Genomic DNA, 144179 nt, shown 5'->3' with positions numbered 1-144179 from the left:
TGTACTGGCTTGGGAAGGGAATGCATGAACCTGTCAATCACCACCCGCTCAACCATCTGGGCCGGAGTGGAGGACTCCGGTTGTAGCCACTTCTGAACAAGATGCAGGAGGTCAAACATCTGCGAGAGAGGGGGTTTGTTGCTAGCATACGCCCAGTGATGAACTCGCTGGGCTCTTACCGCCATATTTACTCCTAGACGTGCTAAGATCTCTGTCTTTAGTTTGGCATATTCCTTAGCATCTTGCAGCGCCAAGTCAAAATACGCCTTCTGAGGTTCACCCGATAAATATGGCGCCAGAACCTCTGCCCACTGTGCTGGAGGAAGTCTCTCACGATCAGCCACCCTCTCAAAAACAGTCAGAAATGCTTCTACATCATCCCCAGGGGTCATCTTCTGCATGGCCCGCCTTACCGCCTTCCTGACGTGAGAATCATCTGTCGGCCCTGGGGGTGGGGCGGCTGCCCTGCTCTGGATGGCGTCCGCCAAAAGCTGTATCTGCTGTTGCGCCTCCTGCTGGTGCTGCTGCGCCTCCTGCTGGTGCTGCTGCTGTGACTTTTGCTGCAACTGGATCTGCTGAAGCAACAGTTTGCTTGTCTCCTGGTGCTGCTGCTGCATGCTCCGCTGGGCCTGCTGCATACTCTCCTGGTGCTGCTGCTGCATGCTCTGCTGGGCCTGCAGGTGTTGCAGCTGCATGCTCTGCTGGGCCTGGACCAGGTGCTTAACGAGCTCCTCCATGCTGCTGGACTTCCCTGGCTGGCTGGCGGCCTTCACCCAGGACATCCACCGGTCTTTGTAGCAGGTACACGTGTTCCTGGAATCCTGCACGCACTCTCACACCAACTGTGGCAAGACGACTCGCTCGGCTCTCCTGGAGGCAGACTCAGGACACACGTTCTCAGGTTTCCTTTCTGCTGGTTTATTATCAGCCATAAACTCATGCAGGTTTCACAGGAAAAACAAACATGACCCCTCTGGGTTAAACGAAAAAAAACCAAAACAAAGTATAACTCAGTCCATAGATGAGCGGGTTCCGCCCGCTCTCGGTAGCATAAACTGCACTGCTAAAGTCCATGTGAAAAGCTCTGCAGCTTCCACAATACTGTCTGGAGACTTCCCTCTCCCAGACCACACTCCAGAGAAAAAAAAAGGGACTGAGCTTTTACACATTGCTCAGCCACACCCTGAGGTGTGCCATTCCCATAAAACCGCACACCCTTTAACAGAGTAAGCCTACCAGCATATAACACGCTGGCAGAAAAATAAAGTAGGTCTTAGTTCACACAGGAGAGCATCCTGAGTGACACATACCTCCCCTCACATATAAAACCAGTGACACTGTCATAATCCAAAGACCTGAAGGCCAACCTGGAACAGTCTGGGGTCATGCTTTCAACAAGTACCATACACCGCACACTAAACCAAGCAGAGCTTTATGGGTGAAGGCTAAGGAAGAAACCATTGCTGAAGAAAAGACATAAAAAGGAATGACTGGTCCTGGCCAAAGAGTACTTTGCCAAACCACAATCATTCTGGGAAAATGTTCTGTGGACAGATGAAACAAAGATAGAGCTTTTTGGCAATGTAAAGCAACAGTTTGCTTACAGACGGCGCAATGAAGCTTATAAGGGAAAGAACACCTTACCAACAGTTAAGCATGATGGAGGATCCATAATGCTGTGGGGTTGCTTTGCTGTGTCTAGTACTGGAGGCCTTGACCATATCACACGAATCATGAAATCAAAGAATTATCAAAGGATTTTAGAGCGAAATGTCCTACCCAGTGTAAGAAAACTTGGTTTGAGTCGAAGATCATGGGTCTTCCAGTAAGACAATGACCCAAAGCACACATCCAAAAGTACACAGGAATGGTTGAAAAAGATAAAATGAACTGTTTTAAAATAGCCAGCAATTAGTCCTGACCTCAATCCCATTGAAAATCTTTGGGGTGAGCTGAAATTTGCCATTGGGAAAAAGAACCCTGCAAACATTCAAGAGCTTGAACAAACTGCAAAGGAAGAGTTGGAGAAAATTCCAGCTGAGAAGTGCAAGAAGCTTATAGATGGCTACAAGAAACTTTTGGATGATGTCAGCAATGCCAAAGGGTGTGCAACCAAGTATTAATTAGGGGTGCCTTTATTGCTGCACATGCTGCTTATTCTGTTTTTTTATATGAAATTGCAACATGGAAGTTGAAAAACAATGTTTTATTGTTGTATTACTTAGGACCACTAATTAAGAAATCCTGAGGATATAAATTTGGTACATTTCCATTTATTTCTGAAGATATTGTACAGTCTATGAAAAAAATGAAGGGGTGCCAATAATGGTGAGCAGCACTGTAAATAGATGTATCAAGCAGGGGGGATGCCCTTAGGTCAGGGACCAGCGGCGATTTTGGTGGTGGAACATGAAAATCACAATATCCCATTGAGACATCTAACTCCATGACTATCCATGTTGTTGCATTGTTGCAAATGACAACTGCTCTGAGATTAATTTATTATGCTTATTCATATTGTGCCAACATATTCTGCAGCGCTTTACAGATGTTTTTCATCACTGTCCCCATTGGGCCCCCAATCTAAATTTACAATCAGTATGTCGTTTGATTGGTGGCAAAAATCCAAACTTTTGCTCTCAGGTTGCACCCAACTATGCCTTAGGCCTCATTTAGATGTTCATGCAACATGTACCCATTATAGTCAATGGTGCTATTCACATGTCCGCGTGTTTTCATGGATAGTGTGTCTGTGCAATAATCATGGAGACATGTCTGTTTTTTTTGCTAGCACTGATGAAAAGTACCAATAAAATTCTATGGGTCAGTGAAAAACACAGACAGCCCACAGATTGCAATATTTAACATGGACAGCACACAAATGCTAAGAATAGGAGAAGCTTTGTAATTTATTTATTTATCCATACGTGAAAAACACGGATCCAAAACACTGATGATGCAGATATCATTTGTTTGCATATGTGAAAAATACTGATGTCTGCATGAGGCCTCAATGCAACCTGTTTGCAAGATGCAAAAGATGCATATGCAATATGCATTGCTCAAAAAAATAAAGGAAACACTTAAACAACAGAATATAACTCCAAGTAAATCAAACTTCTGTGAAATCAAACTGTCCACTTAGGAAGCAACACTGATTGACAATCAATTTCACATGCTGTTGTGCAAATGGAATAGACAATAGATGGAAATTATTGGCAATTATCAAGACACCCTCAATAAAGGAGTGGTTCTGCAGTTGGGGACCACAGACCACATCTCAGTACCAATGCTTTCTGGCTGATGTTTTGGTCACTTTTGAATGTTGGTTGTGCTTTCACACTTGTAGTAGCATGAGACGGACTCTAAAACCCACAGAAGTTGCTCAGGTAGTGCAGCTCATCCAGGATGGCACATCAATGCGAGCTGTGGCAAGAAGGTTTGCTGTGTCTGTCAGCGTAGTGTCCAGAGGCTGGAGGCGCTACCAGGAGACAGGCCAGTACACCAGGAGACGTGGAGGGGGCCGTAGGAGGGCAACAACCCAGCAGCAGGACCGCTACCTCCGCCTTTGTGCAAGGAGGAACAGGAGGAGCACTGCCAGACCCTGCAAAATGACCTCCAGCAGGCCACAAATGTGCATGTGTCTGCACAAACAGTTAGAAACCGACTCCATGAGGGTGGTATGAGGGCCCGACCTCCACAGATGGGGGTTGTGCTCACAGCCCAACACCGTGCAGGAAGCTTGGCAATTGCCACAGAACACCTGGATTGGCAAAGTCGTCACTGGCGCCCTGTGCTCTTCACAGATGAAAGCAGGTTCACACTGAGCACATGTGACAGACGTGACAGAGTCTGGAGACGCCGTGGAGAGCGATCTGCTGCCTACAACATCCTTCAGCATGACCGGTTTGGCAGTGGATCAGTATTGGTGTGGGGTGGCATTTCTTTGCAGGGCTGCATAGCCCTCCATGTGCTCGCCAGAGGTAGCCTGACTGCCATAAGGTACCGAGATGAGATCCTCAGACCCCTTGTGAGACCATATGCTGGTGCAGTTGGCCCTGGGTTCCTACTAATGCAGGACAATGCCAGACCTCATGTGGCTGGAGTGTGTCAGTAGTTCCTGCAAGATGAAGGGATTGAAGCTATGGACTGGCCCGCCCGTTCCCCAGACCTGAATCCGATTGAGCACATCTGGGACATCATGTCTCACTCCATCCACCAACGTCACGTTGCACCACAGACTGTCCAGGAGTTGGTGGATGCGTTAGTCCAGGTCTGGGAGGAGATCCCACAGGAGACCATCCGCAACCTCATCAGGAGCATGCCCAGGCGTTGTAGGGAGGTCATACAGGCACGTGGAGGCCACACACAATACTGAGCCTCATTTTGACTTGTTTTAAGGACATTACATCAAAGTTGGATCAGCCTGTAGTGTGTTTTTCCACTTTAATTTTGGGGGTGACTCCAAATCCAGGCCTCATTGGTTAATAAATTTGAGTTCCATTGATGATTTTTGTGTGATTTTGTTGTCAGCACATTCAACTTTGTACAGAACAAAGTATTCAATGAGAATATTTCATTCATTCAGATCTAGGATGTGTTATTTGAGTGTTCCCTTTATTTTTTTGAGCAGTGTATATACACGGTATAGATTTTTTTTTCTTTCCACCTACAACTGCTGCTCAGTCAGCCTGCTTTGAAGTTTATGAGGATCACCAAACATTAACCAGGGGAATGTGTGACCAGGGAATGTTTGTTGGAGCAGAGACATGGGAGATGGCAGCCTGAAGAGAGGAAAGTATTGGAAGCCGCTTATACATAATGCAATAAGAGTGTGTGCACACATTATTTTTTTTGCTACGTTTTCGGAGCAGAAAGTCTCCAAGTGTATGTACACACGGTGTCTTTTAGATGCCAGCGTACCCACATTGTTTTTGAAGCAGACTGTGTGCTAGGAAAATTCCAGGGTGTGTTTTTCCTGAAGGGTCTTTTTGGGTGCCTTTTGCAGCGACTTCATTGACAACATTTTTTTTATTCCATGTATAACATAGTGACGGATTCCAAGCAGGAGATGCCAGAAGAGTGGACAGGTCACTTCTTTCAGCCGCTTCACAGCTTTCGAAACCTGAAGTGGCCTGAACAAGTTACAAAAGATGGAGCAAATGCACTGCAAGTCATATTGACATTGCTGCAGGGCTGTGGAGTCATTAAGTCAAACCTCCGACTCCGACTCCTCAATTTCCATGACACCGACTCCACGACTCCGACTCCCTCACACACGGCTCATGTGTAAGTGATAAATTTACTGTAGCACAGATTCATCTCAGCTAAAAGTCTAGACCCTTAGATCAGGAATAGGACAGACATTTATAGGACATTTCATAACTTTCCCAAATTCTTATGAAAAAATGTTCCCCACAAACTGCATTGAACTACTGTACCCAATTTATTATATATTTTAGGAGTTGGAGTCTGTCCATTTTATACCGACTCCGATTCCGACTCCATGACTGTGACTCCACAGCCCTGGTTTGCCACCCAGATTTCTAAATAGCAAAACTGCAAGTTATGCCCCATGTATAGAAGACAATAATATATGTTTGGATTACAATGTAATGTTTCTAGTAAGGGTCATGAAGTAGATGTAAATCTGTAAATTTTCCTATGCCAACATTGCACCCTTCACAAAGAGAAACTTTACCCCTTAGGCCACAGCCCCACTATCAGTATTTGGTCAGTATTTTTTTTCAGGCGTGGGAGCCAAAACCAGGTGAGGAGCAATCAGAGAAAAGGTATAAAAGAAACAAGTCACCAATTCTGCATTTATCACCCACTCCTGGTTTTGGCTCCCACTCCTGAGAAAAAATACTGACCGAATACTGCTTGTGGGGCCGTGGCCTTAGACCATACATGTCAAACTCTGGCCCGTGGGCCAAGTCTGGCTCGCAGGGTGGTTATATTTGGCCCGCGACACCAGAACCGCCACCCCTATGTGGGGCCACTATTCTGTATGGAGGACTATGTGGGGCCCATTATACTATATACTGGTTGGCTCACGACTTTGTCCAAGTTTTTCATTTTGGCCCTCTGTGTGTTTGAGTTTGATATCCCGGCCTTAGACCCTTTTATGGATAATGAACAGCAGAGCTGATGACGTGTGGAGGGTGATTTTACAATGTATTTACAATGTAACCACATTTTGTGAAATGTAATGGAACATGTTCAATCAATTTTAAGGAATGATACGTTTACACTTGAACTTGTGGAAATGCCCTAGAAATTTGCATTAAGCATACAGGGTGGACCAAAAGTAGGTGGACAGAAAGTATAATAAGGTTATGAAGGGGGAGATTTATCAAACATTGTGTAAAGTGAAACTGGCTCAGTTGCCCTTAGCAACCAATCAGATTCCACTTTTCATTCCTCACAAACTCTTTGGAAAATGAAAGGTGGAATCTGGTTGGTTGCTAAGGGCAACTGAGCCAGTTTCACAGATCTAGTTTTCACAGATAGATCTCCCCCAAATCTGTTTTCTTTTCAGATAATTCAGATAACACATAATGGCAAATAATTTAAATACAGATCAAAGAAAATGGATTTTAACAGAGTATTGGAAATCTCAAAATGCTGAAACCGTTAGAGCAAATTGGGTTGAAACATTTGGTACTCAAGCCCCAAAGAGACAAACCATTTACCCCATTCGTGACAAATTCAATGCCACTGGCTCAATCCTTAATGCTCCAAAAACTGGTCGACCCAAAACAGTCTGTACAGAAGATAATAAACAACTTGTTGCTGAAACATTTGTTCAGAGTCCAAAACAGTCCACGAGAAGAGCCTCTTTGGAATTGGGAATTTCACGAGCTTCTATCATGCGAATCCTGAAATCTACTAGGTGGAAAGCTTATCGTCCACGTCTAATTCATGGTTTATTGGAGGATGATCCAGACAGGCGGCTGCAATTTAGTGTTTGATAAATCTCCCCCTTCATAATCTTATTACACTTTCTGTCCACCTACTTTTGGACCGCCCTGTATATGCGAGATGAAATAGGGGGCAATCATACCATTGGTGCAACCTGGGCAGCCACACAGGGGGCCCACATCTACCTCCAAAACAGGTGGAATTATGCATTGTGATGAACTATTGGACTGCAAAGGGCCCATATACTGTTCTTGCACAGGGGTCCCCTTCTGTCTGTGTCCGCCAGTGGATGAAATGTTCCTGCACTGCTTATAATTCCAGATTGTGAGCATTTCTCTGCTCAGCTACAGTATTTACTTATGAAAATATAGGAACCACCGGGCAGATTGCTGTGTGTGTGGTCCTCAGTGACTAGGCATATTTAATCCACCCATGATATGTCAGTCAGGATTGATCAGCGGCCCCCTACTAAACACTCACGCTGGTTACTTTTTAATCACAGCGTGTGGGAATATCTGAGCTCTGTGATCTGTGTAAAATGAAGCTGCTGCTTTCTCACAAAAACTCTTCTCCAAAGAAGGCACCTTATTTTCAGATATTAGTGGCCTTTTATTAATGCAACAATTACTCTAATCGCATTAGAGACTATATAGATTGAAGAGAAGTGCTTACAAGAATGGAGGAATTAGAGAACAATGACTGGGTCATTGCAGAAGACAATAGAAAGAACATTTTGTGCCAAAAATGGTGCAAATTAATGAGAACTTTGGCATAACCACCCTAAGAGAATCACGGCCCATATGATGAATTTTCTCAAATCTGTCGTACATGTGATAGAACAGGATTAGCATTGGTGCAAGTCTTCCATAATAGTGGCAGATATCATTTGCATTTTTCATGCTCATCACACCATTTAATTTGTTTAAAGGGGTTTTTCCCACGAACAAAAGTTCATTTTAATCTACAGATCTTGGAATAATAATAATTTCCACAATTGGATGTGTTTAAATAAAATGTTCCTGTGCTGAGATAATCTTATAAATGTGCCCCTGCTGTGTACTGTGTAATGGCTGTGTCTGACCGTACAGGAACATGAAATACCAGAAAAATATCCAACAACTGTTGGAGAAACAGGGTAAATAAACTAACTAACAAACCAAAGAGCAAAAAATTTTACTTTTAAAAAATATGTACCAAATAGTACAGTTAGGACAAACTACACATATTGAGATGAGATGAGATACTTAATAATAAGGGAGTGGTGGGGATAGTCATATCACAATGAAAATAAATAATAAACCCTGAATGACCCTGGTAGAGGAGCTCTCCCTACCTAGCAGCGGAGTGTTTTCACCCTAAGAGTAAAATGGTGCCCCCGCTCCACGACGGCTGTCCCTCACCTGACCCTAAATATCCCTACTCAAACACACACACAAGAATGACCAGTAACTGCCTAATTGCTGAACTAGATATGTATCAAGCACCCAATAATTATGTCAATAGGAATAGTAAACAGACACATAAAAAATAAAATGAAAATGATCGCCTAAAAAATGAGGGCAATCCTAAAGAGACAATAGCCAATTGCAACATATACTGGTCAAAAATTATATGATTTCAAAAATATATAGCAATGGACATTAGTCTTATTCAAGTCTTTCTGAGGTTCCAACTGGTATTGAGGCAAATATCCCCTTCAGACCCAAAGAATATGTGGCTGTGTGAACCAGGTCCAAGAAGTACTCCCAGCAAAACACCTTCACTTCAAAAATACATCAGATGCCCTTAATAGCGGTCCCTTAGGCAGATATCGAATCACCAGCAGGTAACATGTCTCTTAGATATAATCCCAAAATCATCAGAGGATCAAAAAAAGTCCCGAATAGTCTCAAAAAAATTCAAAAATTATATAGCAATGGACTTATCTTATTCAGATCCTTCTGAGGTTCCGGCTGGTGTTCAGGCAGATATCCCCTTCAGACCCAACGAGTGTGTGGCTGTATGAACCCAGTCCAGGAGGTAGTCCCAGCAGAACATATAAGCAGATTACTTCAGAAGCACACCAGGTACCCTTAGTAGTGGTCCCTCAGACAAATATGGAGTGATCAGCAGGTAACATATATCTTACATACAGTCCCAAAATCGTCAACGGATCAAAAAGTCCCTTCAGAATAGTCTCATAGACATAAATCTGATGACTCCATATTTGTCTGAGGGACCACTACTAAGGGTACCTGGTGTGCTTCTGAAGTAATCTGCTTATATGTTCTGCTGGGACTACCTCCTGGACCGGGTTCATACAGCCACACACTCGTTGGGTCTGAAGGGGATATCTGCCTGAACACCAGCCGGAACCTCAGAAGGATCTGAATAAGATAAGTCCATTGCTATATAATTTTTGAATTTTTTTGAGACTATTCGGGACTTTTTTTGATCCTCTGATGATTTTGGGATTATATCTAAGAGACATGTTACCTGCTGGTGATTCGATATCTGCCTAAGGGACCGCTATTAAGGGCATCTGATGTATTTTTGAAGTGAAGGTGTTTTGCTGGGAGTACTTCTTGGACCTGGTTCACACAGCCACATATTCTTTGGGTCTGAAGGGGATATTTGCCTCAATACCAGTTGGAACCTCAGAAAGACTTGAATAAGACTAATGTCCATTGCTATATATTTTTGAAATCATATAATTTTTGACCAGTATATGTTGCAATTGGCTATTGTCTCTTTAGGATTGCCCTCATTTTTTAGGCGATCCTTTTCATTTTATTTTTTATGTGTCTGTTTACTATCCCTATTGACATAATTATTGGGTGCTTGATACATATCTAGTTCAGCAATTAGGCAGTTACTGGTCATTCTTGTGTGTGTGTTTGAGTAGGGATATTTAGGGTCAGGTGAGGGACAGCCGTCGTGGAGCGGGGGCACCATTTTACTCTTAGGGTGAAAACACTCCGCTGCTAGGTAGGGAGAGCTCCTCTACCAGGGTCATTCAGGGTTTATTATTTATTTTCATTGTGATATGACTATCCCCACCACTCCCTTATTATTAAGTATCTCATCTCATCTCAATATGTGTAGTTTGTCCTAACTGTACTATTTGGTACATATTTTTTAAATGTAAAATTAAAAGTTACTTTTTAATGGGTATTTCGTACAGGAACATGGTCAGATCATACCACAACTCCTGGGCAGGGGAGGACGCAGAAGAGTATACAGACATTACAGCAGGGGATCACAGCTTATACTTTCTTTGAAGTAAAACATTGTTTAAAAACAGGAAGTGAAATGTTTTACCTCATAATACAGTATACTCTTCTGCATCCTCCCCTGTCCAGGAGATGTGGTATGATCAGACCATGTTCCTGTACGGTCAGACACAGCCATTACACAGTACACAGCAGGGGAACATTTATAAGATTATCTCAGCACAGGAACATTTTATTTAAACACATTCAATTGTGGAAATTATTATTCCAAGATCTATTAATTAAAAAAACTTTCATTCGTGGGGAAAACACCTCATTCACTCTAAAATGAGAATTCCTTGTTCCATTCCCTAAACCCTTCTGAATTTCCATTTCTCATTGCTCATCAAGTGTAAGGTCTAAAAAAAGACAACCCCTTTTGAAAGCTGGTGTGAGGATCAGCGGATCACACCAAATCTGAGTTATCTAATCCCGAGCAATCAGCTGTTGTGGCTAGAACAAGCCGTATCTGGCCATTCCAGATGAATGAATCAATTTGCAAATCTCTGGTCCAGCGGTCCAGTGGCTGCAAGACAGGAGTCCTAAGAATCACTTGTATGTCTGGCATCTCTTCTGAACAACATCTTTATTGTGGCATGGCGCACACATGACATCACACTAAGCCTACTAATCAGAAGATGCAATGGAGATTCTGGCAGGAAGGAAGCCGGTTCTCAGGGCTCCCATCTGGCAACCAAAGCCAACTGATGTATTTGCTGGACCAGAGTAATATGAATCGATTCACTCATCTCTACTGGTCATTCATACTTTTGCAGTAAAAATTTAGTATTTACATAATTAGGCTGGCATCATATGTGACGCCTCTACTCGAAAAGCCCTTTTGTTTACCCTGGGAGATGGGGGACTCGGAGTCGGGTCCTGTGATGGAGAGATGGGGTGCAGCCGTGGCCCGGACCCGACCCGTGCTCAGGGCCGTCACATTAAAAAGGATGGTGTGGGCTTGTCCGGGTTGCGTGGCTGATTTGCGACTACGCCACCTGTGGCACCTGGTGAAGGCCACCAGCGCCGCTGCAGTCCGCTGAGGCATGGTGTTACGGCGGCCAGAGTTATTATTACTCCCCACAGGCGGAGCAAGGCCTCAGGGCAGAGGGACAGGATGGAGGGGGTAGTAGTAGAGGAGGACGAGCGCCACGTCGTGCGGTGTAGCGCAGAATAAACAGTCCGGAGGCCATAGGGGTGAACTTCCAAGGCTTTACTCACATTCGAGATGGCAAAAGGAAGGCGACTCCCTGCGCCCCGCGGAGTCCTGCGGTCACCAGGGACGGGGGTCCGACAACCTCCGAGTAAGTCCAGCGTTCAATCGGGACCCTACACCAGAGTGTTCCTGAACTACAGATCGAATCCTTTCCTGTCCATGTGTGTGCGAATAGGCCGGGTCTCCCTCTGAGCTCCTCTCAGAACAAGGGCACGGGTGGCAGCTCCGCTCCGTCCGATACCCGGTGGGATCCTCAGGGCCTACCGGGCTTTCCCGACCAGGACGTGGAGAAGCAAGGTCAGGTGTCGGGGGCCGGTACCCCTCTTGCAGCCGGACTCCCGCTGAATATATCAGATGGTGAGGACAGGTGGCGTACACCGCTCCGTCTGCATCCTCCCCGGGATCCATTTGCTATGGAGCCACACTCTTAAGCTCTGGGCCTTTTTGGTCCTGGTCCTTGACCGGGTTGAGACATTCCTTGTCTACAACCTACCCGTCGTCCCAAGGCCGAGGCACGAGGGCTGTGTCTCCATCCGATGCGGGCCCACACAGGATCCGCGTTAGGGTGGGAGATCACAGTACACTCAGCAATTGACAGCATAGAGACAGTCAAAGAGCGATTGAAGACAGTCAAAGAACCAAGATCCAAGAGGGCTTTTTATTAAATATGAAATTTAAAGTGTAACTAACTTGTAAGTCCTCCACCCTCACCCACTAACTGGTTCCCCTAACTCTTGGTTCCCCAGTCTCCCTGTAACCAGGGGAGCAGCACCTAGTGCATACTAGCCCCCTCTGGTGGGGAAATGTGGTGTTGGATGCAAAGGTTGGGTCACGACTATCACACTGGTCTTACCTCAGAGGAGGAACACTACACTCCATTAGAGAAGTGCAGCATCCCTGTGGCGGTCGAACCCTCAGGGGCGCCACAAGTACATCCATTTTATTTTATTTTCTTGCATACATGAAAAATGGAGCAATTTTCACCAATGTTTTGGATCAGATTTTCCTCAGTGTTTGGTCAGTTTTTATCATCAGGGTAGGGATAAGACAAAATAGAGGTAGGAGTCTTGTGTAATGAATTTTAAAAAAAAAAGCATTATTGACAGCTAAGAGGGGTTCCCAACAAGGGGAGGCTCAACTTATTAGTAAAGGAATGCACATGTAACTAAATTAGGGTAAGCGATGAAGTAAATTCCTAAGCCCGCTGTCCTGGTAAGTCCTCCAATGATCCACCAGTAGAAGTCAGTGTATTTAATGGCTGGAAAAAACACCTTCATTGTACTTTCTCCTCCTAATTTGGAAAGCATAAAGCTGGATACCAAGATTCAGGATTGTATTTTTTTTTAATTAAAAGCTTTTCTCACATCTACATTAAAAAAAAAGCTAAATAACTGATGGAAATTTCTCAAGATTCTCAAACTGTCGGTGTAAAATGGACAGCCCACGAATGCAACTAGGATGCCATCGTCTTCTGTCTGTGTTTTTCACAAACACGTAGACTTGAATGGCTGAGTCTGAGCTGTGACTTGGCTCAAATTTAAACATGTTGCATTTTATTTTTATTTGTGGATAATCTACAAAAAAAAGACTAGTAAACTAGTGTCACAAACTATAACAAGTGAGTGATCAATCTGTCAAAACAGGCATAGAACACAATCGAGAAAATCTTGTATGAAAAGCGCCTTGCCATGTAATTCATGGACCAGCAGAATCTGCCAGAGCAGAACTTTGTCTATGATGTCCATACGCTCTAATGATCTCGTTAATGTCTCCATACATACAGTTAGGTCCAGTAATATATGTACAGTGACACATGTTTTGGCATTTTAGTGGTTTACCAAAACATATTCAAGATACAATTATATAATCAATAGAGGTGAAACAGACCATCTGTTAGCTAAAAAAAGATCAAATCCATCAGAGAGATAGCAGAAATGTTAGAAGTGGCCAAATCAAGAGTTTAGTACATTCTGCAAAAAAAGAGTGCACTGGTGAGCTTGGGAACTCAAAAAGGCCTGAACATCCACAGAATACAACAGTGGTGGATGATCGTAGGATCCTTTCCATGGTGAAGAAAACCCCCTTCACAACATTCACCTACAGTGGGTACGGAAAGTATTCAGACCCCTTTAAAATTTTTACTCTTTGTTTCATTGCAGCCATTTGGTAAATTCTAAAAAGTTCATTTTTTTCCTCATTAATGTACACTCTGCACCCCATCTTGACTGAAAAAAAAAAGAAATGTAGACATTTTTGCAAATTTATTAAAAAAGAAAAACTGAACTATCACATGGTCATAAGCATTCAGACCCTTTGCTCAGTATTGAGTAGAAGCACCCTTTTGAGCTAGTACAGCCATGAGTCTTCTTGGGAATGATGCAACAAGTTTTTCACATCTGGATTTGGGGATCCTCTGCCATTCTTCCTTGCAGATCCTCTCCAGTTCCGTCAGGTTGGATGGTGAACGTTGGTGGACAGCCATTTTCAGGTCTCTCCAGAGATGGTCAATTGGGTTTAGGTCAGGGCTCTGGCTGGGCCAGTCAAGAATGGTCACAGAGTTGTTCTGAAGCCACTCCTTTGTTATTTTAGCTGTGTGCTTAGGGTCATTGTCTTGTTGGAAAGTGAACCTTTGTCCAAGTCTGAGGTCCAGAGCACTCTGGAAGAGGTTTTCATCCAGGATATCTCTGTACTTGGCCGCATTCATGTTTCCTTCAATTGCAACCAGTCGTCCAGTCCCTGCAGCTGAAAAACACCCCCATAACATGATGCTGCCACCACCATGTTTCACTGTTGGGATTGTATTGGGCAGGTGATGAACATGCCTGGTTTTCTCCACATATATCGCTTAGAATTATCACCAAAAGTTCTATCTTCGTCTCATCAGACCAGAGAATCGTATTTCTCATAGTCTGGGAGTTCTTCATGTGTTTTTGAGCAAACACTATGCGGGCTTTCATATGTCTTGCACTGAGGAGAGGCTTCGGTCGGGCCAATCTGCCATAAAGACCCGACTGGTGGAGGGCTGCAGTGATAGTTGACTTTGTGGAACTTTCTCCCATCTCCCTACTGCATCTCTGGAGCTCAGCCAGTGATCTTGGGGTTTTTCTTTACGTCTCTCACCAAGGCTCTTCTCCCACGATTGCTCAGTTTGGCTGGACGGCCAAGTCTAGGAAGACTTCTGGTGGTCCCAAACTTCTTCTATTTAAGGATTATGGAGGCCACTGTGCTCTTAGGAACCTTGAGTAATGCAGAAATTCTTTTGTAACCTTGGCCAGATCTGTGCCTTGCCACAATTCTGTCTCTGAGCCCTTGGGCAGTTCCTTTGAGCTCATGATTCTCATGGTCTGATGTGGACTATGAGCTGTGAGGTCTTATATAGACAGGTGTGTGCCTCTCCAAATCAAGTCCTATCAGTTTAATTAAACATAGCTGGACTCCAATGAAGGAGTAGAGCCATCTCAAGGAGGATCACAAGGAAATGGACACCATGTGACTTAAATATGAGTGTCTGAGCAAAGGGTCTGAATACTTATGACCATGTGATAGTTCAGTTTTTCCTTTTTAATAAACTTGCAAAAATTTCTACATTTCAGTTTTTTTTCAGTCAAGATGGGGTGCAGAGTGTACTTTAATGAGAAAAAAAATAAACTTTTTAGAATTTGCCAAATGGCTGCAATGAAACAAAGAGTGAAAAATTTAAAGGGGTCTGAATACTTTCTGTACCCACTGTAAGTGAAGAACACTCTCCAGGAAGTAGGTGTCTTAGTATGTATGTCTACCATAAAGAGAAGACTTCATGAGAGCAAATACAGAGGGTTCACTGCAAGGTGCAAACCATTAATCAGCCTTAAAAATAGAAAGGCCGGAGAAGACTTTGCCAAAAAAAATATCTGAAGAAGCCAGCGCAGTTTTGGAAAAGCAATACTTTGACAGATGAAACTAAAATCAAGCTGTACCGGAGTGATGAGAAGAAGAAAGTATGGAGAAGGCTTGGAACAGCTCATGATCCAAAGCACACCACATCCTCTGTAAAACATGGTGGAGGCAGTGTGATGGCTTGGGCATGCATGGCTCCCAGTGGCACTGGGTCACTAGTGTTTATTGATGATGTGACTGAAGACAGAAGCAGCCGGATGAATTCTGAAGTGTACAGGGCGATACTTTGTGCTCAGATTCAACCAAATGCAGCAAGGATGATTGGATGGTGCTTCACAGTACAGATGGACAATGACTCAAAACTGCTGATAAAAATTGACACACTGACTAAAAAGACTGATGAAAATCTGATCCAAAACACTGATGCCATGATTTCTCGCATGTGAAATAAATGGACAGATTTTCATCAGTGTTCGGTCAGTTTCTCAGTTTTATAATAATCATTTTTATTTTTATAACGCCAACATATTCCGCAGCACTTTACAATTAAGCAGGGACATGTACAGACAATAAATTCAATACAGGGTAGAAAAGCTTAAACAGTTACATTAGGAGTGAGGTCCCTGCTCGCAAGCTTACAATCTACATGGAAATGGGTGGACACAATAGGCGAAAAGTGCTTGTTACTTCAGGTCTAGCAATTATAATAAATAGGGATTTTCAAATAAGACTGCATGAACCGGTCATCATCCCATATGTTTAAGTGCAATAATCAAGTACCGAGTGCAGTTATCGTGTGAACAAGGGAAAGTTAGGTTACTGAGTTGAGGTGGTAGGCTTGTTTAAAGAGATGGGTTTTTAAAACGCGCTTGAAGATGTGAGGGCTAGGTATCAGTTGGATCATCACGGTAAGTGCATTCCAAAGAACTGGCGCAGCACAAGAGAAGTCTTGGAGATGGAAGTGCGAGGTTCGGATTATGGAGGATGTTAGTCTTAGGTCATTTGTAGAACGGAGGGCACGTGTAGGACAGAGATGAGGAAGGAGATATAAAGCAGTGCAGAACTGTGGAGAGTTTTATGGGTGAGAGCGATGAGTTTACATTGGACTCTGTAGCGAATGGGTAACCAGTGTAATGACTGGCACAAAATGGAGGCATCGGTGAAGCAGCTGGACAGAAATATGACTCTGGCTGCCGCATTCAGGACGGATTGGAGAGGAGAATGTTTGGTAAGAGGGAGACCGATCAGAAGAGAGTTGCAGTAGTTTTCACCTTAGGCCACGGCCCCACTATCAGTATTTGGTCAGTATTCGGTCAGTATTTTTTCTCATGAGTGGGAGCCAAAACCAGGAGTGGGTGATAAATGCAGAATTGGTGCACTTGTTTCTATTATACCTTTTCGCTGATTGTTCCTCACCTGGTTTTGTCTCCCACTCCTGAGAAAAAATACTGACCAAATACTGATAGTTGGGCCGTGGCCTTAAGTGTTTCATCAGTCTTTCTCGTGTGCAAAAAACCCAAAAACCAAGACTGATGTATGTTTCTCAACCTTGGTCCTAGCAGTGAGTGAAAACCAGACAGCACTCAAATGCAATTAGCATGTCATCCGTGTGCTGTCCGAGTATTTCATGGGCCCATAATCTTGAATGTGTGTGAGTTTGATCAGTGACTAGGATAAAAAAAATTGACAATTTTTTTTTAGTTTTTTTTTAAGACACTTCTTCCGAAAAAGGAAGGCATGTCTACAGCTCCATATGTTTGGAATTTTGCAATTTACCGCTTTACTTACTTTTCTTTTGTTTATAGCTCCTAAAAGACCGGCCACTATTGCTGTCTAACTTGTAAGCATTGCGATGAAGCTGGCCGGGATTAAGAGGCAACAGTGCACTCCATAGATCCTGGCCAGCTTCAAAACAGATTTTATAAGCTCAATAGAAAAGAGCTTGTAAGCACGGCTTATGTTCTGCTGTCTAGTAGTTGTGGTCAGTCTCCAAGGCAACATGCTGTAAATAAAAGTGGTACTATCTCAAGAACGGCTGAAAATGTTAATAAGCATTAAACTGCTTGTATTAACCAGCATTATCCATATGTGAAGATGGGAATAATCCTTTAAATGGTGGCTGATATCAAAGACTTAACAGAAGACACAAAAGATATTATGCGCAGCACATAACTTACATCAATTACATAGCCAACGATGTCCCCTAGTTACAGAGGCTAATTTTTTACTTTACTGACTTATATAGCGCCATTAATTCCACAGCACTTTACAGACATTATGGGCACTGTCCCCATTGGGGCTAACAATTTAAATTCCCTATCAGTATGTCTTTGGAGTGTAGGAAGAAACCGGAGAACCCGGAGGAAATCCACGCAAACACGGGGAGAACATACAAACTCCTTGAGGATGTTGTCCTTAGTGGGATTTGAACCCAGGACCCCAGTGCTGCAGTGCTAACCACTGAACCACCATGCTGCCATAATTCAAACAATAAGGGTCTGAATGTTATTTTTTGTCAAACTTTCTAGGCAGTAGCAGTTTATCAGCAATCTGCCACCTATGAGAATGGAATAGAGAATTTTCGATTTTGCTTTTTTTAGCACTTTTTATGCCACGTTCACACGTTCAGTCTTTGGTCAGTATTTTACATCAGTATTTATAAGCCAAAACCAGGAAGGGGTGATAAATACAGAAGTGGTGACGTGTTTCTATTATACTTTTCCTCTGACTGTTCCACTCCTGGCTTTGGCTTACACATACTGATAGAAATTACTGATCAAATACTGAATGTGGCCTAACAGAGATTCCTTCACTGAACGAATAAATAAAAGATGACTCTGTTTAAAGGGAACACTGTTTCTTTAAATTTCGGGTTGGTTTATTAAAACGTGTCATAAACCACCCTGGAGTCCATAAAGTAAACACAGCCCATTCGGCATAATGGCAAAACAAAACAAAAAAAGATACAGCACATTCTGTACATCGGCTGTGGTCCGTCCACTCAGGGTTAGACACACATGGTTCAGATTTAGCCAAACACATGCAAGCTCGTCTCTGGAGCAAGCCTCTCCAGATACTGAACCAGACCTGAGTCACAAGGCTGGCAGACCAGACCACACCCTGGAGATATGGAGAACAACCTCCTGCCCGCTCTATGGTTGTTCTCATAAAACTCACCATTTTAAACATGGCTGACTAACCCTCTCTGCATCTACCATGCAGGAGAAAACTTCCATGTTTCACATCACTGAGTCTAATAGCCTCAGTGAAACATATCTCCCCTCCACTCTACTCTGCCAGTGAATTTGTCACACAAGTTATAGAGCAGGAGGAACTGAACAGATGATATGTAGTTTTGTAGTGTAAGATTGGTGGACTGTACTATTATGTTCCTACCCCTGAAGACACCAATCCCACTGTACTGTGTATTAAAATGTGAATAGTGTCATGCAGTTTTACATATATTTTGACATCTGAAGTGTGAACTGTGTATTGCGATTTTAGGCGTACATAATGTGATATGGTAATGTATATTGTATAGAGTGTGATGAGCTTTGTTAGTATAGTAAGCACAGTGTGCAGCATGGCTATAGGGAATGTAAAGTATAAGATAAGTGATATAGTACATAGAATAGATTTTAGGACATAAAGTAGTGACTAGTGTTGAGCGAGTATGTTCTATTAACCCTTTCGGCGAGTATGCTCGGGCCGAGCTCCGAGTATTTACAGCTGCTCGGTGATATGGTTGAATGTGTGCATGATTTGCGACTGTTTGACAGCTTTATTACATGGGAGGAATGTCTATTTCTTCCACATTCCTCACATGTAATAAAGCTGTCAAACAGTTGCAAATCATGCACACGGGAGCAATTCAACCATATCACCGAGCAGCTGTAAATACTCGGAGCTCGGCCCGAGCATACTTGGACAGAACATACTCGCTCAACACTAGTAGTGACCATAGGATAAGATAGATTTTGGTAAACAGTCTAAATTTAAAAGGTTTAATATATGCAAATGCCATTCATAATGTTTGTTGAGGCTTATCTGTCAGCTATAGGCATAGGGACAGACATAGTTAAAGGTTAGAGACTAGCCCATAGTGGGAGAGGAAAGCCCCAGTAAAAAGAGTCTGAGTCCTGATAGCAGATGAGATAGGGAAGTACAGTAACCAAGGTCAAGTTCAAATTGAAGTGGGCCAGAGAATATCGCTCGGTGCAATGGGAAGCCTTACTTGAATCCCTTGCGGTCATTCCTGCAACGTCCGGAGCTCAATGCTTGGTACAGATACTACAAAGAGTGCCTTATCCTCTGGAGTACAGGGGACGATCGATGTGGAACCACGTAAAGGGAAGGTAATGGATCCCGGTTGCACTGCCGGGCTGGATGGGATATCCCTGGGGCTGACAGGAACAGGAAATATAGGGATAGTCCAGGAGGAACGGACGGTATTGCTGAAGATGTACTGTATTAAGGAAACAAGAACTAAGAAGTGTTGGGCCCAATACTGGGTGTTACAATCTGATAAACTTGAACTGTCCAGTAAACTTTTGCTTGTTGAAACGAACTGCGTGTTCTCTGAGTTATGTGCGGCGACTCCTGAAGTTGGAGGCCTTGAGAAAGCAGAGGCCGGCAACCTACAAGTGAGTGCGATGCACCGACACCTGGTAGCACACTGGGACTGGGACACGATTTTCCTGTAAAGAGCCAGGGCGTAAAGGAGCAGCAGCTCAATTTACAGTAGGAAAAAAATGTCTGTATAATCTGTGTTATATGCAACGAAATCCCTGCTCCTCCTGTGCACTCAGGTCCAGTAGGCGGTCCTAATCAGTGATTGACAGTTTTCCTTTTGTAAGTGTGCATGCTGTGATGGCTGTCAATCACCAGCAGGAATAAAATACGAGTTTCACGGAGTCTTTTCCCACACCACTATATATCAATCTGTTCAGCGCCTCCTACTCTATAACATGCCCAAGCAGACTGCACTGAATTTCCAAGCTGACACGTGCCTTTAATACCTAGCCTTCTCAAAATCAAGAGTACAGCAGCATGAAACAGATTTTAACATAAGTACACACTATTCACCCTATGCACACCTAAAAAGTATATCCATTTTAGATATTAGTCCCTTAGTGGATCAGTGAATTAATAAATTATAAAGAGGGGCAAAAGCATCTAGGGCTTTAGTGAAATCATTAGAACAGTTCCATATACAATGAAACAAGGATGCCGGTGTCAAGAGAAAAATTTGACCTATGTTACATGTCTGTTGATCCATTACTTGCGATGATTGTCTTGCAAGAAAGGGTTACATTTAAAGTGTGACTAGTCATCAGTGAAGTGATTAGCAACATCTAATGACATGAAACTCAGGTAATCCAGGTATTATCTGCCAACACAGCTCAGATCTGCATTGCTAAACAGGTGAATAGCTTGCAAACATTCCTTGCACTGTCCAAACAACTTGTGAAGCTTGTGCCTCGCTACCCCCTGCCAGCAGGTGAATGAAAAACGTGCTAACAGCTTGTTTACCAAGCCATTTACAGTGATAATGGATGAGACATATCTATACCAGGCAGCGGGGATATTACTGTAAACTACCGGTAGCTATCCAGATTATTTTCTTTAGCTAAAGGCGGTAATGTATCTCCCAAAGGGTGAAAAAGTAGAAAGCTCAGGCTATACAGTGAGATGTCAAATCGTGATGCTACATTGCAACTACTAAGGGCGGTTTCACACGTCCGTATATTTCCGGTACCGGACAAACTGGTACCGGAGGTATCCGTGTCCTGTGTGTCACACGTTTGGCAACCGTGTGCCGCATCAGTATCACATGTGTGACGCCTCAAAGTCTCCTGTAAGCCCTTACCCTGGGAGATGGGGTACTCGGAGTTGGGTCCTGTGATGGAAAGATGGGGTGCAGCCGTGGCCCGGACCCGACCCGTGCCCGGGGCCGTCACATTAAAACAAAAAGATGGTACGGGCTTATCCGGGTTGAGTGGCTGATCTCGACTATGCCACCTGTGGCACCTGGTGAAGGCCACCAGCGCCGCTGCAGTCCGCTGAGGCATGATGTTATGGCAGCCGTCGTTGTTACTACTCCCCACAGGCGGAGCAAGGCCTCAGGGCAGAGGGACAGGAAGACAGGGGTAGTAGTCTAGGAGGTCTGGTGCTACGTAGCGTGGTGTAATGCAGAATAAAGAGTCCGGAGGCCATAGGGGTTAACTTCCAGGGTTTTTACTCACGTTGTAGAGTACAGCTGCAAGGCTTCTCCCTGCTCCTCACGGGGTCCTGCAGTCACCAGAGACGGGGAGGGGGGGGGGGGTCCGACAACCTCCGAGTAAGTCCAGCGTTCAATCAGGACCCCGCACCAGAGTGTTCCTAGACTTCAGACCGGGTACTTTCCTGTCTATGTGTGTGTACTGTAGATAGGCCGGGTCTCCCTCTGAACTCCTCTCAGAAAAAGGGTAAGGGTGGCAGCTGCGCTCCTTCCATTACCCGGTGGGATCCTCAGGGCCTACCGGGCTTTCCCGACCAGGACATGGAGTACCCCTCTTGCAGCCGGAATCCCTCTGAATATATCAGGTTGGCGAGGACAGGTGGTGTATACCGCTCCGTCTGCATCCTCCCTGGGATCCATTTGCGGTGGAGCTACACTCTTAAGCTCTGGGCCTTCTTGGTCATGACCAGGTTGAGACATTCATTATCTGCAACCTGCCCCTCGACCCAAGGCCAAGGTACGAGGGCTGTATCTCCATCCGATGCAGGCCCACACAGGATCCGCTTACAGGGTAGGAGGTCACAGTAGAACAGTCAAAGAACCATCATGGAGCAGACTGAAGGACAGCCTCACAGGCTGACGGACAGAAAGGACCATAAGGACAGAAAAGGACCATGAACCAAGATGGCTGTGTATTAAATATTACATTTTTAAGTGTCCCCCACTGTAATTCTCTGACCGCTGACGCCGAGGAGCTGGGGAGAATGAGCCGCTATAGCGAGCGGGGCCCGAAGCTGCGCTGAGCACAGGAGCAGTGTCCTGTCACTCAGTGAGCTCCGCACAGTGTAGGGCCCTTCAGACAGGTGAGTATAAGGATTTTATTATTTTATTCTTATTTTTACACAGGGACACTGTGGGCGCAGACACTACTACTCCCAACATTGTCTCTTGCTCGTGCTGATCACAGTGCAAGCAAGGAACAATGATGAGGGCAGCGTTCAGCACTCAGCGCTTGGGAACAGCGCTAACTGTACACTGATTCCCAGGTGCTGGTACGTGTCATACTGATGATACACGGATGTAATCCGTGTGTGTTCAGCGTGAGACATTTTGCGGACCGTGCATCCGAAAAAAACGGACATGTCAGCGTGAACCTTGATGATATATGGCACGATGATTTCTCATGTACTTTAATTACTTATAGTTTTCAAGATCTTTAATTGCTGTCAGTGACTAGAAATATTTATGTTTTACCAGAATCAAAATTATGTTCTGCAGACATAAGTACACAGCATGCAAAGTTTATCTATGTCAATTTCAGACATGCGTTTTGGGTTGTTGCCACTCCTCAGTGAAAAGCAATAGATCTGATTTGGCTGTGTGAGAGGCTTCTGATTGGCGTCTAAGGGGTAATATCTCTGCATGTGGAAAGTGACATGCCAGTGTAAGGAGATTTACAGAATGTCACTCTCCACAACTCTACCCCTTAGACCACAGTCAGAAGCCTCTCAGACAGCCAAATCAGATCTATTGCTTTGCACTGAGGAGGGGCATCAACCCAAAACACGTATTTGCAAATTCTGGTCTGGTTTTTATCTTAAGCCATGTGGCAAGGCTATTTAAAGGATCTTTATTGACTTTTAGTATTGCTAATTCCTATAGGTGGCACTAGAGTTCAAGTCCTCTTCATCTTTGAAGAGGCAATTTGTATATTTAATCTCCCAGTGGAGCATTGCATGAGCTATAAGTCTCCTTACCCTGGCATGTCACGCATGTCACTCTCCACAATGAGAGTTGTTACCCCTTGGACTCTATGTCAGTTAGTAACAGGTTCTCTCGAAATCTATAAGAAAAAAAAATGTGTTTGATAAATAGAGACAGACAACCGGTAGGCGATGATAGGCACCCGCTTAGAGCACTGCCTCTTACCTCCCTGGTAAGGGAAGCAATTTAAAAAAGAAAAAAAACTGTGTCTATTGCCGCCCGGCACCTACCTCCTGCATTCAACATAGTGATGACCGAGTTGCAGACACACAGGTGAGCAGTATCAATGAGTCACTAACACCATTTACCATTCTCTCTGCCTGTGCCCCGTATGTCGTTCCCTCCCTGCATTCAATTGTATTGGCATTTTTAAGAAAATGAATATGTGAGTGCTGGAACAGGGGCAGAAGAGCTCTAATCAGCTCTCTACTCCATCAGTTAATCCAGCAGGTTGCAAGATACTTCCAACCTGAGGTCTGTTAAAGGCCATCACTAAGCAAGGGACAGCACAATGACATCACTGAATCGTCCCACCTGAGCTGGTCCTGTTATACCAGATGAGATGGAGGCAGCACTGAACATTGCATCAGAAGAAGGGGAGTATATGTTTTTTTCCAATTAATTATCTTATGTAATTAGGTCTAGGAATAGGGCAGGGGGGAGTATCATATGGTATGGGGGCCATCATACTATGGGGGCAATAACAATGTATGGTGAGGCCATCATACTGTATGGGGGGCTGTGATGATATCATACTGTGCATAGGACTGGTGGACATCCCTAATAATAATAATAATTTTTTTTGCATGTGGAACACTGTTCACGTGCAGATTTGTGTAATATATATGCTGATTCGCTGTGTTAATGTGACTATTACATGTATAATACAATAAAGACTATCAGATTCCATCCAACGTCCAAACTCTGCATCCATTGCATGATGAAGATGGCTACAGGTAATACAAGGCCTTGTTTTTGCAAAGGAATCTTTTATCTGGCCACACAGCCTCCGCTGACAACTCTATGTCTTACGTGTCCCGCTGTTCAGCTCGACATTTGTCACATTCTCCATGTCCCTTACATTCCTCCACACAAAGGGATTTCCTACCGGCCTGATGCATCATTGTCAGAGTCTGTAATTACCAGCACTATTGAGTGGCAGATAACAGCCTGAGCCGGCTAATAATCAGCCCCAACCAATATCATTGACAAAATTCTTACTTTTCCTGAACTCGAGCCTTAATGATAAACTATTGGTCAGGCAACGTCCTGCATTTAGGTCACATTCATGTCATACAGCAGATGAAGCAGAAGCAAAAAAGTACACAAGAAAAGGCTTAGGATGAATAGGGATGACCTGATGCCAAAAACTAAAGAACTTGTCCAATACCTAAAAGCCTATCTCAAAGTTCCAATCCATTAAAAAAAAGAAGCATTTTTAGAATTCAAAATTCCCAACACTTTTCTAGATATTTCCACTTCTTTTTTTGGGGGTCTTTTTTCAGCTTTTGATGAAGTTCCATTTGAAACTCCCAGTATGCTTAGGGTCTCAAACAGTATGTCATCAATAACGTCTGTTCCAAGGACTGTTATATATGATGTTTCGCTTCGCAGGTTCAGCGTGCACCCACAGCAAACAGAGTGTTATCCTTCATAGAGCATGCGGTTGGTTGTAAATGCCATTGTTGCATTCCTAGTAAAGAAAAGCATCCGATTTGCTGTGGGTGCACATTGCAGATGTTTTACATTCTGCGAATAGATTAGAACCCAGCAAAGTATTACTATACATCCACCATGGCTACAAGGAAAGTTGTTCAAATAGAATGGTCTATTAGGGAATTCCTGTTTCTGATGTCGCCTGGCATATAAATTTAAAGCTCCAAAGTGGCCTGGCCAAACATTTGGGATTGCCGATGGCAGCTTGTTGAATGACTGTTGTATTGGATGACAATACGATCAACAAAAATTCACTGATGGATTTCTGTTGTTATCTGTGGCTCAATCTGGTTTTTAAATAATTAGATGCAGATTGCTGGATTTGGCCATTTTCAGTGCCCCTGTGCTCGTCCGATGCTATAGAGGCAAAGCTGCTTCTGCTTGCAGTATCAAACAGTGGGCAAACGAGGCCAGCAGATCAGCCAATCTGCTTGCCCCACGGCCAACGCCATTATCTTCCTTTGTGGCAGCGCACTTGGCATCTCCTGATTTCACTGCTGTTAATATCTTATCGCTGAGTCTCCCGAAATAGGTGTGATTGTTTTATCATTTGACAACCATTTTAACAAAAATGGATTCTTCTTTAACATCTTTAAGAATGAATATAGGAATCTTTGAATTGTTCTAAAATATTTCCAATGGAGAAAATATAGTAGAGAAAGTAAAAAAAAAACTTTTTGCATAACTCATGAAAGAGTTGAGGTTTCACATTAAAGAAATCATAAGAAAGTGAGTAGATTTTTTTGGGTGGGTGGGTGGGCGGGGGGGGTTGTGCAATGTGGAAGCATTCTGTCACAAGATCACACGTGCTCTTTATATTGGGTGTCAATGGGTTTTGTAATTTAAATCCATTCCAATGATGGTTTGATCACAAGCGTTAAATACACAAGGCTACAGACTTCCAGCATTGCTTCTGTGTCACAGATTTCTCTATGGAAGGCAGCAGTGAGAATGTGAATGAGAACATTGTGTGCAAATGGGTTAACATGACTGGAGCAATGGAGATGAAGGACAGTGCATTCATTAGGTGTGATAAGTGTCAGGCCTTTATCACAATGTGCCAGGTAATCGCACTAAACTAAACCTAGCTCCTGTGTACACAGGTAATGGATTGCTGATTGAAGTTTCATGTCACAGCACATTGTTAATCACAAAGTGGCCTCCAACCCATCATCTGGTCCTTAACACTAGAGCGAAACTCAGTCTGTGTATCCAGCCAATGAGAAACACACCCAGCTCAGATCTCTATGGCATGGAGACCAGCTAGAAGTGCTCTCTCTCCATGAGCTTGTGATCAAGATCAGTAGTGTAGCTAATCATGGAAGAGACAAGGATAGGTCAACAAATATCAGATCACTTGGTGTCTGGTAACCCGGTACCCAAACTGATCGGCTGTTTTTAGTGCCAGATGCGGAGATGAATGGCACGGTTCCATCAACTGCGTAGTCGCCACAGCAGGGTACTGCAGATCCACTCCTATTCATTCAAATAGTGGAAAATGTACAATATGCAGCCACTAGACAGAGCTGTTCTGTTCCGTTCTGGAACTGCCAACATCTGTCCTCTGCTGGGACTGAGAATCACTAATCGGTGGGTGTTACAGGTGTCAAACCTCCACCGATCTAATATTGATGATGTATTACTATGATAGGTCATCACTATAAAAGTAGTGGAGAAAGCCGTAAAAGTGGTATTTTGTGTTGAATTTGGAGAAACCACTTGCTATATCATTTGTGTTGAACTGCTTAAATTGTTCTTTTTGGTTTATAGCAAACAGCAAAGAAATCTGAAATTTGCTAATAAATTTAATTTGCAATGTGGGGGTAGAAGGGGTAAAAAACTTTGATTGCACCTATAGTTCCCAGAATTAGGCATGGCAGTGCATCAGGTTTGCACGCAGTGCTCCTTTATCGGCGGATTCCCATGTGAGACTTTCATGGAACCTCCATGGATTCCGCACTTCAAAGAGGAGGAGATGAGACGACCACTCATGTTTGTGGCTTTCTCGTTTGTAGTTCACTGCAGTTGTGAAATTCACTTTTTCGATCTCTGATGAAATTGCAATGGATTTAGCCGTGCTTATGCTTAACAATCTCATCCCTTCCTCTTTGATGTGTCAAACAGGAGAGCTGTGGAACCCATTTTTCATCTATTGGACATTTATGGATTATATTATCAATATGCTGGAATGGGAATAGCCGTTAAACACTTATTACAACCGATGCTAGTGGTAGAATCTAAGAATGTGGTCCTCAGACCAGAAAAGGTTGTGTGCCCCTGAGCTAAGTGATGAAAGCCTGCGACCACCATGGGAGAGCTTACTGCATATTGATTTACGCCACTGTATTAATTAGTATGTAAGGAGCTCCTACTAGTGGTGGCTAGAGGCTCTCTGCCATGGCTAACTAAGGAAGGTCCTGAATGAGGCACCGCTCTTTAATGATGAAAAAGGGATTTCCTAATCTAGGCAACATTTTTATCTTCTTTAACCAAGCAGTGCCCATGTAGTCCACTGTTAGAAAGCAAGCAATCTGTAAAGATAAGGGACTTGGTATTAGTACTTTGAACCTTGCGCAGGTTATTATAATTGTAATTTGAATTTTATTGCAGTTCACAATCAATGCTGCAAATGTTTCCACATCTGTATTCTGATTTAGGCCTCAATCAAACGTCCATGAATCATGTATGTGTTCTCCAGAACATTTAGCCATTATGATCTATGATCTTAGCCATATTTGATTTTTGGTACATCGTTCCAAAATGAAGGTCTCAGCCCCAGTAGATAACCTTCCTATCACCAGGGTCCAACTGCTGGGGGTTGGCTATCCAAAGAGACACCATGTGTGAATGGAGTGGAGGTTGATCATACACACTGTCGCTCCATTCATTCTAATTATTATTATTTATTATTATAGCGCCATTGATTCCATGGCGCTTTACATGTTTAAAAGAGGTATACATAGCAAACAACAAGTACAATAATTTGAACAAAAACAAGTCGGCGCCTGGTACAGGAGGAGAGAGGACCCTGCCCGCAAGGGCTCACAAGTCTAATGGGATTATTGGAGTGCCGAAGATCAGACAAGCGCAGTGCTCAGCTGTCTCCGGCGCTATCATAAAGAGTGAATGGAGCGGTAGTGTACATGATCAACCACCGCTCCATTCACATGGGGCCCTTCAGAGCCCCAGTTCTCAGAATCGCTGGGAGCCCCAGTAGTTGGAACCCCAGTGATTGGGAAGGTATCACCTATGCCATGGATAGGGGATACATTTTAAACTTTAGATTATCCCTTTAAGCTCTCTTAAAAGTCCACATGCACCTATTAAAACTGCTAATCAAAAAACATTGGTTCTAGTATTCCTAAAAAAAACAAACAGAAATCTGATCAGTCGCCAAATGACCATTAATTGGATGAGTATTCTGAAGCTCTACTGCACCACCTAGTGGTTATCTCCAGTAAGTTCACAAAATACTAAATCTGTGTTTGAATGATCCATTAGGGTATGTGCACACGGTGCGGATTTGCTGCGGTTTTGAAGCTGCAGAATTTCTGCACCATTTCCGCACCAAATTAGTTTAATTGCGTTTTTTGTGCGTTTTTTACATGCGTTTTTTGATGCTTTTTTTTATGCATGCGTTTTCGTGTGCGTTTCCGCTGCGGAAACGCTATTGAAACACACATGCAGTTTTTACGCATGCGGATTTTACTTATCTAATGCAAGTCTATGGGGAAAATCTGCATGCGTTTCCGCAAGAGAAATTGACATGCTGCAGTCGGGAAAGAAGCGCCTCACGTCAGTTTCCGCAGGGTGCATAAAAATGCATAGTGAGCATGAGATTTCTAGAAATCCCATCCACTATGCTGTAACATCTGGCCGCTGCAGTTTTGATGCTGCATAAAAACGCAGCGTCAAAACTGCAGCAAATCCGCACCGTGTGCACATACCCTTACAGCTTATGTAAAAAATGTCAGGAACCATAAAACAACATGCAGTGCTATTTTTTCTGATAAAATAAAGGACACTTACAGAAACCCGAAAGATCTCATTATAATGAAAGAACATTCGAGAACATTGGTCTTCTAATGTATCTGGGACTGCCATCATATTTTTTTTCTGTTCCTATGGTAGAACTGAAAATCGGAAATAAGAATGAATATGTGAACTCAGCCTTTACCAATTGTAATTATTAATAATGAGAATTTTAGGGTGCCTGAGCCAGACTGAGACTTAGTTCTTCGTCAAAGACCTTAATTCAACAAAGTGTTTATGCCAGAAAACTGGCATAAAACACTATGAGAAGTCGCAAAAAAAAAAATTGGAACAAATCTAGGTTTTCCTGCCCTGGGGCAAAAATTCAGTTTGACGCTTCTCCTTTCCACAGAGTGAACAGGTTAAGTGAGGGGTGGGAAACCTTTTTTCTGTCAGGGGCCATTTAGATATTTATACTATCACTCAGGGCCACATAAAATTATCAACTTGAAGTTTATCTGGTTATATTTGGTCACATTTAATTAATTCACCCCTAATGTGATGGCTGGAACTGCTCCTCTTTGGTGTGACAATGTTAAGTGACATGAATGATGTTGATACTCGCAACAGCTTTTCCAGATTTGCATCAGTTTGGCGCGCAGTTGACTTATGCAATGAATTTTGAAAAGAACTCACAGCAGTAAGTTCTGAACATAAATGTATATTACACTGCAAGTCTCATCACAGTGGGAAATTCATCACTGCTCATGTAATATTTCTAGAACTCAAGAAGTGGGGGGTCTGCAGTATATACATCACATAGGAGACACTGGGGCTACAGCATATACATCACAAAAAAGACACTCGGGCTGCAGCATATACATCACATATGAGACGCTGGGACTGGAGCATAAATATTACATAGGAGACACTGGGACTGGAGCATATACATCACATAGGATACACTGGGGCATATACATCACAGAAGATGCTGTGGCATATACATCACAGGAAACGCTGGGGGCATACACATCACAGGAGGGGCTGGGGGATATACATCACAAGAGGGCCTGGGGACATTTACATAAAATAAGACACTGGGGCACATACAGTACAGGAGGGGCTGGGACATAAACATCACAGGAGACGGGGCATATACATCACAGGAAGGGCTGGGGGCATATACATCAAATAAGACGGCGGAGTACATACATCACAAGAGGGGCTGAGGCATAAACATCACAGGAGATGTTGGGGCATATACATCATAGGGAGGGATGGGGGCATATACAGCACAGGAGGGGCTGGGGGCATATACTTTACAATAGACACTGAAGGCATATACATTACAGTAGGGGCATATACATCACAGGAGACGCTAGGGTTGGGGGCATAAACATCACAGGAGACGTTGGGGTATATACATCACAGATGATGCTGGAGGCATATACATCACAGGAGGGGCAGGGGGCAATATACATCACAGGAGGGGGTGGGGGCAATATACATCACAGGAGGGGCCAATGTGCATACAGTACAGACACACCTTCTCATTTAAAGATTTTTCTGTATTTTCATGACTTTTAAAATTGTACATTCACACTGAAGGCATCAAACTATGAATTAACACATGTGGAATTATATACTTAACAAAAAAGTGTGAAACAACTGAAAATATGTCTTATATTCTAGGTTCTTCAAAGTAGCCACCTTTGGCTTTGATGACTGCTTTGCACACTCTTGGCATTCTCTTGATGAGCTTCAAGAAGAAGTCACCAGAAATGGTTTTCACTTCACAGGTGTGCCCTGTCAGGTTTAATAAGTGGGATTTCTTGCCTTATAAATGGGGTTGGGTCCATCAGTTGTGTTGTGCAGAAGTCTGGTGGATACACAGCTGATAGTCCTACTGAATAGACTGTTAGAATTTGTATTATGGCAAGAAAAAAGTAGCTAAGTAAAGAAAAACGAGTGGACATCATTACTTTAAGAAATGAAGGTCAGTCAGTGCGAAAAATTGGGAAAACTTTGAAAGTGTCCCCAAGTGCTTTGCAAAAACCATCAAGCGCTACAAAGAAACTGGCTCACATGAGGACCGCCCCAGGAAAGGAAGACCAAGAGTCACCTCTGCTTCTGAGGATAAGTTTATCCGAGTCACCAGCCTCAGAAATCGCAGGTTAACAGCAGCTCAGATTAGAAACCAGGTCAATGCCACACAGAGTTCTAGCAGCAGACACATCTCTTCAACAACTGTTAAGAGGAGACTTTGTGCAGCAGGCCTTCATGGTAAAATAGCTGCTAGAAAACCACTGCTAAGGACAGGCAACAAGCAGAAGAGACTTGTTTGGGCTAAAGAGCACAAGGAATGGACATTAGACCAGTGGAAATCTGTGCTTTGGTCTGATGAGTCCAAATTTGAGATCTTTGGTTCCAACCACCGTGTCTTTGTGCGACGCAGAAAAGGTGAACTGATGGACTCTACATGCCTGGTTCCCACCGTGAAGCATGGAGGAGGAGGTGTGATGGTGTGGGGGTGCTTTGCTGGTGACACTGTTGGGGATTTATTCAAAATTGAAGGCATACTGAACCAGCATGGCCACCACAGCATCTTGCAGTGGCATGCTATTCCATCCGGTTTGCGTTTAGTTGGGCCATCATTTAGTTTTCAACAGGACAATGATCCCAAACACACCTCCAGGCTGTGTAAGGGCTATTTGACCAAGAACGAGAGTGATGGGGTGCTACGCCAGATGACCTGGCCTCCACAGTCACCAGACCTGAACCCAATCGAGATGGTTTGGCGTGAGCTGGACCGCAGAGTGAAGGCAAAAGGGCTAACAAGTGCTAAGCATCTCTGGGAACTACTTCAAGATTGTTGGAAGACCATTTCCGGTGACTACCTCTTGAAGCTCATCAAGAGAATGCCAAGAATGTGCAAAGCAGTCATCAAAGCAAAAGATGGCTACTTTGAAGAACCTAGAATATAAGACATATTTTCGGTTGTTTCACACTTTTTTGTTAAGTATATAATTCCACATGTGTTAATTCATAGTTTTTATGCCTTCGGTGTGAATGTACAATTTTCATAGTCATGAAAATACAGAAAAATCTTTAAATGAGAAGGTGTGTCCAAACTTTTGGTTTGTACTGTACATCATAGGAGGGACTGGAGCATATACATCACAGGAGGCGCTGGGGTATATACATCACAGGAGATGTTGTTGCATATACATCAAAGGAGATGCTGGAAGCATATACATCATAGGAAACACCGGGGCATATATTCACCAGAGATGATGAGGACATATATATTAAAGGAGACACTGGGGCACATACATCACAGGAGACGCCGAGGCATATACATCACAGGAGGGGCTGAGGGCATATACATCACAGGAGACGCTGGGGGCATATACATCATAGGAGAGGCTGGGGCATATACATCATAAGAGGGGTTGGGGCATATAGGTCACAGGAGACGCCGGGGCATATACATCACAGGAGGGGCTGAGAGCATATACATCATAGGAGGGGCAAGGGCTGTCGCTGCTGTTGTCTTCGTCGGTGGGATTGGCGCATAGAGCGCACTGACTCCGTTCACATTGGACATCCTGATGCTGGCACACATCAGGACGTAAGCCTTAATTGCACACAGTGTCCAGAGCATTTAAATGGCCATCGACCAGAGCTCTGCGATCCTCGGTTCACTTCTCCGGCCTAAGCACTGTTGTCCCTGGGAATCTGTTCGGGGTTAGGAATAGAACAAAAGGACGTGGCGGGCCATAAACAGCCCAGGGCCTGGAGGTTACCCATCACTGGTTTAAGAAGTCACCATATGACTGCTCATATTCGATTTGTATATTTATGGTCACATGCTGATTAGCTGCTCTTCTTTATTTTCTGAATGCTCAGTGAAAAATTAGAGCCCCTACTTCATTAAGATAATCAGGAAGAGAAGTTAGTTGTCACGTGACCATAAGTAAGAGAATCGAATATGAGTGGAACCAGAAAGCAGAGCCTGAATTCTGACAGTGAGTATATTACATGCTGTTAGGATCTGGCTTACTACAATGCTTACCAAAAATTTGATATGGCCCGGAAAACTCTGTTACCCTCTTCACCCCCGAGCCTGTTTTCACCTGCTTAACCAGGCCCAATTTTTTTTAAATTCTGACCAGTATCATTTTATGTGGCAATAACTCTAGAATGCTTCAACGTATTCTAGTGATTCTGAGTTTGTTTTTTTCATGACACATTGTACTTATGTTAGTGGTAAATTTAGGTCAATATTTTTTGCATTTATTTGTGAAAACACTAAATTTTTTTATGCACTTAAACGACAGTTATATTACACAAAACAGTTAAGAAATAATATTTACCACATAACTACTTTACATCTGCATTTTTTTGTTAGGAAGTTAAAAGGGTTAAAAGTTTATCAGCAATTTCTCATTTTCTAACAAAATTTATTAAACAAGTTTTTTTTAGGGACCACATCACATTTGAAGTGACTTTGAGCACCCTATATTACAGCAAATATCCAAAAGTGACACCATTTTAACAACCACACCCCTCAAAGTGCTTAAAATTATATTCAATAAGTGTATTAACCCTTCAGGTGCTTCACAGGAATTAAAGCAATGTGGAGGGAAAAATTAAAAAATTTACTTTTTCCCACAAAAGTGTTGCTTTAGCCCCAAATTTTGCATTTTTAAAAGGGTAACAGGAGAAAATGGATCACCCAATTTGTTGTGCAATTTCTCCTGTGTAAGCTGATACCCCATATGTGGTGGAAAATTACTGTTTTGGAGCACAGCGGGGCTTGGAATGAAAGGAGTACCATTTGACTTTTGGAACGCAAAATTGTCTGGAATCGATAGTGGACACCATGCCGCCTTTCAAGGACCCCTGATGTGCCTAAACAGTGGAAATCCCCCACAAGTGACCCCTTTTTGGAAATTACACCACCCCCAAGAAATTTATCTAGAGGTGTGGTGAGCACCTTGAGCCCCCAGGTGCTTCACAGAATTTAATAATGTTGAGCCATGAAAATTGAAATTAAAATTTTTCCCACAAAAATGTTACTTTAGCCCCAAATTGTTTATTTTCACAAAGGTAATGTTAAGATCTGCTACAAGCACTAAGGAAAGACAGGACATCTGTCCCTACAATAGAACTAAGCTAGATCCCTACGATGTAACGGGGAACCTGATCCTGTGATCAGACCCGCTAAAGTCCTCAGCTAGTCTGAACGAAGACCTATAGATGTGAGGGAGGGATCCCTACAAGAACTAGGGACTGGGAGAAAGATGGACACTGTAACGGGTCCGGGAGGCGGAACCTCTGAGCTACTATACAAGGGGGCGGCCCTTGTAAGGGAGCGGGTGGCAGTCTCCGGGTGAGGGGTAGGTACGACCTGTGATGGCAGAACCTCCGGGTAGGCTAGCAGGCAGATGGTAGACGTGTGCTCCCAGGTGAGCAAGCGAGAGTCTCTGGAATAGCAGGTGGTCACGGCACGTGACGGCGGAACCTCCGGGCTGGCAGGCAGGTAGGTAACGGAGAAGCGCTCCCAGGTGAGCGGGCAAGAGTCTCTGAGATAGCTGGTGGTCACAGCACGTGACAACGGAGCCTCCAGTCTGGCAAGCAGGCAGGTAGCGGAGAAGCGCTCCCAGGTGAGCGGGCAAGCTGGTCCATAGACAGACTGACCGGAGTTGTAAGGCAGACCGTCGGACCTCAGGCAAGCAGGCAGGTAGCTGATGTGCGCTCCCAGGTGAGCGGACAAGTTGGTCCTTAGACAGACTGACCGGAGTTGTAAGGCAGACCGTCGGACCTCAGGCAGGCAGGCAGGTAACAAGTATTCAGGCAGGAATCAGGCAGGTAACTAGCAGGAAACTGGCAGGAAACTGGCAGGTAACTGGCAGGTAACTGGCAACGGGACCTGAGGGCTGAAGCACAGGTGAAACACAGGTGCAAACAACATTGCTCGGGCACCTCCATTTTGGAGGAGGTGCCTTATATATGATGAAGTCCTCCGGCCATTGGCCGGGGACTCCTTAGGACGGCGCGCGCGGCCCCTTTAAGAGGAGGGGAGCGCGCGCGCGCGCGCCCTAAGCACAGGGGCCGGGAAGGAGCGCGCGCTGAGAGCAGAGCGGGAGGAGGACGCCGGGAAGGAGCGCGCGCTGACAGCAGAGCGGGGAGAGGACGCCGAGCACGGAACAGAGCGGTGAGGGGAGCAGCGTCCCTGCCTAGCAGAGGGCAGGGACGCCAGCGCTACAGTACCCCCCCCTTTAGGCCCCCCCTTTTTTAGGCCAGACAGAAATTTAGCTAGGATGAGAGGGGCATGGATGTTCTCCCGGGGCTCCCACGTTCTCTCCTCAGGACCAAACCCCTTCCAATCTACTAGAAAAAAGGTCTTTCCTCTTACCCTTTTGGTGGCAAGAATGACCTCTACCTCAAACTCGTCCTCAGCAGAAACCGGAGCAGGAGGCGTACCTGTAGACTTGGAAAAAGAGTTAAGCACCACAGGTTTGAGGAGAGACACATGGAAGGAGTTAGGGATCCGTAAGTTGGCCGGGAGTTTCAATTTATAGGCCACCGGGTTGATCTGACTGATGACCTCCAGTGGGCCGATGAACCGAGGCCCTAACTTATAGGAAGGGATCTTGAGCCGGACATATTTGGACGAGAGCCAGACTTTATCCCCAGGGCGGAATTGAGGAGGGTCCAGACGTTTTTTGTCAGCGTGTCTTTTCATACGCTCGGAAGACAGAAGGAGTGCGGACCGGGTACTCTCCCATATGGAGGAAAATTTGTTAACAAGAGATTCCGCAGCCGGATTGTCCGCCGAGGTGGAGACGGGAAACGGGATCCGAGGATGCTGACCGTAGACTACAAAAAACGGGGATTTGGAGGAAGACTCGCTCTCGTGATTGTTGTACGAGAATTCGGCCCATGGCAGGAGATCCACCCAGTCAGAATGGTGGGCATTAACGAAGTGCCGAAGGTAACTGGTCAGGTTCTGATTGATCCGCTCCACTTGACCATTAGACTGTGGGTGGTAAGCGGAGGAGAAGTCCAGGGTGACGTCCAGCAATTTACAAGTGGCTCTCCAGAAACGGGAAGTGAACTGTACCCCACGATCCGACACGATGTGACGGGGCAGGCCATGAAGACGGAAGATGTGGCGGATAAAGTCTTTAGCCAGCTCGGGTGCAGACGGAAGACCTGGCAGTGGAATGAAGTGAGCCATCTTGGAGAAGCGGTCAGCGACCACCCAAATGACCGTACAACCGGCAGAGACGGGTAGATCAGTAATGAAGTCCATCGCTATATGCTGCCAGGGGGCAGCAGGTACTGGCAGAGGTAGGAGGCGGCCGGCCGGCAGGTGTCTCGGAACTTTGTTGCGGGCGCAGGACACACAGGCAGAAACAAAGTCTATTACATCCTTGTGCAGGTTAGGCCACCAGTAGTGCCGGGTAATAAGCTGGAGGGTCTTTTTCTGACCGGCGTGGCCAGCTAGTTTAGACGAATGACCCCAGTGTAGGATCTTCTCCCGATCAGGTACAGGTACGAACGTCTTACCAGGAGGAAGACGATTTAGACTCACGGGAGCCACCTGCATTATTCTGGCGGGATCGATGATATGTTTCGGATCCTCCTCGAGATCAGACACCAGAAAGGACCGAGACAAGGCGTCCGCCTTGACGTTTTTGTCAGCCGGGCGAAAATGAAGGACAAAATCAAAACGAGCAAAAAACAAGGACCACCGGGCTTGGCGCGGGTTAAGTCTCTGGGCATGCTGGAGGTAAGCCAAGTTCTTGTGGTCAGTGTAAATTATTACCGGGTGAAGAGCCCCCTCGAGCAGGTAACGCCACTCCTCCAATGCCAGTTTGATGGCCAATAACTCTCGGTCTCCTATGGAATAGTTGCGCTCAGAGGAGGAGAAGAGTTTAGAGAAGAAGCCACAAGTTACCATCCTCCCGGAAGATGATTTTTGAGTAAGTACCGCTCCGGCTCCAGAGGAGGAGGCGTCAACCTCCAGGAAGAACTGTTTGTTGCCATCTGGGCGATGCAGCACCGAGGCGGAAGAGAAGGCCTGTTTAAGGGAAAGAAAGGCCTCCTCTGCTTCGGGTGGCCACTCTTTGGGATTAGTACCTTTACGGGTGAGCGCAGAAATTGGAGCCGTCCGGGAAGAGAAGTGTGGTATGAAGAGGCGGTAGTAGTTGGCGAAGCCCAGGAATCGCTGAATGGCCTTCAACCCCTCCGGTCGGGGCCATTTCTCGATGGCAGACAGTTTCTCAGGATCCATTTGTAGGCCGGTCTGAGAGATAATGTAGCCCAGAAACGGAAGCGAGGTCTGCTCAAAGAGGCACTTCTCAAATTTAGCGTAGAGATGGTTCTGCCTTAGCCTGAGCAGGACCTGACGAACGTCCCTCCGGTGAGTCTGGAGATCCGGAGAGAAGACCAAGATGTCGTCCAGGTACACTACTACGCAGGAGTAGAGAAGGTCCCGGAAGATGTCATTGACCAACTCTTGAAAGACGGCAGGAGCGTTACAGAGACCAAAGGGCATTACCAGGTATTCATAGTGGCCGTCCCGGGTGTTGAATGCCGTCTTCCATTCATCCCCCTGACGAATACGAACCAGGTTGTACGCCCCACGAAGGTCCAGTTTGGTGAAGATCCTAGCCCCCCTCAGGCGATCAAATAATTCTGGAATGAGCGGAAGGGGGTACTTATTCTTCACCGTGATCAGGTTTAGGCCTCTATAGTCTATACAGGGACGGAGAGAGCCGTCCTTCTTTTTGACGAAAAAGAAGCCTGCTCCCGCCGGGGAGGTAGATTTCCGGATGAATCCTCTGGCCAGATTCTCCTCAATATATTCGGACATTGACCGGGTCTCAGCAGCGGATAAAGGATAGATACGCCCACGGGGAGGAGTAGTACCGGGTAGCAGATCGATGGGACAGTCGTATGGTCTATGTGGTGGTAATGTCTCTGCCTCCTTTTTATTAAAGACATCTGCATAAGACCAATAAGGAATCGGAAGTCCAGGTAGATTAGCTGGGGTAGGAGAGGGACGGACGGGATGGACGGGAACCAGGCAGGTTTTATGACAGTCTTGTCCCCAGCGAAGGACCTCTCCGGTTTGCCAGTCTAGCACGGGTGCATGTCTCTGGAGCCAGGGCAGACCTAGCAAGAGGGCGTGAGAGAGTCCAGGCAGAACATGAAAGGAGATACTTTCAGAATGCAGCATTCCCACCTGCAGGGTAATGGATTCGGTGATGAGTTGAATGGGGCGAGGTAAGAGGCCCCCACCCACGGCAGCGACAGACAAGGGTACAGCCAGAGGTTTGGTGGGGATGCGGTATTTCTCAACCAGGGACTGTGAAATAAGGTTCCCGGCTGCTCCAGAGTCAAGTTGGGCTAGTTCGAAATAACGGTTCTCCCCGTAGATGATCGAAACTGACAACAGCAGGGATGGAGAGGATTTATTCTTGTCTAGGTGGACCTCTCTGAGCGAACCTAGACACAGGCGTTTCCCGACCTCTCCGGGCAGGCACGGATCCGGTGCTCCTTACTGCCACAGTAGAAGCAGCTCCCCTCGGCACGGCGTGAGTCCTGACGGGTTTTGACCATCTTGGTCTGGTCGACCTGCATAGGCTCAGGAGAGTGTACCTGGGGGGAGATGGAGGGAATGACGGGTTTCTGGAGAGTAGGAGCTAAACGTGGAATCCTTCTCTCACGGGTGACCTCTTTGGCACGCTCCTGGAACCGTAGGTCAATCCGGGTGGCAAGGGTTATTAGATCATCGAGAGAGGTAGGAATGTCCCGACCAGCAAGTTCATCTTTAATACGACCGGACAGACCCTCCCAGAAGACGGATACCAGAGCGTCGTTATCCCAGGCCAGCTCCGAGGCAAGGGTGCGGAACCGTATGGCATATTGGCCCACGGTGAGACCCTCCTGACGGAGGCGTAGCAGAGAGGATGCGGATGAGGTCTTCCGTCCGGGTTCGTCGAAGACTTTCCGGAAAGCCGAGAGAAAAGCAGGCAAGTTGGACACCAGGGGGTCTCCTCTCTCCCATAGAGGATTTAGCCAGGCCAGGGCCTCCCCGGTGAGATGGGACATGATAAAGGCAATTTTGGCCCGGTCGGAATTAAACTGATGGGACAAAAGTTCAAAGTGCAGGGTGCACTGATTTATGAAGCCCCGAGCCTGGACGGGGTCGCCTCCGAAGCGAGGAGGTGCAGAGAGCCGGGGTCCGGGGTAGGATACCATAGTATTAGTGGGCAGCGGAGCTGCCGGTTTGCAAGATATGGCACTGGCGGAGGTTGTTGGTGGATCAGACAGAGTGTTCAGGCGAGTATTAACATTCCGCAGGTGACCCAGGATGGCCTCCTGTTGGGACCTCTGACGGGACAGTTCAAGACAGAGGTCCGAGAGCGAGGGAGCTTGGGTGCCACCGGGTTCCATGGCCCGAGCAAACTGTAACGGGTCCGGGAGGCGGAACCTCTGAGCTACTATACAAGGGGGCGGCCCTTGTAAGGGAGCGGGTGGCAGTCTCCGGGTGAGGGGTAGGTACGACCTGTGATGGCAGAACCTCCGGGTAGGCTAGCAGGCAGATGGTAGACGTGTGCTCCCAGGTGAGCAAGCGAGAGTCTCTGGAATAGCAGGTGGTCACGGCACGTGACGGCGGAACCTCCGGGCTGGCAGGCAGGTAGGTAACGGAGAAGCGCTCCCAGGTGAGCGGGCAAGAGTCTCTGAGATAGCTGGTGGTCACAGCACGTGACAACGGAGCCTCCAGGCTGGCAAGCAGGCAGGTAGCGGAGAAGCGCTCCCAGGTGAGCGGGCAAGCTGGTCCATAGACAGACTGACCGGAGTTGTAAGGCAGACCGTCGGACCTCAGGCAAGCAGGCAGGTAGCTGATGTGCGCTCCCAGGTGAGCGGACAAGTTGGTCCTTAGACAGACTGACCGGAGTTGTAAGGCAGACCGTCGGACCTCAGGCAGGCAGGCAGGTAACAAGTATTCAGGCAGGAATCAGGCAGGTAACTAGCAGGAAACTGGCAGGAAACTGGCAGGTAACTGGCAGGTAACTGGCAACGGGACCTGAGGGCTGAAGCACAGGTGAAACACAGGTGCAAACAACATTGCTCGGGCACCTCCATTTTGGAGGAGGTGCCTTATATATGATGAAGTCCTCCGGCCATTGGCCGGGGACTCCTTAGGACGGCGCGCGCGGCCCCTTTAAGAGGAGGGGAGCGCGCGCGCGCGCGCCCTAAGCACAGGGGCCGGGAAGGAGCGCGCGCTGAGAGCAGAGCGGGAGGAGGACGCCGAGAAGGAGCGCGCGCTGACAGCAGAGCGGGGAGAGGACGCCGAGCACGGAACAGAGCGGTGAGGGGAGCAGCGTCCCTGCCTAGCAGAGGGCAGGGACGCCAGCGCTACAGACACCTCCTAGCAGAAATTGTAGCAGTAAAAAGACAAACAAACAACATAGAACATAGAGGTCAAAAGACCTAGCTAAACTGACTGAGTAAGGTAACAAAGCACCTGGCTAGCTTAAGAGTAGAAATTACAATGAAGTCCAGCAAGGCCAGAAGGGCGGAGCAGGATTAAATAGGCAAAAAAGGTCATGTGACCAGCATAATAGAAAAAACCTAACAGGAGAGTTCTAACAGTACCCCCTCTTCTATGAGGATCCTCCGGATCCCCTAGGCCCAGGCTTATCAGGAAACCTCTTTTGAAACGCTCTGACAAGTCTGGAAGCAGAAACATCATCTGCCCTCACCCATGAGTTATCCTCGGGACCGAAACCCTTCCAAGCGACGGATACTGCAAACTCCCTCTATACCGTCTAGAATTAAGGATGCGGGAAATTTCATATTCCCAGTCCTCCACCACCGGAGGAACAGTGGCAGTGGCGTCTCTATCAGATACATAAGCTTTTTTCAATAGAGAAACATGAAACACCGGATTAATCTTCCAGGAGGTAGGAACCTCCAACCTAACAGCAGATTGGTTAACTACCAGAAGCACCTTAAAGGGCCCTACAAACTTGGGACCCAATTTTTTAGAAGAAATCCTCAACCGCAGATTCTTAGAGGACAACCAAACCATGTCACCCACCGTAAACAAAACCTCTTGATGTTTCCTGTCAAAGTACCTCTTAGATTTTTTGTTAGCCTCCTGAAGATTACCACGCACATCCATCCAAACTCTTTCCAAATCACCGGAAAAACTCTCCTCCTCAGGCACAGCCGATACCAATTTGGAGAATGACCCAAAAGACGGATGTCTCCCAGAACAACAAAAAAAAGGCGAACACCCAGCAGAAGAGGATGTATGGTTGTTAAGAGCAAATTCAGCAAGCGGCAGAAACTCAGACCACCCCTCTTGATTGTCTGCCACAAAACAACGCAAGAACTGCTCAACATCCTGGTTCTTCCTTTCTGTCTGGCCATTAGACTCAGGATGATATCCAGATGAAAATGACAAATGAACTCCCAACCTGTCACAAAAGGCACGCCAAAAAAGAGCCATGAACTGAGGTCCCCTATCAGAAACAATGTCAGTAGGAACACCATGGAGTCTGACAATCTCCTTGACAAAGGCCTTAGCGAGTGTCTTAGCGCAGGGCAGTTTGATGAAGGGAACCAAGTGACACATCTTGCTAAAATGGTCCACGACCACCCAGATGACCGTGAAACCCTCAGAGGGGGGAAGGTCAGTAATAAAGTCCATAGCCAGATGTGTCCAAGGTGCACTAGGAACCTCCAGAGGGCAAAGCAACCCCGCAGCAGGAGTATGTGAATACTTAGATCTAGCACACACAGTACATTGACGCACCCACTTAATGACTTCCTTCTGCCATCCAGGCCACCAAAAACTGCGACCCACAAGTCTCTTGGTCTCAGAAATTCCAGGATGACCTGCCAACCGAGACTCATGACACTCAACAAACAAATCTCTCCTAAAGGTCCTAGGCACAAACAACCTCCCATGGGGAGTGTTAGATGGGGCATTCTCCTGTGCTTTAAGAATCTCATTGTCCAAAACGGAGTCCAATGCAGCAATCACAACACCTTCTTGTAAAATGCTCTCCTCCTCCTCAGCACCGACCATGGGAGAAAAGCTGCGAGACAAAGCATCAGCTTTAACATTCTTGGTACCCGGGATGTAAGTAACGGAAAAATTAAACCGCGAAAAAAAAAGTGCCCACCTAGCCTGACGGGCATTCAAGCGCTTGGCAGCATCAAGATAGATCAGATTTTTATGATCAGTGAAAACCTGAATGGGAAAATCAGCACCTTCCAAGAGATGACGCCAGTGTTCAAATGCGAGTTTAACCCCTTAACAACATCTGACGTACTAATACGCGTCTGTGCCCTGGGACTTAAGAGCCAGACCCGTATTAGTACGTCATGGCGATCGCGCGCGCACACAGGCTGTGCGGGCGCGATCGCCGCCGGGTGTCAGCTGATTGTCACAGCTGACACCCGATACTATGTGCAGGGAGCGGCCTGCACCGCTCCCAGCACATTAACCCCCGCGATGCTGCGATCGAAGTCGATCGCAGCATTGCGGGGGCAAGGGGAGGTGATCGCAGATACTCACCTCCTCTTCCGGCTTCCAGCGCTGTCTGCAAAGGCTTCCCGGGTGTTGCCATGACGACCCGATGTCGTCATGACAACATCCGGGTCACCAGGCAGCAGGAAGATTGTTTGGACATGCGCAGTGCATCTCCAAACAATCTTCTCCCCGTCCAGCGCTGACAGCCTGCATGACACAGGGATGGTGCTGCATTCCTGTGCCATGCAGGCGATCAGAGAAAAAAAAATGAAAGTCCCAGAGTGGGACAGAGTAAAAAAGTGTAAAAACACCCAGAAAGTGAAAAAAAAAATAAAAAAAAAATTGAAAAAAAAAAAAAAAAAAAAAAAAAAAAATCCACCAAAAATAAAAATATAATGTACCCATCAATAAATATTATTATAAAAAAAACAAAAAAAACAATAAAAGTACACATATTTGGTATCGCCGCGTCCGGAACAACCTGACCTATAAAACTGTCCCACTAGTTAACCCCTTCAGTGAACACGGTAAAAAAAAAAAAAAAAAAACGAAGCAAAAAACAATGCTTTATCACCATACCGCCAAACAAAAAATGGAATAACACGCGATCAAAAAGACAAATATAAATAAAAATGATACCGCTGAAAACGTCATCTCGTCCCGCAAAAAACACGCCGACATACAGCTCCATTAGCTGAAAAATAAAAAAGTTATAGCTCTCAGAATAAAGCTATGCTAAAAAATATTTTTTTCTATAAAATTGCTTTTATTATGTAAGGCTGAGTTCACACGATGCGTTTTTCATGCGTTTCCGCGGCGTTTTTGCAGTTGCGTAAACGCCGTGGAAACACATGAAAAACGCATGGTAGAAGGGCAGCAATGTTCCCCAATTGAAATCCGCATGTGCTGTGCCCATGATGCGGATTTTTCCGCAGCATAAACGCTGCGGTCAAAAATCCGCAGCATGTCAATTAATTTTGCGGAAACGCTGCTCTTTTGCCGCCATTGACTGCATTAGACCGCATGGAATCCGCATCACTGTATATGTTGATGTGCTTTTCATGCGGTCTAATGTGCGGATGGTACCCGGGTGTGGATGAGAGGACTCTCATCCAGACCCAGGTACCATTAAAAAAAAAAGAATAAAATAAAAAAAAAATATATTCTCACCTTCTGACGGCCCGCGCAGCGCTCCTGCTTGATTCCCCGCACTTCGCGGTTGAATGAAGAAGGACCTTCGCTGACGTCAGAGTCATGTGACGGGTCACGTGACGGTGACGTCGGAAGGTCCTAAAGTCTTCACTGCCGGCAGCCGAGACTGAGCGAAGCCGGACACCGGGGGCCATCAGAGGGTAAAGTATATATTTATTTTTTATTTTTTGACATTCACACACTATATAAATCCATGCCGGTTGCATGGATTTATATAGTGTGAAGTTGACAAGCACTTTCCAAGTGATGCTAAAATCGCTTGGGAAGCGCTTGTCAACCCGCATGCGGAAATGAAAGTGAAGACCGCTTCATTTCCGCATGTCCCTGGCAGGAAACCGCATGTACAATCCGCATGCGTTTTTTCCTGCCAGAGAGATGCAGAAACGCTCAGGAAAAAATCCTGAGCATTTATGCATCGTGTGCACACACCCTCAAAGTGCAAAACATAGAAAACCGATATAAATGTGGTACCGCTGTAAATGTACTGACCCGAAGAATAAAGCTACCTTATCAATTTTACCACACGTGGAACAGAATCAAAAAAAAAAAAAAAAAAACACAATTCCTGAATTGTTGGTTTTTGTTTATTCTGCCTCCCAAAAATTGGAATAGAAAGCGATCAAAAAATGTCACGTGCCTGAAAATGGCACCAATAACAACGTCAACTCATCCCGCAAAAAATAAGCCGTCACATGACTGTCTGCCAAAATCTGGAAAAATTATAGCTCTCAAAATATTGCGCAGCAAAAACTAGATTTTACAAAAAATGCGTCTTAGTGTGTGACAGCTGTCAGTCATAAAAACCCCATATGATTCTGGCACTGCTGTAATCACATCGACCCGAAGAATAAAGTCGTCTAATCACTTATACCGCACGAGGAACGGCGTCAAAAATAAACTCTTGGGTGAGGATTGGGCTAGGGTTAGGCTGGGTTTGGGGTTAGGGTTGTGCTAGGGTTAGGGTTGTGCTAGGGTTAGGGTTGTGCTAGGGTTAGGATTGTGCTACGGTTAGGGCTGGGGTTGGGGTTAGGGTTGGGGTTAGGGTTGTGATGGGGTTGGGATTTTTTTCAAAAGAAAAAAAGATGATGATATGGCGACTAGTGTTGAGCGCAAGTGCTCGCTACTTGAGTTTGCATCGGGTGCTCTGGTATGCATTGAGTATCGTGGGTATTTGAGTGACATGCTCGAGTCTCTGCCCCATAGGCTTCGCGGCCAAAAAAACTTTACAGGGATTGCCTGCCATGCACGAGCGATCCCCGCATGTTTTTTTTTGGGTGTCTAATAACCGTGAAACATGCAGAGCAGGGACTCGAGCATGTCACTCGAGCACACACTGTACATGGTGCATACCTGAGTACCCGATGCAAACTCAAGTAGTGAGCACTTGCGCTCAAGACTAATGACAACTTATTCAATATGATGACCTAATGTAAACAAATTCTGTGTCGTACCTCTGGGTTCAAAATGTTCACTATACACCTTAATAAAATCCTTGAGGGGTATAGTTTCCAAAATGGGGTCACTTGTGGGTGAGCTCCACTGTTTAGGCACATCACAGGCTCTCCAAACGCAACATGGTTTCCGCTAACAAATTGAATGGAAAATCGGCTCAAATTGTTAGCGGACGCCATGTTGCGTTTGGAGAGCCCCTGCGTGCCCAAACATTGGAGCTCCCCCACAAGTGACCCCATTTTGGAAACTAGACCCCCCAAGGCACCTATCTAGATGCATAGTGAGCACTTGGAACCCCCAGGTGCTTCACAAATTGATTCAGAAAAATGAAAAAGTGTTTTTTTTTTCACTTTTTCATTTTTACGAATCAATTTGTGAAGCACCTGGGGGTTCCAAGTGCTCACTATGCATCTAGATAGGTGCCTTGGGGGGTCTAGTTTCCAAAATGGGGTCACTTGTGGGGGAGCTCCAATGTTTGGGCACACAGGGGCTCTCCAAACGCAACATGGTGTCCGCTAACAATTTGAGCCGACAATTTGTTAGCGGACACCATGTTGCATTTGAAGAGTCCCTGTGTGCCCAAACATTGGAGCTCCCCCACAAGTGACCCCATTTTGGAAACTAGACCCCCCAAGGCACCTATCTAGATGCATAGTGAGTACTTGGAACCCCCAGGTGCTTCACAAATTGATTCATAAAAATGAAAAAGTGCTTTTTTTTTCACTTTTTCATTTTTACGAATCAATTTGTGAAGCACCTGGGGGTTCCAAGTGCTCACTATGCATCTAGATAGGTGCCTTGGGGGGTCTAGTTTCCAAAATGGGGTCACTTGTGGGGGAGCTCCAATGTTTGGGCACACAGGGGCTCTCCAAACGCAACATGGTGTCCGCTAACAATTTGAGCCGATTTTCCATTCAATTTGTTAGCGGATACCATGTTGCATTTGGAGAGTCCCTGTGTGCCCAAACATTGGAGCTCCCCCACAAGTGACCCCATTTTGGAAACTGGAACCCCCAAGGCACCTATCTAGATGCATAGTGAGCACTTGCAACCCCTAGGTGCTTCACAAATTGATTCGTAAAAATGAAAAGGTGAAAAAAAAAACACTTTTTCATTTTTACGAATCAATTTGTGAAGCACCTGGGGGTTCCAAGTGCTCACTATGCATCTATATAGGTGCCTTGGGGGGTCTAGCTTCCAAAATGGGGTCACTTGTGGGGGAGCTCCAATGTTTGGGCACACAGGGGCTCTCCAAACACAACATGGCGTCCGCTAATTATTCCAGCAAATTTTACAATCAAAAAGTCAAATGGCGCTCCTTCCCTTCCGAGCCCTGCCGTGCGCCCAAACAATGTTTTTTCCCCACATATTGGATATCTGCGTGCCCAGGGGAAATTGCACAACAAATTTTGGGGTCCATTTTTTCTTGTTACCCCTGTGAAAATAAAAAAAATTGGGTCTAAAGTAACATTTTTGTGAAAAAAGTTAAATGTTCATTTTTTTCTTCCACATTCAAAAAATTCCTGAGAAGCACCTGAAGGGTTAATAAACTTCTTGAATGTGGTTTTGAGCACCTTGAGGGGTGCAGTTTTTAGAATGGTGTCACTTTTGGGTATTTTCTGTCATAAAGACCTCTCAAAGTGACTTCAAATGTGATGTGGTCCCTAAAAAAATGGTTTTGTAAATTTTGTTGGAAAAATGAGAAATCGCTGGTCAACTTTTAACCCTTATAGCTCCCTAACAAAAAAAAATTTTGGTTCCAAAATTGTGCTGATGTAAAGTAGACATGTGGGAAATGTTATTTATTAACTCTTTTGTGTGACATATCTCTCGGATTTAAAGGCATAAAAATTCAAATTTTGAAAATTGCAAAATTTTCTAAATTTTCGCCAAATTTCCGTTTTTTTCACAAATAAACACAAGTGATATCGAAGAAATTTTACCACAATCATGAAGTACAATATGTCACGAAAAAACAGTCTCAGAATCAGGGGGATCCGTTGAAGCGTTCCAGAGTAATTACCTCATAAAATGACAGTGGTCAGAGTTGTAAAAATTGGCCTGGTCATTAACGTGCAAACCACACTCGGGGCTTAAGGGGTTAATAGCCAGCAATTCCCAATATCGTAATTAAGTTCAGTCTCAGAAAAAATTTTTTAAAAAAAGGCTCAGGGATGTAATCCATCCTTGTTTTCCTGAGACAACACCGCACCGACCCCCACAGAAGAAGCATCAACCTCAACCAAAAATGGCTTAGTCACATCAGGCTGCATAAGGATGGGGGCAGAGCTGAACCTCTCCTTTAGAAACACAAAAGCTTCAATGGCCTCAGTAGTCCACTGAACCGTATTAGAACCTTTCCTGGTGAGATCGGTCAGTGGTTTAACAATAATAGAAATTTTTTTAATGAATTTTCTGTAACAATTGGCGAAACCCAAAAACCTCTGTATCGATTTCAAACCAATAGGCCTAGGCCATTCCTGCACAGCTTGAACTTTCACCGGGTCCATCTCAAAGCCCTCACTGGAGATAATGTAGCCCAAAAAACTAATTCTCTGTACAGCGAACTCACATTTCTCCAGCTTAGCAAAAAGCGAATTGTCAATCAATAACTGCAATACCTCACGTACGCTCCGCCAATGAGACTCCAGGTCAGGCGAATAAATCAAAATGTCATCCAAATACACAACCACATTTTTGCCGATCAAAGGTCTAAGGATGTCATTAATAAGGTTCTGAAAAAACGCGGGAGCATTTGTAAGACCGAAGGGCATCACCAGATTCTCAAAATGACCTACTGGAGTGTTAAAAGCAGTCTTCCATTCATCACCCTCCTTCATGCGCAACAAATTGTATGCCCCCCGGAGATCAATTTTAGAGAACCACTTGGCCCCCACTAACTGGTTAAACAAATCAGGAATCAATGGCAGTGGGTAGGGATTGCGTACAGTAATTTTATTAATCTCGCGAAAGTCAAAACAAGGACGTAAACCGCCGTCCTTTTTTTTAACAAAAAAAATCCAACAGCCACAGGTGACTTAGAGGGTCTGATTTGACCGGCGGCCCAGTTCGTCTGTATGTATTCCTCCAAAGCCTTTCTCTCAGGAATAGTAAGATTAAATAAACGACTTTTAGGAAGAGTCGCTCCAGGGACAAATTCAATGGTACAATCGTAGTCTCTATGGGGAGGCAAAATTTGCGACTCCTCCTCAAAAAAAACTTTCCAAAAATCCTGAATAGGTACAGGTTATTCCCCTTTATCCACAGCAGCAATGCGCCCGTTACAACACTTGTCATAACACTTAGGGCTCCAGGACTTAATTTCATTGGTAGACGAATCCAGTACAGGATTGTGCAATTTTAACCAGGGCAACCCCAAAACTACTGGAGAAGGCAAATTATTTAATACCACCAAATCCAAATTTTCTTGGTGAATACCATTAACCCCTTCGCAACCTTGGGTTTTGTCGTTTTTGCTTTTTCGTTTTTTGCTCCCCTTGTTCCCAGAGCCATAGCGTCTTTATTTTTTGGACAATATGGCCGTGTGAGGGCTTATTTTTTGCGGGACAAGTTGTACTTTTCAACGCCATTACTAGTTTTACCATATCGTGTACTGGAAAATGGGAAAAAAATTCCAAGTGTGGTAAAATTGCAAAAAAAGTGCAATACCACAGTTGTTTTTTATTTATTTTTTTTACCACGTTCACTGAATGCTAAAACTGACCTGCCATTCTTATTCTCCAGGTCATTACGAGTTCGTAGACACCAAACATGTATAGGTTATTTTATATTTAAGTGGTGAAAAAAAATTCCAAAATTTGGTAAAAAAAACTAAAAAAAAAATAGCGCCATTTTCCGAGACCTGTAGCGTCTCCATTTTTCGTGATCTGGGGCTGGGTGAGGGCTTATTTTTTGCGCGCCTGGCTGACGTTTTTATTGATAACATTTTGGGGTAGATCCGATGTTTTGATCGCCTTTTATTGCATTTTATTGCAATTTTGTGGCGACCAAAAAATGTAATTCTGGCGTTTAGAATTTTTTTCTCGTTACACCGTTTACCGATCAGATTAATTCTTTTTTGTATTGATAGATGGGGCGATTCTGAACGTGGCGATACCAAATATGTGTATGTGTTTTGTTTTTTTTTATATTTTATTTTGAATGGGGCGAAAGGGGGGTGATTTAAACTTTTATATCTGTTTTATTTTTTTTATATTTTTAAAAACATTTTTTTTTCACTTACTGCATGCTTCAATAGTCTCCATAGGAGACTAGAAGCAGCAGTTGTCTGATCGTCTCTGCTACATACAGGGGATCAGCAGATCCCCTGCATATAGCAGAAATGGTCCTGTGCTATGAGCGCCGACCACTAGGTGGCGCTCATAGCGACGAGATCATGACAACCACAGGCATCTTCTGCAGACCCTGGGTTGTCATGCACGCCCATCGGTGACCCGCGATCACGTGACGGGGTCGCCGGTGGGCGGGGCTTATGACGCGCAACCCGGAAGCGCGCGTTAAATGCCGCTGTCGGAGATTGACAGCGTCATTTAACATGTTAACAGCCGCGGGTGGATCGCGATTCCACCCGCGGCTGTTGCGGGCACATGTCAGCTGTAAGAATCAGCTGACGTGCTCGGTTCAGTGAGGGCTCAGCGCAGCAGCCCTCACTGAACGGGCAGTACGCAAATATGCGTATTAATACGGCAAGGGTTGGAAAGGGGTTAATAGTGAGGGGAAATTCATAAATCTTGTGAGTAACGCATTTCAAGGGAAAGCCATCGACAGAAACCACGGCAATAGGGGATGACAAAGCTTTGGGTTTTAAATTAAGTTTTTCCAAGAATCCCCCATCAATCACATTCAGAGTTGAACCACAATCCACAAATACCCGAAATTCAATTAATTCCTCCTGAGCTGCGGTAGTAGCAGAAAGAAATACACCCTTAGTGTTTAAACAGGCTATACGGGCGTAACTGACCTTTTTTTTTCTTTGTTCATACGAAGCACACAGTTCTTAATGAAATGGTCAGATTTGCCGCAATAAAAGCACAAACCCTCAGAAAACCTGCGGTCTTTTTCCTGAGAGCGGGGTGACATCGCCCCAATCTCCATCGGCACTCCAGTGTCAGTACATACCCTCACAAGACTCGGAGCTGACATGGCAGAGGATTTACTCTCATTAACCCTTGCACGCAGTCTCCTGTCCACCCGTATAGCTAATTGCATTGCCTCCTGCAAGTTTCCAGGTGTAGGATAAGCAATCAGCAGATCCTTAACCCTTTCACCTAGCCCAGCAAGAAACAAACTTTTCAGAGCTGAATCATTCCACCCCACCTGAGCAGACCACCGACGGAAGTGAGTACAATAATTTTCCACATTACCTGATCCCTGCCTCAAATGTCTCAATTCCGTCTCAGCTGATGAGACACGATCAGGATCATCATACAACAACCCCAAAGCAGAAAAAAAACTATCCACTGATCTAAAGCAAGGATCACTAGGTTGGAGAGAAAAGGCCTATCCCTGAGGTTCTTTGCGCAAAAGTGACATTATGAACCCTATGCGCTGTGATTCATCACCAGAGGATCTGGGTCTCAAACGAAAATACAATAAACAAGCATTTTTAAAGGAAAAAAAATCTTGTTGTTCCCCAAAAAATAAATCAGGCAATCGTACCTTTGGCTCCACAAAATGCGCTCCAGAACAGCTACTCACGTGTTGTTGGAGCTCGGCCACCTCCAGAGAGAGTCCCTGCAGCAGTTGAGCCAAATCCTGAACCGACACCATGATGGAAACTGGAGGTCTTCCTTAGAGAAATTTTTTGGGCTGGACTTACTGTTAAGATCTGGTACAAGCACTAAGGAAAGACAGGAGATCTGTCCCTACAATAGAACTAAGCTAGATCCCTACGATGTAACGGGGAACCTGATCCTGCGATCAGACCCGCTAAAGTCCTCAGCTAGTCTGAACGAAGACCTATAGATGTGAGGGAGGGATCCCTACAATAACTAGGGACTGGGAGAAAGATGGACACCTCCTAGCAGAAATTGTAGCAGTAAAAAGACAAACAAACAACATAGAACATAGAGGTCAAAAGACCTAGCTAAACTGACTGAGTAAGGTAACAAAGCACCTGGCTAGCTTAAGAGTAGAAATTACAATGAAGTCCAGCAAGGCCAGAAGGGCGGAGCAGGATTAAATAGGCAAAAAAGGTCATGTGACCAGCATAATAGAAAAAACCTAACAAGAGAGTTCTAACAGGTAACAGGAGAACATGTACCCTAAAATCTGCTGTGTCCTTTGTCCTGAGTACGTCGATACCCCATATGTGGTAGAAAACTATTGTTTGGGTGCACGGCAGGGCTCGGGAGGGAAGGAGCACAATTTGACTTTTGGAGTGCAAAATTGGCTGGAATAGATAGCGGACACCGTATCATGTTTGCAGAGCCCCTGATGTGCCCAAACAGTGGAAACCCCTCACAAGTGACCCCATTTTGAAAACTACACCCCTCAAAGAATTTAACTACAGCTGTTGTGAGCACCTTGAACCCACAAGTGCTTCACAGAATTTTAAAATGTTGAGCTGTGAAGATGAAAAAATAATTTTTCCGCAAAAAATGTTGGTTTTGCCCCATATATTTTTCATTTTCACAAGGGTAACAGGAAAAAATGGACTGTACAATTTGTTGTGCAATTTCTCCGATACCCCATATATGGTGGAAAACTACTGTTTGAGCACACGGCAGGGTTTGGAAGGGAAGGCACGCCAAATTGAATTCTGGAGCTCAATTTTGGCTGGAATAGATTGCTGATGCCATGTCACATTTGAAGAGCACCTGACATGCCAAAACAGCAGAAACCCCCAGAAGTGACACCATTTTGGAAACTACACCTCTTGAAGAATTCATATAAGGGAGTAGTGACCATTTTTAACCTTCACGTGAGTCACAGAATTGTATAACATTGGGCTGAGTAAATGGAAAATTAAAATTTTTTCCACTAAAATGTTGCTTTGGGCCCAAATTTTAAATTTTCAAAATGGATAATAGGGGAAAAAGAATGGTACAATTTGTTGTGCAATTTCTCCTGATTACGCCAATACCCCCCATATGTGGTCACAAACTACCTTTGAGGCACAGTGCAAAGCTCAGAAAGGAAGAAGGGCCATATTGGAGTTCAGATTTTGCTGGAATGGTTTGAGGGTGCCATGTCACATTGGCAGAGCCCCTGAGGTGCCAGAACAGAACCCACTATAAGTGACCCTATTCTACAAACTACACCCCCCAATGAATTTATCTAGGGGTGCAGTGAGCATGTTGATACCACATGTGTCTCACAGAATTTTATACCATTGGGAGGTGAAGAAAGAATAATTACATTTTTGAGCACTAAAATTTGGTTTTAGCCCCAAGTTTTTTAATTTTTATAAGGGCTAATTGGAAAAAATGTGCCTCACAGTTTGCTGTGAAATTTCTCCTGAGTGCGCCAATACCCTACAAATAATCAGGAAATACTCTTCAGGCACAGTTGAAAGCTCAGAAGGGAAGAAGTGCCCTATTATAGTACAGATTTGGCCGTTATGGTTTGCGGGTGCCATGACCCACTGGAAGAGCCCCTGGGGTACCAGAACAGCAGAACACCCACTCACCCAAAAGTGACCCCATGTTACAAACTGCACCTCTCAATGAATTCATCTAGGGGGGCATTAATACTGTTGACACCACATGTGTGTCACAGAATTTTATACCATTCTGTGACACACATGGTATAAATTTTAGTACCAAATTATACATTTTCACACAAGGAAATGGGTAAAACTGACACCACCTAGATTCCATTCTTCTTTATCCAATGGGCATCCCCTCAATTTCGTCACTCAACTCCATGATAAAACCTAACTTACTAGGAGTACATCCTGATACCTTTTTTAAATACTGGAGGCTACAAATGGACAATGTTGATATCCCCACCAAAATCAGAGTGGAATGGTCCACTTTTCCGAAAAACATTATTAATGAATTATGGAGAGAAACTAAATTCAAAATCATACAAGGGGCTATATATGTTTTTAATATCCCAAATGCGGTTCCAAAAATGTAAAACCTGTCCATTTATAATGACCACAGACAAGATAAAGATTCCCAATTCACATCAGGACTATAAGATCCCAGGTACGTTCAGCTGTATCACATCTAATGTAGTGTACTTAATTATATGTACCAAATGTCCAGCTGGGGGTCTTTATGTGGGGGAGACAGGGCAAAAACATAGGACAAGGATGAATCATCATCTCCACACAATAAAAGAAAAAAGAATAGATCTGCCTGTAGCCAAGCATTTTTGTTCCCCTGATCACAGCATAAAAGATATGAAATTACTGGTATTAAAAGGTAACTTCAAATCTCAAAGAGAAAGAAGAATCTCAGAATATAAACTGATGGTGACCTTTAACACTTTCAGAGCAGGAATGAATGTGTCACATGGATTTATGTCATTCTACATCAACTAAGGAATGTGCTCCTCAGACCTGTGAGGCCATCACAACACTGGACACAGGACAAAAAAACCTTCACACTCCTTATCTATTAACTGCTAAAATATTTATAGCCAGAACTGTTTATCTCTTCCATAATAACTCTGCTTTTCATCACCTGTCTTACCTATTGCATTTTTTGTGTGTCTTATTGTGTATAAATATGTGACTCTTCAGATTTTGTGGTATACTATGTCTGATGAAGAGACCTGAGTAGTCTCGAAAGCTTGCAATTTGTTACCATCTTTTCAGTTAGCCATTAAAAGGTATCAATCACTGAGGACTCTCAAATCTAAATATTTTTCTATCTACTGGCTAACACGGTACAAGAATATATATTTTCCCTATATTGTAAAATACTGCCATCTAGAGGAAAAAAAGAAAATTGTTGGGCCTTTAATTTCAATCGCCTGGTACATCCTGACCTAAAAGGTAATCTTTTAAAATCCTAACCTTTCTGACCTTGAGAGCCACATTTAGCTCTGCGAGAGGGTCACGAGCCACATTCAGCTCTGAGAGAGGCTTGTGATCCGCATCCAGCTCTCATACCCTAACAGTCGTGGAATCTAAAGCCCCCATTACGGGTATAATAATAACCAAAGCTTTTCCACAGGAATCACCCCCAACCAGTATACCAAGATCAAGGGGTTACCACAATTCCTCCATTCAGTATTCTCCCACCAAGCACTCCCAACACACTGTGCATCCTGCTTCAAGCACCTCCTCTGACAGTAGTAGTATCATCCTGTCTCCAGCGTACCATACTTAAATGATCTCTAAGACCAGCATTTGTACCCATAAGACCAGCATTTGTACTGTAGCATCGACGTCTCTGCCCCCAGCCAGGCAGAGACGCCGTCCCTCTCACCGCCGCGCTCCCCGCCCGGCGTCCTCCAGCGCTCCTCTTCCTGCTTCTGCCGGCGCGCAGCTTCCCGGGCACTGTGCTTAGGGCGCGCGCATGCGCTCCCTCCCTCTTAAAGGGGCCGTGCGCGCCACCTTAAGGCGTCCCCGGCCAATTGCCGGAGGTCCTCCCATATATAAAGCACCTCCTCCAATATGGAGGTGCCCGAGCAATAGTTGATGCACAGTGTACTTACCTCTGCTTCAGCCCTCAGGTCCCGCTGCTAGCCTGACTACTAGTCCTGCCCGCCAGCCTGACTATCAGTCCAGTCCGCCAGCCTGACTACTCTCCAGCTCGACAGTCTGTCTTCCATTCAGTCCGCCAGTCTGTCTATGGGCTTTGCCCGTCTGCTTACCTGGAAGCACCTGCCCGCTACCTACCGTGCCTACCTGGAGGCTCCTGCTTGTTACCTGCCGTGCCTACCTGGAGGTTCCTGCTGTCACTTGCTGTGACCACCTATCAGCCTACCTGGAGGCTCCTGCCCGTCACTTGCCGTGACCACCTGTCAGCCTACCTGGAGGCTCCTGCCTGTCACTTGCCGTGACCACCTGACAGCCTACCTAGAGGCTCCTGCCTGCCACCTGCCGTGACCACCTGACAGCCTACCTAGAGGCTCCCGCCTGTCGCCTGCTGTGTCTGCTAGTCCATCCACCAGGACCACTCGTCAGCCTGCCTGCTGTGCCCATCTGCTATACCGGTCAGTCCCAGCCATTTGACTCGTGGGAGTCACCTGCTCTCTTACAAGGTCATCCCCAGAGTAGCACCTGGTCCCTCTGCTCGGTCCCTCCCTGGTCACAGAGTCGTTAGCCACCATACGACCTAGGTCGGTCCGAGTTGATACTTAATTACGCCCCTCTGGGTACCTCCTTGCACTGCAGCACAGAGGTTCCACCACCCGGATCCGTAACATGTACCCATAAGACCAGCATTTGTACCCATAAGACCAGCATATGTGCAACCAGCTCTTCTGTGCAGGGCTACTCACAAAATTCACCATTTTGAGATGTCCTCTTCATACCTGTTTGCTAGACCTGGAGCTAATGCACCAAGCTGGCAGACAGCTGTGAGCCACAATTCATGGGACCGTGAGCCACGGGTAAGTAAAGAAAAACTAGTGGCCATCATTACTTTAAGAAATGAAGATCAGTCAGTCTGAAAAATTGGGCAAACTTTGAAAGTGTCCCCAAGTGCAGTTGCAAAAACCATCAAGCGCTACAAAGAAACTGGCTCACATGAGGACCGCCCCAGGAAAGGAAGACCAAGAGTCACCTCTGCTTCTAAGGATAAGTTTATCCGAGTCACCAGCCTCAGAAATCGCAGGTTAACAGCAGCTCAGATTAGAGACCAGGTCAATGCCACACAGAGTTCTATCAGCAGACACATCTCTTCAACTGTTAACCGGTTCAGGACCGCCCACTGTACATAAACGTCGGCGCTGCCCAGGCTCTGTGCAGCGCCGACATTTAAAAACGGTGGGTGGTCCCGCAGCGCTCAGGACCCCCAGGGTCCTGCTAGCGCTGCGGTACCGGTTCAGAGCGATAGCTCTGACATGTGGCATCATGGGGACCTGAATGGATCAGGTCCCCATGATGTTAACCTGTTCCTATCTTCTAGATGCCGCGATCCATAGCGATCGCGGCATTTAAAAGATAGTGACAGCTGGTGGTCGGCGATCGGGACCCCCCACATACCTCAGGAGCGGCGGGGATCCCGGTGCTGTGACCTCTGACATCATCGAGACCTGATTGGCTCAGGTCTCGATGATGTCAGCGTCACACCAGCCAATCAGAGAGATCACCAGGGAAGTTTGTTTTAGCAACAAACTTTCCCGGGCGATCTGCCTGATAAACACATTGTTTCTCCTCCGATCTCAGTGAGAGAGCAGAGGAGAAACAGTGTGACAAGAGCTGTGTCAGCCTTGCCACTGTGAAAGTAAAAAAATAAAATAAAAAAGAAAGTAAGAGTTAGGGTTAGTCAGTCCTGTCAGATCTATCAGTCAGTCAGTCCTGTCAGATCTATCAGTCAGTCAGTCCTGTCAGATCAGTCAGTCAGTCAGTCAGATCTGTCAGTCAGTCAGTCCTGTCAGATCTGTCAGTCAGTCAGTCCTGTCAGATCTGTCAGTCAGTCAGTCCTGTCAGATCAGTCCAGTCAGATCTGTCAGTCAGTCCTGTCAGATCTGTCAGTCAGTCAGTCCTGTCAGATCAGTCAGTCCTGTCAGATCAGTCCTGTCAGATCTGTCAGTCAGTCAGTCCTGTCAGATCAGTTAGTCAGTCCTGTCAGATCAGTCAGTCCTATCAGATCAGTTAGTCAGTCCTGTCAGATCAGTCAGATCAGTCAGTCCTGTCAGGTCAGTCAGTCCAGTCCGGCCAGTCCAGTCCGGTCAGTCCCGTCCGGTCAGTCCCGTCCGTTCAGTCCGGTCCGTTCAGTCCGGTCCGTTCAGTCCAGTCAAAAAATCTAAAAATAAAATGGCCCGTCAGACTTATACCGCAGAAGAGGTGTATGCCCTGCTGTGTTCTGACACTGATGACAGCGCAATCTCAGATGGAGATATGGATTTTGAGGGCTTTAGTAGCGGCGACACTGAGAGCTCAGAAATGAGCAGTGATTCTGTTCCATCCTCAAGCCCAAGGACCAGTACAGCAATAGGTGCAAATAGCGCTACTGGAGAAACGTCTCCAAATCAGGGAACACTGCCCAGTACAAGCGCTGTCCCTGCTACTAGTGAATTGGCGCATGCCAGTGTACAAGGGGCTTTGCCACGTGATATAGCATTTCCCAGATGGGAGGCTTCGGATTCGGCTGCTCCATTCAGCCCTGATTTCAACGCCATTCCTGGTATAAATGTGGAGGTGGAAGATTTTGGACCAATTCATTTTTTTAATTTGTTTTTTACAGACAGCTTGCTAGAGCATATTGTCGTGCAAACAAATTTATATGCATCCCAATTCCTAAGCCAGAATCCCCGATGTTACTATGCTAGGGCAAATTTATGGACACCAACTAATGTCCCGGAAATAAAAAAAAATTTTAGGACTTACATTTGCCATGGGGCTTGTTAAAAAACCGAGCATTCGATCCTACTGGTCCAACCACCCTGTTCAAGCCACCCCTATGTTTTCAGTCATTCTGCCTAGGACCCGTTATGAAATGCTCATGCGGTTTTGGCATTTTAACGACAATAGTCAATGCCTGCCCAGAAATGCCCCAGAACATGACAGGTTCTATAAAATTAGACCCATCATTGAAAATTTGTCAGAAAAATTCTTAAGCCTCTACACCCCAACACAAAATATTTCTATAGATGAGTCCCTTGTAAAATTCAAAGGAAGACTGCACCTCAAGCAATTTATCCCATCTAAAAGGGCAAGGTTTGGAATAAAGCTCTATAAAATGTGCGAAAGTTCAACCGGATACACATCCGCTTTTCGCATATATGAGGGGAAAGATAGCCAACTAAACCCACCAGGATGCCCTACTTATCTGCGGACATCTGGAAAAATTGTTTGGGAGCTGATAAGTCCATTTTTTCAAAAAGGCTACAATCTATATGTGGACAATTATTACACCAGCATACCCCTATTTAAAAGTCTGGTTGAACACAACATCGGGGCTTGTGGGACCATCTGTAAAAACCGTCAGGGGTTTCCACAACCATTGGTCAACCAAAAGTTTCAAAAGGGGCAGTCAGGGGCTGTACGCAACGGAGAGCTGCTTGCCCTGAAATATAGGGATAAGAGGGATATTTTTGTCCTCAGCTCGATCCACACAGATGCCACAAGGGCCACTGTAGAACTAGGATCCACCACTCCGAAGCAAAAACCTGTGTCAGTCATTGACTACAACAAACACATGGGGGGTGTGGACCTTGCAGACCAGGTTCTACAGCCATACCAGATATCAAGAAAGTCCTATACCTGGTATAAAAAGTTGGTTATTTATTTGTTTCAGGTGGCCACATACAATTCTTTTGTGTTGTACAAAAAAGCAGAAAATTCAGATCCTTTTCTTGATTATCAAGAAAAGGTAATTGAAAATCTTGTCTTTCAAAGTGTTAGCCCCGCTCATCCATTAGAATCTGAGGATGTGAAAAGACTCACTGAGCGACATTTTATTGCACTTATTCCAGCAACGGAAACAAGAAGGAACCCCCAGAAAAGATGTCGTGTATGTACTAAGAGAGGAATGAGGCGTGATACCCGCTACTATTGCCCACAATGCCCATCATTGCCAGCCTTATGCGTCACTGACTGCTTTAAAATCTACCACACAGAACCACGTTTTTAAACTGTAAAAATGTATCCCAATTTGTCATTCAAACATTTGGTTCATTTAGTGAATGACATATTCGAGTAGAGCTCACTTAATTTCCAGGGGGGGGTTCTCCAGAATCTAAACCTTCCATTGCGTGCTTGTTTCTGGAAATCATCCATCGAGTTAAAATGGTCACTAAACCCATAGATGAATTCCCAGAGGGGTGTCATTTCCAAAATGGGGTCACTTCAGGGGGGATTCTTTAGCTCTGGTACTCTGAAAAGTGCCAGAACAGCATAATCCCCCCTGAAGTGACCCCATTATGGAAATGACACCTCTGTGGGAATTCATCTATGGGTTTAGTGACCATTTACCTATCTACTTATTTTCCCACCACTAGATTAATTTATACAGAGGAGTAGATTGTAAAATTCGGTCACTTGTTGTGGGTTTCCTCTGTTTAGGCACCTCAGGGGCTCTCCAATTGCAACATGGCGTCCGCTATCCATTCCAGTCAAATTTCCATTCCAAAAGTCAAATGGCGCTCCTTACCTTCCGAGCCATGCCGTGCGCCCAAACAGTGGCTTTGCACCACATATGGGGCATCAGCGTGCTCAGGAGAAATTGCACAACACATTTTGGGGTCCATTTTTTCTGGCTGCCCTTGTGAAAATTAAAAATTTGAGGCTAAAGTAGCAGTTTTGTGTTAAAAATGTGTTTTTTTATTTTCACCCTTCAACATTATAAAATTCTGTGAAGCCACTGGGGGTTCAAGGTGCTCACCACACATCTAGATAAGTTCCTTGAGGGGTTTAGTTTCCAAAATGGGGTGACTTGTTGGGGGTTTCCTCTGTTTAGGCACCTCAGGGGCTCTCCAAATGCAACATGGCGTCCGCTATCGATTCCAGTCAAATTTCCATTCCAAAAGTCAAATGGCGCTCCTTACCTTCCGAGCCATGCCGTGCGCCCAAACAGTGGCTTTGCACCACATGTGGGGTATCAGCGTGCTCAGGAGAAATTGCACAACACATTTTGGGGTCCATTTTTTCTGGCTGCCCTTGTGAAAATTAAAAATTTGAGGCTAAAGTAGCAGTTTTGTGTTAAAAATGTGTTTTTTTATTTTCACCCTTCAACATTATAAAATTCTGTGAAGCCCCTGGGGGTTCAAGGTGCTCACCACACATCTAGATAAGTTCCTTGAGGGGTCTAGTTTCCAAAATGGGGTGACTTGTTGGGGGTTTCCTCTGTTTAGGCACCTCAGGGGCTCTCCAAATGCAACATGGCGTCCGCTATCGATTCCAGTCAAATTTCCATTCCAAAAGTCAAATGGCGCTCCTTACCTTCCGAGCCATGCCGTGCGCCCAAACAGTGGCTTTGCACCACATATGGGGTATCAGCGTGCTCAGGAGAAATTGCACAACACATTTTGGGGTCCATTTTTTCTGGCTGCCCTTGTGAAAATTAAAAATTTGAGGCTAAAGTAGCAGTTTTGTGTTAAAAATGTGTTTTTTTATTTTCACCCTTCAACATTATAAAATTCTGTGAAGCCCCTGGGGGTTCAAGGTGCTCACCAAACATCTAGATAAGTTCCTTGAGGGGTCTAGTTTCCAAAATGGGGTGACTTGTTGGGGGTTTCCTCTGTTTAGGCACCTCAGGGGCTCTCCAAATGCAACATGGCGTCCGCTATCGATTCCAGTCAAATTTCCATTCCAAAAGTCAAATGGCGCTCCTTACCTTCCGAGCCATGCCGTGCGCCCAAACAGTGGCTTTGCACCACATATGGGGTATCAGCGTGCTCAGGAGAAATTGCACAACACATTTTGGGGTCCATTTTTTCTGGCTGCCCTTGTGAAAATTAAAAATTTGAGGCTAAAGTAGCAGTTTTGTGTTAAAAATGTGTTTTTTTATTTTCACCCTTCAACATTATAAAATTCTGTGAAGCCCCTGGGGGTTCAAGGTGCTCACCACACATCTAGATAAGTTCCTTGAGGGGTCTAGTTTCCAAAATGGGGTGACTTGTTGGGGGTTTCCTCTGTTTAGGCACCTCAGGGGCTCTCCAAATGCAACATGGCGTCCGCTATCCATTCCAGTCAAATTTCCATTCCAAAAGTCAAATGGTGCTCCTTACCTTCCGAGCCATGCCGTGCGCCCAAACAGTGGCTTTGCACCACATATGGGGTATCAGCGTGCTCAGGAGAAATTGCACAACACATTTTGGGGTCTATTTTTTCTGGCTGCCCTTGTGAAAATTAAAAATTTGAGGCTAAAGTAGCAGTTTTGTGAAAAAAAGTTAAATGTTCATTGTTAAGGGTTAATAAACTTCTTGAATGTGGTTTTGAGCACCTTGAGGGGTGCAGTTTTTAGAATGGTATCACTTTTGGGTATTTTCTGTCATAAAGGCTCCTCAAAGTCACTTCAAATAAGATGTGGTCCCTAAAAAAATGTTTTTGTAAATTTTGTTGTAAAAATGAGAAATCGCTGGTCAACTTTTAACCCTTATAGCTTCCTAACAGAAAAAAATTTTGGTTCCAAAATTGTGCTGATGTGAAGTAGACATGTGGGAAATGTTATTCATTAACTATTTTGTGTGACATATCTCTCTGATTTAAGGGCATGAAAATTCAAAGTTTGAAAATTGCAAAATGTTCAAAATTTTCGCCAAATTTCCGATTTTTTCACAAATAAACGCAAGTGATATCGAAGAAATTTTACCACTATCATGAAGTACAATATGTCACGAAAAAACAATCTCAGAATCAGGGGGATCCGTTGAAGCGTTCCAGAGTAATTACCTCATAAAGTGACAGTGGTCAGAATTGAAAAAATTGGCCCGGTCACGAAGGCAAAAACAGGCTGTGGCGCGAAGTGGTTAAGAGGAGACTTTGTGCAGCAGGCCTTCATGGTAAAATAGCTGCTAGGAAACCACTGCTAAGGACAGGCAACAAGCAGAAGACTGAAAAAAGATAATTAGCTCATATCACCTGATACTCACAGGAATCCCAGGCTCACGGATTAGTGTCCAGCATACACTTGCAAGGATATATAAGAAAGGTAAAATCTGGTGCCACATGCGATAAATCCTTTTATTCCAAAATTAAAAGTCACAACATGTCTCTAGGAGGGGAACAACTGGACGCGTTTCGAGGACACAGCCCCTTATTCGTCAGTATACAAATGAATTAAAAAACAACACATTTCTAATAACCAGTGGAAATCTGTGCTTTGGTCTGATGAGTCCAAATTTGAGATCTTTGGTTCCAACCACCGTGTCTTTGTGCGACGCAGAAAAGGTGAACGGATGGACTCTACATGCCTGGTTCCCACCGTGAAGCATGGAGGAGGAGGTGTGATGGTGTGGGGGTGCTTTGCTGGTGACACTGTTGGGGATTTATTCAAAATTGAAAGCATACTGAACCAGCATGGCTACCACAGCATCTTGCAGTGGCATGCTATTCCATCCGGTTTGCGTTTAGTTGGACCATCATTTATTTTTCAACAGGACAATCACCCCAAACACACCTCCAGGCTGTGTAAGGGCTATTTGACGAAGAAGGTGAGTGATGGGGTCTACGCCAGATGACCTGGCCTCCACAGTCACCAGACCTGAACCCAATCGAGATAGTTTGGGGTGAGCTGGACCACAGAGTGAAGGCAAAAGGGCCAACAAGTGCTAAGCATCTCTGGGAACTCCTTCAAGATTGTTTGAAGACCATTTCCGGTGACTACCTCTTGAAGCTCATCAAGAGAATGCCAAGAGTGTGCAAAGCAGTCATCAAAGCTAAAGGTGGCTACTTTGAAGAACCTAGAATATAAGACATATTTTCAGTTGTTTCACACTTTTTTTTAAGTATATAATTCCACATGTGTTAATTCATAGTTTTGATGCCTTCAGTGTGAATGTACAATTTTCATAGTCATAAAAATACAGAAAAATCTTTAAATGAGAAGGTGTGTCCAAACTTTTGGCCTGTACTGTATATCTATACCATCGAGCACTAGATGGATCAATATACTCCTGCCCTATCAATATGTGGTCCAGGTACTTCCCATGGATTGTTGATAATATATATGTACAGACACAAACATATATATATATATACACACACACACACAAAAACTGAAAAGTAAGAATGCATTATATTTTTAAGTTTACTAATTTAAAACAATGCAAAGTGAATATATAAAAGAGAAATCCAAATCAAATCAATATCTGATATTACCACCTTTTGCCTTCAGAACAGCATCAATTCTTCTGGATACACTTGCACACAGTTCGCACAGGCAGGGAGGTTGTTCCAATGTCATTGGCTGCATGTTTTGCGTAGTTGTCCTGCTGCAGAATAAATTTGGAGCTGTTCAGATGCCTCCCTGATAGTATTGGTATTGTCAGCATTAAGAAAACCAACAAATGGGCAACATTGAAGACCACAGTGGCAGTGTTCTGACAAGGAAACAATGCAGCAGTTGAGACACACTATGCCTACTTACCGTACTTTCAAAATCTGAAGATGTTCAGCAGTGCTGTCAGCTCTGAACTGGCAGCAACCAGTGGGACCCAGCTACACCCATCTACAGTCATGCCTAAAAGGTTTTAGACCAACACAGATTTTGGTTTTCACAAAGTTTTCTGCTTCAGTGTTTTTAGATCTGTTAGGTGTTTCTATGGTTACCGAAGTACAATTATAAGCATTTAATACATTTAAAACTATTGACAAATACATTAAGTTTAAGCAGAGGCACAATATTTACAGAGTTGACTGTCATTTTTCAAAACGTCTGCAATTATTTATTCACTGCAGAATTCTTAGGCAAAATTTTGAGTGAGATCACTCCCTTGAATGAAAAAGCACCCCCACACATGAATGGTCTAAGGATGCTTTACTGTTGGCATGACACAGGGCTATGGTAGTGCTCACCTTTTCTTCTCCAGACAATCATTCTTCCAGATCTTCAAAACCGTCTGAAGGGGACTGAGGCTGTGTGCCCACGTTGTGGATTTAATGCGTTTCCGCGGCGGCATTTCCACCGCAGAAACGCATTAAAATCGCTTGTTAAGAGGTCTGGGATGTATCCTAATGATAATCCGCATGTGCTGTGCACATGCTGCGGAAATTTCAGCTGCGGATTATCATTGCGGAAAAATCCACAGCACAACCAATTTGGGCGCGATTTCGCTGCAAAATCGCGCCCATTGACTTGCATTGAACCGCATAATATTAGCATGTATACATGCGGATGTTATGTGCTTCAATGCGCGGATTGAAGAGGAGACTCTCCTCCAACCTGGGTACCATGGTACCTGCAAGTTAAAAAAGAATAATAAAGTAAAAAATAAAAAAAATATTCATACTCACCTCTCTGTCGGTCGCGTCCTCTCTCTTCAGCGTCCCACGGTGACGTCATTTAGTCAGCTGATGGTCACGTGACCATCACATGACCGCTGATGTCAGCGGTCGCGTGACCATCAGCTGACTAAATGACATCACTGCAGGTCCTGCCAGTACACCGCGGGACGCTGAGGAGAGAGGACGCTGCCGGAGAGGTGAGTATAAGGTTTTTTATTTATTTTTACTTTTTGATTATTTTTTTTACTTTAGATGCAGCATTTGATAGTAGAAATTTCCTCTAAGTTGGTCACACAATATAAATCCATGACAGTTGCATGTATTTATATTATGTGACCAACTTGTCAAGCCCTTTTCCAAGTGATGCTCAAAATCACTTAGAAAACACTTGAAAAAAAAACGCATGCATAAACGCATGTAAAAAACGCTGAAAAAACACATGTAAAATCCGCATGCGTTTTTTCTGCCAAGGAGATGCAGAAATGCTCAGCAAATTTCTGCTTCAAATTTGCATCGTGGGCCCTGAATCTGAAGATAATATTCCCCCTGTCCTCTATTATCCAATCCCTGTACTTTCTGCAGAAGGCAGTCTGTCATTGATGTTTTTCTTGGAGAGAAATTGCTTTATTGCTACCCTTCTTGACACTAGGCCAGCCTCGGAAACTCTTCGGCCCCACTGTATATGCAATTGCTTTTAAAAGTCGCAATTTTTTTGCGAAACGCAGAGTTGCTCAAAGATTTGGCAAATTTGGGCATTTTTCACACCAGTCCCGCCTAGATGAGCCAAATGGCGGGGGCATCATACCACAAGTTGCCTAATTCAAGCTGAGCTGTGGTATTCCTTACGCCAGAAATCTTACTCTAGTACCTGACTGGAGTAAGATTTGTGACGAGGTGCACACCACTTGTCAGACATACTTCTTAATGAATCATTATCCTCTGACTCCAGCATGCCCAAGACCGGTGGGAACATCATGTAAAGGAGGTACTCCTCGTAGTCACCTGGCAGCTCTAAAGATGGTTACCACGAACGGGCTTGGCGCTAGCTACTACATATTTCCAATCCTAGGGGTTGCCCTGGCCTTCACCCTTTAAAACTAGATCCCTGTATAGGAGTTAACAGGGACGCCTAAAGCTGGGGCCACAGAGTTAGTTGCTGTCCGGTGGTGCGAGCTAACAAGAGGAATGGTCCGGTAGCCAAGTCAATACCATAAAATTGATAAAATTAAAATGGTCAGGAAGATGAGTAGTCAAAAAACAAGTTGAGGACAAAAATCAGGAATGTCAACTATGAAGCAAAGCAGGATTACAAAGATGTTCACATGAGCTAGTCAAATTATAACTGGCAGTAGACCGAAGGCTTTAATAGCTTGCAGCCCCTGCCCAGGCCAAACAGGAGGAAACAAACACTGACAAAAGTTAACTCCTGATTTCCCAGAAATTCCCGGAAAGGACTACAAGTCCCAGGGGACACAGAACTAGAGTTGGTGCCTCGCCACAAGAGTGTAGTGCCGCTTGGCGGCAGAAGCAGAGACAGTAAGAGCAGGCACCAATACAGAAGTCACACATTGCTTGTCTTGATGAATAGGAGCCATTGATTTCAAGCACCAGCCTTCTTTTAAAGTAAGCAATCTGCTCTTATAAAACAATCATCATGACAGTGACATAAGATGCCTTGTCCTTGTTAACGCTTTCTCTTGAGCTGACAAGGATCACTGAAATTATGTAAACAGGTCACTTTGTGGCAGGCATGACATTCAGTGGAAATAGGGTCTTTTTGCGATTAAGTTAATTTTCATGGCAAAGAATGAATGACATTATTTGCAATTCATGCGATCACTCTTCATAGCAATCTAGCATCAAAACCAGGGGAGGAGTCCTGAGGAGATAATTTGCATATTCCCACTGCATTTTGGGGTAAGTGAAGAGTCTCCGCGAGCTCAAAGAACACTGGATTTTGGCTGTTGGAGCTGAAGAGAGGACATCGGTAAACCAGGGGAGGAGTCCTGAGGAGATAATTTGCATATTCCCACTGCATTTTGGGGTAAGTGAAGAGTCTCCGCGAGCTCAAAGAACACTGGATTTTGGCTGTTGGAGCTGAAAAGAGGACATCGGTAAACCGCGCGCCGGCCGGCGCGCGCATTTTGAAGCTTTTTTTTTAAGCTTTTTTCACTGTTTTCAGAACATTAACAATAAGAATATGGAAGAGTCCAGGAGCCATTTGGTGAGCTGCATATCCTGCTACATGTTCACAGACTTGCCAGTGGAAAAGCCAAACTTCACATGTCAGAAATGCAAGCTTGTGTCCCTGTTGGAGGAAAAGTTGCGAAATCTAGAAGAAAGGTTAACTACCTTGAAAATCATTAAGGAAGGTGAAGAGTTCTTAGACAGAGCAGAATTATCTCTTCATGATTCAGAAACAGAGGAATGGAAGCATGTGACCCACAGAAGCAGGAGGATCGAGAGGCAGTCAGCACCCATACTGCTCAGGAACCAGTACCAGGCTCTCACGCAGGAGAACCATGAAGAAATACAGCAAAATAAGACTTTGCCAGCAATGAATAACCTTGTAAGCCCTCAGAATCCTCCTGGATGGAGAAAGAAGAATGTTGTGAAGAAAAAACGGAGAGTGGTGGTCATGGGGGATTCCCTGTTAAGAGGAACAGAAGCCGCTATCTGCAGACCAGACATAACCTCAAGAGAAATGTGCTGTCTTCCAGGAGCAAAAATTAAAGATGTGTCTGACAGGATATCAAGACTCTTCAGACCTACAGATCACTACCCATTCCTGCTAATACATGTGGGGACAAATGACACCGCAAGAAAGGACCTGGAAACCATCTGCAGTGACTTTGAAGACTTAGGCAAGAAAGTGAAAGAATTGGGAGCGCAGGTGGTCTTCTCATCCATCCTCCCAGTGGATGGCCATGGAACAATGAGGTGGAATAAGATTCTACAGGTGAACAACTGGCTACGTCGATGGTGCCGTCAACAAGGATTTGGATTTCTGGATCACGGAATGAATTACCTATACGATGGACTACTTGCTAGAGATGGGGTGCACCTTACGAAGACTGGAAAACATGTATTTGGAAGTCGCCTTGCTACACTCATCAGAAGAGCTTTAAACTAGAACAATGTGGGAAGGGAAGCAAAAGGCCAGAAAAAGCCATACAGCTGACAAATACTATTGAGATCTCTGCTACTGGAAGTGGAAAGGAAGAACAAAGACAAAACAATTTAAATAATAAAAATATGGGAGGAAGAGAAACCAATCAAAAACTAAAATGTTTTTATACAAATACACAAAGCATGGGCAACAAACAAGGAGAATTGGAACTACTAATGCAGGAAAAGGAATATGATGTCATTGGAATCACTGAAACTTGGTGGGACGATGCACATGATTGGAATAAAAGGCTAAAAGGATACAACTTATTTGCAAGAAACAGACTTGATAAACGAGGAGGAGGTGTTGCATTGTATGTTAGAAATGCGTATATCTGCACAGAGATTGAAGCTTCAGAGACTGGGAGTTCTGTGGAAACTGTTTGGGTAAGAATACAAGGAAAGAACAACGGAAAGGACACCATTGTAGGCATTTACTACAGGCCACCTGGGCAAGCTGAAGATATGGATGAACTCTTTATGTATCAAATGACCAAGTTCTCCAAAAAATATGACGTAGTGGCCATGGGAGATTTCAACTATCCAGACATTTGTTGGGAATCTCTCTCAAGTAAAACTAACAGGTCAAGCAAATTCTTATCCTCTCTTGCTGACAACTTTATCTTCCAAAAGGTAGGGGAGAAAACAAGGGGATCTGCTACTTTGGATCTAATCCTTATAAACAGGGAGGAAATGGTTGAGGAGGTAAAGGTGGCTGGGACCCTAGGAGGCAGCGATCATGCTATTATAGAATTTTGGATAACTAGAGGAGGAAGACATGTGAAGACTCAAACTTCAAGGTTAGATTTTAGAAAGGCAGATTTTAAGAGACTCAGAAAGAGAATAGGGGGGATCCAATGGCTGGATGTCCTTAAGGACAAAAATGTCCAGGAAGGATGGGAAATTTTTAAAAATGAGATTCTCAAAGCACAATCGTTAACAATCCCGAAAAGTAGGAAGAATGGGAAGCATTTAAGGAAACCAGGATGGATGAACACAGAACTTAAACACATGCTAAAAAGAAAGAAAGAAATGTTTATTAAATGGAAAGAGGGAGGCATATCTAAAGAAGATTATAATGCAGTCTGCAGATCCTGCAGGGCACGTATCAGGTTAGCTAAAGCTGACAATGAATTAAGGCTTGCAAGAGATGTCAAAAGCAATAAAAAAGGATTTTGGGGGTATGTCAAAAGTAAAAGAAAAGTCAAAGATGCTATAGGATTTTTACAGGATGAAAATGGAGAAATGGTAAGAGAGGATGTTGAGAAGGCCGAAATTTTTAATTCCTATTTTGCATCTGTTTTCTCTCAGAAAGAAAATGTAACATCAACTGATCTTCACTGTCCTTTTAAAGGAATAGAGGAATCCAAGTTATCTGTAAACAGAAAGATTGTGAGGGAATATTTAGCTAACATAAATGAGTTCAAGTCTCCAGGTCCAGATGAATTACACCCCAGAGTACTGAAGGAGAACGTAGAAGAAATTTTAGAACCACTCTCCATAATCTTTGAAAATTCTTGGAGAACAGAAGTCCCAGAAGACTGGAGAAGAGCAAATGTTGTTCCTATCTTCAAAAAGGGGAAGAAGGTGGACCCAGGGAACTATAGGCCGGTGAGTCTGACTTCTATACCAGGAAAGATCTTTGAACAAATTATTAAACAACATGTATGTAAGTACATGGATAAGAATGAAGTGATTAACCAGAGTCAGCATGGGTTTGTAACTAACAAGTCATGTCAGACTAACTTAATTTCCTTCTATGACAGAATCACTGACTGGGTGGATCAGGGAAATGCTGTAGATATAGTATATCTTGACTTCAGCAAAGCATTTGACAAAGTATCTCACACCATCCTTATTGAAAAAATGACCAAGTATGCAATGGACCAGGCAACTGTTAGGTGGATTCATAACTGGCTTAGTGATCGGACTCAAAGGGTGGTTGTAAATGGCTTCACATCCAGCTGGATGAATGTCTCAAGTGGGGTACCACAGGGCTCAGTCCTGGGACCTGTATTGTTCAACATCTTTATCAATGATTTAGATGAAGGAATTGAGGGTAAACTGATTAAATTTGCTGATGACACAAAGCTAGGAGGGATAGCTAATACTAGAGAAGAGAGAGAGAGGATTCAAAAAGACCTAAATAAACTGGAGCAGTGGGCAGCAACCAACAGAATGGTTTTTAACAGGGAAAAATGCAAAGTACTACATCTGGGCAATAAAAATGAAAAAAGCATATACAGAATGGGAGGAATAGAGCTAAGCAACAGTACATGTGAAAAAGACTTAGGTATACTAATAGATCATAGACTGAACATGAGTCAACAGTGTGATGCAGCAGCAAAAAAGGCAAATACAATTCTGGGATGTATTAACAGAAGCATACAGTCTAGATCACGTGAAGTCATTATCGGTCTTTACTCCTCTTTGGTCAGACCTCATCTGGAATACTGTGTACAGTTTTGGGCACCACATTTTAAAAAAGACATAGACAAACTGGAGCAAGTTCAGAGAAGAGCGACCAGAATGGTGACTGGTCTGCAAACCATGTCCTATGAGGAACGGTTGCAGGATTTGGGAATGTTTAGCTTGCAAAAAAGAAGACTGAGAGGAGACTTAATAGCTGTCTACAAATATGTCAAGGGCTGTCACATTGTAGAAGGATCATCTTTATTCTCATTTGCACAAGGAAAGACTAGAAGCAATGGGATGAAACTAAATGGGAGGAGACACAGATTAGATATTAGAAAAAACTTTTTGACAGTTAGGGTGATTAATGAGTGGAACAGGCTGCCACGAGAGGTGGTGAGTTCCCCTTCAATGGACGTCTTCAAACAGAGGCTGGACAGACATCTGTCTGAGATGATCTAGTGAATCCTGCTTTGAGCAGGGGGTTGGACCAGATGACCCAGGAGGTCCCTTCCAACTCTACCATTCTATGATTCTATGATCAATGTAAATTGCCATTATAAAACTGAAGCAGCAAACAAAAATTGTGCCAGTCTCAATACTTGTATCTTCTTTTGCATCTATTTGTTATTTTTTTATATTATACATTTGTCATCAATCTCATAACTCTGCTGCGTGCTAGGTCCCACGTTCGGTAGGGCGCACAGCATTCACCACTCATATAAAGCCTGTGTCTACATCAGTTGTCTGAGGTCACCTAGGTGATTTAACCCCGTGCACCCACCAGTAGTCTGGATTCATGGAAAGACCTCACCACTGATGTCAGATGACGAGGGTGGTGTCAGGATGTGTTCCACTGATCCTGGGGAGGGAGTCTTCACAGGACTCCATTCATTAGGTTCAGGTCACATCTGTCATATTTGCCAGAGTTAGTAGCACAGCATGCAGCATCATGGCTTCCTGGAAGATGACAGAAACCTTGGTGTCCATCATGTCCCTATGTCACTCGCTCTTAAGAATGAGCAGAGCACCATACATTTTGATGGACCACCATCTATCTATATGTGCATGTTGCAGAACCACCCAGGACTCATGTGCTCCACAGCGCCACCTGCAGCACAGTGCACGTTACACCCTGCTCCGCAGCGCCTCCTATAGCTCAGGAATGTATACATGTGCTGCAGAGGAACCAGCATGATTACACTGCCTGTTACACACGTGTTGCACAGCGCCCCCTCACGTACAGCACAGATATAACAGTATCTAGGTTACTCCTCATCCTGGGCTTCTGTCTCGCCTCAATCTCAGCATTTAAACCTCCCGCTCCTCGTGTGGCGCATCTCGGTCACATGACACGTAACGTCACGGTCATGTGATGGTGATGTCACCCAGGTCCTTGTCTGTGAGTCCTGTGAGCGGCAGGAAGGGCGGAGGAGCTCGGGCTTGTGGCTCATTTTCGGACATTATTCTGACACAATGATTCCTAACGAGGATGCGTCTTCCCGGAAGAGGGATATAGAGGAGAAGCTGAAGCAGGTGACGTGCATGGCGGGGTATACTGCTGTCACTATACACGTCCATAACGCAGCGCTGCGTATCGTGTGCACTGCGCATGTGCGGCCACTGCTGCCTGCCCCAGTCCTTGGTATTTGGCCCAAATACATTGAGGGTCTCATTTACTTGTCTTGTACTTTACCTCCTCTATGACATCCATGTCCCCAATGTGTATCCTCATACCACCTAATACTGTGCTTCTGTTCTGCCCTTAGCATTTAATTCATCCTTTATTCCTCCTGGAAGTGTTTGTTGACAACTGGGTGTTAAAGGAGTTTTCCACTTTCAGGACACACCCCATTGGCAAGGCAAGACTGGCAATGCCCAGTTATCAACTAATATTTCCAGGACTAACAAAGAAACTGCACAATGTTGAATTATTTCATGGGACTGCACGTTCCTACTAAAACAGACCTGTTGGGAGAGGTGACAGTCCAGCTATAAATCATTACATGTGATCATGCTGATGACCTTTATCATGATACTAGAGCATACTGAGCCATTCAGTACAGTGGGGTTAAGAGCCCAAATACCTCATAGCATAGTATGGTTCATTCCCCTATGATGCTTGGGTTATGAGAATGGCCTGTAACAAAGGTAATTCCAGTGTGAGAAGAGAAGCGTGTCAGAAGAACAGCTGGATCACTAACACTGTCCACTGACTTCCCTTTTACAGGAAGAGGAAATGCTGACATTCATCAAAGAGAGTCTGGAAAAGAGTGATCAGCTGACCAACAACATGGTGAGTGGCAAAGAGGGCTCTTAGTAGCATTCAAAAGAGATGAGAAGGATTGGGTGTGTTGAAATGTATTATTTTTATTATTTTTCCCCAACAAAATCTGTTAGGGGTGAATTAAGAGGTCTACATACATATGCAATAAATGGAAAAAAACTAGAATCATAGTAACAATAATCTTTATTAGAAATATATCAGAGAAAATAAAATCAAGATAGAAACCAGTGGGAGTGGGAGACAAAGAACCCCACTCACCCAAGAGGCAACAAAATAATAAAGTGTACAACTCCAAAGCAGTAATATAGGTAAAAATTCACAATCTGCAAACATCTATATATATAGTAATGCCAAAAAGTGGCAACAATATGAGGGATAAATCCTAGACGAGACCTAACTCGAGATCAGACATCAGAAAAAGGAATTTCACTATGCTGAAAATGATTTTTATTTAAAGAGAGGAGGGCACCACCTAAATAATATACACTACTGCTCAACCCGTCACATACCAAAGTACAACTACTAACACAAGAAAAAATGAAGTACTGTATGTCAGGGAGCATCAAATGTATATCAATATAATTTTCTTACAAAAAACTGAACACACATTCAAAATTTAAAAACAATTAAAAAAGCTGAATGCTTAAATATAACAATGAACCACAACAAAATACTATTATGGTCAAAACCTCAAAAGATGTCACCAATCAATCTAATTATACATCCATGTAGTACCCTTCCCATCAATACTGCATATTAATGATAAATATTATAGTACAAGTAATACGCACAATAATATTAAGAGATGCTGTGTTACGGATCCGGGTGGTGGACCCTCAGTGCTTCACTGCAAGGAGGGACCAGAGGGGCATAACTAAGTGCCTACTCGGACCGACCCTGGTCGCACGGCGGCTTAGTCGACTCCGTGAACCAAGGAGGGACCGGGCAGGTGGACCAGGTGCCACTCTGGGACCGACCTTGTGTGAGAGCAGGCGACTCCCACGGGTCAGATGGCTGAAACTAACAGGTACAGGGGGAGAGCACGGCAGGTAGCCTGACAGGTGATCCGGGTTGACAAGCAGGTGGGCATGGCAGGTAGCCAGATGGGTGCTCCGGGTTGGCAAGCAGGCGGACACGGCAGGTGGCCTGACAGGTGATCTGGGTAGACAGGCAGGCGGGCACGGCTGACAAGACAGGTAGGCGGGCACGGCTGACAAGACAGGTAGGCGGGCACGGCTGACAAGACAGGCTGGCGGGCACGGCTTACAGACAGGCTGGCAGGCACTGGAACCTGAGTGCTGAGGAGAGTGTTAGCACACAAACAACAACCTTGCACAGGAACCTCGATTTTGGAGGAGGTGCTTTATATAGGAGTGGTCCTCCGGCCATTGGCCAGGGACTCTTTAGGACGACGCGCGCGGCCCCTTTAAGAAGGAGGGAGCGCGCATGCCTGCCCTAAGCACAGTGCCCCGGAAGCTGCGCGCAACAGCAGCAGCAGCAGCAGGAGCAGGGGAACTGGAGGATGCCGGACCGGGACCGCGGCGTTAAGGGGAACGGCGTCTCTGCCTGGCAGGAGGCAGAGACGCCGACCCTACAGTACCCCCCCCCCCTTTATGCCCCCTCTTCTTAAGACCCGCAAGAAATTTTTCAAGAAGATGAGGGGCATGAATGTTCTCCCTGGGCTCCCAAGATCTCTCCTCAGGACCAAACCCCTTCCAATCCACAAGAAAGAAAGTCTTTCCTCTTACCCTCTTGATGGCCGAAATGTTCTCCACCTCAAAGACGTCCTCAGCGGAGACTGGAGCTGGAGCGGTACCTGGATCGTGAGGGAAAGAATTAAGGACAACAGGTTTGAGGAGAGACACGTGAAAGGAGTTGGGAATCCGTAAGGAGGCCGGGAGTTTCAGCTTGTAAGCCACTGGATTTATTTGGTTCAGAATCTCGAACGGACCGATGAACCGCGGCCCCAACTTATATGATGGTATCTTGAGACGGACATATTTGGAGGAAAGCCAGACCTTGTCTCCCAGACGGAATTGAGGCGGATCCAGACTTCTCTTATCAGCATGGTTCTTCATCCGCTCGGAAGACTGAAGAAGCGCAGATCTAGTGTCCTCCCAAATCGCAGAAAATTCACTGACGAGAGACTCCACGGCAGGATTGTCCACTGAAGCGGAGACGGGAAACGGAATCTGGGGGTGTTGACCGTAGACCACAAAAACTGGAGACTTAGCTGAGGACTCACTCAAATGTTTGTTATAGGAAAACTCGGTCCAGGGCAGGAGCTCAACCCAATCGCTATGGTGAGCATTGACAAAGTGCCGAAGAAAGCTGGTCAGGATCTGATTGATACGTTCCACTTGACCATTGGACTGAGGATGATAGGCAGAAGAGAAATCCAAAGAGACATCCAGCAGCTTGCACATGGCTCTCCAAAAGCAAGAAGTGAACTGAACTCCTCGGTCTGAAACAATGTGGAGGGGTAATCCGTGGAGACGGAAGATGTGACAGATAAAGTCCTTAGCCAGCACAGGTGCAGACGGAAGACCAAGCAGAGGAATGAAGTGAGCCATCTTGGAGAAGCGGTCTTCGACCACCCAAATGACAGTACAGCCGGCCGATACCAGAAGATCCATGATGAAATCCATTGCAATATGTTGCCACGGAGCGGAAGGCACGGAAGAGGAAGGAGACGACCGGCTGGAAGGTGCTTAGGTATCTTGTTACGGGCACAAGAGGAACAAGCCGCGACAAAATCTGCAACATCCTTGCGCAGGGTGGGCCACCAATAGTGCCGGGCAATGAGCAGAAGTGTCTTCCTCTGGCTGGCATTGCCAGCCAGTTTGGACGAATGGCCCCAGAGTAAGACCCTCTTCCGATCCTGAGCCGCTATAAAGATCTTACCAGGAGGTAGATGAGACAGGTCAAATGGAGCAACACTCATTATTCTGGAGGGGTCAATGATGTGAAGAGGCTCCTCTTCCAGGTCAGAAGACAGAAAAGAGCGGGATAGAGCGTCGTCCTTAATGTTCTTGTCTGCCAGGCGGTAATGGAGATTGAAGCAGAATCGAGCAAAGAACAAAGACCATCTGGCCTGACGCGGGTTTAGTCTCTGGGCGGTCTGCAAATAATCAAGGTTTTTATGGTCAGTGTAGATGACCACCGGGTGCAGAGCCGCCCACATGCCCCTACATAGACAATTGTAAAAATACACCAGAGTAATGGATGTGTGATATTTTGAGGATGAAGGACACACACACACACACACACACACACACACACACACACACACACACACACACACACACACACACACACACACACACACACACACACAACCCCTTTACATTTTTCACTTTTTGTTTCATTGCAGCCATTTGGTAAATTCTAAAAAGTTCATTTTTTTCTCATTAAAGTACACACTGCACCCCATCTTGACTGAAAAAAAATAGAAATTTAGAAATTTTTGTAAATTTATTAAAAAAGAAAACTGAAATATCACATGGTCATAAGCATTCAGACCCTTTGCTCAGTATTGAGTAGAAGCACCCTTTTGAGCTAGTACAGCCATGAGTCTTCTTGGGAATGATGCAACAAGTTTTCCACACCTGGATTTGGGGATCCTCTGCCATTCTTCCTTGCAGATCCTCTCCAGTTCCGTCAGGTTGGATGGTGAACGTCGGTGGACAGCCATTTTCAGGTCTCTCTGGATGCTCAATTGGGTTTAGGTCAGGGCTCTGGCTGGGCCAGTCAAGAATGGTCACAGAGTTGTTCTGAAGCCACTCCTTTTGTTATTTTAGCTGTGTGCTTAGGGTCATTGTCTTGTTAAAAGGTGAACCTTCGGCCAAGTCTGAGGTCCAGAGCACTCTGGAAGAGGTTTTCATCCAGGATATCTCTGTACTTGGCCGCATTCATGTTTCCTTCAATTGCAACCAGTCGTCCTGTCCCTGCAGCTGAAAAAGACCCCCATAGCATGATGCTGCCACCACCATGTTTCACTGTTGGGTTTGTATTGGGCAGGTGATGAGCAGTGCCTGGTTTTCTCAACACATTCTGCTTAGAATTATCACCAAAAAGTTCTATCTTCGTCTCATCAGACCAGAAAATCTTATTTCTCATAGTCTAGGAGTCCTTCATGTGTTTTTGAGCAAACTCTATGCGGGCTTTCATATGTCTTTCACTGAGAAGAGATTTCCATCGGGCCACTCTGCCATACAGGCCCGACTGGTGGAAGGCTGCAGTGATAGTTGACTTTGTGGAACTTTCTCCCATCTCCCTACTGCATCTCTGGAGCTCAACCACAGTGATCTTGGGGTTCTTCTTTACCTCTCTCACCAAGGCTCTTCTCCCACGATTGCTCAGTTTGGCTGGACAGCCAGGTCTAGGAAGACTTCTGGTGGTCCCAAACTTCTTCCATTTAAGGATTATGGAAGCCACTGTACTCATAAGAACCTTGAGTAATGCAGAAATTCTTTTGCAACCTTGGCCAGATCTGTGCCTTGCCACAATTCTGTCTCTGAGCTCCTTGGGCAGTTCCTTTGAGCTCATGATTCTCATTTGGTCTGACATGCACTGTGAGCTGTGAGGTCTTATATAGACAGGTGTGTGCCTTTCCAAATCAAGTCCTATCAGTTTAATTAAACACAGCTGGACTCAAATGAAGGAGTAGAACCATCTCAAGGAGGATCACAATAAATGGACAGCATGTGACTTAAATGTGAGTGTTTGAGCAGTCTGAATACTTGTGACCATGTGATAGTTCAGTTTCTTCTTTTTTAATAAATTTGTATAAAAATTCTACATTTCAGTTTTTTTTCAGTCAAGATGGGGTGGCAGAGTGTACTTTAATTAGAAAAAAATGAACCTTTTAGAATTTACCAAATGGCTGCAATGAAACAAAGAGTGAAAAATTTAAAGGGATTTGAATACTTTCTGTACCCACTGTGTGTGTATATGTATGTATGTGTGTGTGTGTGTGTGTATGTATATATGTATATATATATATATATATATATATATATATATATATATATATATATATATATATATATATTATATTATTATGCACTAAAAATATTCAAAATAGGGGTCTCGTGTGTGTGTTTGTGAGTGTGTGTGTGTGAAGGACCTAATAAAAGAGGGAAATATAAGAGATAAGAAGGAAAAGAGAAAAAAGTAGAAGATGAAACCCTGAAGAGCAGGAGCACTATAAGGGGAGCACTAGCGAGTCCAAGAAAACTGACGATGCCACCAGAAGGGGAGAGTTATTGGATTGTTTGCGGACGGGACTTCTTTATACACTGCTCAAAAAAATAAAGGGAACACTTAAACAACAGAATATAACTCCAAGTAAATCAAACTTCTGTGAAATCAAACTGTCCACTTAGGAAGCAACACTGATTGACAATCAATTTCACATGCTGTTGTAAAAATGGAATAGACAATAGATGGAAATTATTGGCAATTATCAAGACACACTCAATAAAGGAGTGGTTCTGCAGGTGGGGACCACAGACCACATCTCAGTACCAATGCTTTCTGGCTGATGTTTTGTCACTTTTGAATGTTGGTTGTGCTTTCACACTCGTGGTAGCATGAGACGGACTCTACAACCCACAGAAGTTGCTCAGGTAGAGCAGCTCATCCAGAATGGCACATCAATGCAAGCTGTGGCAAGAAGGTTTGCTGTGTCTGTCAGCGTAGTGTCCAGAGGCTGGAGGCGCTACCAGGAGACAGGCCAGTACACCAGGAGACATGGAGGGGGCCGTAGGAGGGCAACAACCCAGCAGCAGGACCTCTACCTCTGCCTGTGTGCAAGGAGGAACAGGACGAGCACTGCCAGAGCCCTGCAAAATGACCTCCAGCAGGCCACAAATGTGCATGTGTCTTCACAAACGGTTAGAAACCGACTCCATGAGGGTGGTATGAGGGCCCGACGTCCACAGATGGGGGTTGTGCTCACAGCCCAACACCCTGCAGGACGCTTGGCATTTGCCACAGAACACCAGGATTGGCAAAGTCGCCACTGGCGCCCTGTGCTCTTCACAGATGAAAGCAGGTTCACACTGAGCACATGTGACAGACGTGACAGAGTCTGGAGACGCCATGGAGAGTGATCTGCTGCCTGCAACATCCTTCAGCATGACCGATTTGGCAGTGGGTCAGTATTGGTGTGGGGTGGCATTTCTTTGGAGGGCCGCACAGCCCTCCATGTGCTCGCCAGAGGTAGCCTGACTGCCATTAGGTACCGAGATGAGATCCTCAGACCCCTTGTGAGACCATATGCTGGTGCGGTTGGCCCTGGGTTCCTCCTAATGCAGGACAATGCCAGACCTCATATGGCTGGAGTGTGTCAGCAGTTCCTGCAAGATGAAGGCATTGAAGCTATGGACTGGCCCGTCCGTTCCCCAGACCTGAATCCGATTGAGCACATCTGGGACATCATGTCTCGCTCCATCCACCAACGTCACGTTGCACCACAGACTGTCCAGGAGTTGGCGGATGCTTTAGTCCAGGTCTGGGAGGAGATCCCACAGGAGACCATCCGCAACCTCATCAAGAGCATGCCCAAGCATTGTAGGGAGGTCATACAGGCACATGGAGGCCACACACAATACCGAGCCTCATTTTGACTTGTTTTAAGGACATTACATCAAAGTTGGATCAGCCTGTAGTGTGTTTTTCCACTTTAATTTTGGGGGTGACTCCAAATCCAGGCCTCCATTGGTTAATAAATTTGATTTCCATTGATGATTTTTGTGTGATTTTGTTGTCAGCACAATCAACTTTGTACAGAACAAAGTATTCAATGAGAATATTTCATTCATTCAGATCTAGGATGTGTTATATGAGTGTTCCCTTTATTTTTTTGAGCAGTGTAGTAGTCATCCCTCTTTGCTTCAGTATGTTGGGGAGAACAGAAATGCTTCCCAGTGGCATCACATGACACTATGTTTTATGGATCTCCTCCTGTTTTGGCAGCCTGAAGAAGATGACGTAATAGAGATTTTTGGTAGCTAAGTAGGGACATAGCAAATATAACTAGAGATACAGCAGCGGAGCCTCAGTTTATGATGGGCAATAAGTATTAAAAATACACATTCTTCAAAAATATTAGACTGTTCACATCTTTGCTGAATGTTCAACATATAAACTGCAGCATCCGTTGCACCTTGGATAATAATGGTGCCCAAAGGACCACATTATCTTATATAATGGGGTCATGTGAATTTCGCTAAGGTGTGCTTCATTTTAATGGGAAAATTAGTGGTGCTTTTTTTTTTCCCTGTCAAAATATGACTGCTTATGTGAACAGTGCCTAAGAAATGTTGCTTACAGACTGGAGCTGACCATGGAAGCATTTGTGAAGATGCCGCAATGTAATTAATGCAATTTAATTTGTGATTTTAGTTGATGATACACATTAGATTAACGTTAGCCTAACACTCCAATCTTGGCAGGACCGGATAACAATCTAAGGGCTCTTTGACAGGTCAGTATCTCCGGTACGTGTGGTGACAGTTTCCACACGTACCGGAGACACTAATACACATAGACCCATTCAAATCTATGGGTCTGCCCACATGTCAGATTGTTTCCATGGACTGTGTGTCCGTGTGCTCCACACGCTGACATGTCCGTTTTTTTGCTGACACACAGTCCACAAAAGTCCAGACATGTGAAACCGACCTAAGGTTTATATTGATGTCCCTACTTTTCCACAAACATTGAATGTCAGAGGAAAGAAAGACCCCTTATTCCCATTGAGAACACATGTAGGCACGGAGAGAGCTGGGTGAGAGCCTTAGCTGTTGGTTAAATGAGCATTTGTATGACTGCTATCTAAAGTGCACAACCCTGTTTCCTCTGAAATACGAAAGTTTTCTATGACTCAATAATCTATTCGCTTTGACCTTATTATCTCTGTGCAGGTGTCCATCCTTTCTTCTTTTGAGAGTCGACTGATGAAGTTGGAAAACTCCATCATTCCTGTCCACAAGCAAACAGAGACCCTACAGCGGCTGCAGGAAAATGTGGACAGTACTCTTTCCTGTCTAGATCATGTGATTAGTTACTACCATGTGGCCACCGAGACTGAAAAAGTCATCAGAGATGGGTAAGCAATGGACTAGGTGCTTAGATGTTTCTTCCACTATTAGTCATGAAGTTTTTCTTTTCTGTCATATTATTAACAACAAGAAAAAACCCATAAAAAAGTTTTTATGGGTTTTTCCTTGTTGTTAGAAGTGTCCTTATACCCATGAAGTTATTTGATTTCTGTGATCTGTCATATTATTAATAAAAATGGTAAAGTGCTTCACAGGAAAAAGCCAAATTAGGAAATTGCCTATGATTTTTGGAGAAATGCTCATTAGGCCACATTTATAGTAGTTGGAATTTTCATTATTTATGCTTGTTATAACATAGTAACATAGTTTTTAAGGTTGAAGGAAGACTAAGTCCATCTAGTCCAACCCATAGCCTAACATGTTGATCCAGAGGAAGGAAAAAAAAAAACATGTGGCAAACACTAAGCTCCACATTGGGGAAAAAAATTCCTTCCTGACTCCATACGGTAATCAGACTAGTTCCCTGGATCAACGCAGTAAATGTTCTGCAGTTCCTCTGCTAATTTTCCTGGTTATATGATGAAATTGAGAAATGACTGTAACCATTACCCGTATCTCATCAGCCCTTTGATAAAGGAATCAGAACAACCAATAGTAAATTTTGGGGCATTTCCAGTATGATTTACATAGGAATGGCCAAATTCGGAGTTGTATGAAAACATTCATATTATGTGGTTTTTTTTTTTCTTAGGAAATACTAGTATTTATTGAAACAGAATAGAGGATACTTGACAGGCCATATTTAAACCATCCCTTAAAGTCAAATTCTGTTGAAAACTAGAGTAACCCTGGTGATGTCTTCTATACTGATATATCTGGCCGATGGCAGTGGTGATTTTTACTTGCTGTTCTGTTCTAAAATGTAAATCAAATTTGCACAGCAAGCACCAAGTCTTGTGGATTTAGCTGGTGTCACCCATTCAGAGCCAAGGCGGACACCAACAGCAAAAGTCCCCTGTGCAGAGCTTGTGTCTGGCCTCCCCCTCCATAATGCCCCATGCATGTATTAAAAGGGTTTGCCAAGTTTGGAAATGAACCTCTATACATAGGATAGAGGATAACTTCCCAAACGCTTGTGGTCCAACCAATGTGATCCTAACTGATCCTAAGAACCGGGGCTTCATATGGCTACCTCCAGTGGTCCCGCAGAAAATGAATGAAGCGGAGGTGTGCATGATTGACCGCTGCTTCATTCATACAGGAATCTTCATAGCCCCCGTGCTCACTGCTCAGGATCGGTGAGGGTCCCAATGGTCAGACAGGAAGTTATCCCTATTCTATGGATATCTTTCAAACTTGGTACAACCGCTTTAACATGCACATTAATAATTTTATTTTTATAGAGCCAAGGTATTCTGCAGCACTTTACAAACTAGAGGGGACATGTACAGGCAATATCAGGTATTACAGAGTAACCCATAATTCAACAAATTACCAATGGGAGTGAGAGTCCTGTTCGCAGACAGACAATCTATAAACCAGAGCATTAACATTAGGCACACATATTTAAAAAAGCACTTGTTAACACATTACACACACATTAAATATTATGCACACGTACATAGTGCACAAGCATAAGAGATGTATATACAAATGACATTTATACATAGTAAACACATATGTACATATTAGACACAAAGGCACACAATACATATTCATACGCATTATACACATGGCATACTTTCTGAGTTCTACCAAGAATCTCAAAAAACCTACCAGGTGTGAACATACCCTAAAAAGGAGAAAAGCAACAGTATACAGGTACTGCAAAATTTTGTATATAGTATCTTTACTGATGGAAACATTGTTTTTTATTCAGATGGCCAGATAAACATTTTTGTTTTTATTTTTCCACATCTGTACCCTTATCGGCCATAACTTTTTTTTTTTTTTTTAATCTTTTCCTAAACGGTTATGTGAGGTCTTTTTACGAGATGGGTTATAATTTCGTTAGGTGTCATTTTACCATACACATATGTAAGCATTACATTTATATTAATTTTTATTACTAAATAAAAAAAAATGTGCCTCTTTTTTTTCTTTTTTCTCTTTTCTTTTTTCCCACCAATTTCCTTTACGCCATAAATTCTACGTTGACTGCTTTGTAGTGGTGGTTACAATTACAAAAATGCCAAATATATCCATGTTGTTTACTAGTCTGAGACTTTTATTTTTACAAAATTTGTGATTATTTTTAATAACTTTATAGGGGAAAAAAAATCTGACTTATCGTTCAGATTTGTTTAACCCCTAATTCCTGCTGCATAGAGATTTATCACTCTCTATGTACTACATTATGTCTGTAAAGGAGTAGAACACTATTTAGATATTTAGGCAGAGAAGAGTGCGGCCTGTGGATCACTGATAATGTTTCTGCCTTACAGGCTAGAGGCCTGGAGTTTTAATTATGGGTAAGACCTAGAAAATTAAGCATCTAGTGAGCACATTTAGATACCAAGAGTGACCTTGTCTACATGGGAGAGATGAATTCAGATACTTGGCGAGCCTCTCCTTGCTGTCTACATGGGGCGATGATGAACACACACACAGTACCGTCCACACAGGTTGTGTGCACTGTGATTGTTATGGGCCTCCATAAACCAACATAAGCATCGGCACTCCTCAGCCTTGCTGAGCTCCCTTCTCCCATGGGTCGTTGTGCAGCACATTCGGTATGTCCAACCCTGAGCTAAATACAATTCATCAACCAAAGATTGCAACCCAACGTAAGTTGGCCTTGGAATAAGGGATAACGGGTGTTGGGTCAAAGAACAGTAATGCCATTGTCTGAGCTTTCTTTCTCACATATCATTTTTCTTATATTTTCTTAACCTCAAAAATAAAGGAAATCAACATAAACTATGGGTAATCAGTACCTACTGTTAATTTCCTTTTAATGCTGTTCGCTTTTAAAGATGCTAATACACCTTCACTAAACTACCAGTGAGAAAATGAAAATGACCAAGACCATACAGATACTGAGCCAAATAAGCTTTAGTAATGAGAATCCCGAAATTCCTCTATAATCCTTGATGAAAATCATGCACAGCTTGCTTCTTTACCTCCTTCTTTCCTACCAATTAGAAAATTTGTGAGTGACCCCTCTTCACATTTTCTCTTCAGTCATTCTATACAGGTTTGGATAAATTGCCTTAAAAAAAAAATCTTCTATCCCCATTTGGATAGTTATATTTTTTATAAACCTGTCTTTGATGCAGGAGTCCATTTGATACTGATGATAGGTCGCGTGTGTTCCCGCATTAGGCCACGGCCCCACTATCAGTATTCGATCAGTATTTTTTCTCAGGAGTGGGAGACAAAACCAGGAGTGGGTGATAAATGCAGAATTGGTGACTTGTTTCTATTATACCTTTTCTCTGATTGTTCCTCACCTGGTTTTGGCTCCCACTCCTGAGAAAAAATACTGATAGTGGGGCCGTAGCCTTATACTAAACATTAGTTAGACCGCTAGTTCGCTACACTTATCTAGTAGAGCAGTTTCCTTGTATATATGAGTTTATAAACTACTTCATATATTAATTTTCTTTTTCTAGGCCGTCAGGACGACTGGAGGAATATTTGAGCTGTATTGCCAAAATTCAGAAGGCAGTAGAGTATTTTCAAGACAACAATCCAGACAGCCCTGAGTTAAACAGAGTGGTATGTTACTTGCATATCTATATGTATATATTTTGTTAATTATAAAAACTATTCTGTACTTAAAGAGGAACTGTCATTTTCTAAAAAAAAAATAAGTTGAATACTGTCTAAAAATCCTTGAGATCCCCTGATTTTTCAGTTGTTTTTTTGTTTTGTGCTGCATCTCTCCATTGCAGAGATATTCACATTTACAGTGGGTACGGAGAGTATTCAGACCCCTTTAAATTTTTCACTCTTTGTTTCATTGCAGCCATTTGGTAAATTCTATTTCATTTTTTTCTCATTAAAGTACACTCTGCACCCCATCTTGACTGAAAAAAACAGAAATGTAGACCTTTTTGCAAATTTATTAAAAAAGAACAACTGAAATATCACATGGTCATAAGTATTCAGACCCTTTGCTCAGACACTCATATTTAAGTCACATGCTGTCTATTTCCTTGTGATCCTCCTTGAGTTGGTTCTGCTCCTTCATTGGAGTCCAGCTGTGTTTAATTAAACTGATAGGACTTGGAAAGGCACACACCTGTCTATATAAGACCTCACAGCTCACAGTGCATGTCAGACCAAATGAGAATCATGAGCTGAAAGGAACTGCTCAGAGACAGAATTGCGGCAAGGCTCAGATCTGGCCAAGGGTACAAAAGAATTTCTGCATTACTCAAGGTTCCTAAGAGCACAGTGGCTTCCATAATCCTTAAATGGAAGAAGTTTGGGACCACCAGAAGTCTTCCGAGACCTGGCCGTCCAGCCAAATTGAGCTATCATGGGAGAAGAGCCTTGGTGAGAGAGGTAAAGAACCCCAAGATCACTGTGGCTGAGCTCCAGAGATGCAGTAGGAAGATGGGAGAAAGTTCCACAAAGTCAGCTATCACTGCAGCCCTCCACCAGTCAGGCCTTTATGGCAGAGTGGCCCGACAGAAGCCTCTCCTCAGTGCAAGACATATGAAAGCCCTCATTGAGTTTGCTCAAAAACACATGAAGGACTCCCAGACTATGAGAAATAAGATTTTCTGGTCTGATGAGACAAAGAGAGAACTTTTTGGTGATAATTCTAAGCGATATGTATGAAGAAAACCAGGCATGTTCATCACCTGCCCAATACAATCCCAACAGTGAAACATGGTGGTGGCAGCATCATGCTATGGGGGGTGGGATTTTCAGCTGCAGGGACAGGACGACTGGTTGCAATTGAAGGAAACATGAATGCAGCCAAGTACAGAGATATCCTGGATGAAAACCTCTTCCAGAGTGCTCTGGACCTCTGTCTTGTTGGAAGGTGAACCTTCGGCCAAGTCTATGACCCTAAGCATACAGCTAAAATAACAAAGGAGTGGCTTCAGAACAACTCTGTGACCATTCTTGACTGGCCCAGCCAGAGCCCTGACCTAAACCCAATTGAGCATCCAGAGAGACCTGAAAATGGCTGTCCACCAACGTTCACCATCCAACCTGCCGGAACTGGAGAGGATCTGCAAGGAAGAATGGCAGAGGATCCCCAAATCCAGGTGTGAAAAACTTGTTGCATCATTCCCAAGAAGACTCATGGCTGTACTAGCTCAAAAGGGTGCTTCTACTCCATACTGAGCAAAGGGTCTGAATGCTTATCACCATGTGATATATTTATGTTTTTCTTTTTTAATAAATTTGCAAAAATGTCTACATTTCTGTTATTTTCCATCAAGATGGGATGCAGAGTGTGCTTTAATGAGAAAAAAAATGAACTTTTTAGAATTTACCAAATGGCTGCAATGAAACAAAGAGTGAAAAATTTAAAGGGGTCTGAATACTTCCTGTACCCAATGTATTGTTTTTTAGAGTGCAGCATGTGAAATCTCAAATTTTATAGTCCAATGTCTCCAGAGTCTTTTATGGGGGTGTTCACTTTCACCCCTCCCTTCCGAACACTGTCAATCACAGCTCCTAAAGCCTCAGACTACCAGGCAAGTTCTGGGAAGGAAAGAGGCATGAAAGCGCATGACCCCCAAGAAAATGCTGAAGAAGCACCCAGTTAGACTGCAAAACATATTTCACTGCAGAGATATTCACATTTGTTGCTTCTGAAGCACAGTATGTGAAATCTCTGCTTTGCAGTCCAACAGTCGATTCTTCAGCATTTTCTCTATGATCATGCACTTTCAACCCTTTCTCCCAGACGCCTTCAATAATAGCTCGGCAGCTGATCTAGCAGTCTCGGGCACTGTTGTGCTGTGATTGAAAGCACCCCACCCCCGAGAAAAGACTCTGCAGAAATACCCATTTGTACTATAAAGTAGAGATTTCACATACTGCTCTCCAAAAGCAATAAATGTGACTAACTCTGCAGTAGAGTGATGCAGTGCAAAACTGAGAAAGGCCGCAGAATCAGGGTAGCTCTAGGATTTTTACAAAGAATTTATCTCCATTTTTCAGCATGTGACAAGATCTCTTTAAAGACTTTTTTTTTTTTTTTTTACAAAAGGCATTTGTCAACTATCAATTGAGTAGGTGAAAAATGTTTGATCCTTGTGACACAACCAATTCCTACAGAGGGGTCTGTGACTCCCCCATTGTTTCCCTTTGTTTAGGTATTCAAAGGCTCCTGCTGATTGCCTGCAGCTGTCACACGACATTGCTTATGTCGCATGCCCTTTGGGGGACGTTGGCTGACATCGGAACTGTTTTATTTATTTTATGCTGCGTCCTGGTGTGTTTAAGAAGGCGCTGCCCACTGTTGGACAACCCCTTTAAGGCAGATTGCCTTCAAATTTAAAGAGGACCTGTCTGCTTGTATTGCCCATAAAACCATTCTGAAGCATGTTTTCTTAGAACTCTGTACCTCTGTTATTCCTCTTAGAAATGTTATTTAAATGAACAACTGGGTGCTGTCAATCCTCTTGTCTATAGGGGTGATTCCCTTCACAGTTTGACACTGACACCAAATGATTAAAGAGTGTGAGTGTTTTGGGACACACCCCTACCTGGTAACTCCCAGGTGTCAACAGAACAGAGCACCATAGACTTCTAAGAAAAGCTGATGCAGAGAGATTTTACTACAATAGACATGTAAGGAGAGACGACAGGTCCTCTTTGGGGGATGTCGCTGATGAGATAAGCCCCTTGGGCTAGCCAGGTATGGATGACTGCAGTATTTATCATCTCACGCAGCCATAGTGCTGAAAGCACTCCCTGATTCTTGCATAGGTGGAATAATTATTTTGTTAATATTTGTAGAAATCACTATTTGAAAGAGGTAAAGAGTCCCTGGATGCCGAGTTCAGGAACCTCCTGCAGAGACACAGTAAGCCCGTTCCTCCCATTCTTATCTTGGACCTGATTGGTACGGATGAAGAGATAGAGGGGCAGGAGGAAGGGGTGCTGGAGCACCTTCCAGAGGGGATCTTGCAGGATATTATTTGCATTTCTCAGTGTTTGGTGGATTACGGAAGGAACCAAGGTGAGAAATGGTTCTGATTATTGTAAACTCTGACTTATTTTGTATTTATTTTCTGTGTTATCGGATGGTACATATACCTTTATAAAGGGAATCTGTCAGCAGGTTTTTGCTATATAATCTGAGAGCAGCATAATCTAGTGCATGAAAGCCTGATTCCAGATATGTGCTTGTGTAGAGTTTTCAGAGAACACCTGCTTTGTCTGATGTAGATGTAGCATAGCTTCCTGTGTGCACTGTACATTGTCAGCAAGCTGCTAATCAGTGGTGGGGGCAGGGTTACACAGATTAGCTTGACTGCTGTGCATGTGAAATGTAGTCCTGCAGTGATAATTTCCTGCTGATAAAACATTGATTGTATTGAAACTATAACACACAGCCTAATAAGTGACACTTCCCTGTCTTCAGGCTCTCGTGCCCTATGTTATACTGCTCTAAGATTAAATAGGAAAAACCTGCTGACAGATTGCCTTTAATATTTTAGATTAACCTTTTAAAGGCTGCACATGGTGAAGGTGTATCACAAACTCCTGCTAAAGAGGAAATCACAGGTGCTAACACTGGTGGTATGTGCTTAGACATTACTGCTAATTGATACTTGTACATTACTGCTACTTTGCAATGTACAATAAAATATTTTATCACAGTGTTTGGTGATGGCAGGACTGTTTTGCATTGTTGTGTAGGCACCTGTATTGTTTTTTTACACCATAATGTATGGCATCTATAATTAGCTGCTGTATAGTTTTTCATAAGGTCCTGGGATTCCACCAAAGATTAAGGGGTTATGCACTAACAATATCCCGTTAAGAAAGGGCCGTGGGAATTGCAAAATAGTTTTAAAATAAAAAAAAATAGGTACTTGCCTCCCAGACCGACACTACCCCACTGTATTCAGCACCGTGCCCCCCACCCAGCCCCCACTGGTCTGCTGGGATCAACATCCAGAGGGGGCCTCACATGAGCGCTGCAGACAATTTGAGGCCACTGATCAGCTGCAGTGTTGACAATTCGTCAAGTATTTCTTCCGCCCAGACAAAATGTGAAGACTGCAGACTGTGACATCCTGCCAGATGTTGGATCCAGCAGCCTGGCAGGAGACGCAGTGCGGAGCATGGAGGAGAGGTGCCACATACATTGTAGGGACAAATATGCTCCACAGTTGTGAAATGTGAGATATAGGATAGCTGCATTAACTGTAGTCATATCTACAGTACATGATTTTGGACTCTTAAGTGTCTTTAGGTTTTTTTTGTTTTTTTTGTAACTTGTCAGCTTCCTTCTTTCATATTTTATTTCCAGACTTCATGAATGTTTATTGCCAAATTCGCTCCAGTCAACTGGACCGATCTATTAAAGGTCTGAAAGAGCATTTCCGAAAGAACAGCTCATCCTCTGGAGTTCCTTATTCTCCTGCTGTGCAAAACAAAAGAAAGGATACTCCAACCAAGAAGCCGGCCAAGAGACCAGGTCAGACAGGAAATATTGTATACTGGTTACAATTCCTGTGCTGGAATAAAGCCAGGGGAACCATAGTCAGAGGGATTCACATATCTGCTAAAGTGTTTTTTGCTAAAATTGGGGATCTCATTATTTGCCTTTTCCCTTTTCTCATGTTATTTCTTTACCCATGTGTAAATTCACATTGACTATGTGTGTGTGTGTGTGTGTGTGTGTGTTATCATCTTTACTGCAACTTAATTTATTATTCTGCTCATCAGAGAAAAGGGTGGTCCTGCAAACCTCATGTAATAATTGAAATTGTCTGTCTGCGCTCACCATTGTAATCAACAGGGAGATGGCCTCCGTATTTGGGTTTCCTGCAACTTCTGTAGACTTCAATGGCATTTCCATAGGGAAAGAAGGTGCAGACATAGGATACCTATTTATCTGATAGGCAAAAGTGTCATATTTGGCCCTCACATCTATTAAGCATTTATGCCATATCCTGTGCCATTTATACTTGGGATGAGATTGCCCATTAACTGATGTCTTGCAGGCCTAGCAGAGAGGTAGTCATTTACAAGCTTCAGACATGTTTCAATCTGCCATCAATAAGAAATATTTCCCTTGATTTTCCTCCTGGGGTATAATGACTCCGTTATTTCCTCTCTTGTATGTCCTGATGACAAGCAGTCTTCGTACCAGGTAAATGGAAAGTCACTTTCTGCAGTGTGCAACGCCAGCATTAACAAGAAACGTGCATCACACATGCGTGAAAGTCTTTTGCAGTCTCTTAACACGCTAGAGATGTATCGCTCTGCTTCCAGCCCTGTCTATATAGTCTGAACATTGCCACTGCATACATGTTGTATACCATGGTGGGCACCTATGGATACAAAGCTTATAATGTGCATAAGATGCCATCCAGGTAACTGGAAAATGTGCCATGTTGTACCCTGACATTTCTGATCTTACCATACTTCAATGTCTCATATAAATCTCTGTATGTCATTCTGTTTAATAAGCATTGACCTTACATTTTGTTTTGTCAGCCTGCAGCCTCCCCAGAGTAAAGGCCACTCCGTGTGTCCGGTGTGGTGGGTGGGAGACGAGCAATCCTTTATTTTACTTTTGCTTTCTATAACTTGTGATGATTGGTGGGGGATCTACCGATAATCTAATAAACTATGGGTGTATTCTCTGTGCAAAGCATGCTGCTTATCTGCTGCAAGACTCTAGCAAATATTTTTTATTCATCAGCTCTAGGCTATAAGGGCTTATTCAGACAAGCCTGTTTTCAGTCCAGGCCAAGCATGCACAGCACGCAAACCAATTGTAGCTAGTGCACATGGACGTCTCGCCACTCGGATTGACGGTCCGCTTTGAAAAAAATGCAGAATTCACCATTCTGGTCCTTTAAAATGATATACAATAGAAGGCAGCTCCTTCAGATGAGCATATGGTGCTACCCACAGAGTCAATCAGATGCATACTTTGTGGCCTTGACTGGCCCATTTTTTGAAAAGACCATCTGAACCCCGCCTAACTGTTAGAAATTTTTTTTTCTCATGAGCCATTTACAGGCTCATCTCCCAAATTTCATTTGTACACAACTTGCTTAAAGATTCTAAAAAGGGAGATCTTTACATCATACCCATGTGCAGTAATCTGATGTAAGAAATCCGTACTTTCCAACTGCCTTATTGTAGCTTGTTTGTTTTGCAAATGAAGATGGGCTGGAGTTCAGCTGACTGCCGAGATTACTGCTCCAGAAAACCATTCCTGGGCAAAGCCATGGGCAACCATTGGAATCATGGTGGTCTATCTAATACATGGATGGCCGAGGCCACCAGGGCCATGTTTTTTTTTTTTTAGCAACTTTCTGCTTTGGCCCATTAGTGAGTGGTGATCCCCATCTATTATGCCCCTATTTCCGATTAGAGCATATGGGAAGAAGACCACTCCTCGTGTATCACAACTAGCTTATTGACAGTTCCTGATGGCATACAGGACTTCAGTGCAAAAAAGTCAAGTAAGGTCTTTACAACTATAAGCTGCAAAATGGTGTTTAAAGGGGTTTTCCCATGAACAAAGTTTTATTTTAATTACTAGATCTTGGAATAAAAATAATTTCCACAGTTGTATGTGTTTAAGAGAATGTTCCTGTGCTGAGATAATCTTATAAATGTGCCCCTGCTGTGTACTGTGTAATGGCTGTGTCTGACTGTGCAGGAACATGGTCTGATCATACCACAGCTCCTGGGCAGGGGAGGAAGCAAATGATTATACAGACATTACAGCAGGGGATCACAGCTGATTCATTCTTCGAGGTAAAACATTGTTTAAATACAGGCAGATAAGTTTTACCTCCCAAAAAGAATCAGCTGTAATCCCATGCTGTAATGTCTGTATACTCTTTTCCGTTCTCCCCCGCCCAGGAGCTGTGGTATGATCAGACCATGTTCCTGTATGGTCAGACACAGCCATTAGACAGTACACAGCAGGGGCACATTTATAAGATCTCAGCACAGGAACATTTTTTAACCACATTCAAATATGAAACCTATTTTTATTCTAAGATCTAGTGATTAAAATAAAGTTTGTTTGTGTGAAATCCTCTCTAAGGAATGCATGCACTTTATAGCCTTATGCGCTATTCACTGGCACATGCTCATACTGTGCTCCATTCATTATCTATGGGACTACCAAAGAGAGCTGTGTAGAGGGTTTTCTGGGGATCCAAATGGTAATATCCCCAGAGATTACCCACCTTTTATTTTGGGAATAATCCATAAAAAAACTGTCCAGGTATATGAAAACATGGCTCCTTTATTTTACAAAGTAGGACCACATCAGTCAATGGGTAAATGAGTGAAGGAACATGCTGTACACAGGCATGGCACTGTTTCTGACAAAAAGCTGCCATGTTTTTCTGAATCTGGCAATCTTTTTAACCTTATACTGAAGTACTATGAATGTCTTCTGTCTTTCATCCTTTTTAACACGTTTGCATAGACTTTAATGGATGAAAATAGGGCTTGCTCTGAGTCTCACGGACTAGTCACACGGGTCCATTTGTAAAATGGATGTGTGTATGTATGAGTCCGTGTGCACGTATAGCCTAAGGGGGACCTCAGTCTGTAATTTTTAACAATACAAGTTTGAAAGTAAAGTCTAGATGGTCTTGCCAGCAGATTTTCCAGCATGCTATGCAGTGTGGTGGCTGTGAAATGTTCCTCTAATGCTATTGTAAAATGACTGTAACTCACATAGCAGATGTCTCTTCCTAATTCCCTCCGGTGATCTTTCATCTGTATTTTGGTGATTGAATATCTTCCTGCTCATTCTCCAAGACTTTTCCTCCCTTGTTGCTCTTCTCTTCTTCCTGCTCTCCTTTTGGTGACAGGCACTATCCGAAAGGCTCAGAATCTTCTCAAACAGTACTCCCAGCACGGGCTTGATGGGAAAAAGGGAGGGTCCAGCCTCAGCATCCTTGAAGGTAAATGCACATGTCTTTTGCAGATGATTACAGTCTTGCATACAATTCTTGGTTGTATCTAAACCTTCTTGCTGATGGCAGGAACCAGAACTGCTTCTTTTAGGTGGGGCTTTTCAAGTGGACTCTTCTGACTCATCTGTTTCAGTAAACACTTACATGCTCCATAAGGGCTTCTTAAAATTGTACATGGTTCTATCCCTTTGTTATTCCTTCTGGAAATGTGAAAATAAATTGACATCTGGTACTATTCGTCTCATTGTCAATCTAGCATATCCCTATAGAGTCTGGCATGGTCGTCACTAATTGGACTGTATGAGAGGATCTAGGGATATACTCTATTGACAAGGAGAATAGTATTGCCGATTAGATAATATACTCATTCATTGCCATTAAGCATAACAGAGGAATGCAGAGTTCTAAGAAAGATGTTCCAGCGTTCTTGATATATGGGGAATGTAAGCTCTTATTAAAACAAACCTCAGACAGATGGGTCCTCTGTAATCACAGGCTACATCCTTCTGAAATATACCATTTCCTTTACTACTATAATGTGCCGTATTCATCTATTGATGGATTATATCCCTTCATGGATTACGTAATTTGTCATTCTGATGACTTATCTCTTGTAGTTAGCATATGGCCAGTATAGAGGGCTGTAGCCTTTATGTCCTTTTGATTGCCCTTGGTTTGTGGGTTTGCATAAGGAGCCTTTTTAGATCATTCCCTACTCTGGACCTTTTCCCATTTCGGACACCGGACAACCACTCTGTGGGGCACAGGCTTCTGTGTGAAGTAAAGCATAACGCTCTTCCCCTGCCTCCTCCTAAATGCTGATTAGGTCATGAACAAGACTCGCGTAGCAGATACCACGGAGATGCCGTGGGCGAGAAACACGGTACACCCTTAGGTGAGTACTGGTTCCCGGTGGTGATGGGTTTTCCTCTTAACTCTTAGAATGAGGTTCACTTTGCTGGTTGATGGCTTCACACATTTTATATACAGTAAATCCCAAGCACTTTCTAGAATTATAGTTGACTTTTTCTTTAATGTTCCAGGGAAGGAAGATGTGCTGGATCTTGAGACCGATACTTACATTTACTGTATCAGTGCATTTGTGCGACTGGCACAGAGCGAGTACCAACTTCTTATAGATATTATTCCTGAGCACCATCAGAAGAAAACCTTTGATTCGCTCATTCAGGTCAGTCATCAGCACTATGAGGTGTTCAGCAATTTTCAAGCAATTCCACATATACTTATTGTCTACATACATTTCTATATTTAGGAGACGCTGGATAATCTTATTCTGGAAGGGGAAAATATTGTGTTGGCTGCCAAGAAAGCCAATTCCAGGCATGATTTCACCTCTGTATTGAGTATCTTCCCTATATTAAGGCACCTCAAACTTGCCAAGCCTGAGTTTGACAAAGTTCTTCAGGTAAGTAAGTGATTTATCTTTTGGTTTCTTAATTGGTTGTCCCTTACTCAAACTACTCCTTCTTAAATACCATATTCCCCCTTGTAAAATAAAAATAGCCAGTACTTGCCGTAATGGCGCCGTTTCACTGTTGTTGGGTCTGCACCTCCCCATGGTCGTTTGACATTGGCTACAGAGCTCATGTGGCAAAGCAATCAGCAGCCACTATTGAGCTACTGTACTCTCACATCCTTTGGACGAACCTCGGATATCCAGGGGAGGTAAGAGAATTGCAGCCCATTAGGCTATGTGCCCACGATGTAGAATTGAAGCAGAAAATTTCCGCAGCGTTTCTGCATGTTCTTGGCAGTAAAAGCGCTTGCGAATTTTACACGCGTTATTGACGCGTTTTTGCAGCGTTTTTACATGCGGATTTGATCAGATCACACATTCTTGATTTGAAAAGAAAAGGGAAATAGTCTAACAATTAACGCAAAATAACCCTTGTTCATAAAAGATAATCTTTAATAATCATAACAAGACACATACAACATGAAGAAGGTGCCCATAAAAAAGTGACTTAGTGCAGGTAGTTATATGGAAATTGGCCCTAAGCGATCCCCACCCCCACACTTCCACCAGAGGCGATAAATAAGATTTTTTGCCACTAGGTGTACAATATCTTAGTGTGAGGTCTAAACCCTAAATGCATAAATCACTTATTTAAAAACAGCAGGAAAAAATACAGTTGGGGGATACATATCCGATACTAATAAATCCTACTAGTCTTTTCCCCCAAACCAAAGATACAGATCAACATGACAGGGATGTAGCCCACAAGATAAGTTCAGACACTATTCATACATCCTACTTCAAATGCATCAAATGGGAACCACAGGGCTAATGCATTTGAAGTAGGATGTATGAATAGTGTCTGAACTTATCTTGTGGGCTACATCCCTGTCATGTTGATCTGTATCTTTGGTTTGGGGGAAAAGACTAGTAGGATTTATTAGTATCGGATATGTATCCCCCAACTGTATTTTTTCCTGCTGTTTTTAAATAAGTGATTTATGCATTTAGGGTTTAGACCTCACACTAAGATATTGTACACCTAGTGGCAAAAAATCTTATTTATCGCCTCTGGTGGAAGTGTGGGGGTGGGGATCGCTTAGGGCCAATTTCCATATAACTACCTGCACTAAGTCACTTTTTTATGGGCACCTTCTTCATGTTGTATGTGTCTTGTTATGATTATTAAAGATGATCTTTTATGAACAAGGGTTATTTTGCGTTAATTACATGCGGATTTGACTTGCATTTTTCAAATGCATTGTGACCTCAAATCATCCGCATTCGGAAACGCACAAATAATGGACATGCCGCGGATTTTTCCGCAAGGAAAATTCCGCAGCATGTGCACAGAACATGCGGATTATCATTGGGGATCATGGAGCGCGTATTACCAACCGTTTTTCAAGCGTTTATGCTGCGGAAATTCTGCATCAAAAACGCTTGAAAAACGCATAGTGGGCACGCAGCCTTTGCGGTCACTGATTGCCTGCAGGGCTTATTTGGCATATCCATGTCATGTGAGCCTCGGGAGAATGGCCAATATGGGATGTGAGTATAGGGTATTTTATTTTACAAGGGGAGCTGTTATATTTGAGAAGGGGTTGTCTGAGTAGTGAACAACTTCCGTAATGTGAAAAAATATCTAAATTCTTATTTATTTCTGGTCCATGTGTAGGGTACTGCTGCCAGCACCAAGAATAAGCTACCAAACCTTATAACTTCTATAGAGACCACTGGAGCCAAAGCACTAGAGGATTTTGCAGACAGTATAAAGGTAACTTGTGATTTTATCTGTATAGATCCATTTACACAAAGTGATTTTAGCCCATAAACAAGTGTCGATTGACTATGAAAATGGATCAGCACAGTTTGAAGGGTTATTCCCATGTTCTTTCGTGACAAAAATTGCAAAGTGCTTGTAAAGACGAGCAACTGTTTAATTAACTAGCAGTTAACTTACTGTATTACTAACCTCTTTACCCCCCGGGCCATTTTCTGTTTTTTCATTTTCGTTTTTTCCTCCCTTTCTTCCAAGAGCCATAACTTTTTTTATATTTCCATCAATATAGCCATATGAGGGCTTGTTTTTTGCTGGACAAGTTGTAGTTTTGAATGACACCATTGATTTTACCATATAGTGTACTGAAAAGGGTTAAAAAAAATTCCAAGTGAGATGACATTGCAAAAAAAAGTGCAATTCCACAATTTTTTTATTTTTTATTTATCATGTTCACTATATGGTAAAACTGAGCTGGCAATATGACTCCCCAGGTCAGTATGAGCACACAGATACCAACCATGTACAGTTTATCTTTTATTTAAGTGGTGAAAAAAAATCTGAAATGTGTATGAAAAAATTTTTTGTGTTTGTCGCCGTTTTCCAAGACCCATTGCATTTCCACTTTTAGGGATCTGGGGCTGGGTGTGGGCTTATTATTTTCGCCCTGAGCTGACATTTTTATTTGTACCATTTTGGGGTAGATACGATGTTTTGATCGCCTCTTACTGCATTCTATTGCAATGTTGTGGCTGCCAAAAAAACCATGGTTCTGGTATTTTGAGTTTTTTTTCTCGTTATGCTGTTTACCGATCGGATTAATTTATTTTATACTTTGATACATCAGACATTTATGAGCGCAACAGTACCAAATATCTGTATTTTTGAATTTTTTTTATTGTTTTATTTTCAATGGGGATTTGAACTTTCGTGTGTTTTTTTTTTTTTTCTTTTCCATATATTTAAAAACCTTTTTTTTCCATGTTTTACTTTTATTTAATAGCTTTCTTAGACTTGAAGCTGCGATCGTCTGATTGCCTGTGCTGTGCATGAAGCATTACTATGTATAGCAGAAATCACAATCTCCTATGAACCATGAGCCAGCTATCACAGGATTATTGTAATGATAGGCACGGTGGTCATCTGTTAGGACAACCCAACGACTCCCCGCGATCATGTGACAGGGGCGCTGATGGGCGGCCGGACTGATGCGTTTCCGATTGGCGTCTGTTAAATCCCGCTGTCAAAGATTGAAGGCGGGATTTAACTGGTTAACAGCCGCGGGTGGATCACTGCTACACCCGCGGCTGTTAAAGGCCCATGATGACTGATTTATTCAGCTGTCCTGTGTGAGGAAAGATGCGGGCTCAGTGTTGGAGCCCGCATTAAAGTCAGGGGCACAACATATGACGTAAATGTAAGTCATATGTCGTGAAGGAGTTAGAAATTCTCTACGGTCTCAAGAATGGAGTAATTTTTAACTTTTGTTTACTGCTCGATGTTTGCTTCGGTGGCCGGTAACTAATCTATCAGTTGAACATGTGCAGTTTTTACAAGCTGTTTCCAATAAAGCTTGTAAATGCTGCTCAGAAACTGGCGAGGATTGCGGGACCACACTATTAGGCCATGTGCCCACGTAGCGTTTTTGTAGCGTTTTTGCGGCGTTTTTATGGCTGCGAAAACGCTTGTAAAACAGTCTGCCATGCAAAGCAATGTGAATTCGGATGTGCCGTGCACATGATGCGCTAATTAGCGCGCCGAATTCGCATTGCGTTGCAAAACGCAGCATGACCATTTCTACCGCGATTACACTGCAAATTCGCGGCCAATGAGGAACATTGAAACGCAGCAAACCCGCAGGTATATGTGCATTTGCTGCGTTTCAATTAAATTCAATGGCCGCAAATTTGCAGCGTAATCGCTGTTCGTGTGGTACCCGGGATGAAGAGGAGACTACAACTCCTCTTCATCCCGGCTACCACGCGATGAAAAAAAGAAATAAAAAAGTTAAAAATAAACAAAACCTGTATATTCACCTCTCCGGCGGCCCTCGGTCTGCTCCTGGCCACGTCCTCTCTCCTTGGCGTCCCGCAGTGTACTGTCAGGACCTGCGGTGACGTCATTTAGTCAGCTGATGGTCACGCGACCGCTGACGTCGGTGGTCAGGTGATGATCGCGTGACCATCAGCTGATTAAATGACGTCACCGCAGGTCCTGACAGTACACTGCGGGACTACGAAGAGAGAGGACGCGGCCGGGAGCAGACTGGTGCAGACCGGAGAGCAGACCGTGGGCCGCCGGAGAGGTGAGTATACAGTTTTTTTTGTTTTTTTTAATGTTTTAATTCTCTTTTTTTTAACTATAGATGCTGCATTTAAAGCATCAGTTGTTCACACATTATAAATCCATGCCGGTTGCATGGATTTATATAGTGTGACCAACTTGTCAAGCACTTTTCCAAGTGATGCTCAAAATATCTTGGAAAACTGCTTGAAAAAACGCTGAAAAAACGCTTCTCTCTGGCAGAAAAAACGCATGTAAATCTGCATGCGGTTTTTTCTGCCAGAGAGAGGCAAAAACACTCTGCATCAAATCTGCTACGTGGGCACATAGCCTTAGATCCAAAACGCAGCCAGCTGCAGTGACAAAGTTGGTTTTGCTTGCATCATCGGGAGGGCACAGTGGCTCAATAATGTCATTGGTCTAAACTGTCAGTCCAGCAGTGGTACACTGCCGCCAAGAAACTGGAATCTGAGAGACTGGGGAGCGGTGCACTTTTGGCAAAGAAGATAAAACGCACCTTTTAATGGCGTGTTCACTTGGACTGACACAAACCTTATGAGGACAGTACAATCATTAATACAATTGTCCTGTCCCAATATTAACATAATGCATGTTGTTGCCAGCACATCCACTGTTTACTGGACGATTTTCATATTGGCGTAAATGATCCAGTTAGCCAATTAACAATAATTTTTGCTCCTTCATTAGCTTTGTCAGCTTGTTTATACAGGCAATGATTGGGAACAAGTGTTCTCACAATGCAAGAGAATTTAAGGCCAGTTGAATGAGTAGACCTTCATAGTCCAATTACAGACCTACCGTGGGTCTCCTGATCCAAACTAAATAGCCTCATCTATGTCTATGAGGCTGTTGGGTTCAGGTCAGGAGACCATGGCCAGTATGAGACCATGAATGTTATTCATGAGAAACTGCATACCTACAGTAAAGAAAACCAAAAAGGTGTACATATAGAAACTATAGGAGGTCACAGTGAAACACAACCAAACAAAACCCCACTGAAAATTAAAGTTCTTTATTAACCATTAAAGGAACCACACTTTGTCTATGTGTATAGTCATCCTAGCTGCAAGGCCAAAAATATTAAAAACGTTTGTTAAGACACAGAAAGAGGAATAAACCCTTATTAACAGTTTTTCAGAACTAACATTAGTCATAGATTAAAGCAGGTCATACATTTTAGATAAAAAACAAAGCAGTGGAACTAACTATTTTTAGCAGGATCAAACTCATGTGCATGGGGATTTACTGACTTTTAACAAATATCTGATAAAGATCAGGCATGTCTGGCAATGGACTACGACCTTCCATTGAAAGAAAAATTCTTCTTTGTGCTATAGGAAGAGAATATTCATCCAGGATACAGCTAGTGAACCTGACCAATTTTCAAGTTTCTTTTTTAACACAAACTTGTACTATGGCATTATTCCTAGGCCCCAATCTAAATTTGCTGTCTCAAACAAAGGTTAAAGGTTACTCCTCTGATGATTACCCAAGCACTTCAGTTCTAATGGTTTCCCACCAGTCTTGCTTACATTCCTCCAACGATCGCAGGCCTGGGTGGTCACGTGCCATTCATACATGCTAGTCACATGAAGGCTTCAGAAAAAGCAGCAATTCCGTTTATTGAAGTCTTGGATAACCCCTAGCTGGTTTTCTATGAAACGGGTCCATGAGTTTTGCTAAAAAAGATGCTTAAATGTGTTTAACCAGTAGTTAAGTTTATTAGCTTATGGGTTAGGAACTAATAACACTCTTTTAATATTTTTTAGAATGATCCTGATAAGGAAACCAGTATGTCTAAAGATGGCACCGTGCATGAACTTACTAGCAATGTGAGTATTGGCTGTTGTGTCCGTGTTCAGTATGAACAGAGACTATTGTTTTTTTAACTAATGTAGGCAGAAGCCTTGTAATTTTAAAGGTATTAATCATGCAAAAATTTTTAGGACACCCTCCCATAAACTGAAGCACTCTCTATATATAATAGAGAGAGAGAGAGAGAGATAGATGAAATCTACATATGGGGGACTTGTATTGCACTAATCATCTGTTAGATATTTTAGTACTTGGCTACATTCAAAATTCTGCAGGCCCCCGAAATCCAATTTGTCAGTATTCTCTGTTGGGATAATGTTTGTGCAGTGATGATGAGCCAAAGTGCTCGTTACTTGAGTTTGTCTCGAATGACATGTTTGAGTCCCCGTGGTCGCATGTTTCGCGGCTGTTAGCCACAAAACATGCGGGGATTGCCCGTTCTCGTCAGGCAATCCCCGCATGTTTTGTGGTTGTCTAACAACCTCGAAACATGCGGCCGCGGAGACTCTAACATGTCACTTGAGCACCCACAATAGTCAGTGCATAACCCAAGTACCCTAGGCAAACTCAAGTAACAAGCACTTGCACTCATCACTAATTTGCAGGTATTGTATTTAACTAGGGCATTATAAAGTAATTTGTAAAGGAAAAATTAACTCTCCCAAAACAGAGAACATAACCTTACAGGAGGGCGACTATACTGTAAGGATTGTGTGCTTCCAGTATGAACCAGCAGAATTGTGAATGCAGCTCTGAATTATAATTTAGTAAAATACAGAATACGTATTGCATTGTAGCATCAAAATCTCTAACTATTTTCAATTCAAAGTCTTTTACTTTGCTTCTGTGGAAGGGAAAAGAAAACTAAATGAATGGTGGTGGCAGTGTATTTGGAGGGGCCAAATTTTCTGTGCCACTTTTCAAAGGCTGGTTCTTAGGTTGGAATATCTAGTAGATATTGTTAAGGGGGAGATCATTCGCCCATTAGTCATACATGCGTAAACACTTGTGTTATTTTTACAAATGTTCAAGCTTTTAAGAATTCTGTTTTCCATCCAGGCCATTCTTTTCCTACAACAGCTACTAGAGTTTCAGGAGACTGCAGGGGCCATGCTGGCATCACAAGGTAACCGAGTTCAATGTCTTGGGGCCACATCCATGACTGTCTACAAGTACCTTCATATCAATCAAAAATGTTTTTCCCAACTTCCCTGCCCTGGTGATAAAACATATTTTGTCTTATTTTTCTCAGGTGACCCCACTTTACCCCTTGTTTTTTTTAATTTCTGTATATTTTGCATGTAAAATGTGCACATCAGTGGCATACACAATACCTTATGCCTTAATAATGCCTATATTTTTTATTGTATTCCTAAATGGTTATTTCCATTATATAAAATAGGTACAATATCACAGTGCTTGTAAAAACACGCAATTTACTTGTTATTAAAAATCCACTCCATTCTCAAGAACAGAGTGCGTCTTAATTTTGCTAAGCGCAGTGCTTACATGCTGTTATCTATAGACCTTGCATTCACTGCTCTGAATCTGGCCAGGTCGCCGGAGCTCACCATTAGCTTCTGATCCTGATCAGCTTCAGTGCCAGTGCGCTCCTGTGCTGCTGCATCTGCTTGCAGCATCAGAAAGTACTGGGGAGCGCAGCACTCCTGAACAATAAAGCTGAAACAGCTCCTCTAAGCTTGCCATACACTTTAGATATCTATTGGCATGCAGCTATTCTTCCTATCTGAGCATGCATGTGTATTGAGTGAGGATAATGGAATAAACTACAACCAGACACCTTTGGCTGTGGATTATCTTCCCTGAGAACCAAAGGGTCAGGCATTTTGGTATTCAACAGCTTTATCCTTCTCACTCCGATATCTGTTGTCTAGGTCCCATCTAAGGACCTACTTACTACAATCAGGAGGCCCCCATTCCTGATAGTTCCCAGGTGCAACCCACAGTAACCTAATGTGCATGGTCCGCTTTAGTATGCCTATTTACACTGTGTGCAGGTGATGGGTACATTTTAAATATGCCTTGTTTATGCATATCTATCTATCTATCTATCTATCTATCTATCTATCTATCTATCTATCTAATCATTCTGCCTCTATCTCTGTGCCTTTGTGCTTCACATAATCTGCCCATAAACTCTTAACCTATTTTCTTTTTCTATATTCCTTATAATTTAGATGTCTACAGTTGCTTCCATTTTGACATCTTTTTAGTTGCTCATATGACCCTTTACACATTCATTACTTTAAGAATTTCTCATTTTCTTCAAATTGATAAATTCCTCATCTGTCATTTTTTCATTTTTACTTAGTGGTTTAATCTTCTCCTTTTAGTGCACTAAACTGATATTCTGTTCCCTCCTGTTGTTCTTTGGCCCCTCTCTCCTTCTTGCTTCTTTTTCCTCTCTTCCTCTCCCTCCCTTGCCAATAGTTCTTGGGGACACTTACAATATTCCTATCGATCCCAGAGGTAAGCAGTGCAAGACTTCTAGGGGCTCCCATGCTCATACTTGTCAATGCCCATAACGTCTTATTTCCCATTGCATGACTATTCCATTCCAACCAGTCCGTGAGCAGTCCATATACGTGGTCATAGCGTTTCTGTGTCAGGTTAGGGTCATATGTTCTTATGTATTCGCGTCTTTTAGTTGAGGAGCATATCCTTGAAATGAGGTCCAGAATATATTTAGCATTCAAACTAATTGTCAAGGCATCAAATCATTAATTTCATGCTTGTGTGGATGTTAACCAGGGTGTACACCAAAATCATAGGGACCCATGGTGAAACTTAATTTGTTGTCACTCTCATACTAGTTTATTGTTTAAACCAACTGAGCAGAATTACTTACAGGGTGCACATCTTGCTGATGAATCTGGTTTAGGCAAAAAATGCCAGGTAATATATTTTACAAAACTTGAATATAGACAAAAGTGCAGCATGAGACAGCTGACAAAAATACATTGATTTATGTACCCTCAAAAGCCCTAAATCCTCTGCTTCCTTTCACACTGCACATATTATGACTGGCTACCTGCTGCCACCAGGCCCACAAGGGGAAACTCGGTGCATATGAATTTCTAAAGGGAATCTATCACCAGGTTTTTGCTATCTAATCTTACAGCAGCATAATGTAGAGACAGAAACTCTGATTCTAGCGATATGTCACATACTGGGCTACTTGGAGTAGATTTGATAATCTCCTGCTGATAAAACTGGGATTTTTCTCCCTAGAGGACTAGTAAACCGGCTGCCATGTAGTCCTCTATATTCATGAAGTGTGTATTACTCCGTGCCAACTGCTGATCAGCAGCTTTCTGTGTACACTGTGCATAGGCAGAAAGCTGCCAATCAGTGGTGGGGGTGGGGTTATACAAAGCTCTTGAATATGGAGGACTACATGGCAGCCGGTTTACTTGTCCTCTAGTGACGATCTACCGCTGATAAAGAAATGCAAAACTACAGCAAGCAACCCAGTAAGTGATATATTGCTGGAATCAGGGTCCCTACACCTAGATCTCCATCTAGATTAGATGGCAAAAACCTGGTGAAAGATTCTCTTAAGTGTAAAGTTCACCTACAGAAAAAAAAATAAAATAAAAATGCCCTGCAATGAGCATTATGAGTGGCACAGAGTGTAAAAAAACTAAAATTTTTATCATGAGAACCTTTTGGAGTACCATTTTCAGCCCCCAGTTACAACTTATTCTCCTTCTTCAGAATCACTGAGGAATGAGGATGGTGGGGAGAGATCTAACTCCTGTGCTGTTTGCCATCACTCCTTGCATCATGCATTCTTCCTTCACTTTCCATGAAGAAGAGCTGCTCTCGGGAGCGGGCATTGCCTGTAGTCCAACTAGGACACAGCCACCCTTTGGCATGCCTCCAGACATTAGAGCGGATGCATGGATTGTAATATCTGGAGATTGGAGCATGGAGCAGGATACGACACTGTAAAGATTAGAAATGGCACAAGGGTGTGATGAAATGGGCAGGAGCATTGACCATGCAGGTAGTCCCGCTTGCACATCAAGTATCCATACTCAGCCAGCACAGAGCTAACTACAGAATTTGCATTTTTGGTACGGCGGGTGACAGGGAAGGGGCAGCATTTGGGCAGCATGATGGGTTTATAAACCTTTCAAAAAGATACTGAAGTGCATTTAAGACATTTATAAAATTGCTGGGGCTATTATTTTATGCAGTCACAAAAATAAAGGTCAGTTACTCTTTGATCCGTTACCATAAACTCAATGGAAGCTGTAAAATATTTTGTGCTTTGAGCTCTCACTTGTGCTAGTTGCAGGACAATGCTGTCGTTCTGAGCTGGGCCACTTAGCACTGGCATAGTCTGCCTCTATGACCACAGACAAAAACCAATCCATATGTACCTGTGTACTTCTGAGATATCTCTTGAGGCTTCTGAGGAGCCGTGGGGGTCCCAGGTTGCACTTGACTCTCCAATTACACGGCAAAATTGGCAAACAAAGTAAGTGGGAATGAGCCTGTGGATATGATGCCTTTCTCTCCATCACATAATTGGGGGATGGTAGCATGAAGAGAGTGCTTTGCCCTCGCAAGCATAAGATCATTGGATTCTCTCTTCCTAAGCTGGGAAACAGATACAGAATGGAAGCCACAGACTGAAAATGCCACCATGGAAGGAACAGGGCATCTCAATAGTCTTGGTGTATTCATGCTGATCTACAACTCATTCACCCAACTTGCTCTAGAAGTACAGTACAGACCAAAAGTTTGGACACACCTTCTCATTTAAAGATTTTTCTGTATTTTCATGACTTTGAAAATTGTACATTCACACTGAAGGCATCAAAACTATGAATTAACACATGTGGAATTATATACTTAACAAAAAAGTGTGAAACAACTGAAAATATGTCTTATATTCTAGGTTCTTCAAAGTAGCCACCTTTTGCTTTGATGACTGCTTTGCACACTCTTGGCATTCTCTTGATGAGCTTCAAGAGGTAGTCACCGGAAATGGTCTTCCAACAATCTTGAAGGAGTTCCCAGAGATGCCTTTTGCCTTCACTCTGCGGTCCAGCTCACCCCAAACCATCTCGATTGGGTTCAGGTCTGGTGACTGTGGAGGCCAGGTCATCTGGCGTAGCACCCCATCACTCTCCTTGGTCAAATATCCCTTACACAGCCTGGAGGAGTGTTTGGGGTCATTGTCCTGTTGAAAAATAAATGATGGTCCAACTAAGCGCAAACCGGATGGAATAGCTTGCCGCTGCAAGATGCCGTGGTAGCCATGCTGGTTCAGTATGCCTTCAATTTTGAATAAAACCCCAACAGTGTCACCAGCAAAGCACCATGACACCTCCTCCTCCATGCTTCACGGTGGGAACCAGGCATGTAGAGTCCAGCCGTTCACCTTTTCGGTGTCGCACAAAAACAACGGTGGTTGGAACCAAAGATCTTAAATTTGGACTCATCAGACAAAAGCACAGATTTCCACTGGTCTAATGTCCATTCCTTGTGTTCTTTAGCCCAAACAAGTCTCTTCTGCTTGTTGCCTGTCCTTAGCAGTGGTTTCCTAGCAGCTATTTTACCATGAAGGCCTGCTGTACAAAGTCTCCTCTTAACAGTTGTTGAAGAGTTGTGTCTGCTGCTAGAACTCTGTGTGGCATTGACCTGGTCTCTAATCTGAGCTGCTGTTAACCTGCGATTTCTGAGGCTGGTGACTCAGATAAACTTATCCTCAGAAGCAGAGGTGACTCTTGGTCTTCCTTTCCTAGGGTGGTCCTCATGTGAGCCAGTTTCTTTGTAGCGCTTGATGGTTTTTGCAACTGCACCTGGGGACACTTTCAAAGTTTGCCCAATTTTTCGCACTGACTGACCTTCATTTCTTAAAGTAATGATGGCCACTCGTTTTTCTTTACTTAGCTGCTTTTTTCTTGCCATAATACAAATTCTAACAGTCTATTCAGTAGGACTATCAGCTGTGTATCCACCAGACTTCTGCACAACACAACTGATGGTCCCAACCCCATTTATAAGGCAAGAAATCCCACTTATTAAACCTGACAGGGCACACCTGTGAAGTGACAACCATCTCTGGTCACTACCTCTTGAAGCTCATCAAGAGAATGCCAAGAGTGTGCAAAGCAGTCATCATAGCAAAAGGTGGCTACTTTGAAGAACCTAGAATATGACATATTTTCAGTTGTTTCACACTTTTTTGTTAAGTATATAATTCCACATGTGTTAATTCATAGTTTTGATACCTTCAGGGTGAATGTACAATTTTCACAGTCATGAAAATACAGAAAAATCTTTAAATGAGAAGGTGTGTCCAAACTTTTGGTCTCTACTGTATATAAATCCGATAAGAAAAACAGACCCTTGACAATCATATTTTGCAAAATTAATAGTAGCAAAACTTGATTGGATAACACAATACAATAAAAATGAGATAAAATCCAGGAGTATGTGACTGCAGGGAAAGAGTAGAAAAAGCTGACAGTGATGTAATTTTGGTAAGGCACACTCGTCAAAATGAAACTATATCCATAATGCATACAAAAATGTGTTATATGAAGAGGATGATAATCCCGTACAGAGCAAAATTACAGTAAAGTGCCAAGTGCTCAACTCATGCCTGATGGGAGATATGGATCCTCTGGCAAAACAACACTAAAGAATAATAAATGATAGTTGTGGCAATATATATACACATATATGTGCAAAGTAATCAAAGGGTTACATACCAAGTGGCAAGAACATTTTGTGCCTGTGCAAAGTGCAGAGCTACCAGATGGGTGTAATACCAGGTGGCAAAAAGGTGTTTGCTTCCTAGTTACGTCTACACATAAATATACCAGAAAATAAGCAACAAAATGGCGGTGTCTGCAATTTGGTATTATTATCTACTACTACTTTTTACTTTATAGATATATGTTACTACCGGTAATAATTTTGCAAAATATGATTGTCGGGGGTCTGTTTTTCTTATCGTATTTATAGCCTTTTTGGACCCTTCAGTACTGCAGGGCCTCATTGGTGTGCTCTAGAAATAATCTGCATTTTATTAGAATAAATCTATATCCCAGATCATTTGGTAGAAGGCTTTTACCTAGTTTATGGCCCATGTTATCCACCATATTCAGCTCTGATTTGTCTTTGTTTCCGTAGACAGCACAAGGGCACCATGTGTGATCCGAGTCTTCTATATATAGTCTTTCTATTTTTGAGCATTTATCTGGGTCAGGGAGGAACCTGTATGATGCCAGCATTTGTAATTGTTTTATTTCCTAATGGATATTGCTTCGTATGTCGAGTTGTGTAGGTCAGCACTCCAGATATGCACAAATCCACCAAGAATAGGGCTCCTACAGCTCTTCTTAATAGACGTCAATCTGGTTGTCATGGCGACGTCATTAAAGTATATAAATCGAGAAGCGGTGATGTTTCTGACAACCCTAGGCAGCTGTCCTATTAATTACCTGACCCGCCTGGAGAACGCTACAGATAAATAGTATGCCCAGTGGACAGGAAGGAAACGGATGCAGGATATTGTTTACATGGGGGAAATGGATGTGCTGCTCGGCATTAAATCATCTGATTTCTCTATCCAAAGTCACATTCTCCTTTCATTGAGACTTAAGTAGGCCTCTACTAATTTACAATGCAAACCTGAGAAGTGCCACATACACTGTGTTCCAAATTATTATGCAAATAATATTTTCTCAGATTTTCCTAAATTACCTATATGAATTGCAGTCATTGTAATTTTCCAGTCAAATAACTATTAGAGTACAATTGAAAGGTTTTTGTACAAACTGCCTATGATAACAGTATATTTTTTTAAAAAGTAAATAACTCAAACTGCACTCAAAATGCATGTTCCAAATTATTATGCACAGCAGAGTTTTCAACCTTTTCATTTTAATAAAGAACAAAAAAATAGTAATTTTTGAAATTATAAGCATTAGCAGGTTATTACAAACTGAAATCAAACAGTTTTCAACTCAAAACTTTATTCTAGGTGATGTTACATTTGCACATAGGACCCCTTGTTCAAAAGGAGCTTCTGAACTCTCTCGTCCATTGAATTTGTCAGGTTTTGGATGGTTTCTGCTTTAATTGTTTTGCATGAGGACAGAATACCCTCCCAGAGCTGTTGCTTAGATGTGAACTGCCTCCCGCCATCATAGACACTCCTTTTGATGATGCTCCCGAGGTTCTCAATGGGGTTGAGGTCAGGGGAGCACGGGTGCCACACCATAAGTTTGTCCCCTTTTATGCCCATAGCAGCCAGAGATGCAGATGTGTTATGTGCAGCATGAGATGGGGCATTATCATGCATGAAAATGATCTTGCTGCGGAATGCACGGTTCTTCTTCTTGAACCATGGCAGGAAGTGCTGTTTGAGAAACTCAGCATACATTATGGAGTTCATCTTTACCCCTTCAGGGATCCTAAAAGGGCCGACAATCTCTCTCCCCATGATTCCAGCCCAAAACATTACTTCACCTCCTCCTTGTTAGCGTCGTAGCCGTGTTTGCATGGGGTGTCCATCAACCAGCCATCCTCCACTCCATCCATCTGGACCATCGAGATCATTTCATGCATGATAATGCCCCGTCTCATGCTGCACATAACACATCTGCATCTCTGGCTGCTGTGGGTATAAAAGGGGACAAACTTATGGTGTGGCACCCATGCTTCCCTGACCTCAACCCCATTGAGAACCTCTGGAGCATCATCAAAAGGAGTGTCTATGATGGCGGGAGGCAGTTCACATCTAAGCAACAGCTCTGGGAGGGTATTCTGTCCTCATGCAAAACAATTGAAGCAGAAACCATCCAAAACCTGACAAATTCAATGGACGAGAGAGTTCAGAAGCTCCTTTCGAACAAGGGGTCCTATGTGCAAATGTAACATCACCTAGAATAAAGTTTTGAGTTGAAAACTGTTTGATTTCAGTTTCTAACAACCTGCTAATGCTTATAATTTCAAAAATTACCATTTTTTTGTTCTTTATTAAAATGAAAAGGTTGAAAACTCTGCTGTGCATAATAATTTGGAACATGCATTTTGAGTGCAGTTTGAGTTTTTTATTTTTTTAAAATATACTGTTATCATAGGCAGTTTGTACAAAAACCTTTCAATTGTACTCTAATAGTTATTTGACTGGAAAATTACAATGACTGCAATTCATATAGGTAATTTGGGAAAATCTGAGAAAATATTATTTGCATAATAATTTGGAACACAGTGTAGTAATATATTTAAAGGAGTATTCCAGTTTATAACTTACATTTGCGCCTGAATCTGAAGACTTTAATCGCAGAATATTGCCGAACATTTATTTTAGTTTACAGCAATGTCACTCCAAGACCATGGCCGGGAGGAGTTGGAGAATCTGGTCATGCATGCTCCTTGCTACTGCTACTACTGCTCCTTGCAAAGTCTATGGATCTGCCCAAAATAGCAGAGCAATGCGCAGTAATACACCTTTCCATAAAATAGTACTAGACATGCTGCTTATATAGTAGTGCCATTTATTATGCATAAATATGTAGTGTCAGCTTATAGTTTAGTGTAATTTAGTAAATGCAGTATCTGCTGTGTCCAGTTTGTCTCTAATTTCACCACACGTCCATTGTTTTTTCCTATACATTATGGTTCATATAATTTTACGAGTCATTATCTGCTCATTCTGATCATCATTTAAGATCTGATAATTATAATGATGTACTATTCTCTGAATCTGTTGTAGAGACCAGCTCTGCTGCCAGTAACTACAGTTCTCAATTTAGCCTCCGTCTTCTCAGCACATATATATGTAAGTACGGGAACTTTTCTGGGCATTGTTTTTGGTGGCATAAAGAATGTATGTTGTCTTTTCTTCCTGGGGCTATATTTCCCTGCCGTCTTAACATAATCTAGTACTACAACTATCCAGCAAATGTAATTTTCTAGGGTGATAGGTTGGGCTGTGGAGTCGTGGAGTCGGAGTCGGAATCAGTGTAAAATGGACCGACTCCAACTCCTAAAATATATCATAAATTGGGTATAGTAATTCAATTTGGAAAAGTTATGAAATGTCCTATAAATGTCTGTCCTATTCCTGATCTAAGGATCTAGACTTTTAGCTGAGATGAATCTGTGCTACAGTAAATTTATCACTTGAACATGAGCCATGTATGAGGGAGTCGGAGTCGTGGAGTCGGTGTTGGGGTCATGGAAATTGAGGAGTCGGAGGTTTGGCTTACCGACTCCACAGCCCTGGTGACAGGTTACTAGTAGAGTTGAGCAAATAAATCCTCTGGACCTAGCTCGGCATCCACACTGGTATATTGTGGGTGTCTAGTAATCACAAGAGTTGCCAAGGATGCCGGCATTTCAGTGCCAGCCAAGGAAGTTCACACTTACCTGGCCCGGCTGCCAGTCATTAATGGTTTACTAGGAAGATGAGGACATGTGTCATTGGTTGATTTAGGGAAGGGTGGCTGTATGAAAAGCTGTCCATGTTGGTCTCTGTAATGGCAGGCTAATAATCTAATTGTGCTTTTTATATTCTTCTCTCCCAGGTAAAGTCCTTGGAAACTTGCAGTTAAAACTTCTGTCTAAATCGAAGATGTATGAGGACCTGGCTCTGGGGGCAATATTTCTGCACAATAATTATAACTATATCCTCAAGTCACTGGAAAAGTAAGAAAGAAATGTCCACTAAAGCATTATGATTGGAAAAAGGAGGTGCTCCACGTTCACTGCCTGGATCTGCCAACTGATTCAAGTTGGGAGAGATCACTAACAACTGGCCAACAGCTATCTTTTTCTGACTTTCCCTTAATTTGCATGCCCAATTTGACTAAATGTACATATGGCTTGACTTTCAAGAAAAAAAAAGAAGATTGGGCTTAGTAATTCAACATGCCCAATCCATGTCTCTAGAGAAGGATTTAAAAAGACCCAATTCACAATCAGATGGTCAGACAATATCATCAGTTTTATTCTAATGTTCATAGGGATTTTGAGAACATAACTCTTATGGACTGCATCATGGCTGCAATTAGACTAATCCTATCAAATGGAGGCACCATATACTGTACCATTTTTTGACTAAGACAATTGCAAGTGTCCTGAACAAAGCCGTTCAACCATCCTTTTATGATCTGTAATTTGCTTAGATTGTTAAACATAATATATTTAGTCTTTTCTAATAATAAAGAAGTCGGGAATATAGAATAATGTTACAAGATGGCAATATCCTGGGACTTTATTGACTTTAGTTGTCATTTTTAGGTTAGCCCTTGTCTAACAGTATGTGTTGATTCTTTTTCACAGATCAGAGCTCATGCAGTTGGTGTCTGTGACCCAAAGGGATCCTGACAGTTTATATCGCGAACACATAGAACAACAGATCCAGATCTACCAACGAAGGTTTATGTCCCCTTAGAAAAAAATATTCTTGTTATACGTTGCTCCACGAAATCTTTGATCTAAATATTGGCAGCATATGTTTAATAATTGTATGAGTGAATAGGGCTGAGGATGAACTTGCAGTAACCGTTCTCCTGTTGCAGAATAAATTTCTGATGGTATTGAATGATGGAGAAGTATCTGCTTGGCTTCATCTTGTGTTGGTGGATTTCATCTGACTGCTTCAGGCAATCAGCCACCATTAATCAGCTTGCAGCCTTCACATTTCCTCAAAAACCAGAAGAGATCTTGTTTGTTCCTTGGACATCACATAGAATGTGAAGGCTACAGCTGATCTGGGTCACTGACTAGCTGCTGCTGCCACATGACATACCCTGCCAGAAGAAGAAACCAGGGGGACGCAGACAGCGATGTGGCGGAATGGCCACAAGAAGCCCAACAACCCCTTTAATTTGAACCTGCCATGCTGTCTAACCTGTGGGCAGCATGAATCGCAATCTGGTAGAACGATTGCTGCCAGGTATATTATTCTCTGTAACTTTTCAGACTATCATAAAAAATATACTTTGAAGATCCAGCTTCACTCCAGCAGCTACGGCTCTAAAAAGAGCTGGAAGCTCGATGGTCCACACTGAAATATTAAAGGAAATAATATACCTGGCAACAATTGTACAGACAGGCTGCGATTCATACTACCTGCTGTTTTTTCATTATAGACTGAATTCTCTATATTGTAGCTATGTGGCTATAATTATTATGTGGTGTGAAAGTTCATTATATCATATACATGGTTCATTGAATCCTAGAATTTTCTTAAAAGCTATGTGCATTTTTGCACTTTATTTCAATATAATCCATAAAAAAAAGTATTAGCAGAAATTGAAAAAGTAATAGTAGAAACTTTGCGACCAGTCTTAATTAAGAGTCTGTTCATTTGGTGTATACAGCTGCCGTACAAATCAGTGCACTTTATCTTTTTGGTTACAGGCTACAAAACAACATGGTTTGTAGTCTAACCCTGCGATCTTGTGTTACACCTTTCTCTTTACCACTTCTTCTTTCCAATCTGCGGACGGCAGGCCCAGATGGAAGTAATTTACTTATCACATCAGTTTTCTATTTCTACAGAAACATGTACAGTAGGTCTGCATGGGAGCTGTATATACAGAATTCTAAGATATTTAAAGAACAGGCTATTTGCAAATTTTAGATGCATTAGAGCATAAAGTTACTGTAACCTTGTGTTATCTGCTAAAGGCCACTTATATTGGCTAGAATAATGTTTTTTTTTCTATTGTAGCTGGCTCAAGGTGATTGACTATGTCAATGACAAGAACCTGCCACCGCTTCATGGAGCGAAGGTGACTTGCAATTATCTGAAAATATTTGTTTGTTTTAATACAATTGGATGCAATTACTTACGCTATATTCTCTTTCTTGCCACAGTTGAAGGACAAAGAGAGGCAGATGATAAAGGAACGTTTTAAAGTAAGTCAATGGGATTCTGGGTTCTGGATTTGCAGGGATTTGGCCATTAATTATTTTGCCAATGTGATTACTATAGGCACAGTAAGAATTGCTGATTTTTGGTAATCTTGTTTACCCCTCCCAACAGAATAGAACAAAAGGCAATTGAAGAATCTCTAAGAATTTATACCCAAAAATGGTAGATTTAAAAAGTGTAGTTTGTGCTGCAAAAAGACCCTTCAAACGTGGCTCCATCAAAGGCAGAATTAAAAAGTTGTGGATTTTAGAACTATTGTGACACAAACCACGTTCTTATTTTTAGTTGTCAAGTTAGATTATACATTTTGACCTGTGGCTATTGTCAGAAATATTAAAAGTTATGAGAGTTGGATGGCGGGAATAAAAAAATGAAAGTGAAAAAAAAAAAAAAACATGGTGATATTCTAATAAAATTGAATGTGATTTATTACAATCTAATCCTCCGAACAATATGCATGTTTTATTTTTCCTGTTTAAAATTAGGGGTTTAACGAAGGTCTGGAAGAAATCTGCAAGATCCAGAAGTCATGGGCTATTCCAGACAAAAAGCAGCGTGAGTGGATCCGTCAGTCTCAGAAGAAAATAGTACAGGAGGCGTATAGTGCATTCTTATACAAGTAAGTTGTATTCTACAATTGTCCCCCCAACTCATTCATTATACCAGCTTCTGAATCTCTGGTTTTAGGCATTTATGATGCTCTCTAATGAACTCAATTTTTCTCTTGTAGGTACGGCAAGGGTGTCAATTTCACTAAGAACCCAGATAAATACATAAAATATTCAGTGGAACATGTTGGTGAAATGATTGAGAGACTCTTTGACACATCAGCATGAAGAATGCCTCTTGGTCCAGCTTGTATATATAAATATTTTATATGTGTCAAACTACTGTATATAACTGAAAATCGAACATAATAAACATTAATACTGGTGTATATAGTATATTTTTTGTGTGAAATTGAGGTGAGATATTTTCATAAGGCACAATGCACCCCACTCACTCCCCTGATAGTGACACAATAAGAAATTTACTAAAATAAAATTCTCACATGTTATTGGGGAACTCTGAGGACTGTGAAGTTATGCGGCAGACACTAGGAGCTGGTCACTAAGTAAAAAAATACCCTTCCTCTGGACACTAATTAATTTTAAACAGTTTCAATAGGTGGCTTATCGATCTGCTTTTGCAGATTCCCCTCAGCATGTATATCTTTTTTATTATTCTTCCTTTTAGATCGGAAACTGGGATGTCCAATAGCGTAAAGACAATAAAGGAGTGACCCTGTTTTTTTCTGGGGCGATAGGGTGTATAAATGGAATTAGGTGAGCATGTGTCACAGTTGTGTCAGAAATGACAGACAGTCGCTTTGCAGTTGGTTGCAGGAGAGCTCTACGTTTGGCATTGCAGACACCTTCTTAGAGGCTGTCTCTCTAGGACCCAGTGGTTACGTTCCTCTGGCTAATTAACCTGGGCTGGCCTGGGTGTATAAATACCTGCTCTCTGCTAGAGGGTGGTGCCGGCGATACTCACATTACCCTTTGTGAAGGCTCGGAGCAAGTGCATTACTTCATCCTCTCTGGAGCTATGAGGACGGGTGTTCATCTCTCTGAAGTTGACTAAAAGCTAAGCTATCTTCCCTTGTTTGTTAACACCTTGTTGTATTTAGTGGTCAGTGGGGATCGACTAGCACTCATCCCCCTCCCTTCCCTAGACAGGGCCAAACGCCAGGGAAAGACAGGGCGAGGTTTACGTGCGGCGATTGGTGAAGAGCTGAGACAGGGTGATATTAGATCAGTCTAGGAGATCTCCACTCCCCCCCCTTTCCCTAGAGGCTGGGCACTTTTAACCTCTTCCCTTTGTGTTGCACGAAGTCTTTCCCACATTTTGCGTGACAGCATGGCTCCATACAAACTTATTGACCCACTCTGCCATCCCCATCCCAGCTCTCCAGCTTCTCTTTCCCCTTTTCATAGGAATCCTTCTTCAAAGACTATTACTCTCTTAAAAACCCTAGGGAACGCTTCCTCCAGTTCTGCTCTTCTTCCCTAAACCTTGCCTCTCAGTCCTCCTTTAAAGCTAACTCAGGTTTTGGATTACACTACTTGGATTTTCCACTTTTTTCCTCCTTCCACCGCTTCCTATTATCTCTTAACATGGTCCTTTATTTTCTAAAGGACGGGCCCATTTCTAGCAGCCGGTTACTACTGCAAATGTATTCTTTATGACTTTTTGTTTATACCTCCTGTTGTCTTTTTCCCATGTGGTCCTCTTTATCCTTTTGGGCTGGATCTTCATCATACCTAGGGAATTCACCCACTTTTGCTCGACAGGCAGTGCTATAAATACTGCTGTGCATAGAACCCTCTTCCACGGAAGGAGCGATTGTGTTATGCATATTGTCCTCTTCTGCTAGACGGTGTAATTGACTTACACAATGGCACCTACATAAACCCCATTAATAGGCGGAGTGATAGCAAAACCTTGTATCTGCCGTGAACCATAGCTAAGCAGTTGCTGAGAACTTTAGAATGTCATATTCTGCACTTCCATAAACCAGTATAGTTGTGTTATGCAATTTACCCTCATTGACTGGTTGATATAACTGACATGGCTATACAGTTAATGTGAGCTTCAGGTTGTCACATTTTTCCTTGACCCTACTGCCTCTGGACACGTTTATCACTGAGCCTACTAGTGACTAGAGTTTGCCTTCCTCTGAATACATTTCTTCCAACAACCTGGCTCATTCCACTCCCTTTGGAGTTTCTTAATTCTTTACTCCATGAGGGAAGACTGCTCATCCAGACACAAAAGCAGACTTTAAGCCAAGTCCCTGTGCAATGTTGTCAACCCCAAATTGGCCCACTCCAAACATGAAGCTGAGCCCCTTGTCAGTTTTTCTCTGGTGGGGTTGACTGGCTCCTTCATTTTTAGGCCTCTTGGTTTGGACACATCTCAAAACACATGGATCTGCGAAATAGGCACTCTTCAGACAACAACAAAAAAATTATTTTTGTTGTCCCCAGACTGCTCTCTTAAAGATGCTTGTCACATAGTTTTGCGATATCTGACTAAGCTCCAAGTTATGGCTCCTTACTGTTCCAAACGTTTTATTCATCCTCTGAATAGTCTTTCTCCATTAAGACATTAAAACCTTTTGTGACATAGTATTTTTTTCATAGTTACTTTGGATCTTTCTTCACCAGCACAGCTTGATCTCCCTTCAAGAAACCATCCAAACCTTTCATAGGGAACGCTTCTTATCTAAATTTTCTTTTTCACTCACCATCTTCTGCCAGCAATCCTGATCCAATGGAATTGATCTTCAGCTCTGTTGAATCATCCAATCCCTCCCCAAGTGCTATGTAGTACACCCCAATTGGGGCTCTCCTCTACAACCATTGTTTAGGATCTTCCTTTCCTCAACCCACTTTATAATTTATCAAGCTCTGTCAGTATGGAATACCTAGTCAAAGGAGAAGACAGCGCTTCCAACCAACATACTAGACCTATGGCCAGTTCCTTGTCTTTCCTTCACAGGACTACAAGAGGGGCATCCTATACGGATACAGTCATCTAATCCTGTAACAGTTGCTTGTACTATCAAGGTTGGTGATGTCAGTGTGAGCCAGGATCCTGTTGTGAGCAGAGGATTGCATTCCCACGTATTCTGGGATCCACATCCTGAGAGTGACAGAAGAAAATGTCTGGACCCAAGAGGTGAATCCTTTCATCCAAATATAATATAAACCTGGTGGGGAACAGTTCAGTCTTTCACCAGGTCTTAGAAATGGCCACTTTTTATGGAGTGAATGTGTAAAAATTTAGTTTACATCTTCTTCCAGGGACCTTTGTCCTCTACACTTGACATCAGGACCTTTCACCAGAAGTTTCCCATGTTGCACATCATATTGTCACTCACTAGAAGCCAAGTAGTCTCTGTACAGTCTCCGGGTGAGACCTTCTTCATGGAAGATAGCCGTTTTGGTGGTTATCAATTTGGTGCCTGTTTCCTTGGCATTTTTGCGTTCTCCAGTGCTTACCAAGATATATCGATCATCTATCTGGTTCTCTTTTTTTTTTTTCTTTCCCTCTCTCCTTTTGATTGTAGAGATTGCTTTCCACTCCATCTGGATCTAGTTGGATTTCTTAAAATCTGCCTGCCTGAAACATACTCTTTTCATCTAATGGTCTCTCCTTTCATCAGCTGGATGGCATCCAAACCTACAATTGTTCTACAAATTAGGTAAGGGGTTTTCCGCAATGGCACAGCTTTTACTTTTGTGACTCGAAACACATTCCACTAGATCACATGAGGCTTCTTGGTTAGGGTGCCTCTGATCTCTGTACCTTAAGTGTGTAAAGCTACTTCAGTGTTTCAGGTCTCTAGGGTGCTCTTTATATCCCTGGATGCTTCTCCCAGAAGTGGACCAGTTTGGCTATCCTTTCCCCAGAATCTGCTCTAGGATGTGTCCTGATCTCCCTTTTTCTTCCATTTACATGAGCAATAATAATTGTTTTGTTACACCGTTTTTCTCGGTTCATCTTGGTAAATGGCTTCTCTGCTTGCTCCTACTGCTTACCCACAAACATGTAATTAGCTCATTGTCAAGAAAAGGGAGCATAGCATGTCCAGAGAGTGCTATGAAAACACTTTATGCTTCATTTCAACCTTCTAGTGGCTGCAGTCTAAATTAATATAAGACCTTGTGTATAAACACAGAAATACAATGATCATGAATATAACCATAAATAAATACATCATTTTTCTATTTGTGCAAATTAGTGATTTCATTCCAATAATAATTGGTCACTATTCCGACATTTGTTTGCACATTGTATACTAAGCTAGTAATATAATCTACTAGTTGTGTCTCTTCTCTGGCATTTGTGTGTATGTGTATATATATATACATACTTTAATTTTTATTTTTTTTCCACGAGGGCCCTCTGGTAACTTTTTATACAAGAATTCATTTAGGATTATATTCATGATCATTGTATTTCTGTGTTTATTTTGAATTTTCAGGTGGATTAACATGTGCCAGTTGTTTTTGATCTTACTTTTTATCACATTTTTACTTTGCTGGATGTCGTAGTTTAACTAGTGCACTGTAATTCACCAGACATTATTACTATTTCGAGAGTGCGCCCCGGATGTATTTTTTTTCCATAAGCACAAACACAAAACTTGAAATTAAGAACATAATCTTAGAAACTTGGTTAATGTTCATCTTGTAATGAGGACACTAGATGTCACCAGACTTCAGAGGTTCTAAAGCTTTTACAATGTTGGTACTTTACTAACTAACTCTTTTATCATATGTCTTGTTACAAAGCGTTCAGTAGGCACCGATTCAGTGAAGACCACTTGCCTGTGCTAATAACAATTAGGGAATGTTCACTTGTTACAGAAAACAATTGTCGCAGATTCTGAAATGCGAAAAATGATCTCAAACATTGTCATTTTCAAATAAAATTAAAAAAAAGGATTGGAAAACAAGGTGAAACCCTTTTTTCTCACTTTTATATTAGTTTCTTTCTCTATTATTTTGGTAGTTCAATTATTATTTATCCCACTTTGTTTTGGTTTTGTTCATACTTCTATCATAGCTTACCTGTGTACTGTGGGATTAGGTAGGACAGTGTTCAGATCTATTGCGGGCTGATACGGTTTTTGTATTGTACCATCTGGCCTTTAAGTCTTACTAATTGTATTATTTGGCTTGTATCTTTATTAATAAATATTATTTATAGGTGATCCCTCTTTGGCATGATTCTTGTCACGTTGTGACAAGGGACTGTAGGCATTTACTTGATCCCTCGAACTAGGGTCTCTTTAGGCTACACCTGTCCCCCGGATTACCCTGGATGGTGGAGATGTTGGGGTCTCTTACCTAGCTATGCTCCTATCTTACCCTTATCTGTTCCCTCTCGTACTCAAGATGGTGTGAGGCCGAAGTGTATAGGCAAACACTAAACAGACAGGGATAAAAGAAAACTACTATCATACAAATATACTCACAAATCATAGAGTGGGAAACAGTGGAGCAATAGGAAGGAAGAAACCAAACGGGAGAGGATAAGGATAAACATGCAACCCAACTCCACGCAGCAATCTCCTGAAAAACTCTCCAACCGCCTACTCCAAACCCTAAACTCTCTCCTTCAACTGCAAACCAGGTAGTGGTAACTATCATTGGCAAGGTCAGAAGCAAGGAATAGGGTCCTTATACCTGCTGGAAGTAACGAACTCAGAACAGGTGATACAACTTAAGACCGAGAACTCCAGGAGTACAACTAAGCAGTTTTAATGCTTGCAGCACCAGAGCAAAGAAAGCCAGAACTGCTAATAAGACGGTGAAGCAGTTCTAACGACTGCAGGTGTATGTGTCACCAGACGCTGTGATCGTCTGACCCCGCTCTGTCGCAGTATCACCTTGACACTTCTTTTTCTTTTGTTTTCTGTGTGTTATCGAAGATGTATCTGTGCCTTAACTTGTAGGTATCCTAGGAAGATGTAACAGAAGTATGGAAAAAGATCTCGGTAGTACAGTAAATCATTAAATTTACAGCTTATCCTCCAAACTTCTGATCAAAAGCTAGCTAACACTGCACATTCTCAAAATAGGTAATGAAGTGCACCCTATTCGTCGCCACATATTTAACACAGGGAAACATAAGACATGAGAGTATGGAGTTTGAAGGGCACACTTTACCAGCATGAACTCATTTTAAAACTCTCCTCGGGTATCCTGCTAGCGATTGAAGATTTGGGGGGCTTGTGTATTTTTATGATCCCTCTGAACTCCTGAAAAATAGTTGCCCAAGTCCCTTTTCCAGTTAAGGGGATGGGTAGAATTTGGAGAGACATTCAGGAAAACTGGTATTCGCTAGATAAGGAATGACTGGTGACACTTGATATTTTATATAGAAAATCAAAGGATATTTTAGTTTGTATAAAGTCTGAAGGGTGAGACAAAGATGTAAAATGTCTGAGTTGATTGATTTGCCAGATCAAGAGATTTAGGTTATGATGTAGAGCGTGAGTCTGGGTTTTAATACAATTTCCATCCTGCACAAAGGTCCGAGCCCCAAATTTATTACTAGACATTCAGTTCCAGCAAGGACCATTTTCGATGCCATGCCGGAATGACTGGTTACCCAATAATGGCTAAGAAAAGATATCTGGCCTAACAAAGATTGTAGAAACTATTTTTAGGGTGGAGTGATTATAAGCTTCAAATCATCCAACTATGGTAGAGTGGAGTGGACAGAAAAGTCTGTTCCTAGGACCCCCAACAATTTAATTGATCCATGCCTACACCAATCAACAATCTGCAACAGTGGGGAAGCATAGTGAGATAATATGTCTGGGAGGCCAATACTATCATTGTGTAGGAAAAGGATAGTATGTGCAATATGAGCTGTTTTCATGGATACATTTTGTGAGCAGAGATAGCAAAGATGTGAAATTAGGCAGATGATGTGGATTGGAATAAATAATCCTACGAAGGATGTTCATTTTGAATTTACAGCACCTCCCAAACCATCCACAACTCAAGTTGTTTTTTTAGCGAAGGGTAGTTCACTGAGTATAGACTAGGAAGATCCCTTAGTATTTCAGTGAATCTCATGACTAACAGAACTCAAAGCAGTTGGCTACCCTAGGGACTTCAGATTGTGGGAGGGAAATGTTGGACATTAAAATAAATTATCCTTGAACTATACATAAATTATCAAAAGATTGCTATGGCAGCATATTTTTGTAAGATTATAAGATTGGGTTGGAATGTTCGTTGTTCAGACATGGAACCAAAAGGGTTCCAGTCATAGAATGAATGTGAGTAAGATAAGATATTTATATTGTGTTCCTCACAGAATAGTTGGGAAGGAAAATGGTTAGTTGCTTTTCCTTGACTGATTTAAGTATTGAGTTTTTTACTCCACCCAAAGGGCCCCACAACATTACATTTAGTGTAAGAACACTAATATTCTAATCTCAACCTCAGTCTTGTGTATAAAACAAGCTAAAACCTCCCTTTATGTCTGTAGTTCTATAAGAATTATCTTGATAGCTACACTGGTATGTAAAAGTTTGGGCACCCCTGGTCAAAATTACTGTTATTGTGAACAGTTAAGCAAGTTGAAGATGAAGTGATCTCTAAAAGGGCTAAAGTTAAGGATGACACATTTCCTTTGCATTTTAGGCAAAAATAAAAAAAAAATGTCATTTTTTTTACATTTTGAAAATTACAAAAAGGAAAATGGGCTGATGCAAACATTTGGGCATCCTCAAGTTGCTCTTTCATCAGTTCAAAATGTAATTAAGAAATGGCAGTTAACAGGAACAGTGGGGTTCAAGATAATGTCTGGAAGACCAAGCAAAATTTCAATGAGAGTTGCTCATAGGATTGCTAGAGAGGCAAATTGGGACCCCCGCTTGACTGCAAAAGACCTTCAGAAAGATTTAGTAGACTCTGGAGTTGTGATACATTGTTCTACTGTTGAGAGGCACAAATATAGCCTTCATGGAAGAGCATTCAGAAGAAAACCTCTCCTGCGTCCTCACGATACAATTCAGTGTCAGAAGTATGCAACACAACATCTAAACAAGCCTGATGCATCTTGAAAACAAGTCCTGTGGACCGATGAGAATAAAAGAAAAACCCTTTGGTCACAATGATCAAAGGTGTGTGTGGAGAAAAAAGGGCACAGAATTTCAGGAAAAGAACATCTCGCCAACTATTAAGCTTAGGGGTGGATCAATCATGCTTTGGGGTTGTGTTGCATCCAATGGCACGGGGAATATTTCACAGGTAGAGGGAAGAATGGATTCAATGAAATTTCAAAAAATTCTTAATGGAAACAGAACATCATCTGTAAAAAAAAAGCTAAAGTTGAAAAGAGGATGGCTTCTACAAATGGATAATGATCCTAAACACATGTCAAAATCCATAATGGACTACCTCAAAAGGCGCAATTTGAAGCTTTTACGATGGCCCTCACAGTCCCCTGTCTCAAGTGTATAAAATTTAGCCTCTAGCCATGCAGTCATGTACAGACATTTTTGAAAAAATAGATGGACTCATTGAATTCGAGCAAGATACTGTAGTAGAATGCCACCATTGTAGCAAGTCAGTATGTGAAATTGTTTCCCTCCTATATATTCCATGATCAACTGTGAGTGGTATTATTAAAAGTGGAAGTTTTTAGGATTCACAGCAATTCAGCCACGAAGTATCAGACCACGTAAAGTTACAAAGCGCAGTCACAGAGTGCTGAGGCACACAGTGCATAAAAATTAACAATGCTCTGCTGACTTAATAACTACAGAGTTCCAAACCTCATCTGCATTACCATCAGTAAAAGAACTGTGTTGGGAATTTCTTAGCATGGGTTTCTCTGACTGAACAGCTGCATACAAGCCTTACATCGCCAAGCATCGGATGGAGTGTGTAAAGCTGCCACTGAACTCTGGAGCAGTGGAAAAATGTTCTGTGGCGTAACAGATCACGCTTCTCTATCTGGCTGTTTGATAGATGAGTATGTTTGGCAAATGCCAGGAGACCTGACTGACTACATTGTGCCACCTGTACAGTTTGGTGGTGGAGAAGTAAAGTTATTAGGTTGATTTTTGGGGTGGCCTAGGCCCCTTAGTTCCAGTGAAGGGAAATCTTAATGCATCCACATACCAAGACATTTTGGACAATTTTATGCTTACAACTTTGTGAGAACTTTTCTGCTGCAGCATGACTGTGCACAAAGCAAGGTCCATAAAGGCATGGGTGGAAGAACTTGACTGGCTACACAGAGCACTGACCTCAACCCCATCAAACACATTTGGGACAACAGAGATTGTGACCCAGGACGTCTCCTCCAACATCGGTGACTGATCTCATAATAAATTCTCCTTAGTAAAAAGGGGCAAAAATTCTCACAGACATCCTCCAAAATCTTGTAGAAAACCTTCCCAAAAAAGTGGAAGCTGCTATATCTGCAAAGGAGGACCAACTCCATACCAATGTCTATGGATCTAGACTGGAAGGTCATAAAAGCTCCTATATGTGTATTGTGTAGGTGTCCATGTACTTTTGTCCATATAATGTAAATCAGAACGCCAGGAAGCTTATATGATGTTGGAGGATTGTTTAGTAATAAGTGGCTATACACCCGTGTTATCAATTTGCTTTGAAATAGAATATTTTCCCATATAGCATAAACCCTTCTGAGAGCTAAGACACAGCTTCACAGCCAGCTCGCCCTACATGCGAATGTTTATCTCCTCGCTCTTGCCGTGTCCCAGGGACAGCATATAACGGACAAGTTTTACAGGCGTGTGGTTGTCATGGATACAGATTGTTTGGCACAAACACTTGGCTTCCCACCTGGGCGGCTGTCAGTGCACTGGAGGGTCTCAATGTGTTCAACAGATAGATAACATAACAGCTTGTAACAAAGTGCTAAAGTCTTTATCGACCGAGAGGTCTCAGTGCTTCGTGATCTGAGGACCCGTGTGTTTACTGACATTGATAAAATTAACACATGAAATGCTGAACTCACAAGTGTTTACCAAGGCATGGCCTTGCAGGAAATTGTGGCAGCAAGTAGGTATTTCTATCTATTGCTATCTACTCGTCAAGGATATTTTATAATCAATCTTTATTTTACTTGTATTGTCACAAGAATAGATTTTTTTGTTGTTCAAGTGATGTTGTGGGAGAAACAAACCCTATATGGGCTTACAAAAGTATTTCCATCTTGTACATGTACGTTATATCCACAGGACATGCTATAAATTTACAGAGCATGCAAGTACTACCAATGGAACCTATATCTATAACGAGAACAGGGCCCTGTTACCGTTGTGCACTCCTGTCATTAGAGAGGTAGTCAAAGTTCCTATACCTATTACTATGGGATTTCCGATGACTTCTCCACTGACATTGGCATGCTTCAGGCAGGGCTGCCACCAGGAATTTCAGGGCCCCATACTAGCAAAATTTTCTGGCCTCCTTGAGACTCCACTCAGGCAGCACCCCAGCTCCGCCTCCACCCCTCGAACCTTTCACAGTCCCACCGCCCACTCTTGGAAAAACTCCACTTCTGCACCACTTCCTCACCAATCACTCATTAACAGTTCCCATCGAACACCATATCAGATACATAGCCAGCAGCTTTTGTTTTGGCCAAAAGATTTTTAAGCTGCCACCATGACAAGGTAGACTCTTCTGGTAGGGCCCTACTCTACAGTCCCTGACAGAAGTTATGTCGCTTATCCATGTTATGTAAATAAAAGCTTATAACCTGACGTTAAATTCATCCATTGGTTTTATAAATTACTCTTTTGAAAGCTGAAACCCTCCCAAATTTGGTTTAGGTTAAGAAAACAAATTGGCATCAATGCTGAAATATTGATCATTTAATGAACACAGAATGGTCAGATTTTGGCAAGACAAAAGTTTTGTCGCCTGGTCATATAATGCACACAATCCTAGTTTACATCCTCACCAGTGCTCAGTAAATGATCGATTAATTAGTGGGTGTGTATAAAAAGAAACCCAGCACCCCAGACCTTCACTTGAACTGCAACTTGAGCTCTGACAACATGCCAAAAATCCACCCTGCTACCAAAGCTTTGATTATCAAGAGGCTGAAGACCAGATCCACTGCAGAGGTGGCTGGTACCTTTAATGTGTCTCAGCGTCGAGTACAAAGAATTAAAAAAAGATTTGAAGAGACTGGAGATGTGTTTGACAAGCCCAGGTCCAGCAGACCCCCAAGACAACTGGTCAGGAGGAACGTTTGTTGGTTAGAAAATCCAAAGCAAGCCCCTCTTCTACTGCAGTAGAGCTCCAACAGGCCTGGTCACCTCAAGTCCCTGTGTCAACTAGAATAGTTTGTAGGATTGTGTCTCGAAATGGCCTCCATGGTCGAATCAGTGCCCAGAAGCCAGCACTAAACAAAAGGCAAATAAAAAACCATGTGGCATTTGCAAAGTCCCACAGCATGCTAAACAGATGGACGCTGGAAAAGTGGCAGAAGGTGGATTTCTCTGATGAATCTTCAGTAGAATTACACCACAGCCACCGCAAATACTGCAGGAGACCTAACTGGAGCCCGTATGGAACCAAAATACACCCAGAAAACAGTTACATTTGGTGGTGGAAAGATAATGGTCTGGGTTACATTCAGTATGGGGGTGTGCGAAACATTTGCAAGGTGAAAGGCAATATCAATAGCCTAAAATATCAAGAAGTATTAGCTACCTCTTACATTCCAAATCATAAAAGGGGTCAAATTCTGCAGCAGGATGGTGCTCCATCTCATCCATCCATCTCTACAGCAAAGTTCCTCCAGGCAAAAAAGATCAAGGTGCTCAAGGACTGGCCAGCCCAGTCACCAGACGTGAACATCATTGAGCATGTTTGGGGTAGGATAAAAGAGGAAGCTTGAAAGACAAAACCAAAGAATCTAGATTAACTCTGGGAGGCATGTAAGACTGCATTCTTTGCTATTCCTGAAGACTTCATTAATAAATTGTAGGAATCATTGTTGAACTGCATGGATGCAGTCCTTCAAGCTCATGGAAGTAACACATATTAAATATGACTCTAATAGCACCACAACTTCATTCACCAATGTTATGCAACATATAATTGTATTTTAAGATAATTATTTGTTTTAATATCACATTACTTTCTGTGGGCGACAAAACTTTTGTCTTGCCAAAATCTGACCATTCCGTGTTCATTAAATGAACACTATTTCAGCATTGATGCCAATTTATTTTCTTAACCTAAACCAAATTTGGGAGGGTTTCAGCTTTCAAAAGAGTAATTTATAAAACCAATGGATGAATTTAACTTCAGGTTCTAAGCTTTTATTTACATAATATGGATAAGCGACATAACTTCTGTCAGGGAGTGTACTCTAACCTATTAATCATTTATTAAAATATCCAGTACTCTTTTTAGGTATAGTTTTATTTTTATTTTTTTAAGGGAATGTGTCACATACATTTTTTAAAATGACCAATAATATCACATACAAGGGACAAATACCGTCACACCATAACCAAACCACATATTACTACCAGATGATGACCGAATAATATAACAAGGAGCAAATACCGCCACACCATGACAAGACCACATATTACCACCACATACTGACCGAATAATACTACATACAAGGAACAAATACTGCCAACCATGACTGGAGTACATATTACCACCTCATACTGACTGAATAATACCACATACAGTACAGACCAAAAGTTTGGACACACCTTCTCATTTAAAGATTTTTCTGTATTTTCATGACTATGAAAATTGTACATTCACACTGAAGGCATCAAAACTATGAATTAACACATGTGGAATTATATACTTAACAAAAAAGTGTAAAACAACTGAAAATATGTCTTATATTATAGGTTCTTCAAAGTAGCCACCTTTTGCTTTGATGACTGCTTTGCACACTCTTGGCATTCTCTTGATGAGCTTCAAGAGGTAGTCACTGGAAATGGTCTTCCAACAGTCTTGAAGGAGTTCCCGAGATGCTTAGCACTTGTTGGCCCTTTTGCCTTCACTCTGCGGTCCAGCTCACCCCAAACCAACTCGATTGGGTTCAGGTCTGGTGACTATGGAGGCCAGGTCATCTGGCGTAGCACCCCATCACTCTCCTACTTGGTCAAATAGCCCTTACACAGCCTGGAGGTGTGTTTGGGGTCATTGTCCTGTTGATAAATAAATGATGGTCCAACTAAACGCAAACCGGATGGAATAGCATGCCGCTGCAAGATGCTGTGGTAGCCATGCTGGTTCAGTATGCCTTCAATTTTGAATAAATCCCCAACAGTGTCACCAGCAAAGCACCCCCACACCATCACACCTCCTCCTCCATGCTTCACGGTGGGAACCAGGCATGTAGAGTCCATCTGTTCACCTTTTCTGAGTCGCACAAAGACTCGGTGGTTGGAACCAAAGATCTCAAATTTGGACTCATCAGACCAAAGCACAGATTTCCACTGGTCTAATGTCCATTCCTTGTGTTCTTTAGCCCAAACAAGTCTTTTTTGCTTGTTGCCTGTCCTTAGCAGTGGTTTCCTAGCTGCTATTTTACCATGAAGGCCTGCTGTACAAAGTCTCCTCTTAACAGTTGTTGTAGAGATGTGTCTGCTGCTAGAACTCTGTGTGGCATTGACCTGGTCTCTAATCTGAGCTACTGTTAACCTGCGATTTCTGAGGCTGGTGACTTGGGTAAGCTTATCCTCAGAAGCAGAGGTGACTCTTGGTCTTCTTTTCCTGGGGCGGTCCTCATGTGAGCTAGTTTCTTTGTAGCGCTTGATGGTTTTTGCAACTGCACTTGGGGACACTTTCAAAGTTTGCCCAATTTTTCGGACTGACTGACCTTCATTTCTTAAAGTAATGATGGCCACTCGTTTTTCTTTACTTAGCTGCTTTTTTCTTGCCATAATACAAATTCTAAAAGTCTATTCAGTAGGACTATCAGCTGTGTATCCACCTGACTTCTGCACAACACAACTGATGGTCCCAACCCCATTTATAAGGCAAGAAATCCCACTTATTAAACCTGACAGGGCACATCTGTGAAGTGAAAACCATTTCCGGTTACTACCTCTTGAAGCTCATCAAGAGAATGCCAAGAGTGTGCAAAGCAGTCATCATAGCAAAAGGTGGCTACTTTGAAGAACCTAGAATATAAGACATACAGCACAGACCAAAAGTTTGGACACACCTTCTCATTTAAAGATTTTTCTGTATTTTCATGACTTTGAAAATTGTACATTCACACTGAAGGCATCAACTATGAATTAACACATGTGGAATTATATACTTAACAAAAAAGTGTGAAACAACTGAAAATATGTCTTATATTCTAGGTTCTTCAAAGTAGCCACCTTTAGCTTTGATGACTGCTTTGCACACTCTTGGCATTCTCTTGATGAGCTTCAAGAGGTAGTCACCGGAAATGGTTTTCACTTCACAGGTGTGCCCTGTCAGGTTTAATAAGTGGGATTTCTTGCCTTATAAATGGGGTTGGGACCATCAGTTGTGTTGTGCAGAAGTCAGGTGGATACACAGCTGATAGTCCTACTGAATAGACTGTTAGAATTTGTATTATGGCAAGAAAAAAGCAGCTAAGTAAAGAAAAACGAGTGGCCATCATTACTTTAAGAAATGAAGGTCAGTCAGTCTGAAAAATTGGGCAAACTTTGAATGTGTCCCCAAGTGCAGTTGCAAAAACCATCAAGCGCTACAAAGAAACTGACTCACATGAGGACCGCCCCAGGAAAGGAAGACCAAGAGTCACCTCTGCTTCTGAGGATAAGTTTATCTGAGTCACCAGCCTCAGAAATCGCAGGTTAACAGCAGCTCAGATTAGAGACCAGGTCAATGCCACACAGAGTTCTAGCAGCATACACATCTCTACAACAACTGTTAAGAGGAGACTTTGTGCAGCAGGCCTTCATGGTAAAATAGCTGCTAGGAAACCACTGCTAAGGACAGGCAACAAGCAGAAGAGACTTGTTTGGGCTAAAGAACACAAGGAATGGACATTAGACCAGTGGAAATCTGTTCTTTGGTCCGATGAGTCCAAATTTGAGATCTTTGGTTCCAACCACCGTGTCTTTGTGCGACGCAGAAAAGGTGAACGGATGGACTCTACATGCCTGGTTCCCACCATGAAGCATGGAGGATGAGGTGTCATGGTGTGGGGGAGCTTTGCTGGTGACACTGTTGGGGATTTATTCAAGATTGAAGGCATACTGAATCAGCATGGCTAACACAGCATCTTGCAGCGGCATGCTATTCCATCCGGTTTGCGTTTAGTTGGACCATCATTTATTTTTCAACAGGACAATGACCCCAAACACCCCTCCAGGCTGTGCAAGGGCTATTTTACCAAGAACGAGAGTGATGGGGTGCTACGCCAGATGACCTGGCCTCTACAGTCACCAAACCTGAACCCAATCAAGATGGTTTGGGGTGAGCTGGACCGCAGAGTGAAGGCAAAAGGGCCAACAAGTGCTAAGCATCAAGATTGTTGGAAGACCATTTCCGGTGACTACCTCTTGAAGCTCATCAAAAGAATGCCAAGAGTGTGCAAAGCAGTCATCAAAGCAAAAGGTGGCTACTTTGAAGAACCTAGAATATAAGACATATTTTCAGTTGTTTCACACTTTTTTGTTAAGTATATAATTCCACATGTGTTAATTCATAGTTTTGATGCCTTCAGTGTGAATGTACAATTTTCAAAGTCATGAAAATACAGAAAAATCTTTAAATGAGAAGGTGTGTCCAAACTTTTGGTCGGTACTGTATTTTCAGTTGTTTCACACTTTTTTGTTAAGTATATAATTCCACATGTGTTAATTCATAGTTTTGATGCCTTCAGTGTGAGTGTACAATTTTCAAAGTCATGAAAATACAGAAAAATCTTTAAATGAGAAGGTGTGTCCAAACTTTTGGTCTGTACTGTACAAGGAACAAATACCGCCACACCATGATCAGACCACAAATTGCCACCACATAGTGACCAAATACTACAATACTGATCACTAATAAAAGAACACAATACTAATATTACCATAAGTGCCATTATACATAGCAGCTCTGTACATAGTATACAGTGTGTAGTGTCAGTGTACAGGTAATACAGTGATCACCAGTGACATTATACAGAGGAGCTCTGTATATAGTGTCAGTATACAGGTAATACAGGGATCATCAGTGACATTATACACAGGAGCTCTGTATATAGTTTCAGTGTACAGGTAATACAGTGATTACCAGTGACATTATACACAGGAGCTCTGCATATAGTGTGTAGTGTACAGGTAATACAGGCATCACCAGTCACATAAACAGGATCTCTGTACATAGTATATAGTGTCAGTGTACAGATAACACACTGACTCACCAGTGACGTCTCTAGTTGAAGTCCTTCATCTTCGCTCTTCTCCTTCATCTAGCGCAGACCACCATCACTTCTTCCAGCCAGGACTCGTCTCTGCTTAAAATAACACAGTTATCTAGAGCACATTCCCCAACTTCTACATTACGCAGCTGAATACAGACATGCACCCACCCAGTTCATCATTATCTCTCCCTACCCCCCCACTCAGAGTTCATCATTAGCTCTCTCTACCCCCAACTCAGAGTTCATCATATGCTCCCCCTACCCCCCACTCCCAGTTCATCATATGCTCTGCCCACCTCCAGTTCATCATTAGCTCTCCCTACCCCCCACTCAGAATTCATCATATGCTCTCCCCACCCCCAGTTCATCATTAGCTCTCCGTAGCCCCCACTCAGGGTTAATAATATGCTCTGCCCACCCCACACCCCTAGTTCATCATATGCTCTGCCCACCCCACGAAGACCATTTAATTAATTAAATTAAAAAAAAGTTTTCCATACCTACCTCTCATAGGTGCAGCTCCACTTCTGGACTGACATCCATCGTGTCACAGATGAGGCAGAGGGACTCCCTTGGAGCTGCACTGCCATTCAGCCATGAGAGCTCCAAGGCTGAAGCTCCCTGCACTCAGATGTACGCTGCTGCCGGTCGTGGCGGCACGCCAGCACACTATACCCCCGGGGTTGGTGAGCAGAAGCACAAGAGGGGGGCCCCTGGACCAGGCCGGGGCCCCCACTTTTTACTGCTGTTCACCAGGCCCCATATGGCAGTAATGCCCTGATTGCGGCCCTAGCTTCAGGGACCCATTCTTGAAATAGATGAAGGTCTTATGGGTGGGTCCCACATTGCCTATATGTTTCAGACATATCCTGGAGGTATTTCATAAGTAGGCCAGATAGAAACACCCTTCAACTCCTTAACATCATACATTTTCATCATAGGTCAATAAGGAAAGTATGAAGCCAGCCAGTATGAAGCCAGCTCAGTTGCTGATCCTACTTCATAGTAGTCAGATGGTGGCTGTATTACACAGCCGGCGTCTGCCTATAACTGCAGTGTCCATAGCTTGCTATGATAGCTACAATTTAACCATGTAAATGCTGCTGGGAACTGATGGACTACCATGGCAGTCAGGGCCCAGGTCCTACTGGAAGCCACGATAACGGCTATCACCACAATTTCTCTATATAGTGCAATACTATAGTATTGCAGCGTATAATACAAGCTATAGAAGAATCACAGTTTCAAGTCCCCCAAGAAAGTAAAGTAAAGATAAAAAACTATATAAAATATTAAAATTTGAATCAACTTAATTTCTCCCCAATTAGCCCCTTAGTGACCAAGCCAATTTTAACCTTAATGACCAGGCCAAATTTTTTAAATCTGACCAGTGTCACTTCATGTGGTAATAACTCTGGAACGCTTCAACGTATCCCAATGATTCTGAGATTATTTTTTTGTGACACATTGTACTTTATGTTAGTGGTAAATTTAGGTCGATATTTTTTGCGTTTATTTGTGAAAATATCAGAATTTTGGCAAAAATATTGAAAAATTTGAAATTTTAACATTTTCAATCTTTATATCCTTAAACGAGTTAGTCAACTGTACAAAATAATTAACAACTAACAACCATATGTCTACTTTATATGTGCAGCATTTTTCAAACATCATTTTATTTTGTTAGGATGTTAGAAGGGTTAAAAGTTTATTAGCAATTTCTAATTTTTTCAAGAAATTTACAAAACCTGTTTCTTTAGGAACCTATTCAAACTCCCCTAAAGTGATACCATTTTAAAAAAAGCAAATACTTCAAAACTGCTGTCATGAATTTTTTTAACTCTTCGGGTGCTACACAGGAATTCAAAGTCAAATGAAAAAAAAAAGTATTTTTTATTCTAATATGTTGCTTTAGTCCCAATATTTTCACTTTTACAAGGAATAGCACAAGAAAATGGACCCCACTATTTGTTACCTAGTTTCTTCTGACCGCTCTGATACCCCACATGTGGTCAGAAACCTCTGTTTGGACCAACAGCAGGGCTCGGAAGGGAAGGACACAAACAGCAAAGCCACACTAAAAAGAATTAAAATTGCCCCAAAAATTCAAGAAAAAATACAGCAAAAAAGGGCAGCTGTGTTTACCTGCCCAGATCTTCAAAACCAAATGCGGGCATTGTAAACTGGGGTGTCTGTTCCCATGGGGTGCACTTGGATAGTACTGGGCAGCCCGCCTAGTCTGAAAGTATGGGCGTAACTAATAGGCTGTAAGCCGGATACTGTGCACTACCCTAGTGTGAACAGCACCCTATACAAGCCTTTTTGTGTGCAATTCAAATACTAAGCAGTCACCCCCTCCATGAAATGGTAGGTTGTGAGTCGTTGTCCCATCAGTATTTTGCACCTGTGTATCCCCCATTTTTATGTGGGTTTGCTGCACCCTGGTAGTGCATTTGGTTTTGAAGATCTGGGCAGGTAAACACTGCTGCCCTTTTTTGCTGTGTATTTTCTCGGAAGGAAAGGAGCATGATTTGAATTTTGGAACACAAATTTGGCTGAAATAGACTGTGGACACTAAGGCACCCAAACAGCAGAAAACCCCCACAATTGACCCCATTTTTGGAAACTACATCCCTCAAGGATTTTATCCAGGGACATAGGAAGCATTTTGAACTCACAGGTACTACACAGAATTTGATAACATTAGGTCGTTGCCTCACTTTCTTCTGAGCGTGGTGATACCCCCCATGTAGTCAAACAACAGAAAAAAGTCAAAAGTGACCGCATTGCTTTAGCCACAATATTTTTATTTTTGCAAGAGGTAGCATGAAAAAGTGAATGGTACAGTTTGTTACCCACTTTTTTCTGAGTGTGGCGATACCCCACATGTAGTCAAAAAATTCTGTTTGGACATACGGCAGGGCTGGGAAGGGAAGAAGCAACATTTGGTATTTGGAATGTAAATTTGTCTGGAATAGATTCTAGACACCATGTCTCATTTGCAGAGCCCCTGAAGTACCAAAACAGCAGAAACCCCCGCAAGTGACCCCATTTTGGAAACTAGACCAATGAAGAAATTCATCAAGGGGTGTTTTGAGCTTCCTGAACCCGTAAGTTCTTCACAGAACTTTTAAAATATGGATGTGTAACCGAAAATTATTTTTTTTTCTGCTAAAATGTTGTTTTAGACCTAAATTCATACTTTTCACAATAGATAATAGTAAAAAACAGACCCCATAATTCATTACACAATTTCTTCCAAACACGAAGATATGTGGTCAAAAACTGCTGTTTGGGCACATTGCAAGGCTTGGAAAGGAATGATCTCTATTTTATTTTTGGAGCGGAAATTTGTCTGGAATAGATAGTTAATGCCATATCTCATTTGTAGAGCCCCTCACATGCCAAAACAGCAGAATCCCCCCCCCCACCACCCTCTCATTTTGGAAACTAGACCCTTCAAGGAATTCATCTAGGGCTGTACAGAGCATTTTTAGCCGACGTGATTCACAAAACTTTATAACATTTAGAAACACAAAAAAATTATTTTTTTCCACTAAAATACTGTTTTAGCACCAGCTTTATAATTTCCATGAGGGATAATAGGAGAAAATGGACCCCACAATTTGTTATGCAATTTCTCCCGAATGTGGCAGTACCCCACATGTGGTCATACAATGCTGTTTGAGCACACAGCAGGGGTCGGATGGGAAGGAGCACCACTTGGCTTTTAGAACGCAGATTCCGTTTGAATAGATTCTGGAGACCGTTAGCCGAGAATTGAGGTGCTAGATCAGCAGAAACCCCACAAGTGACCCGATGTTGGAAATTTCACTGCTTAAGAAATTCATCTAGGGGGGGTAGTGAGTATTTTGAACGCACAGGTGCCTCACAGAATTGTATAACATTGGGACATGGAAATTTTACACTAAGCACTTACATCGGGGTTTCCGTGTAAATCCCACAAAAATGTGATTCTGACAAATATCCCGACAAAACCACTCACTATAATGAGGCAGATGGAGAGGCTTTTGGACTTTGTTTGCCATCCAGTCCAGTGGTGTCCATCTTTTTAGGCGTTCACAGAATGTTGGTCGTCCACACTTGTGCGCTAAAAAGACACCTAAAATGATGGGACACCACCGGTACAGAGACCAGACGGAGTCGAAAGTGACTCCTTCTGCCTCATTCTAGCAAGTGGTTCCATCAGGGGTTTTGACTGAATCGCGGTTTTTGAATTTACACGGAAACCCTGACATAAGGGCTCAGCGGAGAGCGCAGGGTAAATGTGACCAGAGTCTTGTTCTAATTTTTGGGAGCTAGAATGATGAAATAGACAGCAGTACAAGAATAGTTCTTATTTTTATTTTTGTGCGGTATAAGTGATAAGACCGATTTATTCTTTGGGTTGGTGCGATTACAGCGATACCAGATTTATATAGCTTTATTTTATGTTTTGCTGCTATCACAGAGTAAAATAGCTTTTTTTATAAAAAAAAATATTTGTTTCGTTGCCATATTCTGAGAGCTGTAACTTTTTTATTTTTTGGTAAACAAAGCTGTTCGAGGGCTTATTTTTTGCGCGACTAGTTGGAGATTTATTTGGTACCATTTTTGGGGTACATTACGGTTTTTGATCACTTTTTATTCTGATTTTTTAGACGCAGAATGAACAAAAACCAGCAATGTAATTACTGTACATAGTTGTAAAGGTTAAAAAAAGACCTAGGTCCATCAAGTTCAACCTTTCTCCACCAATTACACATTTGTCACTAAATTAACCATACCTCACAATCTTATTGTTTTTTATTTTTGCACGGCTAACCGTGTGTTAAAAATGGTAAAAGTGATAAGACCAATTTGTTGCTCGGGTTAGTATGGTTACAGCGATACCAGATTTATATCCTTTTTCTTATGCTTTAACACACTAAAAACAATATTTTGCAAAAATTGCTTTTTTTTTAAATGTCATATTCTGAGAGCTGTAATTTTTTTATTTTTTCTGAATGAGCCATATTAGGGCTTTTTTTTGCAGGAAGGTTTGGCGTTTTCATTCTTTACATCTTTTTTACATACCGTATGTCCTTTTGATCACTTATTAGTCATTTTTTTTGTGTCAGTATAATGAAAAAGCGTTGTTTTTGTCGTGTTTTTTTCTTATCAGTGTTCGCTGTATGGAATAAATAATGTGACAGTTTTATAGATCAGGTTGTTCCGGATGCGGCAATACCAATTGCGTGTACATTTTTTTGTTTATTTTTGTTTTAACGCAAACGTTGCATTTTTAGTGTCGAAACAACATTTCGTGAGTTATGTGTTCTTTTTTGGTGTATTTTTTTTACTTTTTCACTTAGTCCCACTGTGGGACATGAATATTTTTTTACTTTGATCTCTGGTCTCATGCATTGCAGTACTTGTCTATTGCAGTGCTGGAGACCTGTCAGTGAGTCACTAAGGGCTCTTTCACAAGTCAGTGTTTTGAGTACGTGTGGTGACAGTTTCCACACTTACTGGAGACACTGACACACATAGACCCATTCAAATGAATGGGTCTGTGCACATGTCAGTGTGTTTTCACTGGGCAAAACACCCTGATGTGTCCGTTTTTTACCTGCTGCACGGTCCGCAAAACGTCCCGCACTGATGACACACGGATGACATCCATTTGTTATCCGTGTGACACATACTGGCGCTTGGGAATTAGCGGTACAGTTAACGATGTTCCCAAGCGCCGGGTGCAGAACGCTACCGGGTTTTACTCTTAACATTGTCCCCTGCTGGTGCTGATCTCAGCGCTGGCATGGGACAATGATGAGGGCAGCGTTCAGTACCCAGCGCTTGGCAACAGCGATAACTGTGCCGCTGATTCCCAAGCACAGGTTCATGTGATCGTGATGCGGCACATGGGTGGCACACAGCTGCCACACGTGTGCCACACAGGTGCACATGGACATCTCCGGTACTGGTTTTTCCAGTGGCGGAAATATCCGGACATGTGAAAGAGGCCTAACACAGTCTGTGAGACCCTGCTTATAGCTGGAACTCACAGGCCACCATACCCTGGGGTCATCAGATGGGGTTAATCGGCAGCAATTGGTTCCAAAAACCATCTGGGGCTGATACTGCAGAGTGACAGCTGTCATGTACAGCTGTCAACTGTAACAATTGCACCTGTGGGGGGCGTTGTTCACTTATTCCTGACTGCCATTTTAAAACGGCGATCAGGAGTAAGGCCCCTTTAACGGCCACCATTTTGATGCATATTGGCTGTCGTTATAGGGTTAAAAAGTAAATAAACATATTTGGTATCGTGTCCAAAAAAGTCAGATCTATCAAAATATAAAATTATTTAAACTGTACGTTAAATACCAAATATAAGAGGAAAATAACTCCAAAATAGATGCTTTTCAGTTGACGCACTACCCCTATAAAATACAATAAAAAGGGATTAAAAAGTCATATATTCCGCAAAATGGTATCATTAAAAAGCATAATTGTGAAGGAATGGCACCAGGTGGCCCCGCAGAATCCCGCTGTTGCCGCTTCTTGCAGTGGATCCACACACCCCACCCGCCTGACGTCACACTACGTCAGACGGAGCATGTGATACGGATCTACCCTTTGCACCAACGTGACGTTCTGCACCCCCCTTAAGGACACGTAAGGTCAGATTGGTACAGCTGTTCTTGGTCCTAGACCACCCGCTCGAGGTCTGAGTCTGAGGGAGGCTGCGCTGCCTGCTCCTTAATAGCTTTCAGGTTGACGTCAGTCTCTAACGCTGCCAGAAACCCCTGACTGGACGTGGCCAGAATAGACGAAACTGCCACGTCTTCTGTCAGTTCCCCGGGACCTGTCTCCTGACCTCCCTCTGACCCGGCAGCCACTTGGTCGGAAGGGGAGGAGCCGTCGGACTCCCGAGGGGCCCCTGGGGTCCGGATGCCACCACTATGTGTCACAGCGGCTACGGGGTAGCGCCCGCTTCTCCTCTGCTTCTGACCAAGCCTCCCTGGCCTGGCCTATGGTGACAGTTTGCAGGTTGTCAAGGGACCAAACACACACAAAACAGTGGCCGTTCTCTGGGACGGGGATGGGCCCTTCTGGCGCTGGGGACACATGGCTTTGAAGTGTCTCGACTGTTGGCAAAGGTGACACAGTCGGGGTTCCCTTACCGGCATGGAGAGGGAAGCATGGGTAGGTGCCCCCTTGGCTTGGGGGCAGGGACAGCAGGCACCGCGTTCAAATTACTCCCTCTCCAGCCGGCAAGTTTCTTGGCCTCTGAAGCCCGGTTGTTGGAATACTCGTCGGCAAGTGTCGCTGTTGCACAGGCCACCTGCGCCTTCCGGTCATGGAGGTACTGTTGGAGGTCCTCCTGGCAGTTCCACAGAAACTGCTCAGTCACGATGAGCTCCTTCAGCTGCTGGACGGTGGTGAGCTCCAGTCCTGCGGTCCATTGGTCAACGGCTCTCAGTAGGGCCTGCATGTGATCGACCCAGCTGTCTGCAGGAGCCCGCTGCAGACTCCGGACCTTCTTTCAGTACGTCTCAGGGGTCAGGTTGGTCTCACTGGGCAGGTACCCAAAAATCTCCAGGGCCTTACCCCTAAAGTGAGGGGTTAAGAACCAGACCCACTGGTCCTCAGTCATATGGTACTATAACCATAAAACAATTAGAGCTGGCTATAGAAGGGCTAAATTCACTCCTAGAAACCAACTACTAACATACTCTAAACAAACTAATATAGAAAATAAACAGCCTATCAGATTCATTACCACATTCAACTCCAGATGGCAAGACATTCTACAGATACTAGGAAAACACTGGTCTATCTTACTAACCGATGAAGACCTAAAAAAACATCTCCCTAAACACCCATTGGTCACCTGGAGAAGATCAAAAAATCTTAAAGACATAATAACAAAAAATCACTATGTAACACCGCAGAAAAATATGTTCTCGGAAAAAACAGGCCCAAAATGGGGATCTTTCCAATGTGGAGGATGCATGGCATGCCAATACATGGAAAGATCATTTACATTTTCCAGCAGTGATGGTAACAGATCCTTCACTATAACACACCACATTACCTGCAAAACAGACAACGTGATCTATTACGCACACTGCCCATGTAAACTGATCTATATAGGGATGACAACCCGAGAACTGAGAGTTAGAGCATTGGAACATATCAGGGATATCAGAAATGCTGCAGAAGTTACAGACTTAGGGATCCTTAAAACTATCCCCAAACATTTTAAAAAATGTCATAACAGCAACCCAAAACTGTTAAAAATATGAGGAATTGACCGAATACATTTGGGTATCAGAGGAGGAAACTATAAAAAAGAACTCCTGAAAAAAGAAACAAAATGGATAGTGACTCTGAACACAATAACCCCCAACGGCCTAAATGAACATGCAAGTTTCAAACCCTTTTTGTGAATGCGCAAATTTTAAATAACCTATGTTTTGGTAATCTTTTAATGCACACTTTCTATATTCTCTAGAGAAAATGGGAAATATTAATTCAGATATATATTCTTTAAGAAAATATCAGTATATCCTACTCACCTATGTCTCGCTATGTATTTCCTTTTCCGAGGATTGGAGAGCGGAGAGAGATGGGGGTGTGACTTCCAGGACCACTGTCACATCAAATACGTGGAGAGCAAAGAAAGATGGCGATATGACATCCAGGATTACTGTCATACCAAATCCATGAAAAGAAAACAAAAAGAAAAATTAATACACAGATAACCATTCTGCAATCATGGGAAAAATACAGAGAATACTCTGCAACCACAGGAGAAATCTGAGGACATCATGTAAAAAACGTTATCTTTGGAACTAGTGGAACTCTTCCCCTTCAACCTGGGATACATGATATCTAGCCACAAGGCCATCTGTCATCTGGACCATATATGAGAGATTGAAACTACAGAAATGAAATATCTACGGAAGACCAATCGGGTGAAATATTTAAAAATCTAAATGTAATTGTGTGGCAATGTCAAAAGATTCACTACCCTTAGATAATTTACCACCATTATACTATCTTATCTATAGGTTTGCTTCTGGTACTAGCAGAATACCTACTATCTATATATTCATCAAGAAATATATACTGATCTTAGAGTAACTAACACCCATCAATAATACTACACATACATAACAAATATTTTCCTCTACATCAAACACAATTCTGCTCTCACAAATCTGAAAAATGTAAAGAAACACCCTACCATGTCAAATAATAATATAACTATATACTGATATAGATCCCCATAGATATATATATGATTAAGTAATGCAATATTAACATATTCTAATGTATGATATTCTGTGAGGATAAGAATAATATATATATCTGATAGGAACAATTCCCAAACAATAATATCTGCTACCAGTCCGATGGAGCGCACACCGCGCATGCGCTGCGGCGCCCTCCGGGGGGAAGTGCTCCAATGCTACGATGCGTCGCCATGGCTACGGCTCCGGTCATGTGACCGGATCACGTGGAGATGGTGACGCGGGTAGGGCGCGCGGCCCCCCTGGATGACGCGGCAACATGGCGGAGGTGCGCCGCTTTACATCGGACCTATTACAACAGAACAGCACATATAAAACCCCGATACCTGAACGCATTCAACACCTCCTGACGAAACTGCAGCAGCGGTGAAACGCGCGTCGAGGTACCCAGTGAGCCATCCAAGACCACATCCCTATGTCTACAGGTAATATACCTCTCCCTACTAGATACTCTGATATTGTCTTTATGATATTATCAACAGTGGTATCTCTATCTAACCTAATATAGAGATTATAGGAAAGGTATTCACAATTTCTTTACATAAAAAAACATTATCTACTTCTGAACAATAGATATAGGGTAGATATTACAAAAATGGTCCGGCTCATAGGTCTCTTCTAATTAACCTTTTGTACCGAAATCTATGTCCTGTATTCCATATGTATGTGAATATTCATACCATAACATATTTTAAAAAACTTTTCTTTTTGATATAAATAAACTTTTCTTGATACATATACTATTGTGATCCTTTGCTCCCTCCCCGTCTCTATAAGTAATTATGTTCTGATTGGAGGGGATCCCCCTCACTACTTTTAGGTTCTCCCCTTAGTAGATATATGGTACTGACCGCAGGTTTTTTCAAATGCCAGCAAGAAAGTGTCCAAGTACCCTCCTTTGTCCAGCATGGGGAAGTCTTTCGCCTGTAGCTTCGGGACGTGGAGCTCAGGGGACTGCCTGGGACCGGCAGCTTGAGCTGGAGCTGAAGCATATTTTCCTGGTGCTGGCGCTCCCACTGACGTTCTGCTGCAGCTGTTGCCTCGCGAAGTTCTGCTGCTGCCTTGAGACGTTCCTGGTGCTTGCGCGCCTGACGACGTTCCGCCATGAGGGTCTCTAAGATGGCCCTGTCCCCAGCATGGAGACTTGCAAGGGCAACTTGCATGAGGGAGTCAGAGCCTGCCTGGCTGGGGGGATGGGCAGGTGGTGGGTGATCTTCTCTTCCTTCTGGAGCGACATTGACTTCCACCTCCTCCCTACCATCTGGAGCATTGGACATCTCATTGGTTCTGCTCATGGTGCCACTGAGCATCCTTGCACGCTACGGTCACTGACACCGAACTGCAACCTGATGCACCCACACACCTTACAGTATTTGCACTCTGACTGTCTAGTGCTGAGCTGATCTTAGGACCCCAGCAGCAAAAGCTACCACTGGCAGTCCTTAGTGTCTGTGAATTTGTGTTAAACACTCACACACACTATTATCTCGATCCCACACCGCTTGCCACCAATGTGAAAGAACGGCACCAGGGGGGCCCTGCAGAATCCCGCTGTTGCCGCTTCTTGCGGTGGATCCACACCCCGCCACCCGCCTGTCATCACACTATGCCAGATGGAGCACGTGATACAGATCTACCCTTTGCACCAATGTGACTTTCCGCACCCCCCTTAAGGACGCTTAAGGTCAGATTGGTACAGTTCTACAACGTCACCTCCTGTCCGCACGGGTACAGAGAGGCACCAGGGAGTGAGAAAAGGTGGTCCACTCAGACACTGATGTGGCCCCCAAACTCACTCACACACCTGACAGGCTGAAAGGCTCTTTCACTACTCCAGTGAAGCAGAGCCTGGTTGGCCCGGTATAGCTGCCATTAGTCTCTATTTGATATAACAGACTTACATCGGGCTAGAAAGTAGCCTGGTAGCATGTTCGTTGGACCGAACAACAGACATAAGGTTCGGGGGTCAAGATAAAAGAACAGCCCAAGATTAAGTTATATATTTAATCGCCATAAGGGCTCACTAAACAATCTACTATATACATAAGGGTTACATATACAGTGGTCAGAGTTACAAATACAAAAGCATGGTACAACAAGTCTAAGAAGATCTTAAAGTCAGTTACCAGTTTAGATGGAAAGCCTGGCTCGGGGGATGGGCGGCCACATGGGAGAGTTTGTGGGCCCTCACTTGGTTGGTGGACTTCTGCCACACGTCTTGATGGCATGAGCTCCCCCAGGGAAAGACAGGTGGGAGGAGACCTGCAGGAGTTTTTAAACTCTCTGGGTTACTCCCCCTACTACCTCCTGCTCAAGCCCAAGTCTCCACCCCATTCCCTCTTAGCTAAGAGACTCCAAAACTTAAATGGGCTACAATTCCTTACTGGATGCTCCTAGGGAACCGGTTCTGGAGTCATCAAATCCAGCTGGGCCCCTGCTACGCGTGGAGACACACTGGTCCTAGGAGTTTCTAAAAGGCTGGGACGTGTATCTCCTCGTCCCTACATGCTAGATTGGGCTGGGATGCAGTCTGGCATTCACTATCTCCCCCTGAGCTAGAAAATCTATTTTGTGAAGAGCTGGGACATATAGTTCTTCCACAACTTGGTATGGAAGTATAGTACCTTACACAATAGAGCACATGTTGTGTAAGAAAGGAAGGGATCACTACAGGGGGCCCTTCCTGTCAGCTCAGCTCACAGCTGCAGAGAGATAATGGTACTGAAGCCACCCTCCCTCCTCTCTTACAGCTGCGGGTCAGATTACACTGTGCCTGGAGACCTGACAACAAGGGCACATGTGATTATTCTAGAATATTCTTGACAATAATTAAAAAACATCAGCTGAACAAGCACAAACCAATCCCTCAACTCGTCCCGCAAAAAAAATAAGCCCTCATATGGCTATGTTGACGGAAAAATGAAAACAGTTATGGCTCTTGGAACAAGGAAAGGAAAAAATAAAAGCACAAAAATTAACCTTAAGTGACTGACTGCTCTTGAACACCATTTCACTTTTTTGTTTTATTTTAAATTAGTCTGATTAATTATATCTTAATATCACTCAGTGCCTATTTTTTTATACAGAACTCAAAATACTTTGCATCAATATAAAGTTAGAGAAGCATATAATAATGAACTCAATATAAAATTATTTACTTTGTTTGTAAAGTATATTATTTAAAAAGTAGTGCTGTTATTTCTCCCACCAGTTGCTTTATTGCTGATTTATTAGCTTTTTTCTGGTCCCATATTATACAAAGTCACTCTCTGTAACGATCATGGTCGCAGAAGGTGTGAACGCGACCGTGCTCGTGTGGGAGGGGGGCTCACCAACACCAGCGCCTATTACAGCTGGATGTGCGTCCGAGGAAGCACATTCAGCTGAAATGTATTGCAGCGCAGAGACCGGCCGTGTCCTTGCACTGCAATACACATTGCTGGCCAATTGGAGGCGGGCAGCTGACGTCAGTGTGCCAGTCATGAGCAGCATATGGCAGTGTCGTCATGCATCGCCCATAGTGACACAGAAGAACAGGGAACATTATTACAGGATAGGCCCTGGATTGGGGGACGTTACTGTTAGAAGGGAACTAGATGAGGACATTATACTAGGTTGGGGGACATTACTACCAGAATGGGGGACATTATACCAGGATGAATCTCTCTGCAAGACTATGAGACTCACAGAGAATCATATCTGTCCAGAGAACATTCTCCCAGAAGCTTAGTGGCTTGTAAATATACATTTTAGCAAGTTCCAGTCTCGTTATTCTATGATTTGCTTTCCACAGTGGTTTCCTCCTTAGGCATCTTCATGAAGCAGACTTAGGCTAAGACAGCAACGGCTGACACTGATGTACCTTGACCTTGAAGTTCATCTGTAATTTGTTTGGAAATTGTTCTGGGCTATTTGGTTACCATTCGTATTTTCCGTCTCTTGAATTTGTCACCTTAGTTTAACAGGTCCCTAATATCAAATTATTTTCAATCTTTTCTAGGGGGTACCATCATTTTTGCCCAGGTCATTATTTTTATTTTTTATTTTTCTGTTGAACCACAATTCAAAGGCAATGTCTGATTTTCATTAGTTAATATTCACTAATATTCAATACATTTAAATTGAAAATTACTTGTCAGTTTCAAGTTATTTCAGTGACCATTGTGGGTTTTTCTTACTTTAACAGAAGGGTACCAACAATTTTGTCCTTGTTTGTATGTAAGCATTACATATATATTAAGTTTTATTATGGGTTAAATTCAGGAAAAAAAAACATTATGTCATTTTTACTCCATTTACCAATCACCATAAATTAAATGTTCTGTTCAATGTAAATAACGGGATGTTACGATAACAGGCATACCAAATATGGCCAATTTTCTTTCATGCACTTTTATTTTTTCCTCCCAGTCTTCTAAGAATCATAACTTTTTTTTTTCGACATAGCCATATGAGGGATTTAATAATTTAGGTACCCACTGAGAGGTTTCTCATGACTTGACAGTGGGCTTCATACAGTCTGGTCAGATTCAAAATGTTAGGCCATGGCCCCACTATCAGTATTTGGTCAGTATTTGGTGAATATTTTTTCTCAGGAGTGGGAGCCAAAACCAGGAGTGGGTGATAAATGCAGAATTGGTGACTTGTTTCTATTATACCTTTTCTCTGATTGTTCCTCACCTGGTTTTGGCTCTAAGTCCTGAGAAAAAATACTCACCGAATACTGACCAAATACTGATAGTGGAACCTCATGTTCATGTTTTGTAAATTTTTTGCCTGGCGGCACTAGATCAATGTGTGATTTTTGGATGTTTGATATATGTCTTTCTCTAAAGCTATGCCATATGAGGGATTGTTTTCTTGCATGAAACTAAATTATAGTTTTAAGTGACAATTTATTTTTTCCATACAATGTACTGGAAAATGAAGAAAAATTCCAAGTTTGATGAAATGATGAAAATAAAGCAATTTCACCATTGATTTTCTGGGTTTGCTTTTATAGTGTTCATTGTGTGATAAAAATTATCTAGCAACATGATTCTTCAGGTCAGCATGATTATGGCAATACCAGACTTGTTTCTTTCTTTATTTAAGTGGGTAAAAAAAATTGTGTTGCTAGTAACTTTTTTTTTTTTCATCAATGGAGTTGTGTGAAGACTTGCTATTTTGCATGGTGAACTTTAATTTTCATTGGTATCAATCAATTTTTGGAAAATATTTATAGCATTTAACATACACTTTATATAACAGAAGAAAAAAGAAGATGCAGCACCAGCTATCCGATGTATGGGTGCAAAGCTTCCCAGGCAATGCCTAATCCTCCAAATAAAGTATAGAAAGGGAACAGCAGCACTCCGGTTTA

General features: G+C 43.0%; 1 protein-coding gene across 11 annotated transcripts; it reads left to right on the top strand.

The window, feature by feature from the left end:
- Window positions 1–71124: 71124 nt before the first annotated feature.
- Window positions 71125–113514, top strand: EXOC7 (exocyst complex component 7). 11 transcript variants are annotated; one of them, XM_073683937.1, is made up of 22 exons: window positions 71125–71319; window positions 72014–72079; window positions 80002–80186; window positions 83754–83859; window positions 87073–87295; window positions 88595–88762; window positions 89429–89440; window positions 92142–92234; window positions 93073–93141; window positions 93290–93435; window positions 93520–93672; window positions 95402–95500; window positions 99577–99639; window positions 100682–100748; window positions 102074–102112; window positions 109389–109454; window positions 110203–110323; window positions 110960–111055; window positions 112356–112416; window positions 112502–112543; window positions 113045–113178; window positions 113290–113514. In XM_073683937.1, the coding sequence occupies exons 1-22, from the start codon at window positions 71260–71262 to the stop codon at window positions 113393–113395; spliced, it is 2175 nt and encodes a 724-aa protein (XP_073540038.1). In that variant the 5' UTR covers window positions 71125–71259; the 3' UTR covers window positions 113396–113514. The 11 variants fall into 11 exon arrangements, with proteins under 11 accessions (XP_073540038.1, XP_073540039.1, XP_073540032.1 ...); XM_073683938.1 differs by lacking the exon at window positions 89429–89440; XM_073683931.1 differs by lacking the exon at window positions 92142–92234.
- The last annotated feature ends 30665 nt before the right edge of the window (window positions 113515–144179 follow it).

This window comes from Phyllobates terribilis, unplaced genomic scaffold (genome assembly GCF_046119375.1).
Source record: "Phyllobates terribilis strain yellow unplaced genomic scaffold, ASM4611937v1 Scaffold_5__5_contigs__length_657084704, whole genome shotgun sequence".
Lineage (NCBI taxonomy): Eukaryota > Metazoa > Chordata > Amphibia > Anura > Dendrobatidae > Phyllobates > Phyllobates terribilis.
Note: the sequence above shows the minus strand (reverse complement) of the source record. Positions and strands in the feature narration are given on the sequence as shown.

Excerpts from the sequence above, each read along its gene's own strand:
- EXOC7 (XM_073683937.1), top strand. The coding sequence starts at position 71,260 with ATGATTCCTAACGAGGATGCGTCTTCCCGGAAGAGGGATATAGAGGAG. Across the intron at positions 71,320-72,013 it reads TAGAGGAGAAGCTGAAGCAG|GAAGAGGAAATGCTGACATT; the intron begins GTGACGTGCATG and ends TCCCTTTTACAG. Across the intron at positions 92,235-93,072 it reads CAGCCTCAGCATCCTTGAAG|GTCATGAACAAGACTCGCGT; the intron begins GTAAATGCACAT and ends AATGCTGATTAG.